This window comes from Vigna unguiculata, chromosome 5, assembly GCF_037176805.1.
Source record: "Vigna unguiculata cultivar grain cowpea cultivar isolate G323 ecotype 2 chromosome 5, ASM3717680v1, whole genome shotgun sequence".
Classification (NCBI taxonomy): domain Eukaryota; kingdom Viridiplantae; phylum Streptophyta; class Magnoliopsida; order Fabales; family Fabaceae; genus Vigna; species Vigna unguiculata.
Window position 1 is genome coordinate 48,579,252 of NC_140796.1, and position 144,179 is coordinate 48,723,430.

A 144,179-nucleotide genomic window follows, 5' to 3' on the forward strand; every position below is an offset into this window, starting at 1 on the left:
GTCAAACTTTGGCTCTAGTTATATAAAGTTGAGAGAAGAATTTTCAGCTACGTCTCTTCTTCAGAATATATATTGTTGTATCTTTCGTTTCTCTTTTGGATGAATGTTGGAAAAGTAATGGCGCATGCATTGGTAAGTTTTTGAAGTGATGAAAAGATCGTGCAAGGCTAATTTGGCTGCTTCTTCATTTGTTTTGAATTAGCTTAATTTGTTTCGTAGTAATGATTATGGTTATTATATGGAAAATAAAACAGAAGATGATGAATAGGTTAAAAGGGGTGTACTAGCCGGCCCACTCTTGTCGAATTCGTTTTCATGGAATGGCTATTTTAAAGAAGATCAAATACATGTTTACTGCAACAAATCTGAATTTGTTGTTGCCTTCATTCCCTGACTCTTACATAATGCATATAATTAATATACATAGAATATTAAATATAACTCAGTTGTGCCAAAACTAAAGACAAACCAGAACACTTCCTGTAAGACACATTATTTGGGTCACTTTTATATACCCTTTTTATTCCCACCAATTATATATATATATATATATATATATATATATATATATATATATATATATATATATATATATATATATGTTTTCCTTCTTCTTTGAAGATATCCACTTGCAATACCTAAAGTAATAAGAACACTTAACTAAATTGCCCACGTACTTATTCCTGATTTTGTTCTTTTCTATATAATTCAATCAAGTAGGTTTTAGTATGCCACACGCCCTTCTTTGGAAATATTGTTTATACCAATTATTTTAAATTTACTTTGTCTTACACTTAACTTACATTTAGACATTATTTTAAATTTACCATGTCTTACCATTAACATTAATTTAGACAACAATGAAAACTGAATTTTGTATCTTGATTAAATAACTGATAAAATAAGTATTATCTGGTTATTGACCTAATTGTCATAAGAAGAGTTAAAAATATTCTTTAATGATATTTTTTTTTTTCATGCACTTTCTGTATTAATTATTGTTATAACTATTTGTGCTAAATTTGTAGGATCATTTATGTTTTGAAACAAGTTTGGAGGAAGAGTTTTCAAAGAATTTGGATGGAGAGTAATTCTTTGGTCTCTCATGAATTTTTGGATCAACAACGGATGTTTTTGAGTCTAGGAGGGAGATGGCAACGGTGTGCTTGCATGTTTGTAAGCATATGCAGTGCAAAGATTTTGATACTTTTCGTGAAGAAAATTATTGTACTGATGAGTTAGCCAATTTAACTTTGATTCATAGAGAAATATATAAGTGGTTTAATGTTTACCTCCATGCCTTTATTTAGAATTTTTTTTCATATAGGTATAGTTTATCTATATTTCAAGAAATGTAATTTTTATCATAGGTTTGGTATAGTCCCTATTCTTTTACTATATTTTTCTTAATAAATTTTCAAGACAAAGAATTGATGAGCTTTAGGATGTCAATATAGCTGAGATTAAAATTCATATAACCTAGCACCACACATTGACTAGGATAAAAGTAAAAAAAAAAAAAAAAGTGACATTTTCATAATAAGAAATACTTTTGAGGGTGTTGAAGAATTTTTTGGAGATAGAGGGAGAAGCTCCCACCTCCCCTTTTTAGTATAGTATACTTGTTTGCGCTATTGTTTCATACCGGGGGCTTCTCCCTGCACCCCAAGTCTTTCTCCTGTACCCCAAAATTTCCTGTTTTGCCCTAGCAGTTAAAAAAGTAAAAGCAACAAAGTAAAAGACAAAAGAAACAAACAGTTCTTGTGTATTTGTGTAATTATTAGAACACACCTTTTGCACCCCCAAATTCAATATCTTTTTCATTTTGACTTAGCCCCTTTTCTCTTCCTCCTCTATTGGCGGTGCATTAGACCTTTTTTCCTTTTCAATTTGCGAAGCCCTCGACATTCCTTTCATAGTTTTTTTTTTTGTTTTCAAGTAGCATTGCGGATGTTGACATTTGCTTCAGAATTTTTCTATTGTGAATGTCGACATCCATAATACAATTTTTGGACAAAATATGTTTTAATTTTTTAAAATTAAATCAAATTCATATAATTGAAGATAAATTCAACAAATATTATATTAATGTTTATACATGTTATATGATATTTACTACATCAAACGGATAAAGAATAAAAGCAAAAATAAATTAAATATCAAAATTAAAAAAAAAAGTATGATGCGGCTGTCAACATCCGCTTTAGAAATTTTCTATTGCGGATGTCGACATCCACAATACAATTTTCCAGCAAAATATTTTTAAATTTTAAAAATTAAATTACATTCATATAATTGAAGATAAATTCACCAAATACTTTATTAATATTTATAAATTTTATAGGATATTTACTATATCAAATGGATAAAGGAAAAAAACAAAAAAAAAATATCCAAATTAAAAAAAAAATCTGTTGCGGATGTTAATATTCACTTCAGAAATTTTACGAATATCGACATCCGCAATACAATTTTCTAGTAAAATATTTTTTAATTTTTTAAAATTAAATCACATTCATATAATTGAAGATAAATTTAGCAAGTACTATATTAATGTTTATACATGTTATAAGATATTTACTACATCAAATGGATAAAGAATAAAAGCAAAAAAAGTTAAAAAAATTAAAATATAAAAAGTCTGTTGCAGATGTCGACATCCGCTTTAGAATTTTTCTATTACAGATGTCGACATCTGCAATACAATTTTTCATAACTTTTTTTATTTTTTAAATTAAATCACATTCATATAATTAAAGATAAATTCACCAAATACTATATTAATGTTTATACATGTTATAGGATATTTACTACATTAAATAGATCAAGAATAAAAGCAAAAATAAATAAATATTAGAATTTAAAAAAAAAATAAGTCTGTTGTAGATGTCGACATCCGCTTCATAAATTTTCTATTACGGATGTCAACAATCGTAATACAATTTTTTAAAGAAAATACTTTTTAATTTTTTAAAATTAAATCACATTCATGAAATTGAAGATAAATTCACTAAATACTATATTAATGTTTATACACGTTCTAGGATATTTACTACATCAAATGGATTAAGAATCAAAGCAAAAAAATATCAAATATCAAAATTAAAAAAAAAAAAAACAAAGTCTGTTGCGGATGTCGACATGCGCTTCAGAAATTTTCTATTGCAAATATCGACATCCGCAATACAATTTTTAAGCAAAATATTTTTAAATTTTTTAAAATTAAATCACATTCATATAATTGAAGATAAATTCGCCAAATACTATATTAATATTTATACATGTTACAGGATATTTACTATATCAAATGGATAAAGAATAAAACAAAACAAAAAAATATCCATATTAAAGAAAATAATAAGTTTGTTGCGGATGTCGACATCCACTTCAGAAATTTTCTATTGCGGATGTCGACATCCGCAATACAATTTTCGAGTAAATTATTTTTGAACTTTTTAAAATTAAATCACATTCATATAATTGAATATAAATTCACCAAATACTATATTAATGTTTATACATGTTATAGGATATTTACTACAACAAATGGATCAAGAATCAAAGCAAACAAAAAGTTATACATCAAAATTAAAAAATAAAGTCTGTTGCGGATGTCCACATCCACTTCAGAAATTTTCAATTGTGGATGTTCACATCCGCAATACAATTTTTTTGCAAAATATTTTTTAATTTCTTAAAATTAAATCACATTCATATAATTGTAAATTCACCAAATACTATATTAATGTTTTTACACCTTATAGGATATTTACTACATCAAATTGATCAATAATCAAAACAAAAAAAAAATATCAAAATTAAAAAAAAAAAAACAAAGTGTGTTGCGGATGTAAACATCCGCTTAAGAAATTTTCTATTGCGGATGTCGACATCCACAATATAATTTTTCAGCAAAATAAAAACTTTATATATCAAAATTAAAACAAAAAAGTCTGTTGCAGATGTTGACATCCGCTTCAGAAATTTTCTATTGCGGATGTCGACATTTACAATACAATTTTTCAGCAAAATATTTTTTAATTTTTAAAAATTAAATCACATTCATATAATTGAAGATAAATTTACCAAAGACTATATTAATGTTTATACATGTTATAGGATATTTACTACATTAAATGGATTAAGAATAAAAGCAAAAAAAATATCAAAATTTAAAAAAAAAAAATAAGTCTGTTGCGGATGTCGACATCCACTCCGTAAATTTTTTATTGCGGATGTCAACATCTGCAATACAATTTTGAAGAAAAATACTTTTTAATTTTTTAAAATTAAATCACATTCATATAATTGAAGATAAATTCACCAAATACTATATTAATGTTTATATGCGTTATAAAATATTTACTACATCAAATAGATAAAGAATCAAAGAAAAATATATATCAAAATTTAAAAAAAAAATTATCTATTGCGGATGTTGACATTCGCTTTAGAAATTTTCTATTGCAGATGTCGACATCCACAATACAATTTTTCAGCAAAATATTTTTAATTTTTTAAAATTAAATCACATTCATATAATTGAAGATAAATTAACCAAATATTATATTAATGTTTATACATGTTATAGGATATTTACTGTATCAAATGGATTAAGAATCAAAGGAAAAAATTATATATCAAAAGGAAGAAAAAATGTTGCGGATGTGCGCAACTACAACAGAAATTGTTAGCACTATTACGAATGTCAACCTCCACAAACATATAACAATAATGTCGACATTCATAACATAATTTTTTTTATGAGAGAGAAAATTTACTCTTATTTCACTTTTACTGTAGGACAAACTGGGAATTAAACAAGATTTTGAGGACATAAGAGAAATCATTGGAGGTGCAGGAAAAAGCCCCTTTCATACCCCAGGGGCTTCATTGAGTGATTGTGGGACAGCCAAATCATACAGAGGACTTTACTTTTTGCACCCAATGATTTCCCAACTGCTCTCCCTTACCTTGTGTTTGGATGGAGCATTTCAACCATGCTTAGAAATTGAAATGCTCTGTATTTGAATTGCTTGTAATTAAATTCCATTAGTTTTTTAAATAACTTGTTTGGATAAGGAAATTAAAATAACTGACATTTCAATTTCTTGTTTGGAAAAAAAAGTTGAATTTATTGTGAGATAAAATTTAATTTTAACAATATCAATTTTACGCTTAATTATGTTTTGAGTTCATGATAAATTTGGAAACATGCTCGACAACCTAGATGGATCGGACAAACCCAACTATGCAACCGAATTGGTTAGACCCGACAACTCACCCGAGTTGGACCGACTGGGAAGCCCAGACAGGCTGGGTGGCCCGATGATCTAGAGGCCTGACGGCCCATACTGCACGATTGTGCCGTCAAGTTCGTCAATATGGCCCGGTCCAACCTGTCTAGGTCATTGGCCCAATGCTCCAAACGGGTCCAACGACCCGAACGGGTTCGACGATCAAGACGGGTCCGATAATCCGAACGGGGCCGAATACCCGGACGGGTTTGACAACCCGGACGGGCCCGTACACCTAGACGGGCTTGAAGACCTGGACGGGTCCGACGACTAGGATGGGCTCGAGGACCCGGACGGGCCCGGAAACTCGGATGGGCCCAACGACTTGGACACGTCCGACGACCCGGACAAGCCAGACGACCTAGACGGGCCCGAGACTCGAACGTGCCCGACAACTCATAAGGGCCCATTCAAATCGTTAGGTCCGTCCGGGTCGTCGGGACCGTCTGGATAGTCTGGCCCGTACGAGTCGTTGGGCCCATTTGGATCGTCGAGATCGTTCGGGTCATCGGGCACGTCCGGGTCATCATTCTCGTCTGGGTCGTCGGGCCCGTCCGGGTCGTCGGGCTCGTTCGGATCGTCGAATCGTCGGGCCTGTCCGCGTTATCCCGCATTTCTGGGTCGTCGAGCACGTCCGAGTCGTCGGGCTCGTCCGGGTTGTTGGGCCCAATGATTTGGAAGGGATAGTTTGGGTTGTCAAGCTCGTTTGGGTCCTCCGGTCCCTCCAGGTCGTCGGGCTCGTCCGGGTTGTCTGGCCCGTCCAGGTCATCGGGCCCGTCTGGATCGTCGAGCTCGTTTGGGTCGTCAAACCTGTTTGGGTCATCGGGCCCGTTTGGGTTGTCCGGCCCGTCCGGTTCGTTGGGCCTGTTTGGGTCGTCGGCCATGTCCGGGTCGTCGGGCCCATCCGGGTCGTCGGGCCTGTCCGGTTCGTCGGGCCCGTCGTGGTCGTCGGGCCCGTTCGGGTCGTCAGGCACGTTCGGGTTGTCGGGTTCGTCCGGGTTGTCGGGTACGTCCGAGTCGTCGTGCCCGTCCGGATCGTCTAGAATGTGAGGTTGAGTGAGAAGAATTTCAAATTCCACCTATTTTTAGGGTATTTGAATTTCTACTAATTTAGCTAATTGAAATCCTTCAAAAAAATGCTTGCATTTGAAATACTTTTTAATTTCTCTATCCAAACAAAGCATTTCATTACAAAGAAATCTAAATTCTTCAAAAAAATGAATTGCTTCATTAAAATACTCTATCCAAACTTTTAAATTTCCGTTTTAATTTTGGCGATATATGGTGTGGTGGGTTCTGGTGGTGTTTTGAAGTAATTTAGCCCTGACAAGGTATGAAAGGGTGGTCTCCTTTTGTTAGGTTTGTTTTTAACGACAAGAAAAGGTAGGGTTAATCCTAAAAAACCCATAATGCAATTTTTACGTTGTGCATCAACAATGGATGTGCAGGTAGCAAATCAGGGGTTGCAGGAAGAAATAATGTTGACAAGATAATTATTGGGCCTACTGGATAAGAACAAAACTGGTCTTTCACCCTCTCTTCCCGTTTTCTGAATATCAATTAAATTTAAATATCTTTTAGTTTTTCACACTAAAAATGTCATTTAAAATATTTTAAATCTTAGAAACCATTTCTCTTGTTCTTTTTCATTAAATAGTTTACATTTGTTTGTTCATGTAATTGAATACATCCATATTAGCAATTACGTGTTACTAAAACAATAATACGATAATTTTATTTCATTTTTGCTAAAATATATTTGAAGTTCTAGATCAAATTTTATTTAATTCTCTCAAATTAACGTTTACTTTTTTTAATCTTTAAAATTTGTGTGGTCTCTAAATTTAAAATTATTTTTAAGTCTTTATTTTAATAATTCATTTTAACTTTTAATGTTATCTATGCTGTATATAAAGGAGGTTTTTCTTTTTCATGTACTCTAAGTTTACCTTTAAGTAATCATTATTTTTGAATTTTAAACTAAAATAATTATATTTTTAATTTTACTGTTTAAATGACTCTTAATTTAAATTTAATTGATTTTTTTTAAATTAAAATAATTATTTTATCCTCTTAAATTATTATTTTCTTAATTCTGTTTTTTTAATTAAAGTAATTATCTACAGTAAAAAATGTGCAGTGTTAATTTTGACGATATATCATCATTGGAAAATTTATTCAATGTTAATTATTTATCTTAGGTATGCATTAATTTAGATATTTGTTTCGAATATTTAAAGTTTAGTATTTAAATTATTAAGTTTCATAATTTAAATAATTCTTTTAATTTCTTCTTGATAATATTTTTGTCATTTGTTTATATATAAATTTACTTATCGTATTAATATATGCAAAGAAAGACCATTTATTATATTACAAAAATATGACAAAACAGGTTAATTTGGTCTCTTCGACCAAAAATGGAATAGGTTAGTAGTTGTAACATTCCTGTTACAAGATTGACTTATATGCTTGCCTGTAATTTTTTTTAGTTTTGTTCTAATTTTTTTATTTTTTTATTTTTAATTTTTAAAAATCATTATATATATAATATTAAAGATATTCTTAATAATATAAATATTTTTAAAGTTTTTAATCGAAAGATTAATAATTTCAGTTGGATAAATTAAAATAATAATTATATTTACATATTAAATTATTATATAATAACTAAAAATTATAAATTAATTTGTAACCCTTAATGATTTAAATTATAATATTATTATATATTTACTTATTTTAGAGAATATAATATAGAAAAGTTAATTTTTTAAATTGCTTTTATTTTAATTTTTAAATTAAAAATAAAATGGGCTACTGAGTCGGAGCGGGCTAAGCGAGAGTTGTCAAAGTGGGTAACCCAGTCCGGTTTGACCCACTACAGGTTAATCACCTAGTGAGCTAACCCAACCAAGCTCATTTATTAGCGAGCTAAAAAAGTTTGAACCCAGTCTAGCTCATCACGGGTTAGTGGGTTAAACGGGTTGGCTCACGAGCTCACTTAATTAAAAAAATACATTTTTTTTCAGTCAAACCTAAATTATAATTCTAATTAAAATCTAAATAAACTTCAATACAATCTAAATACAAACCAAAATCACAAAAATACAAATTATCCATGTATTGGCTAAAAAAAAAAACTAACCTAACACAAATGCAAAGCCAAACTTAACAAAAAAACACATTGTATGATCCTTTATTTGCGGATTGATGAGCCAACCCGACTCACCACGGATTCAACCCGGGTGAGTCGGGTTTTGGGTGGACCGGGTTAAAAATCAACCCACATTGAAATTTGTAAAAAAATTTCTACCCAATCTGGCTCGAAACCGTGGTGGGTGGGGTTAGCTCGCGAGTTTTGACTCATTTTGACAACTCTAGGCTAAGTGGATTAAGCCAAAATTGGCTAATAGATTGAAAACTTCAACATGACCCACATTTTTTCTTGGTGGGCTAGCAAGCTTGTCAGGCTTAATCCAACAAGAGTTATTATTGTTCGTATTTGTGGAGAAGTGATCATAAGTATATCAAGGATTTTCATCTTTTAAATAGTGAGATGATTATTATACTAAATAATGTGTCGTTACATCACTAATTGATGTATTGTTAGTACTTTACATCCATGGAGTGATGTGTCACTTTAGATGAGATAATTACAACATATTGTCTAGTGGAGCATGGTATGTGTTTGTAAAAACTATACAATTTAAAAGTGGCCATATGTGGTTAAGTTGGTTTTGTGATGTATGTGAGGAATGTTGTACGTATCAAAAGCAACATTTGTCACCATGATATATCAATTGCATCTTGCACAATTTACTGTTTTTTCTTACAAAAATGCCACTTCGATTACTATTTTATACACAAAAATGTGATTAAGTCATTTAATCATATATTAGAGAAGTGAAGTTTGGTCTGCAACATGTGTACTACATGCACTTGATAGACCATGAGTAGATATGAGTATGCAATCACAGTCTATGGTTTAGTGGAACATGGTGATGCTTCTGCGAAAAACTAGACAATTTCTAAATAGACAGATATGGTTAAGTTGGTTGTGTGATGTATGTGAGAAATGTTGTTAATATAAAAAATGAATATTTGTCACCATGATATATTCATTCCATCTTGCATAATGTACTATTTTTTCTTACAAAAATGCCACTTTGATTATTATTTTGTTTACAAAAATGTCATTGAGTCATTTGATCATATATTAGAGAAGTGAAGTTTGGTCCACATCATGTGTATGTTAGTCTCTTGGCAAGCGTGCCAAAAGTCAACTGTAGTGTAATGATTTTAAGTAGGAGTGTCGAACCCACGAGGAACGAATTCAGTGAAAATTAATAATTATCTCAATCAACATATGTATAAAGATTTTAATTTGATTTGTCATTGACTATTGCATAAAATTAATACAGTAAAAGCGGGAAAGTTTAGAAAAATTCAGTAAAAGAAACTAGGAATGAATTTCATCTATCTCCCTTGTCTGTAATCTAGATGAATATAATACATAACTTCTGAAAGTACCAATATTGATGCACACTCAAAAATCATCTATATTGATCCCTCGCGTATAAAATTCATAAGATTAGTTCCCTGAATATTAATTCATCACATATTCAGAAAACTATCCAGCATTACGATCAGGTGTTAAAAGCAATTGATATATTGAGATATATTCCTAGTATCACAGTATATCAAGTATCATTGTTCAAATTAGATTTTCAAAAATACTTTCCAGTCAGATCTAAAAACCAAAATCAAAACATCTATTAATTAGATAGAATCAAGCATTAAGAACAAAACAATAATACTAATATTGAGTAAAAACATAAATGCTATATATAAATATCACCAGATTACATCCAAGTTCGAGTATATTACATTCAATCACACAAAGGAAGATTAGCCACTCATGACAGCCATCAAAACTTACGAACTAAAGAAGAAGAAGAAAATATGAATTGTGTCTGCTCGTGGTTGCAGCTCTCTAGCAGGTGTGCAGTTCTTCTTCAAATTCCAAGCTACCTTCCTTCTTGAACTTATATATATATATATATATATATATATATATATATATATATATATATATATATAGCACGAACTCTCGCTTGGGCGAGATAGAGTACTTCAGCATGAAGAAAGGGTCTCGCTTAGGTGACCCAATTCTAGCTTGAGCGAGAATCACACAACTGTAGAAGCTCCTTCACGAACTCTCGCTTAGGCGAGATTGGAAGCATCAAGTCTCGTTTGGGTGAGAATGGCGGCAAAAGATGATCTTCACTACACAAGCTCTCGCTTAGGCGAGATCCTTCTTCGTTTAGGCGAGATTGGCGGCCCAAGCTCTCGCTTGGGCGAGATTGCTTTGGTTTGAGCGACCTTGTAGAGTTTCTTATCTGTTTCTTGATTTCTCCTTTCACTCTTCTTGTGTTCTTTCTTCCTTCTACTTTAATTTATCTGAAAATTACACAAAATAGGGATCAAGTGATTTCTTTAAGTCAAAACTTGGAAGCATGTAATTGAAACTCATTTATCTTAGATTTAGGGAGAATCAATATGAAATAACATGAATTACAAACAAAAGTGCCAAAGTTCTCTATGAATCTTTCACGATTTTTGGCACTTATCAGTGTACTACATGCACTTCAAATCAAATTTCCAATTATAAAATTGAAATTCCCAAAAAAATGATTAAGTGCATCTAGAAATTGATGGGGTGCAAAAATCAATTGCCATATTTTATTCACAATATGGTTTCGAGTGAATTTTGTTTTGAGTCAACGGTTTCCTCTGATACAAGATTTGGATCTTAAAAGTAAACTTACCCGGGCCCGGCCCTTTTCCCCACCCGAATATATATCGAGTTCCGCATGACGAGGGGCATTTGCGTACTTTAACTCAGTCACCAGCAATAAATATACACAAAGAAAATAAGAAATATACACAAAGAAAAGGAGAAAAAATAGAGAAGAAATACACACGAAGGTTTGGTTCGTCTTTAACCCAGACCAACATCAAAGAAGAACAACCCAAAACAAGGCAAAGAAGAGAACATATAATAGCAGAGAGAGGAAGCGCCAAGAACGAAGACACTGTTACTAATTACCCTATCTTTCTCTCGCCACAAACCATACTTTTCGATCTTCCTTCTTCTCACGCTTCAAATTCAAACTACAGCTACGCCCGTCTCTCCGATCTATCATCTTCTTTATATCTTTCTTTTCTCGGTAATTTTCTCGTCTTCTCTCCTCCTTCTTCCTTTTCTGTTTTTAATTTTTCTTTATATATTTTCACGGAGTGGCTTCACGCGGTTCGAATCTTGAAGCGTATTTTTTCCACGGGAGGTTTCTCGTTCGTTTGCGCGCGCCGGTGCGCGAATTATGCGCATTTGCTTCGGCTTTGACCCGTTTCGTGATTGTGTGTGGAATTTAGGGTTTTCAATTGGAGCCAGGATTGAATTGAGGCGAAGCATTTGCAGCATGAGCATCGACAGCCCTGGGCGAGGGGACTGCTAGGGTTTCGAGGTTCTTACGTGGAGGGTGAGATTTCCATGGGCGATGGAGGCGTCCCGTGCATGCCTTTGCAGTATATTATGGAGAGGTTGCCGAGTTCCGAGAAGACTGTTGTGTGCGGAGGCAAGAGTGGGAATGGCTTCAATTCCAAGTTGTTCAAGTTTGCTGGCAATGAGAGGAGGAAGATGAAGGCGAGAAAGAGTGAATTGGGGTTAGACAGAGTGAGCAAGAGGAGCAGCAATGATGTTGAGAATGGTGGCGAAGTGGAGAAGCAGCAAGAGAAGGTTCAGAAGGAGGAAGTGGAAGAGGGTGAATTGGGCACTTTGAAGTGGCCTAGGACTGACCTGGAAAATGGGGAGTTCGTGCCAGAGATGCCGCCACCACCCCCGCTGAGGAAGGGCGAGATTGAGAACGGGGAGATTGTGAGTGAGAAGTGGAAAGGAAGGGAGCTGGAGAAGGGGGAGATTGCTTCTGGGAAATGGAGGAAAGAGGATGTTGAAAGAGGGGAGATAGTTCCTGAGAAGGGTGGTAGGAAAGGGGAAGCCGAGAGAGGTGAATATGGGTCGTGGAGAGGTGTAAATGATGAAATCGAGAAGGGAGAATTCATTCCGGATAGATGGTACAAGGGAGATTATGATAACAGTAGAATCCGCAGGTACCATTCAGGTAGGGACAAAGGGTGGAAAATTGAACGTGAACGTGAAAGTACACCTTCTTCTGGGAGATATTCTGGGGATGATTTTTTTAGGAAGAAAGATTTGAATATTCGTGGCAGTCAGCATCCTAAAAGTTCTCCCAGGTGGGAGGGTGGACAACAGCGGAATGTAAGGATAAGTTCTAAGATTGTGGATGACGAGAAGAACGTTCACAGCAATGGTAAGGACCATGCACGAGATTACACTTCTGGAAGTCGCTTGAAGAGGCTTGGCAATGATTCTGACAGCTATGAGCGGAAGCATTCTGCAGATTATGCCGGTTTAAAAAGCCGAAGACTTTCTGATGATAGCTGTCGCCAAGTTTATTCAGAAAACTATTCTCGTCGTTCTGTGGAACGGTCTTACCGAACTAATAATGCTACCAAATTATCGGCAGATAAATATTCAAGTAGGAATCATGAATCTTCTTTGTCTATTAGACAGGTTTATGACAGGCATGGGCGCAGCCCTGGTCATTCTGAGCGATCCCCACGTGACCGAGGTAGGTATTATGATCATAGGGATCGAACTCCAGTACGCAGGTCTCCTTGTGGTCGTGACAGATCTCCGTATAACCGGGAGAAGTCCCCACATGGACGGGAGAGGTCCCCATATCCGTATAACCGGGAGAAATCCCCCCATGGTCGGGAGAGGTCGCCATATACAAGGAACTGGGACAGAAGTCGTCAGCCTGATCATAAATTGAGAAGTCCAACTCGTTCTGAGCAGTCGCCACCTGATCGCAGTCGGCGACACGATCCTAAGGATAGTACCACAAATTTGTCAGAAGCATCTCCCCTTGATCAGGCTTGGAAAGACGGTCGACGTGATTCAGGTTGTAAAACCTTACCAAGTGAAAAACATGATTCCCAAAATTGTTGTAAGGATCATGAAGATAAGCAGACTCAGAGGGATTCAAACTGTTCAAGTACCGAATCTCAGAATGAAAAAAGTGTGCAAGAGTCCATTAAGTCTGTTGAGAAAGACATCTGCAATCAACCCTTAAACGAACACCGGAGTTGCAGCCCAACCCTTACCCACAAAGAATCTCCTCAATCCGAGCCCCCTCCTGAGGAGATGCCTTCTATGGAGGAGGATATGGACATTTGTGATACCCCTCCACATGTCCCTGTGGTGACAGATTTGTCTTCAGGGAAATGGTATTACCTGGACTATGGTGGTGTGGAAAATGGGCCTGCTAAATTGTGCGACATCAAGGTCCTTGTGGAGGAAGGTGTACTAATGTCAGATCACTTTATCAAGCACATAGATAGTGACAGGTGGTTAACAGTTGAAAATGCCGCGTCACCTTTGGCACCTCCGAACTTTCCTTCAATTGTGTCGGATAGCATAACTCAACTGGTAAATCCCCCAGAAGCTCCTGGTAATATCTTGTCAGATACAGCTGATATTTTTCAATCCGCTCATGAGAATCACCAGGAAATGCTAACCTCCTCGCCGCCTCCACTAGTGTGCCCCATTGACAGTTTGCGTTCGTCTGAACTTTTGGAGGACTTCCACATTGATGAAAGAGTTAAACATCTCTTGAAGGGTTATGATGTCACTCCTGAGATGGAACCTGAGGCAATAAAAGGTATTTTATTCTGTCAATGAAAATTCTTGAGAGTTTCTTTAATAAAAATAGTGAGAAAATAAATCTCAAAATTTGTTGTTAATTTCATCCCCCACACCCTGTCCTTTTTTTAATATTTCATCATCCTTTTCACCTTTGTTATTATTATTTTTTATGCTTGCAGAAGTGTTGCTAATGAATTTTGAAAATGCAAGAGGGGAGGGATCGAGAGATTATGAAGGTACGCAATTGCTTTTTGGTTCTTGTCGGTTTTCATCTTTTTAATTTTACATATTCTATTTTCATGATTTTGTGTGTCTGATATTTCTTACTAAGATGCGATATTCTTAGAAGTTTGACTTTTTTGGAAGCATTATATACTGTGCTATATTCAAATTGTTGGTTAGTTTTTGCAAATTTTCAAATTGTTCTGGTTTTCTGGTATTTGGCAATATTGAGGTTATTGTTGTTGGAGTTCTCCATTACTGGTGTTTGATTGAGCATTGACATGTGGACCCATTTCTTGATATTGGTAATACATGACTGGGAGATGATAAATATGTGAAACTCATACGTGCTTAGCTTCGGCAGGTGAGCATTTTTGTTTGAAAATAATACTGTTCAGTATTTAAATCCCATAAGGGCGAGTAGTGGCCTGCTCCAAAAACCTTAGCCAGATAACAGTTATGTGGAAATTTTTATATATTTTTAATAGAATAATGTATATTGTACAAAAAGGGTAAAAGTTACTCCAAATTAATGACATTCATAATTAACAATAACATTGGTGTCTTAACAGAACATACAGGTAAATGCCAACCAGAGTCAAATCCAAGTTCCTATTTTGAAATCATTAGTCATCATCTTTAAAATCTGTCTTTTTTTTTTATCATTTTCACTAGGAGCATAGGTGGGTTGCAACTAACACAATCTCCCCGAACCAAACCCAATTAGATTTTTGCGGGTTGGAATTTTTAGTGCACCCAATTTAAATTGAATTGGGTGACAGATTCGGGAGTTTCAGACTTGATGATCATGCGCCTAACACACAAACTTGCCCAACTAAATCCTTTATTGTCGGTTGGGTTGGAATTATCCAATTTAAATTGGATTTGGTGATGGGTTCGGGAGTTTCTCCCCCAATGATCATGACCCAACCCAACTACATGATAAGTATATGATAAAATACTTATTGTGTTATAATTTTACTATGAAAAGAATTATGTATTATTATATGAATGTTGTTTATATATGTGATATAAGTATTGTTGTTACCTTGTATAAATTAAGAGGCACTAAACATATTTATTACCTTATAAAAATTAAGAAGCATTAAAATATATATTTTTGTGAAGAAGTGATAATTTTTTAATAACCCAATGATCCAATCTAACCCAATTAAATTTAATTGGATTGTGTTGAAAATTGGACCAAATTTGACTCAACCCGGTTATTTACAACCCTAATTTTTACTACTATTATACTGTTACACCTGTATATTTATTTTTTGAAAACCGGAATTCCAAGGTAGCTACCCAAAAAACCTTAATTTCTCTGTGGAGAGAGCTTTTCTGGAACCAAATAAGTGCTGCTGCGGGTTCCGTTCAGTCTGCCATTTGGTCTGTATGGTTGCTATACTAAACCACTCCACTGGCAAACTCTGTTGAGGGCAGGGGACTGTTCTGCAACCACTTTGCTTTTGTTTCAAGCAAATACATCTTATTCGTGTATAAAATCTGAAAAATCTGAAGTAGTTTTTTAGTGTTCTACAGAACACTTTGGTCATTATTTATAAAATGAGATAATTTGCATTTCATTTTAGGCTTGGCTCTGTCTCTCTTTTGTTACTTCTCATTGAAAAAAAGTTTTGCTTGCTGTAATCCCACTCAATCGTTTATGATGGCTAGGTATGCTATCGTATGTTAGCAATTGACTTGGTTGGTTCATAGAACAAAGTTTTTGTGGTGATTCCATTCAGTCGTTTATGATGGCTGGGTATACTTTCATTCAAAACAAAAATTGTAAACCATGTCAGATGTCTGATTGTTATTTTGCATCATATATGGAACTTAAAATTATAATTTTCCCATTTTGTTATGGCTATGCACCCTCAACTTGTTTGTGGATTATGATTATTTTTCATCTTAGAAAAATAAAGGGATATTCACTTATGAGTTAGATGTGTCATGACAAAGTATCTCCGACTTTTTTCAGGTTTTCCTTGGAATGCTTCCTGCCTCGGGGAAGATTATGATTCAAGTACTGATTTAGCATCTAGAGATTCTGAGTCTCAGTTAAGTATGTCATCTGATAAGGATAATGGACTAGGCTTTGGTATTTCTAGTGACTGGTTTTCCACCCGTTGGTCATGTAAAGGTGGTGACTGGAAGAGGAATGATGATTCCATGGATAGATATTCTAGAAAGAAACTTGTGCTAAATAATGGTTTTTCGTTATGTCAAATGCCAAAGTCTGGATGTGAAGATCCTCGTTGGCCTCAAAAAGATGAATTGTATTTTCCTTCTCAAAACAAGAGGCTTGATCTTCCTCTGTGGGCTTTCTGTGCTGATGAGCGGGATGAAAGCAGTGCTGCAGGTAGATCAGTTCAAAGTAAGCCTGTTTCTGTGAGAGGAGTGAAAGGCAATGTTCTTTCAGTGGTCAGGATAAATGCATGTGTAGTAAAGGACCAGGGGTCATTGGTCTCTGAGTCACGCCACAAGACGCGGGGCAAGGAAAGACATCATTCTAGATCAAATCGGCCTTTCTCTGCAACCAGTGATAGCAAGAGATCATCAACGGAACAGGATTCCCAGTTCAAAGCTTTTAGTGATCAAGGTTCTTACAGGATCATGGAATTCCTTAACACTCCTAAAGACCATCTCTGTACTATCCATGAGTTGCAATTACATTTGGGTGACTGGTATTATTATGATGGTTCTGGGCGTGAAAGGGGCCCCTCATCATTTTCAGAACTACAGTATTTAGTAGATCAAGGCATCATAAAAAAACATAGCAGTGTGTTCAGGAAAAGTGACAAACTCTGGGTTCCTATCACCTCTGCAACAGAAACATCTGATGGCAGTTTCCCGATCCAACAAGAAAGCAGTTCAATATCTGGTTTTTCATCAAAGCAAACTCAGGCATGTGGTGAACCTTACACAAATTCAAGTTTGTTTAACAGCTTGCATCCTCAGTTTGTTGGTTATACTCGTGGGAAGCTACATGAGCTGGTGATGAAATCATATAAGAGCCGAGAGTTTGCTGCAGCTATAAATGAGGTTTTAGATCCCTGGATCAATGCAAGACAACCAAAGAAAGAAATTGAAAAACAACTATATTGGAAATCAGGTAATGATTATTTCTTTGATTTTTAATTTGTTCGCTGACCTTCTTTGGTAGTAAATTTTTAACCTGTTTTTAGTTCAAACCTCATTTTTTCTGTTAATAACTACTAGTTGGGCAACTAATTTATTTTTAGACTAATGTATTTGCGTGGCTGGTATAAGCTGAGCCCATTTGGTAGCAAATTTACCCTTCTGATCAATGCTTGTGGCCTTGTCACGTGTTTTTTCCTGTGTGGTAGTGTGTTAGACTGGTCCATCAGAGAAAATCACAGGAAATTTTATTTGAATGGACTCATGATTAATTTTTTAATTACTTCCTTATTTTGTGTGTGTTGGTACATGTAATTTTTAGAAGGGGATGCGCATGCTGCCAAGAGAGCCCGGCTTCTTGTTGATGATAGTGAAGATGACAGTGATTTGGAAGATGGTGATTTTACTATCGAGAAGGATGAATCTAGTTTTGAGGATCTATGTGGTGATGCTACTTTTCCTGAAGATGAAATTAGTGTTACTGATTCTCAAATGGGAAGCTGGGACAATTTGGATGGCCATGTGCTAGCACGGATTTTCCATTTTTTGAAATCTGATTTGAAGTCCCTTGTTTTTGCTTCATTGACTTGCAAGCGCTGGAGAGCTTCTGTAAGGTTTTATAAAGAAGTGTCAATGCAGGTCAATTTGTCATTCTTGGGTCATTCATGCACTGATGCCATGTTGTGGAACATTTTGGTAGGTTTGATATGTATTTGCCAATTCACTTTAAATGTCTCATATTCTTCATCTTCCTCTAATCTGATTATTTGTTTGCAGAATGGATACGAGAAAGAGAAGATCAATTCTATAATTCTAAGGGGTTGTGTTAATATTACGGCTGAGATGCTTGAGAAAGTTCTTCTTTCATTTCCTGGTTTATTTACAGTAGACATTAGAGGGTGCAACCAGTTTGGAGAGCTGACTCTTAAATTTGCGAATGTGAAATGGATCAAGAGCCGAAGTTCACACTTGACTAAAATTTCTGAGGATCCTCACAAAATTAGAAGTCTTAAACATATTACAGAGCTAACCTCATCTGTTTCCAAATCCAGCAGTATAGGTATAGATGATTTTGGGCAATTGAAGGACTATTTTGATAGTGTGGATAAGAGAGATACCAAGCAATTATTCCGTCAAAACTTGTACAAGCGATCAAAACTATATGATGCTAGAAAGTCCTCCTCCATTCTATCGAGGGATGCTCGTACAAGACGTTGGGCAATCAAGAAAACTGAAAGCGGTTATAAGAGGATGGAGGAGTTCCTTGCTTCCAGACTCAGGGAAATTATGAAGACAAACTCTTGTGACTTTTTTGTGCCCAAGGTACTGTGCAAAATTTCTTTTATTTTCGCTGTCATGAAGTTCTCCTTTGTTCATGATTTCTTTTGGCTTATTTTCCTTAATAGGTTGCAGAAATTGAGGCTAAAATGAAAAGTGGTTATTACAGTAGCCGTGGGTTGAATTCTGTGAAAGACGACATAAGTAGAATGTGTCGTGATGCCATAAAGTAAGTTCTCTTTCCATTTTTCCTTTTTCATTGGTAGGTGGTAATTATTCTCACTTTGATCTTATCCCAGGGTTATATTACTTTTCTTGTTGGAAACATTGAACTGAAGATGATAAGACTTATTAGTTTATAGTGACAAGAATACAAAGGTTCCTTTAGTTTGTCATATTTGTGTCAAAATACTGATTCAGTGATGTATGTTCTTGCCATTGAGCTGTTTGATTCTCAGGTGTAAGTGTAAGCACTACTGCTTTTCAATTGTAGTTAACTTTCATCTATGCTAAAGTTGGTGGGTTTGCATATCTTAGTTGTTTTGCATTCTGACATAATTTACTCATTATACGTTACAGTTGCCTCTGTTTATGGACTTATTCATTTAGCATATGTTTCTTGGATCATTCAAAATGTGGGTGTTTCATCGAACAGCCCACATTTTATGTGTTTTTAATCCAATATTTATATTAAATTTTTAATGTGTTCGTATCGGTATTGATTACACAGAGTGAAGAATCGGGGTGATGCTAGTTACATGAATCATATTATCACACTGTTTATTCAGCTTGCAACACGGCTGGAAGAGAGTTCTAAATCTGTGCATGACAGAAATCTACTGAAATCGTGGGACAATGACTTGCCTGCAGTGTCCTGCTCTACTTTGTCAAAGTATAAGAAGAATAGGTTAGTGAATGAAAGGAAGTATAGGAGTAATGGGACACATGGTTTGGATAATGTGGAATATACCTCTGATCGAGAAATTAAGAGGCGATTATCAAAGTTGAACAAAAAATCTATGGACTCAGAGAGTGAAACATCTGATGATGATCTTGATATGTCTTATGAAGATGGAAAGAGTGACAGTGATACTACAACCTCTGACACTGAAAGTGAACGAGAAGTACATTCAGAAAGTCTGATTAGGGATTCAAGAGGGGAAGGATACTTGACATCTGAGGAAGAGTTGGATTTTATAACTGATGATCGAGAGTGGGGTGCACGCATGACAAAAGCAAGTTTGGTTCCTCCAGTTACCAGGAAATATAAAGTCATTGATCAATATTGCATTGTAGCCGATGAGGAGGATGTGCGAAGGAAGATGAGGGTTTCATTACCAGACGACTATGCTGAGAAGCTGAGTGCACAAAAGAATGGCACTGAGGAGTCAGATATGGAACTTCCTGAAGTGAAAGATTACAAACCTAGAAAGCAGCTAGGATATGAGGTTATTGAGCAAGAAGTTTATGGAATTGATCCTTTTACACACAATCTTTTGCTTGATTCTATGCCAGAGGAGTTAGATTGGGCTCTGCCAGAGAAGCATTTGTTTATAGAAGATACACTCCTTCGAACATTGAATAAGCAAGGTAGAAATTTTACTGGAACTGGAAGCACTCCAATGAGCTACCCGTTGCGGCCTGTTGTTGAAGATATTAAAAGACAAGCTGAGGAGGATTGTGATGCAAGAATGGTTAAAATGTGTCAAGGTATTCTAAAGGCCATGGACAGTCGTCCAGAAGACAAATACGTAGCTTATAGGAAGGTATATCACTTTTTTGTTTGTTAACTATAATTTAACTGTTATCTTACACTAGTTTTCTGGTGATTGACTTCTCGCTGCTATTTTTCATTACTATGATACTATCTGTTGTGATGGATCGTGCAGGGGCTTGGTGTTGTTTGCAACAAGGAAGAAGGATTTGCAGAAGATGATTTTGTTGTGGAGTTTCTGGGAGAGGTATGTTCTCAATGGAATTTTACCCTTGAAACTTCAGTCCTTGATTATTAAATTTGCAAGGTATATGTTTCTTCGTGCAAGCTTCTACTTTCGGATAAATGCAGGTTTCCAATGTAATGTTAAATATTTAAGCAATGATCCTTCTAAAGACAGAACAGAAGACTGTGCCCAGTCATGATTTGTTCTGTATCACTTAACATGATTAAATTACTCTTGATCTATTCTCTGCAAAATTTACAAATCTATACATTTCTGTACATTTCTGTATTTTACATATGAAGCTTGTCAAATATCTAAGCAACAACCATTCACCGGAGAGAATAGTCAACTTTGCACACACTATTTGTTCTGTATTTTCTAGTCATTATACCGGTTGTGATCTTTTCTCTAAAGATCTAGATATCTATATGTTTTGCACGTGCAGCTTGTGAAGTGTGCAATAATTTACTCTCTAATGTGTCACCATAACAAATATTGGCCAGTTGGATCCTTGACTTTCTAGTTAGCCTGGGGGTTTTGAACTACTGCTCGTGTTGCTATCTATGGTTTATATAAAGTGTTTTATTTACAGTAGTTGTAGATAGAGATGTTTGTTCTTTTGAGTTGGTGCGCTCTGCTTGTTCAGCTTATCAACTCCACAAGCGGTTATCCAGTTTAGAAATTTAGTCTGTAGCATATCATCATATGCTTCAAGAATTTTGTATTCGTGAGGCATTATAGTTTTTATTATATTGTTTTTCATAGGTTTATCCTGTGTGGAAGTGGTTTGAAAAACAAGATGGGATTCGATCTCTGCAGAAAGATAGTAAAGATCCAGCACCAGAATTCTACAACATCTACCTTGAGAGGCCAAAGGTGCCACCTATCCCTTCAAAATACTGAGGTTATGATGGCTAACTTGATATTATTCATCCATCTTCATTTTATACTGATGAATCTTACAATTTTCATGACAGGGTGATGCTGATGGGTATGACTTAGTTGTTGTTGATGCCATGCATATGGCTAATTATGCCAGTCGAATATGTCATTCGTGCAGACCTAACTGTGAAGCCAAGTAAGTTGTTTGTCATTCAGGTTGTATGGTTGTTGTTTGCTGACTTTTCAGATCCTGATACTAGTTCTCTTGATTGTAAAAGCAATTGTGGTTGCTATTTTAGTGCACTGTGTGCATTTAGGGTCACTTGTGCATGAAAGATTATACTGATCTATTTATCAAATGCAATCATGATATTCTTTTGTGTGCTACAATTATGATTGTGATCATTGTAGAAATTATATCATTATCTTCTTCCAACTTCCATTATTCATTAATGGAAGTGTGAATTTTACTTTGGCCTTCGTTTGAAAATGATAAAAACCGCTTGTAGCTCATCATGTTCTGCATCTTGCATGTTGTGGTTGTGCTGTCAATCAAATATTGGCTAGTTAAATTCAATCAGAATGTTTCCTTTTCCATTCTTTATTTAACGTCTATGCTATTTGCTAGGTTCATTGAAGTTTTAGTCCCTTTATTATTGTTAATGTGTGATTTTGCTCATCTATTTTTTTTTTATTTGAACTCGACTCTGTTTTTTAATTATTACAAATAAGTTCATCACCTTCCAATTGTATTTAAAACTCTAAAATTCTCATTTTCGTATTCCAAATCTTCATAAAAGTTGAATCATTTGTTTTATATATTCATTCATTTACAACTCACCAGCCAAAATATCAAATTTCATAACAAAAAATCCCAAAATTTTCCTTTCATACTTAACATCAAATTTCAACTAAATTATTGGGTTGCAAACTTTTAAATTTATTATATGTGCCATATCAATTGTAAATCCCCAATTATTTGAGTAGAAAATTAATATTTTTGATGGTTAACTAAATGGACAAAAGGATCAATTTTTTTTTTTTTAAATACAGACTTAATTTACTAAAAAAAATGAACTAGAGGGTTCAAAACTTCACAAAAGAATGCACTTGAATTTTTCTGCTAAAAAGAACTTAAATGCAAGAATTACTACCAGATTCAGAGTTAAGGTCACATGCAAAGTTGTTACTTTTTATTCTATTGTCTTTACTTCTTTTAACCCCAATGCGTTGTTTTGTCCTTCAATGTGTCGATGGGCTTCAATGCCTCTGTGATTGCTGTCTTTTTGATGAGGAAAATAGAATTTGTATAGGTTGATGCTTGAGGGACCAAGCCTACGTGCATGATAGGAATATTCTATTTAAATCTTTTATATTGTGATATAGTTTGAGATTTGACCGATTGACACATTTTATATATATTATTTAAAATTTTTCCCCGGCAATGACAAGGTTATTTATTGTTAGTTGATGATTACATTACTGGGTTGCATTCCTTATGTTACGTTCTTTTTAATTGTTAATTATTATATACTCTTGTAGTTATCCGTTGTTATTTTCACTGTTTTTGTAGGGTGACTGCCGTTGATGGTCAATATCAAATTGGTATTTATAGTGTTCGTAAAATTCAAAATGGTGAGGAGATCACTTTTGACTACAATTCTGTAACGGAGGTTTGTCCTGTTACCTTCTGACTTCTGTCTATTTTATTCCATGAGTAAATATATTCTTAGTACATCGCTGTGTAATGAGTACCTTTCATCTCACTGTAGAGCAAGGAGGAGTATGAAGCATCGGTTTGTTTGTGTGGAAGCCAAGTATGCCGTGGGAGCTATCTGAATTTGACTGGTGAAGGGGCTTTCCAAAAGGTTTGAACTTATTCAAAAGTTTCAATTTATAGGTGCTAAAAAAACCAGGAGAAGACATAAATATTCTTAATTGTTCACTGGTTTCAATTCTAAAAAAACCAGAAGAAGACATGCTTGTTATTAGTTGGTAGCGCTTTTTGCATGAAACCGAGTTTCTATTTTGGTACTATTTTATGTGTTGACTGGAGTGAGCTTTCTGTCCTCTTAGGTTCTGAAGGACTCTCATGGAATTCTTGATCGGCATTATTTGATGCTAGAAGCTTGTGAATTAAATTCTGTGTCTGAAGAGGACTATAATGACCTTGGAAGAGCTGGTTTAGGCAGTTGTTTGCTTGGAGGCCTGCCGGATTGGCTTGTTGCTTATGCGGCTCGCCTTGTATGTGCCTTCTTTTGTCTTGATACCTCTTTTATGTTTTTGTGGTTGTTGTGCATCAATTTTCCCTAACATATATTCTATGTTGAAGGTGAGATTTATCAATTTTGAACGAACAAAACTTCCTGAAGAAATTCTAAAGCATAATCTGGAAGAAAAGAGAAAATATTTTTCAGATATATGTCTTGAAGTTGAAAGGAGTGATGCCGAAGTTCAGGTCTGCTCTTTGTCTGTCTACTTTCTTTTGCGTACATTATTTTCAGATATATGTCTACTTTCGTGACATTTGCAATATTCTATTCTCATTTTTCCTCGTAATATTTCCCTTTATACCACTTTTTGTATGACTCAGGCCGAGGGTGTTTACAACCAAAGGCTTCAGAATCTTGCTGTCACTCTTGATAAGGTGATTATCCACCCTTATATCTATATTAGCCTTTTCTCATTATTCTATATTTTTAACGTTGATAAGAAGAAAACACTTTGCATGTAAACCTGATCATAAAGGAGAAATGGTGAGCACAATGTTTTTGGCCTGGGCTTTTTAACAGTCAATAACCAAGCCTATACTACTGTGATAGAGAAGCCTTGCATCATAAGGCCGTTTTTAGTTTGGTCAATATTGTTATATCTTCTTACGTAGTAAATCAATCATTTGGCCGTTTCTAGATGGTCAATAGTGTTATTATATCTTGTAAGAAATCAAGCATTTCGCTAAATTTGCAACCCTTTGTGTTTTGAACTTGATTAGTGTCACCTATTTCACTGCAGCATTATCTCATTCTGGTATTTAGTTTTCCAATTAATTTTGCCTTCTGTATTTGCTAATTTCTTGTGGGGTATTGCAGGTAAGGTATGTCATGAGATGTATTTTTGGCGATCCACGGAAAGCACCACCTCCTCTTGAGAAGCTCAGTCCTGAAGCAACTGTTTCCTTCCTCTGGAAAGGCGAGGGTTCATTTGTTGAGGAGCTTCTTAAGTGCATCGCTCCTCATATTGAAGAAGAGATCTTGAAAGATCTCAAGCTTAAAATTCATGCTCACGATCCTTCACATTCAGTAGATATTCAAAAAGAGCTTCGCAAATCTTTGTTATGGTATGTGGTTCCTACACCTAGTTTGTCTTTAGTTTATTTTAAACCTAGTGGAACTTCACAAACTTTACGCTATAATTTTCTCATGTTCAAAGGTTGAGGGATGAGGTCCGAAATCTTCCTTGTACATATAAATGTCGGCATGATGCTGCTGCTGACTTAATCCATATTTATGCTTATACCAAGTACTTCTTTAGGATACAGGTATACTTCGCTACTGCCAATACTAAGCAACATGATGGTACAGTTAATTTTCTTGTCATTTTGAACCGTTTTTTAATTTTTATCTTGCAGAATTATCAAGCGATTACATCACCACCTGTCTATATTAGTCCACTTGACTTAGGTCCCAAGTACACTAACAAGTCGGGAGCAGAATTTCAGGAGTACCGAAAGATATATGGTGAAAATTATTGTTTAGGACAGCTGATATTTTGGCATAACCAGAGTAATGCTGATCCAGATCGGAGCCTGGCTAGAGCTAGCAGGGGTTGCTTGTCTTTACCAGATACAAGTTCCTTTTATGCCAAGGCGCAGAAGCCCTCTCGACATTGTGTTTATGGTCCAAGGACCGTCAGATCTATGCTTGCTAGAATGGTTAGTTTTTTTTATTTTTATCATGATATATTGTTTAAGTTATTCTGTTATTGTGCTTTTTTTTTTCCTAGGTAGGCTCGTTGATTGGAAATAATAAATAGGAAATGTCTTTACACAGTATAAGTTTACCCAAAAATGATGACGTTCTGTTAAAATAATAAACTTTATCCCAATAGGCAAAATGATTTTAAAGTGACCAATGACAGAAGACTAGTTCCATTAGGCGAGTTACTGAGTAAATGTTAAAATGATAGGCATATATCAAACAGCCACTAGATATTTTCTCTGCAAGAAGCATTCTCTTGAGATTTTTGAGAGCAAACGGGGGGTTGAAAACCCCAACCTAAAGGATTTCATAGATGCGAGGCAAGTAACTGCATCCGCAGCCTCGATAGCCTTCTCATGCTGTCCATAGAAAACCTTTATACCTCACGTACTGTCTTTGGCAATAGTATGCCTCAAGGAGCTTCAATCAGATTCAAATCCTTTAAGTAGACTTTTGAACAGTGTTAGGAATGACATGCTTAAAGGGTAGCCCAGATATATTCTTTGTGATTTAGTGTGACATTGGCAATTAATTGGTAATCTATTGTTTTGTTTATTCAGGAGAAGCAGCCGCAGAGATCTTGGCCCAAAGACCGGATATGGTCGTTCAAAAGTTTTCCGAAATTCTTTGGTAGCCCAATGTTAGATGCTGTAGTAAATAACTCTGCACTGGACAGGGAGATGGTTCATTGGTTGAAGCACAGACCTGCCATATTCCAAGCCATGTGGGACCGTTAAAATTTTGCATGGTTTGGAGAATTTTGGTCAGAGCACGCTCGATAAAGCAGCTACTTTTAGATATGGAATGGTTCATCCTTCAGAGCTGCCTGCCTGTTTTAGCCTGGGTGGGGGGTCTGTAATTATTAATCCAAAAGCGTCGTTCCTTGTACCGCTTTTCAGTCATTCTTGTGTACAGTTTTGTTGGCCATTGATTTGTAATTCATTTGATTGTAGGGCATTGTTTTTACATTTATGTAATATGAAATGATAGTTAGGAAGAAAAAAGAAAGGTTATTTCCAGTAGTCATCTGTGTCTTCTCGTCTTTTATTCGCTAAAGCGGTGCCCTGTAATTTCCCCCTTCAAATATTCTGATCAAGTTCACCTCGGATACTTACGAGTGCGTGAGTTTAATGGGGGAATGCTTTAGGTGACGACGTTGCTTCATATTAGGTTGTCCTATGGTCTGCACTTTTTAGTACTGAGCTGGCACCTGATAAGTAACCCAGTAGTTACCTGATAACCAACATTACGGGGAGAGAAATGATAATCGCTGACACTGACTGTCCTCCCGTGTTTTTTTTTTGTGCTTTGTCGGCTACAACATGGTTTCTTTTCTTGGATACTTTAGTTTAAAATAATTTTTAAATTGATACTATTAGCTGAGCTTTTTTTCCAGTATATTTCCTTATTATTGCCCATAATTGGCTGCTAATTGTTAACAAGGTTGGAAGGGAGAACTACATTTATGTTTTAGTGTTAAAATATAGTCACCTTTTTAATTCGTTTAGAAGTGTAACTAGTCATCGAAAAGTTATTTTTCTGACAGACTTTCATTAGAGCTTGATAAGCTGTATTTGTATATAAAGTTACTTTTGAATGTATCCTTCACTTATTTTAGTGAGAAAAATATTTGTTTCAGTTTTTTCGTTAAAAAGTTCGATTGTTTGGTTGAAAATCTTCGGTTTATAACTTTAACACACTTAAATAATGATAAAAAAGAAAATAATTAAATTGAAGTGGAAATGTAATTTAGTTAATTAAAGAGAAATGGTATTTTTAATTTATTCAGACAAGGGGGAGAGATTGTTTTGTACTATGATAAATTAATATGCCACACTATTCAGACACGACTTCTAAATCGTTGTTTTTCTAATTTTTCTTTGAAAATTTCCATACACTTCTTCCTATAAACCAATCCTCTACGAAACAGACTCGAGAAGAAAGGAGGCAGGTGTACTAGAATAGAGCAGATTGAAACTCGTTTCTGAAGGTGTTTTCTTGGTGAATTCTTTGTGGAGTGAGTATAGACACCAAATGAGTCTTCAAACAAACAACAATCCACGAGGATGAAGGCACCTGAGTCTCCTTTATCGATTTGGTCTTCATCATAATTAACATCCATTTGCCAAACACCAGAACCATTAGTTGCTATGTTAGTCCAAATTAATGAACACCGTTTCTTCTTCGATAATATGACCGGGTTCAGTATCTGCCGATTACAATATGAGTGATTAGTATTTGATATTAAACTTAGCTTAGGGTATTATGAACATTATCTGACATTCACGTGTCGCAGTTTGTCTGGGAGTTGCGGCGCATGAACTGTCGAATCGCTTCACTTTATAACAACATACCAAGCAGAATCAAATGATTGGATGCCACGGATAAATAATAGTTATAATCGCATGCAAACGCAGCTTCAATTTGGTTTTATTTTGGGACAAAGAGGAACACTGAATACTATATCACCACCGAAGCAAGCGTCGATTGCAAATTCGTACTCCCTCTCGGTTTTCTACAAATTTTTTTCTCATTTATTTGTTGCAAACTAAATTTTTCAATTTTCATATTATCCAATTCAAAAGCGAAAACATAGTGATCTTAGATGAAAGCCAAGGTATCTACACAATTAAAAAAAAACGATAGTAATATAAAATGGATAAGTTGTGAGATAATGTTATGTAAAAATGTTGTTGTATGGATAATAATATGAGATCACTCTCAAAGAAATGCAATTTTTCCGATACAATGATTAAACGCTATTGTTATTAGGACAAATTCGACAATTAAGCTGCATCCATTCTTGTAAGAGTTGATTAAAGTATCAATGAAAAATACATTTTTAGATGTATTGTATTGTTTATAATTGTGAACTTTTTACTCCTATATATCTCAATTAACTTGATTGTTGAGTGTCATCATAGACATATTCACTAGTTGAAAAAGGAAAACATTTTACAAAATAGATGTTAGAAACAAAGAGAAGTATACGGTCATCTCAGTTCTTGTAAGAATAATTCTTATATAGGTTTTTAACTCTCATGGATAGATATGAATATCAACAATGTCATGAATTTTACATCAATCAGAAATATGATCAAATTATAATATATAGGTGGGTAAAAAATTCATCTTATTAAGTCAGTTTTGTAAGAGAAAATTAAATTTAAATGTCCACTACTTTAATATGATATTAAAAGTATTAAGAATCTATCATAGTAATTTTTTTTGGAATTATTATGTCATTGCAATGAGAATCCTATTATACTACCTACAAATATTTAATTTCACATTTTAAATATTTATTCCTTGGATCAAATATAGTGTTAAAAATCTTACATTATCTTGATATATGATAAAGTCATTATACACAAGTGTATGATGCCAAAGTCATTACAAATTTGTCATAGTTGAGACTAGTTGGAAGCCATTTAAGATATTATATGGTTAAAAATCTTATATTATTAAATAATAATTGAGTTGTTATTGAAAATTGAGTTCTAAAATTTTATTTTAAGGAATCAAATGGTCATGAACTAAATGAGTGCAATCAATTTAATTGAAGTGCCAAATATATTTGTATTGTTTCTATATTTCCAACTTGATGATGTCTACAACTCTTGTTAATTAGCTTTGTGTATAATTTGTTCTTGGTGAAAGTATATTAAACCTTTGTATTTTTTACTCTATGAATTTATCCCTCTCCCAGAAGATACTTCCAACATAATCTCCTTGAGAATAAACACTTTTTTCAATATTTCCTTTGTGATTGTAACGAAAAGTGACAATAAAGAATAGCCGTGTTCCCAATCTGAGGAAAAAATTGAGAAAAAAATAATTAAATAGTTGTAGTTATTGTAATCAAAGTTTTCATTAGTGAATTAGATGTAACCTAAGAATTATGAATTATCTTTAATTGTCTTCCAATGAAGTATGACCTCTATTTAATCCCTTCTTTAAAGTTTGTCTATTACCAACTTTTTTTGGTTAATAATAAGTATTAAATAGTATACATGGGTCTCTACTAAGTATTCATCTATTTTTATAAATTTAAAGGCTTAAATACCTTTTTGGTCCTTATTTTCGTAGTATTTATTGCGGATGGTCCTCATTTTGACAGAATGTTTAAAATGATCATCATTTCTACCGAATGTTTAAAAAGGTCCTCATTTTCACCATTCGTGTTTGATTTGATCATTTTCTATGACGTTGTTTAAATCATTAACGGAGCATTATACAAGTGGCACATAACACATCCTAATACAAATCGTGCCACTTATACAATGCTCCGTTAATGATTTAAACGGCGTTACAGAAAAGGACTAAATAAAACACGAATTACGAAAATGAGGATCATTTTAAACATTCGGTAAAAATGATGATCATTTTAAACATTATGTCAAGATGAGGAGCATCTGCAACAAACACTATGAAAAATGAGGACCAAAAAAGTATTTAAGCCAAATTTAAATATGGTGCTCAAATAATGATATTCACGTAAAAAACCTTAGTAAAATTACATGAAAATACAAAGTTTTTTGTTTATGTGAAACAAGTGTAAAGGATTAATTGAAGCATCATAATATACTTTTATACTGTTAATAAATTTTTTAGTCTTTATAAATAAAGATGCATGTTAAAATAAAATAAAATAAAATAAAATAATTATGGTTAATTAAGTTATAACACGCCGAATTAAGATGTAATATATCGTTATACAATAATATCCGAGTTCTTATTCAAAATCGATGTTTGCTTTGGAAAATGTCACTTTTATTTTACAGCTAAACTTTTGATGCTTTTGTAGCATTGGATAGATGGTACTGTTGCTTTGGCCGTCTTTATTGTTGCCATATTCTTTTAACATTTGTCCTTTCACTGATTTTTGGATAACAATGAAAAAAACACCTACTTTTTTATATTTTTTTATCTAAAAATATCGTATAAATCATATTGGACGAATAAGTAAAACTAAATTAAATCAAATTTGCCATATTATTTTTCGGAAGTGTAACACAGATCACCATTATCTATAAGCAAATCATAATTTTCATTTTTTTTTCTTTTTTTAAAGTAAAACCACGTTTCGTGCATATAATAATGATTGAGCAGAGTGTTTCATTATAACAAAATGGCATTGGAAGAACGTGTGAATATACCAGGGAAGATAGAAGAACACGAAACATTACCTTTTCAGAATTAAGCATCCCAGCCGTCGGATGGTGATGACATGCAACGGTTGCGATGCAAGCCATGCCTCAAACCATAACTAAATAACAAGAAAAAGAAAAGAAAAGTTGACGACAACAACAGTGTCAGGGATAATAAGAAAAAGAACAACAAGAAGCCCAAAATTGTATCAGAAGCAGACAAAACAAAAAAAAAACAAACAAACAAACAAACCAACCAACGCACACACACTCTGTCATCACTGCACGCATCCATTCTTCTCATTCCACCTGTTACTTCCATTCTCATTCTCATTCTTATAATATTAATTTAAATATTCTATTTTCCTCATAATATATCTAACCAATGTTCTTTTTATATTTTTTAAAAAGTAAAAACAGGATTTGTTTAACGTTAACGCTGTTTAATAAATCTTAACGATTAATAAAATCTGAAATTAATTCATCTAACGTTACGACTCTCTCACTAATAAACCCTACCAATTCATAATGTTTATTATTCTTCGATCTAACAAATGATATAAAAACAAATTAAATTATAATAAAAAAAATTAAGATCGACTGTCAAATTTATTGAGATAATAAATGGATTAGTTTTTTATTTCAACTGCAAAGAAGAAAGAATCCAAATCATTCACCATTCTAATTAAATCTCTAATCCTTATTAAATACTAAATAGTATTGTTTATGGCTACATTAATTATTCATAATTAACTCCTTTCTTCTTTTCTCTCTCACCATCACCAAGCTCTTATATATATATATACCATTATATAATCCCCTTTTCATTCCTCTCACTTCCCTCACTCTCAATCTCTGTGTAAGTTACGATAATGTATTCCGGCGACGGCTCCTCCTTGGACCCCATGTTTTCCGGCACCAGTCTACAGTCACTCCTCTCTCTCAACCCTTCCCTTTTCGCCGATGGCTTCCCCACCTTGGCTTCTCTAACCGACGACCCTACCCTAATCCCGCAAGCCGCAGAACCTCCAAAACTCCTTGTCCCTAAAACCGAACCCTCTCAACCTTTCAAATTCTTCCCCCAATACCATCCCACCCCCTTCCTCCGCCTCCCGCAGCTCCGGTCCCCGGAGCAACCCCAGCCGAAACGGCAGCGTTTGGAGTCCCCGATGATCCCGCAGAGCAACCTGGCTCGGCAACGCAGACAAAAGCTGAGCGAGAAAACCCGGTGCCTGCAGAAACTGATGCCGTGGGACAAGAAAATGGACCAAGGCACGCTCCTTGAGGAAGCGTACAAGTACGTGAGGTTTCTTCAGGCGCAGTTCCGCGTGCTGCAGTCCATGCCCTCCCATTCATCTTCTTCCGCTCCTTCCTTCCGCCAAAACTCAGCGGTATTCGTGGATCTCGAGAAACTTAATCGCTCTCAGCTACTGCAGGTGCTGGTTAACTCACCCGTCGCACAGACCATGCTCTATTCTCAAGGTTTTTGTGTCTTCTCTTTTGAACAGTTATCTCTCCTCAGAAAATTATCAGATAGGAGGAACCAGCACCATAATCACCTTTCCTCCAAATCTGTTTTCAACTAATCTTAGCTTCTGCTTTCATTTCTGAATGCTTTCTTCTTCCCATTAAGCTTAGTTTCAGCACACTGATACCATCAATTAAGTGTTCAATGTTTTCTGCCTCTTATTACTGCTACTTTACATCCATAGTGTTTTACACATTTTCCTCTCTCTTCAATTTCTCAACTATTTTACCTTCTCTTCTCTCACTTATACACCTCAACAATACCATATCTATGCTACTCCAATCGTCTACACAAGTTTTATATTATCACCTACTTCGCAACTTCATTGTAATAATATCAAAATTCATATTTAAAAATTATTAATATTACTGGTTTTCAAATAGTTATTTCGTTATTAAAAAATATATGTCAATTTTCTTTTTGAAATTATTATTGTAAAATTTTAGACATATTTTTTGAAAGAATTAATTTATTATTATATTATTAAAATGAATATGTCAAGTGGGCGTTTATTTAATCAAACGGTGAAAATATATCATTTCTTATCTTTAAAGTATTTATCGTTCCTTTTTCCCGTGGAACATTTTTTATTCTCTGTTTTTTTTTTCTACAAACACTTTTTTGGGGTTTTGCAAATGAGATAATAAGCATATTCCTCCTGTACTTAAAACACTCATTCTCATTTTTGCTCTCAGAATATTCAGTAGAATGTTTTATAAATTTATGCATTTGTCTTCTGAGTCCTTTTCGAGTTGTTTTGAATTTTATATTAAGAATTTAGAGACAAACTTTCAAGGTTAGTTATAAATTAAAAGGCTTTGAATAAAGTATTGAAATGGATAAGATAACCATGAAGCTCATTTCATTAAAAATTACGTCAAAATTGGACATGAATATCAAATTCCAGTGGTATGAAGAGATAAATATGAAAGTGTCTATTTAGTACTTCTTTTGGACACTGAACGGAGCGAAAGTTCTATATAGCTTGAAAAACGCGTTTAACGAATTCCAAAATATTATAAATGATATTATTTTATCAATTGTTTTTACTATTTTTAGAAAATGTATTACATTTCTCTAAAAGAATAAATAACACATTATACATTTAAATAAAATTATATTAATGATAACAAAATTGGTTTCAAACTAAGGTTAGATATATGGGATGCAGAATATTTAGGTTGTGTGTACGAAAGTATTTGTATTTGTGAATTTTAGATAGTAAAATTCGTTAAGCATAGAAACGAATGTTTCATAAGTAGGCTATGGAAGAGAACTGAAATAAATAATAATAAAAAAAAACTCTTGATATTAGAAATGTAGTTTCTAATGTGTTATGCTGTATTTAGTAGTGATGGGGGTGCAATAAGAAAAAAGCTTTTGAAATTAATAGTTACAGATAATTGGGTTGTGGGCTTAATCTGTATTAATCTGTGCCATAGTCAATTTTTCACTTATTTATACTTCAATAAATAATCTTTGCCATAGTCAATTTTTCACTTATTACAAATATTTTTATATTTTTCACTTATTACCAAAACTACCAAATCGAGATTAAATTAAATTCCAACTTATTTTTTTATTTAAATTTTCAATATCAAATCTATACATTTCATTTGATTTTTTCTAATACTAACAAGTATAAAAACGAAATAAAATAGTTTTTCAAGTTAAATAAAAATGATGAAAATATAACAATTAAAATATTTAATTAAAATTTTTATATATAGGAGTATGAATAGTGAGAAGTGAATATGTTCTTATAATATAAGCTTGAGTCTTTTGGTAAAAAGAAGATGAATATCAATATAATAAGTATGATTATGTTGTTGAATTGGTTATTCTCTCTGTAATGGTTAGACATTGTTAAAAGCTTTTAAATTTAGTGTCATTATCTTCATGTTTTTCAAACTACAAATAAATTCATATATTTGTAGTATATACACTAATCATCTTCGGTGGCACTCATTTAAGTTAATTTTTCATCCTTTCTTATACGCGTATTCATTCTTTGATTTAATATTGGAAATCAGTATCATCATTATTCCTAACCATGTTGCTGTTGTTGTAAGTTATTATGAAGTAATTTCTTTTAAACAAAAGCTTGTCAAGAAAGAAAAAGTAAGTATGAAAATTTTAAGTGTTAGAAAGCATTGGAAAATTGGGTCAATTTTCACAAAGAAAATACTTCTTGATGACTTCCTCTTATGTCCCGTTAACTTTTCCTACTTTTGGGCTCTATCCATGTATGATAACCTTCTAAGAGTTTTCTTTTCTAATAAAGTGTCATCATTACATTCATATATATAGTGACAAAGTTATTTCTATTTCTTTTTGCGTTTATTAAAAATAATGAAAATACAACTATAAGCAGACCTAAATAGGTTCAAATATAATAATTTATCCTTGAAAGTTCATACTTGTTAATCATGATGAGAGATTAAAAAAAAATACAAATTAATTATCATTAATTAAAGTAATGACCTAGTATATTGGATGGATTAAAACTTAGAATATACATCAATTAAACATTTTTATTTTTTTTTAAAAGGAGAATACTGGGTCTGAAGTTGAAATATATGTTGAAGTTCTTGGACTCCACTTGGGTTTTAAAAGTTACCAATTAAATTCTTTTAACATTTATTATCATACTTACTAACTATTTGAACATACATTGTTCCATATTCCATTGTCATTATTCTTAACTTCAACATTAAAATATTTTGGGTCTTCACTAATATAAATTGATATTTTATTCTTATTTATCCTTTTAAGTATTATTCACTTCTTTAGTTTATTTACTTTCAAATGACCTTTACTTATATAAATATACTGTTTAATGTCAACATCTTCCCACCATAACATTAAAAACCAAAAGTTATATGTCTTCCAAATTCTTTCTATAAAACACTAATAATACATCATTTAATAATAGAGGCCAAAAAGTTATCATAACAAGAGTAATCTAATTTGATGAATGATATAAGTAAATATATTCATAGAATAGAGAACTATCATTATAGAAATAATATACACCTTATTAATTATTAATTATGATTATATATAAAGTTATGAAGTTAAAAGTGTAAGCATTTTTCATTTTTTTAAATGTTCTAAAATAATCAATTTAACTCCTTATTTAGAATCATATGTCTTAACATAATAGTTAATGTCATTACTTTTGTTGAAAAGTTTTTGGCTTTATTATTGGTGGTTGTTGAAGCAGTTTGTCACCATTAATGTAGGTGGATTTTCTATATTCTTGTCCACTGTCTTTATATATTATATATTACAAATTTTAAGATTTTAATAAATGAATGGATTTAAATTGAATTTTTTTGCATACGTGCATAAAGTTTGTGCAACCATGATCATAATGTTTAGCTAGATGGAGTGTGGTGTGTATATCAGAATTGTTCATGACAGTATTTGTTAGAAGATTAGTTGACCTGTAAATCGGTTATTACATGCTAGTATTTAATTTAAGAATAATGTAACCTTGGAGTATTACAAAAGTTGTTTGGTCTTTAATCTCTGATTTAAAGCTATTAAGTTTTAAAATGATAGGTTTATGCACCTCTGGTAACGTGAATTGCTGTGTTTCTAGCCGTTAAGGAAAGGGCAGGTGCAGGTGCATTGTAGTGAGCATGGAAAGAGCATAGAAGAGCGCAACAATGGAAAAAGACGAAAAAGAAAGCAGAAGACCCACACACAGTCACTACTGAACCCAGATGAACAAATAGTGGGAGAAGAACTTGTTCTGAAAAGGAAATCAAGTTTCAGGGTAGGACACACAGACAAAGCCCCACTATCTTCAACAGTTACGAAATCGTTTTTCTCAGCTGCAGAGAAAAAAGAACAAGACAATGTGCTACGTAGGCAAAGCAACAAAGATCTTCATTTTCATAGTCACGGTGCTCGTTGTTCTGGGTCTGGTTTTGGGATTGGGGATCCTACGCCGCCACCACAAAGCTGCAAATGAATGTTCTGATGGGTCTTGCTCACATCCACTCCCCGGCCCCAATTTCAATTCACCAACCCCACCTCCCTTCTTTCAGTACCCCCCTCCCCCACCAATAATTCCGGGCACAAATCCAACCCTTCCTCCTCCTTCCGACCCCAACCCATCTCCGCCGCCGCCGCCGCCGATGCTGCAGTCACTGCCACCGCCGCCGGAGGAAACTGCTCCTCCAGCCCCTCCAAATCCTCCAAGTGTGGCGGGGCCACCTATTAATACACCTACACCAGGGTCGGCGCTGGTGGCACTAGCTCCTGTGCATGTTTTTGTGTAGCTATGTGTCTGCATTTTTCAGATGGCAATTGGGTCAAAAAGGAAAAGGAAAATTGGTATCGGATCTGAGTGATTCTTATTATTCTCACTCTCTTTTTTTCATAAATTTGTTGGGTGATGGGGTTGTTACTTTATTGATGTTTTTCTTTTGGTATTGGGATGATGTGAATGTGGGAGCACTTTTTTTGTAACCCTGTATGTTTTTCGCAATAAGGTATACAACTCTTTGATTATACACTTCGAATGACATTGATTAAATGCAGTAATGCTGCGTACCAGATTTGCATGCATTTTTCTCCCAAAGGCTCTGAATCTATCAAAGTGTGTTGTTTGTTGCATTAATTCATTTGATCAACGGAGTTGTGTGACGCCATATAATTTAGGTTTTGGATTCCGTCTAGCATTTTGAAACAGTTGGTTATAGGTTCAGTGTTATATTTTGCCCTGCAATTAGCTTCAAGGTTCTCCATCCAGCCTCCAGTGAGGACCTGCATGAGAATGCTAACACTGAATAAAACTACAAAGGAAAGATTATGGTGAGACATTTTTTTCATGCTTCTTGCTTAAGGTCATGGCATTGAAGCTGAAATTGCACAAAACTGAGGCATGCTTGAAGCTCATTCTCTAAGTTCATTCAAGATTTTTTTTTTCTTTTGAAATTTCTATTAAGATGCAATAGTTGTTTTAGTTGATAACCAATTAGATAGCTGAAATACTTGAGATTGTGGATATTTGAGAGTAAAGATCCAAGTCATAGGGTTGGGTGCAGCCTTGCTTTTGTCATTAGCTCATGTTGTACTCAATTTGGTTGGTGGCTTCAGTTGCCTTTGTTCTCAACCAGAGGCTGATAAGGGTTCTGCCAATAGACAATTCTGAGTGGCTTCTCTCATTCTAACATGGTAATGTCTCATTGCCTTCAGTATTGTTTTGGAGAAAAAGAACAAGTAGAAATGTTAAATGTACAATTCAGAGAGAAGCAAAGAAATTTGGAATGTGATAAACGATGTGATGAGAAAAATAAATACAAAATTTGTGTGGCATGATTTTTATTTGTCTCCTTTTAATTGTGTGGTTGATCAGGACTGTGTTGGTTGTTGAATTGATGTTGATGTGATGCTGAAAATAAAGTAAATGTGTATTTTTTATATTAGCAAGAAAAGAGTAGTTGTCCCTGGTATTAGTTTATTTTATGTTTTGTTCTAATATAAGACTACGGAAGGAAATTATTTGTTTGATTAATCCCTTCCCACACTATATATATATAAGGAGGGTTCTTATAGTTGTAAGAACACTTGTGTAAGTGATTTGGATTTTATCTTAAACTCTTAAAAAAGGCAAGTGATGATTCTATCTTGAAATTATCATGGAAATGAAGGCTTCTCCATCTTCAAGTAGTACTCTTTGCATTCTTATTATAGGTTTCTCCATCTTTTCTTCTTTGTTCTCTGTCTTGAACTTAATGTCTTGTTATCCTTCGCTTCATGTTTTCGCCAAAGAATGTCCTTTATCATGTTTTGCTTACCTAGTGAAATGTGAAATGTGTTTAATTCTTTCTCATCTCTTAGAAGTAAATCTTCACATTTAAATAATCTTCTTAGATTTAATTAGTTCTCAATAATAAGTATCCAACATTTCTCGATCAAAATTCAGAGTTTCCATTGTTAGTTAGTTCGTGATAGAAAATTGAATCAAAATCCCTAACAGGTTCTAATCTCAAGCTAAACAGAAGTTGAATATTCGTATTTGGTTATCAAAGCTTAGATCCAACATTTTGATGACAGATCCAACCTCTCTGTAACACTCTGTGATGTTTGTTCGGTTATTGGTAAGTGGTAAGCGTCTTTGATTGAAGGATCGCTTTCGTTGATTAAGCGAAGATAGACTGAATTCACGCAATTAACAAGCGGAATTCTGGAGGTGACGCTAAAATTTACGTTCAGTGCAAGAATCAATCAGGTTTCACTGAAGCATTTCGTCCAATATTTGGAATTGGCTCTGCGCCGAATGTAAGTGAGTCTATGCTTTATCATCTGTTTCAATAGTTTTGTTCAGACGAATTTTGTGAGAAGCAATTGATTCAAGGTCTGGTTCGTTGCTCCAGTGTTTTGGAAGCAAGCAGTTGATATTTTCTGTGATTGGATTAATTCAGCAACTGCAGTTTGAATCAAAACAAATGAGTACGTTCAATGCATTTAATTCCACAAACAGCAGCGGATGCAGTTTTGTGATTGTTGTGCTCCCGACATTGTATCAAGCGCAGTGCAGTTAAATTGAATTGGCGGTGGCTTTTTCTATCACCGATCAAGCTCCTAATCATAAGCAGTTGGCTCGTCGATTGTTAACTGAACTTGAACGGTACAGTTATTGATTGGTATTTTTTTTCAAATCAATTCCATAATTTTGGTGCCTTATAATGATTGAAATAGAGAGTTCAATTGCTAAAAGAATTCAGCAAGCAGCAGGAGGAGAAATTCGATTTGATTCTTTAAGCAATTGTGGTAATTCACTGGTTTTCCTATTACAAGTTCTTATCTTGTGAGTTAGATTACAAGTATTCATGATCTTGTACTGATTCTATAAAGTGTTGTAGGGATAGATCCTTCTTTCATGTCTATTCCATGCATTTTGATGTTTAAGAATAATAGATCGGAGATACTTGCATCTAAAAAGACTTTCGTTTTGTGTTGGGTACCAATTTAAATATAGGATTTCTATGTGGAAATACTTTTTATATTTTTCATGCATTTTAAAACTTTTGATACTTATTTTCTTTTAAGTGGTATTCTCACTGTTTACTTCCCATTTGCTTTCAATTCCACCAAATTATACTGTCATGTATGGTTTATGTATATAGACATACATTAAAACTATTAAGTGGGATTAGAAACTATGACAACAATCTTAATCACCTTCCTCTAATTCACAACCTTGATTAAAAGCAACTTCAAGAATCAAGATAAACAAATTACATAATTACAAAACAATCTTAGTTTCAAACCTAAATCTCAATTATTACTTATTTTTGAAGTAACTTTTAAAATCTAAAATGCTAGCCAAGCCTTATTTAAGGAAATATTGTAGAAAAGCGTTAAGAATAAAATACATAATTCCATAGAATTTACTCATGTTAGGTTTCTTAAATTTATATTGTGACAGATTCTTCAAATAAGACTCGTTGGACGTTAAATATTGTTTATAGAATAGTATAAATCACTTTTGCTTATTCCAATCAGTGCCTTTAATAAGCTTTAAAGTGATGAAAGTTACGTTCGCTTAATTAATAAGGAAAGGTTCATAGTGCCATCAAACATAAACCATGGTTGTCTGATTGAAACCACATATATATACTTTTTGTCACACATATAGGTATTCATGATGTATCTTTTTTCTAAGACAAGGATATTTTCTTTCTTCCAAATGCATCCATCTTAATTTCCAATTTCAATTTTATATATGTATATAATTTATTACCGTAAAATGTACACAAGTTTGGAAAATAAAAGGAATATTATGTCACTGCATATTTAATGAATCTAAAAATAAGGCACTAATTATTTTAAAATAAAAGGAATATTATGTCACCACTTATTTAATGAATTCTAAAATAAGGTACTAATTATTCTAAGATTAGATGAAAATTTGTTTTTCGTGAGAGTAGAGTGTCATTTACAACATTAGCGACACCTTACTAAATATTCTTGGCTTTATCGCTGATGCTATGGCTCATGTGCTCATATATGGCTTATAATACGAAATCATGTGCTCATTTGATACCATTCCATTGCTTACTTGACCGAAAGAAAACAAAATGAAAGCCGAAAAAAAAAAAAACCTCACAATAAGATATTATGTACTAGTATTTGGGAGAGATAAAATAATTTTATTTATTTTATATTTGAAGTATACATTATAAAGTTGAGCACCATATAAAGATGAAGACCTACAAACACACTGCTTTAATTTTGGATTAAGAGTGATATTAATTTCTTATGTGTGGGTTACACTTATGTCTCATCGGGATTTTATTTCTCCGGTGATCCTTTCTCGAGAGTCCCAACATTGGTATCAAAATCGAAGGTTTATCTTAGTGACCAGCTTAGACAAGTTCCTGTATCGAAAGTCTTTCTAATACGTCTAAAAATGAAAAAGTTAAACACTATATAAGGATGAAGTCCCATAAACTCAAATGAGAAAGTTGAGCACCATATAATAATAAAGCCCCATAAACCTATTGTCTTAAGGTTTGAATTGAGAGTGGTGTCAATACCTTATATTCTCATGTCTTATTGATTTTGTATCTTTTCGGTGATCCTTTCTCGAAAGACCCAATAATGATGTTAAAGACGAATGTTCCTATGGTGACCGACTTAGACGAGTTCTGTATCAAAAATCTTTCTGATAGAGAATCAAACAAATATATTTTTGAGGTAAAAGTACCAAAGTGAAGGAAGTTACACTTGAGGAAGAAATTGATTCTCTCTTGGAAGATCCAACAAGAACATTTAACCTCTTACTAATAATAAGATATGTAGTAATATTATAAAGATTATAGATGATTGTATTAATAATCAAATGAGTCTATTAATTTATAATAATTTAATTATGAGCATTTATTAATAAAGAAATGTTACCTATTCACAATCATTTGGCCCACTGTGTAGATACCTATAGTGACGCTATTTTATGAGCTGGTTTATGCCCTGCTTTCCTTGCACCCTATCAAACGAATCCAACATCAGAGGAAAAAAATAAAAATAAAGAGACACAAAAGCAAACCAAAGTTTAGATTGTCCAGTTTGTATAAAAAGGCTTTTCCCACTTATCCCACCTCCTACCAATCTAGTTATATTCTATATATACTTTATGTACCATTCAGTGTTTACCCCTCTTCCCAACAATCAAACCAGAAACAAACACTTTCAATTCTCCCAAAAATGAACAGAGGAGCAGCAATTTTTCTGTGTCTCTTGCTTGTGGTGATGGATATCACAGCTGGGATTCTAGGCATTGAAGCTGAAATTGCACAAAACAAGGTATGGTTGAAGAAGATGTTTCGTTTTTGAAGTTTGTGTAAAGATGAAATGGTTGTTTTAGGTTTGAACCAATTGAACAGGTTAAGCACTTGAGATTGTGGATATTTGAGTGCAAAGATCCAAGCCATAAGGCCTTCATGCTGGGGTTGGGTGCAGCACTGCTTTTGGCATTAGCTCATCTTATACTCAATTTGGTTGGTGGCTTCAGTTGCCTTTGTTCTCAATCAGAGGCTGATAAGGCTTCTCCCAATAGACAACTCTCCATGGCTTCTCTCATTTTAACATGGTAATGCCTCATTTTCATCATTACTCTTTTCGAGAAATTATAAAATATTTAGTTTGAAAAAATGAATACAGAATTGTGTTGTTGTTCAGGATTGTGTTGGCCGTTGGATTGAGCATGCTGGTGATAGGGACTTCATCAAACAACAAATCAAGTGGTTCCTGTGGGTTCACTCACCATCACTTCCTATCCATCGGTGGAATTTTGTGCTTTGTGCATGCCCTATTCAGTGTTATGTATTACGTTTCTTCCACTGCCTCTTAGTTACTCATTAAGATAACTGAACTTTGAGGCCACTTCTGCTTCCTTTGTTGCTCCATTTTCTATTGTTTTGCTTTACCAAATGTGTACTAAGTTAGATTAAACAAAAATAGAACCGGTCTTATTCATCCACTAACATGTGTAGTTTATTGATTACTGTTAATCTTAGTTTCAAAACAATGATTAAGCATTATTATTTTAGACCTTGTTTTAAATTCTCCATTATTCATCCTGGTATAATTAAATTATTTTAAGTTTAGTTTTAGCCTGAATACACGTAAAATAATAGCGATTGTGCAATCAAGAAAAGACAGTAACCTCATTCCGCTCGAGTCTGTTTGCTTGGACCATGAAAATTGCTCAAATGGTTTGGTTGGTTGAAGAAGCTGTTGAAAACTTTAAAATCTAATCTTTGTTAATCTTATTTTTTGTATATATTACTTAATTTTTTTATTTAATATATGATTTTCATTTCATACTTAATTTGTAATAAAAGTACCTCAAACCAATTCAAGAAAATTATTTGTACTATTTAGCATTATTGTATACAATATTTCACTACCTACCTTGTTTTGGCAAAAAAAAAAAAAAAAAAAACAACACATGCATCCCCTTGTCCAGATATGTCATAAAAATTCGTACCCACAAATAAAATTCGCAACAGTTAGAAAAATGAATATTGTAAATGAATATCTATGGGTAATAGATATGAGTATTTTTAATACCTGCATGTTAGCGGGACAAGTACGGGCATCATAGTATCTCTATCCGTGGATACCCGTACCCGCTATATTCTAATTTAAATTTTCAAAAAAATTAAAAGACGTGATTAAAAAATTAACATATTGATTTTGAATGAGTTATTTTTTTATCAATTAGTTTAAAAAAATCATTTCTTTGTAAACTATAATTCAAATACTATTTAAATGAGTTATTTGGACTTTGTTTACAATTTATGAATGTTATGTGTTGTATTTTATTTGAATTTACGATTAAAATATGTTATTAAATATTTATTTTTATTTTTTTGTAAATATCCGCGGGTACCCATAGATATCCGTGAATATTAAAAAATTATGCGGATACCCACATAACAAATATAGATACGGTACAAGACAAATAATTATCCAGCAGATAGGGTACATGGAAACTACTACCCGCCTTGTTGAGATCCCTACCCTTACTTGTGTGCCATCTTTTGGTATTACCAATTTTATATATAACTCTTGTACACTACTTTTTGATTGAGGTAACAATGACAAATTAATGAAGGTAATAAATCAAGATAAAGAAGATGAAGATAATTAACTATAATAGTTTTATGTACTTTTTCTATTAGTATTTTTCTTTAAGAAAGATATTGTAGAAGGTTAATGTAATTGAATGATATTAAAAAAAAGGATAGTGTCTTGTAAAAAAACAATATTAAATACATTTGATGACATATATAAACAACAATTATATTCATGATATCCGTATATATTTTTTTATTTTTCTTTTTTTAATTGTAAGCAAAATTATTTAAAAATAATATTATGAAATATAAATTCAGATAAAAAATTAATTTTAAAATATAATTCAAATAAATTTTATTGCGAGTAAATTTTGATAATTGTGGAGCACAAGATATCCCTAATCCAAGCCCAAAGCAATTTGAAGAAGCCATGAGTTATTGTTGGCTTCCTTCCTCCCTCCACACGTATAGCTCCAATGCTTACATCTCAGTGAAAGAATCATTCAGAGAGGATCAAAGAAGAATAATGGATAAATTTTAAAATTCATTTGTCAAATAATTTTAAAAATCATACGTTCTGGTAAGTACGACTTCATCAATTTAAAGTCATTTGACAAATTATTAGAAATTATGTCTTAGTTGCATTTTTTTTATTGAAATTGGACGTAAAACAAGTCATGATTTACATTTTATATTTTTAAAACTGTACATTAAAGTCTGAGATTTCGTTTTTTTTTTTTAACTTCATCGAACTGTATGAAAGTCGTGCTTTTGATGGTTTATGAGTTCAAATAAATTTCTTTTGACTATTTTACATTACTTGGTCAATAATTTGGAAACAAGATCAATCGTTAGTTTTATAGTTCGACACAATAAAGGTATTGTTGCCCAATATTTTGGAAAAAGTTAACGTGCTTAAATTTGAGTTTTTGGTAATATATATATATATATATATATATATATATATTATATATATATATATATATATATATATATATATATATATATATATATATATATATATATAAACACTGGAATTTGATAGTAGAAGTGTCCATCAAAATTGTAAAACTAAATAAAAAAGAGTAGTTATTGATATTGAAATATTTTAAAAATATTTTTGTATTTATTATTTTAATTTATAAGTATATTTTAAAGATATTATATTTATAAATATATTTTATGAGTATTTTAACTTAGATATTGAAGAGAATTATAATAAGGGTTGATATTTTAAAGTAAATTTTATAATTATTAATTTTTCTTTCAAACAGGTTTAGTAGATTTTTGAATAACTAATTATCAGATCAACTTATATCTTTAGTACTGTCAGCATAAAAAGGTTTATACTGTGAATAAACTAAAATGTATGGTTTAAATAAATTTGAGACAATTATCTAACAAAATTGAAACATTTCATTAATGATGTTAATTCATTTGTATAATTTGAATTTATAGTTAACTATACCATTATATTTTGTAATAGTTTTTAAAGATGAAAATTATACAAGTTAGAAAACTTATTATACACATTATAAACAGTATAAACAATTATGTATGTTAACAATGTATCACTTTCTCTTACAAAATAATTTAATACACGATAAAAATATTTTTAAAGAAAAGGAATATTTATGTTGTAAATTTCTATCTTATATCAAAGTTATTGTTCTAATTAAATGACACGACTATTTTAGTTTGAAAAAAAAAACATAATAAATACTGATTTCTTATCTTATAATATTTTGAAGTCATTTGTGTGTTTATTTTAAGGTATTTTGAAAACAAAAAAATTACATACTAACGTGGAGGTGCAGATAGAAAAGATATATATTTGTTAGCATATTAGCAGAAGCTCTAAATCCTTTTAAGAAGCTTTCCAGCCTAGCCCAACTTGTCGAGACCGATTTGGATTGGTATTTAGTGTTGGAAAAAATTCACACACACTAAAAAATATGTAATGTAACTTATTATGATGTATTTCATTGATGAAGAATGAGCATTGATGAAGAATGAGCTTTTACGTAGTCAATTACAAACCAAATATTAACAAATCAAACTAAATTTAATTTATCTTATCTAATATGTCATATTATCAAAATAAATCTTAGATATTCCAACTAACTAAAATAACAACTAATTTAAATTTAATTCATCAAATATAAAATACACTATCACTTTGTTAAATAAAAACAACTTAATAATCTAAAATATAATCTAAATCTTATCTAACAAAATTAAAGATTATCCAACAAAATTCTTCTATAATCTTAAATTTTTTCTTCTCTCATCCTGAACAATCTTCTATCTCTATAGTCGACTTACTTTTCTCTTTAACAGACTTTATCTTCTCTTTGACTGACTTCATCTTAACCTTGGCTGACTTACCCTTTGTTGGGTTCTTTATGGTCTTTGTGATCGACTTGCCATTAACCGGGTTCCTCTGAATAGGCCGAGCTCTCTTTAAGAGATCGGAATTTCCATGCCTTCTTCACACCAAACTTATCATCCATTCCAAGTTGTCACTTCTCATCTTGCACCTCCAGTACAACTCTCGGATCCTTCTCGGCATGCAACTGCTCTTCTTGTTCAAGATCCGAGCTATCCGCAATCCACGCTGAGTTATCCGAGCTAGCTAGACGCTCTACCGAGCTACCTAGGCTCCCTGCTAAGCTTTTCAAGGTGATCACTTGCTCCCCGGAACGATCTGGGCACTCCACTTGCTCCACCAAGCTATTCGAACTTCTCACCGAGCTAACTAAGCTGGCCTCATGCTCCACCGAGCTCTCCAAGTACATTTTTAGGCTATTTGAGATCTCCACACTCTAAATGCTACTCAGATTTACCAATATTGAGTTTGGCATCAAAGTTTTGCATCATCATTAAAATCCTTATCTCCTCATCGTTGTCTTTCTCTGTGAGAAGATTTTTCTCCTTTTTTTCGAATGATAATATTTTGCTTTATGACCAACCTTGCCACAGTTGTAGTAACTATTTGATCTACATTCTCTTGCGTAATGACTGTACTTGCCACACCTAAAACATTCCACTTCTGACTTGGACCAATCTCCTTGGCCACTTCTGTCACGTCCACCTTGTCTTGTGCCTCCAAGACCTCGGCTCTGAGTATTCTGAGTTTCATTCAAATAAAGTTGCGCATGTAATGCTTGATTGACCCGTTCTTCTTCCTTCTCCTTTGTTCACGGGCCTTCATTGACCCGGAAAGTTCTTGCACTAAGAGAACTGACAGGTCCTTTGACTCCTCGATGGCGCATATGATGCTCTCGAAATCATTTGTCAATGACCTCAAGATATTCTCCACCACTCGGCTTGCTTGCATTGACTCTTCATTCCTGTCGAGTTGGTTGGCCACCTTCTCTACCCGAGTTATGTACTCAGTTACCTGTCAAGCCTTCAAACTCTCCTATGAGACTTGAAGTCGGATTTGTCTGACCCAATCGTTCCCTTTGTATGCAACCTCTAGAGTATCCCATGCTTCCTTTGAAGATGCAACATTTGCAATCTTCTTGAAGCCTAACTCGTCCACAACATTCTACATGTATACTAGTTATCTAAATCACTTCCAACCGATGTAGGACTCAAACTGCCGATGAGATTTGATGTGCAATTTACTTATATACTAGTTATCTAAATCACTTTCACCAGATGTGGGATTTCAAACTCATATTGAATGATAACAATCTCCTCTGCATGAGATTTTATATGTCATTTTACTTATATACTAGTTACCTTAATAACTTTCATTCGACATGTGACTTCAAACTCATATTGAATGATAACAACCTCCTCCCCATGAGATTTGATGTGCAATTTTACATATATACTAATTATGTAAATCATTTTCACCCGATGTGGGACTTCAAACCCATATTGAATGATAACAATCTCCTCCCCATGAGATTTAATATGCAATTCTACCTATATACTAGATATGTTTATCACCTTCACCTGATGTGGGACTTCAAACTCATATAATAATAATAATTATAATAATTATTATTATAATAACAATAATAATAATTATAATTATATAGTCTATTGAGTACTCAATAAATAAGTAAAATTTTATTGATTATTAAGTGATGTTTCATTATATAAGTAAAATGACACATCAAATCTCATGGGTAGGAGATTGTTATCATTCAATAGGACTTTGAAGTCCCACATCGGGTGAAAGTCTCACATCGGGTTGAAGTGATTTAGATAACTAGTATATAAGTAAATTTACACATCAAATCTCATGGAGAGGAGTTTGTTATCATTCCATATGAGTTTAAAGTCCCACATCGGGAAGTGATTTAGATAACTAGTATATGTAGAATTGCACATCAAATCTCATGAGGAGGAGATTGTTATCATTCAATATGAGTTTGAGGTCCCACATAGGGTGAAAGTGATTTAAATAACTAGTATATAAGTAAAATTAGACATAAAATCTCAATGGGGGAGGTTGTTATCATTTAATATGAGTTTGAAGTCTTACATCGGGTGGAAGTGATTTAGATAACTAGTATTTAATTGAAATTACACATCAAATCTCATAAAAAGGAGTTTGTTATTATTCAATGAGGTTGATGTCCCACATAAGGTGAAAGTGATTAATAGTATATAAGTAAAAACACTCACCAAACTTATTAGGGGCAAAAATGAGTAGTTGGATTATGGTTATGGACTATAGGTTAGGTTGGGATGTAGTCAACCAAATTTTGGACCAGTCTAACTCGTTCAAATTCAAAAGGACTGACTCGATCGAATTTCAATATGGAGTGTCTCTACTTAGTATGACTGGCTAATATTACACTCATTAAACTTCATAATAGACAACATTAGCTCATTAGTTTTTTAGTATAACTTTCACATTCATTTCAAGCAAATAGCTTTGCAAATGAAATAAAAAATAAAAGACGCATAAGTGCTGCATAGGAAACACTTGTATACTGCATTCTCTGCATAACTTCTTTTATCTAAATAAACAACATAATACACAAATATGTAAAATGGTCAACCACACTAGCCATTTCTTTAACGGCATATAGAGAGGTTTTGGGATTTATGTTTAGTTTGATTTTGATGGAACTACATATTAAGAACTGAAATACAAGACTCTATCTTGAAAATCTTTATTGCTTTACAACGGACACTCTCCTTATAAATAAGTCTTTTATACACCATGCCAAACCTATCAGATTTGATTAAAAAAGTTAAATAAACAACGTGAAAACCTCCCAAGCCTTGTTCGTTCAATGACTAAGGGATTTGTGTCTTACATTTGTTTTGGGACAATGAGAAAGCATTTATTTCTACGTAGACAGCAAAAGCATTCTATATCATTCACAACCAGTTGTAAATAATAAACAAGAAACCAAAGCTAAGTCAAGTTTGACATCTCAATCTGTGTCAACTTTAATAGTTAGTTGATAACTGGTGAACATTTTAAAGTGAAATACTAAAATCCGATCTTTTGTAGCAAGCAATGAGTGTTAGGTTGTTGATGACATTACCACCACATCCTTCTTTTGAGCATTCGAAATCCATCATGATCACGTTGAATTTCATATCAGTACTTCAATCGTCCTCAAGTTACAAAATTTAAATACTAATTTCCCGTAGACAACAACATCCATCGCTGCAATGATCAAGAGTGATTGAATATACCCAACAACTCAAAAAGGTTAAGATAATACCATGACAACAGTGCACAAAACTTCTACCAAGTTACTCTAAATTCACTTTTAATAAAATCACATCAATTGATGTTAACTTGGTTCTTTTGTTGGCCTCCATTTGGAAATCTCAGCAATTTAAAGATTGGATTTACTTTTTCAAATTTGAACTTCATGCAAGTTAATTTTCCACTAGACTCTAGATCATATATCAAATTACTTCTATTTTAATATAATTAAGAAGAAAATGACAAAGACAAAAACTTACAATTTAGCAATTGAAGATATATCAATTTAGTAATATTCTATAATTTATTTAAGCCTAACCGTGGCCTATCTATCAGAACTTTCACTAATTATTCATTTGTGTTTTTTATCAGTTTATTTGTGTGCTTTAACTCGGTCATTAATAGCAAATTAATGAAACAGGAAGTATTTTAACCTTCACACCAAGATCAAACCCGAAAATAAAATTTTGATCTCTTCCATTTTGTACATTCCTGCTTCATCCCTCCTTTTAATATTCAGAATCTTACCCCTCAAAGGGAGAATGGCCTTGCATCAAATATGCTCTGATAAATAGATGCACTTACATAACTCCAAATAATTCTGATAAAGTGCTCTACATGTCAGTAAACAAAATTCAAGTGATTAGATACAGGAAGTAGAAAAATGACCGTTAGTAGTATAAAAACCACATTCTCAATTTTATATTTCTACTCATCACAACATTACCTTAGTTATAATGTTTTCTTACACTCAAAAGGTAACATAAAGCTTTAATGACAACAACAAAACCAATGAGTGTGTTCGTCTGTCATGGCCTGAGAACTCAATCTTTTAGGCAATGTTATCAAATTGAGATTTCAGTTGTAAATCGCCAAGCATATTTTTGAATCATGAATCATAATTTGAATGGAGTAATAAGATTCAAAAGCAACTGAAATATACTTTTAAATACATCATATAGATAATATACCGTATCCACTCTAAACATATTAAACTAGACATAGATTAAATTACTAAGGGAAAATCTTACAAAATAAAATTATTAGTTATATGAGTTTGTGAAGCCTTTATTTTAAAAGAATGAAAATTGTTTCGGGGTAGGGACCAAGAGCCTACTAAAAGAACTCGTTCACTTCGCGATATCTTCCTTCTCTCCAATGACTTCAACTAAATCCACTCCTTAGCTCGATCGGTTGGGATGACGATCGGGGTACCTGTCTAAAATACTCCGATGCTTAAGTCAGAACGGACCGATCGGTGCGTCAGTATATCAGTTGTAATAAATGCGCAATTAAGATCCTTACCAACCTACCTTTGGGCCCTATTTATAGCTTTCGACATGGGCTTGTAATTAGGGTTTCTTAATCACGGCCCAATGATCCCTTAATGACGATTATTGACTCGTTTAACCGATAATCACTGGCTTAAGTTATATTACTGTGCGACCGATGGTCGCTTTGCTGGGTTAATGACGATATGCTTTCAACAAGCTAATAATGTGTTTTACCGATCGACCGTCAAGTATTTTATGAGGTCCGTCGCTGCTGTTCTACTGATGAACCGATGGACTCTCGCGGCCAAAGGGTCCGCTGTTATTGTTGTACCGATGAGCCGATGGGCCCTAGAGGTCAGAGGGTCCAACGTTGCTATTTTACCGATTGGCCGATGGGCCCTAGAGGTCAGAGGGTCCAACATTGCTATTTTACCGATTGGCCGATGGGCCCTAGAGGTCAGAGGGTCCAACGTTGCTATGTTACCGATTGGCCGATGGGTATGAATACGATTAAGTCTTGACTTGTATGTTTGACCGTTTGACCAATGGTATGACATTTTATCTGTTTGACCGATGGTCTTATGTTTTAACGATGCTTCATGACTATTCGTTTGACCGTAAGACCGATGGTCCCCTGAGGGTCTTATATTTGGCCGAGTGACCGATGGACATACAGTACAAAAATGAAACAACTAAATAGCTAAATGGTGTATGTGCATTGAATAAATAAGTGATTAATAAAGTAGTGGAATAATCAAATACAATAAGTTCATTAATATTCCTTCGATACTCTTCTTTAATGGAAACATGTATATTTTACCTGGAAGCGCCTGTCACACCCTTGCTTAGCACTTCCTTCAGCTGAATCACCTTTAACTATAAAGATTTCTGCAATATAATGGCAAAGAACATTCAATTCAAAGCACATTGTCCCCTCATCAAAAAGATTTGCAGAGACATAAGCTAATTTGACATGAATCAGATCCACGTACAAAAAACTTTAGAAAATCAAAATACTATATTTACTGCAATAATAGCATTATATAAGCATATAATCTTTGATTTAGATGAGAGAATATCCTTTAATTATGTATAATAAGTCTTTTGTTTTTCAAGGTTTCTAAACCACACACGCAAGTGACTTTTCTGACAACGTTCTGATAACTACCCGCCTAGTTCAGTTTTAAATATTTTGCTACATCCATCGATGTTTTTTTTTCATTTTACATGGTTATCTTCCAAAATTGGAATCAACGCAAGTTATAGGACTTTCAAAATTGGAAGCACATATGTCACATGTGATCAATATAAAAAGTTTCACATTTCAAGGGGGAAAATTTGCATATGCTTGTGTAAATTTTACTAAGAATAAAAATTTCGAACCACACTTAATTAATTCAATTTAGGATATCCACCTCACCCAATTTCATTTGGACTTTGTACCAAATATCAAAATTTGAAGTACAAGTCCAACTTAAAATTAAATTTTGACAGAAAAATAAATTTGAGTTGCGTAAATTTAATAAAGGGCTCAAAAACCAATTGAACAAAAAAATCATATTCCCACTAGGCCAACAAACCATCAAAAGAAACATAAAGAATTCATCAATAGCAACTCAAAATTTTCTTATGTGAACAAAGAAAGTCAAAGTCCACTTTGACAATTCTTTTTATGACGGGACAACTAAAAATATATTCATATGGATTTTCACAGTGAACTAAGAAAATCAAAGTATGATTCGATAATTTTAGGTAGAACAACTCAAAATATACCCTTATGAAACTTGCAATGTGTACGAAAAAGGCAAAGTGTAATTCGACAGTTTCATTTAGAGTGTAAACCTAAATCCTTTCAAAATTGAAGCCATAATTTTAACTCAGATTCTAAGGGTGAATAAAACAATTACAAAATATGATGATCTTAAATTTAATATAAAGCCAAATTATAATCTGACAATTTCACACGAAATTAGGCTCACAAACCATCACTGTTTCTTGAGATAACTAAACAGTTTCATTTTCCAAAAAGATTCAAAGACTTAACTCACATATACTCATACCTTATCCTGACTATGAATACATATTTTCAAAATTTGCTACCTTAGTCTCAGTGTGGTTGCACACCCAAGTTACATATCCAATATTTCAATTGTAATCTTTCAATATCATTCGAACTCTAGAAATATTCATACCTAGAATAAAGCATTCATTTCGCAACTAAATTATGAACAACAAATCAAATATAAGCATATGAAATTTGCATTTAGAATAAAAGTAATTTTGTAGGGCTTTCAAAAATTGAAGGCACAATATCAAACAAAGTTGTAGGGCTTTCAAAATTGGATGCATTATACCAACTCAAGTTATTGGACTTTCAAAATTAGAGGCACAACTGTTACCCACGATCAATACCCAAAGTTTGATGAAACATTTCAAAGGGACAACTTGAATACCCATCTAACCAAATTTCATTTGGCTTTCTAACCAATACCAAATATCAAAAGTTGAGGTACAAGCTCAGATAAATTAAACTAGACACAATTTTTTTTTTTTAGTAAATTTCATAATGAGGTCAACACCAACAATCTATACCTCATTGGACAAAAAATCATATTACCAACTTATAAGGGACAAATTAGATATAGTCATCCAAAGTCTTCAAAAATATTCAAAAATTGTTAACTAAATTTAGAATGCACGCCTAACATATTTACAAAATGAAGAAATATGAAGATTATAATCTGAAATCATTTTATTTTGAGCTAACACATCAAAAGATAGCTAAAGAATTCATCAACAATATGAATAACAAGAAGCAACTCAAAATTTTCTCATCTGAACAAAGAGAAGCCAAAGTGCACTTTGAATCAATAAAATCAAAGTACGATTCGATAATTTCAGGTGGAACAATGAAAACATACCCTTATGAAACTTGCACAGTGAAAAAAAAAACAAAGTGCTATTCGATAGTTCCATTTAGGGTGAATACCTAAACCTTTCAAAATTGGAGCCACAATTTCAACTATGATTTTAAGAGTGAATGAAACAATATATCATTTAAGATGTCAAATCCTTACAAAGATCAATAACAATTTATGTTTGTAATAAATTCAATATAAAGCCAAATTTATAATATGACAATTTCACATGAAATTAGGTTCATAAACCATCGTTGTTTCTTGTGATAACTAAACATTTTCATCTTGCGAAAAGATTTAAAGTGTTCACTCAGATATACTCACACCTTATCCTGACTATGAATACATATTTCAAAATTTGCTACCCAAGTCTTAGTGTGGTTGCACACTCAGTTACCCAACGAATATTTTAACTGTAATCCCAATATCATTCGGACTCAAGAAATTGTCAAAATTAGAATAAAGCATTCATCTCGCAAGTGAATTATGAGAAACAAATCAAACATAAGCATATGAAATTTGCATTGGGACAAAGATAGCTAAGGAATACATCAGTCATCTGAATAACAAGAGGCAACTCGATTTTCTCATGTGAAAAAAAGAAAGTCAAAGTGCACTTTGACAATTCTTTTTATGACAGGACAATTAAAAATATTCCCATACGGAATTTGCACAATGAACTAAGAAAATCAAAGTGCGATTTGATAATTCCAGGTGGGATAACTCAAAATATACCCGTATGAAACTTGCACAGTGAACCAAAAAAGCAAAGTGCTATTTAATAGTTTCATTTAGGATGTATAGCTAAACCTTTCAAAATTGAAGCCACAATTTCAACTCTTATTTTAAGAGCGAATAAAACAATATATCTTTAAGGTGTCAAATCCTTACAAAGATTAATAACAATTTATGTTGGCAATAAATTCAATATAAAAAGAGATTGTAATATGAGAATTTCGCACGAAATTAGGCTCACAAACCATAAATGTTTCTTTCGATAACTAACCATTTTCATCTTGTAAAAAGATTTAAACTGTTAACTCGGGATATACTCATACCTTGTCATGACTATGAATGCATATTTCAACTTTTGCTCCCTCAGTCTCAGTGTGGTTGCACACCCAATTACACAGTGAATATTCTAATCGTAATCTCAATATCATTCGGACTCAAGAAATTGCCAATAATAGAATAAATCATTCATCTCGCAAGTGAATTATGGGCAACGATTCAAATATAAGCATATGAAATTTGCATTGGGACAAAGATAGCTAAGGAATACATCAGCAGTCCGAATAACAAGACGCAACTCGCGCGAACAAAGAAAGTCAAAGTGCACTTTGACAATTCCTTTTATGACGGGACAATTAAAAATATTCCCACACGGAATTTGCACAGTGAACTAAGAAAATCAAAGTGCGATTTGATAATTCCAGGTGGGATAACTCAAAATATACCCGTTTGAAACTTGCACAGTGAACCAAAAAAGCAAAGTGCTATTTGATAGTTCCATTTAGGTTGTATACCTAAACCTTTCAAAATTGGAGCCACAATTTCAACTCTTATTTTAAGAGCGAATGAAACAATATATCTTTAAGGTGTCAAATCCTTACAAAGATCAATAACAATTTATGTTGACAATAAATTCAATATAAAAACAGATTGTAATATGAGAATTTCGCAGGAAATTAGGCTCACAAACCATCATTGTTTCTTTTGATAACTAAACATTTTCATCGTGTAAAAAGATTCAAACTGTTAACTTGAGATATTCTCATACCTTGTCATGACTGTGAATACATATTTCAACTTTTGCTCCCTCAGTCTTAGTGTGGTTGCACACCCAGTTACATATCCAATATTCTAATTGTAATCTCAATATCATTCAGACTCAAAAAATTGCCAATAATAGAATAAAGCATTCTTCTCGCAAGTGAGTTATGAGCAACAAATCAAATATAAGAATATAAATTTTGCATTGGAATTCGCACATTAAACCAAGATAATTAAAGGGTAAATAGAGAATTTCATATGGTCTAACTCAAAACATGCCCTTACAGAACAATGTGATTCAAAATAATCAAAGTGTTATTTGGCAATTTCATTTTTGGTGGTTGCCCAACTCAGGTTGTCAAATACATACAAAGATAAAAAACAATCTTTGTTATCCATAAATTTAGTATAAAGCCCAATTGTAATCCATCAATTTCACACAAAATGATGCTCACAAACCATCATTGTTTCTTGTGAGAGTTAAAATTTTTCATCATGCAATACGATTCAAAGTGTTAACTATAGTCATCTCCTATTCTGACTATGAATAAATAATGTTACAGCATTATTCTTGTGCTCCCTCAGTCTCAATGTGGATGCACACCCAAGTTGTTAAGCCAATATTTCAGTTATAATATCTCTATCATCCAAGCTCAAGAAAGTGTCATACACAGAATAATGCATTTATTTTGCAATTGTATTATAAGCAACAACTCAAATATAAACATATGAAATTTGCATTCCAAATGAAAGGAATTCTATAGGGCTTTCAAAATTGGAGGCACAATATTAACTCAAGTTATAGGACTTTCAAAGTTGGAGGAACAATATCAACTCATATTTAAAATTGAAGGGATATTATCATGTCAGTTATCTAGTGTGCATAAAACAATATATTTGTAAGATGTCAAATCAATACAAGGATTAAAAACATATTTCTAAGCAACAACTCAAATATAAACATCTAAAATTTTAATTCTGATTTAAAATTACAAAAAAAAAAACATGTCGTTGAAAAGAATTGCAACAAAAGGAGTCAATGTTACCTAGCTTGAAGATGGTACAACAATGAGAAGAAAACTTTGCTTAAGGACTGCAAATACAAGGATGTTGGAACTGCAAAGAGACAATATCGTTAAGAATGCAGTAACAACCCAATAAAGAACTAAAATTTCAATTGACTAATGGTATATTTGTACACTAAAATAAACAGTTAAAAAATGAATTGGTTAGAATGAATAATTATGAACTTCTAACACATGTAATAAACATTTATCATATCTCAAGAATTAAATTGACATGAACAATATAATGTGAACATCAAACATTTATAAAGAAACATAAATGTGCTTTAAATTCCTTTCACCACACTTCCAACCAAATTCAACAATAATTTATAAATTGAAAAAAAAAAACTCACAAAAAGGAATAGAATTTATAGAATGGACATTCTTTGTCACCTTTACGTTCTATTTCTAGGTTTCATTATTTGAAATCATGTACATGTTTTTAATAATGAGAGAACCATATCTTTTAATATGTTAATCGCATAGTTTACCTTACTAGAACTGCCTTGACCAAACACCTCCATGCAGGAATAACCAACAGAAAGGTAAATTTTTCATTCTGCAATTTTTCATTCGTACCTAGGATGCAACGAGGCATAGATGGATAAATATATAGAAAAAGAAATAACAGACTTGTATATTTCATTCGCAACAATGAGATGTGATTCTTAAATTCATGCTCAACACAACCAATCTTTTACTCAAGTAATGTGGTTTTGCTCTAATTCATTAAATATACAATCACATAATTCTAATCATAATATCACACTTACATTCCTAACCAAAATAATAACACATCACAATTATTCTACAAGATATAAACATATTTATGAATAATATAATCCTAAGTTCAAGAATTCATAACTAATTCATCAAAAATCATTCACTAAAATTTATCACAATATTAATCTAAAAAAAAATTATAATCCCAACAAAAATTAAGGTTATCACCCTCTATAATCCTAAATATCAACAAATTCAAATCAATACAAAAGTGAAGTTGTCCCACTAATTAAAAAATCAATATTAAATTTATAGAAAAAGGTTTAGGAGTAAAGTCTCTTTTGCAACCACATTGAGACTAAGGGAGTAAAATTTGAAATATATATTCATAGTCGTGATAATGTATGAGTCAAATTCAATTGGATACAAAAAAAAATCCATTCGAAATTGTCAAGAAAAGATATATTTTGAAGTGAAGTATTTTGGAGAGAATTGGGGAGAATATGATTAGAGTATGTTATGTGTAATGTAATAAGGCTTGTATTTTTGAAACATGCATATATTTAACTGCAGCTATAGATCTGTCTCTAACTTTATTGCAGTCATATTTGTTCAGGATAACAAACACATAACATGTTGTGTGAATTTTTACAAATTTTCTATTGAAAATTGTAAAAAAAGAATAAGCACGATAATTTCTTGAAAATACCGTATAGTATTGGTATTCTATATCTATATAGATATGGATAAGATACTCGATTAGATAATATCTGTGTAACAGATCAAATTGATATTCTAGGGTTTACATATATTGAAAGTTGCTGTTATAATTAGAATGAACAAAGTTAAAAAAAAAAAGCAATATTGATTGGTTATGTATCAATTTTTATTTTCTGATCTCATTAAGAAAAAAAAAATTTCTATTCAAATATTCAAGAATAATTCATAAAAGAATAGTTAACGGTTGCGATTTGTCTCAAGATTGTTTTTCAATTTTTCAATAGAAAGAAAAGGGGGGAGTATTCTCAAAAACTTCATATCTATATTTTTATTGGCGGCATGGCCGAGTGGTAAGGCGGGGGACTGCAAATCCTTTTTCCCCAGTTCAAATCCGGGTGTCGCCTGATCGATAAGAAACTGTAAATGAAAGATTATATTACGTTTTTTTAGAAAACTTTTTTTCCAACAGAAGCAAGCGAGGGAAAAGGAGTCTTGAGAATTGCGTTTGATTCGAAATTATAAGCATCAGTAGCTTAAAAAATGTTGTAAATATTTTTGTCTCGAATTCAAGGAAAGATTCTAGTAGTGAAAAGGAATCCATAAATTTAGAAATGATAGTTCGTTCACTACACAACTATTGTAGTGTCTGTCTCCTGACTGGGTCTTTTATTAGATTGGATTAAGAATAAGTCGGATAGGAAAGTCCATTTTTAGGTAGAGAAAAGGCAGAAGAAAAACCTTCTATACAGACTAATTTAAAGTTTATGAGTGCTAACACTTTGAATCATTTTGCAAAATGAAAATGTTTAATTATCACAAGAAACAATTATAGTTTGCGAGTCTAATGTTGTGTGGAATTGTCAGATTACAATTTGGATTTATTTTAAATTTATGATCAACAAAACTTGTTATTTCTTTGTATGAATTTGACATCCTATAGAACTATTATTTTATTCGCTCTTAGAATCTGAGTTGAAGTTCTGTTTTTAATTTTAAAAACCTTATTACCTTAGTTGAGCATACACCATCAATGGAACGGTTAAATAACACTTTGTTTTTTTGGTTCATAGTGCACGACACGTTCTATAAGGGTATATTTTGAGTTATCTCACTTGAAATTACCATATCGCACATTGATTCTCTTAATTCACTGTGCAAAATCACTATGGGTATATTTTTAGTTGTCACATCATAAAAAGAATTGTCAAAGTGCACTTTGACTTTATTTGTTCACATGAGAAAATTGAGTTGTTGATATTTGATATGCTTATATTTGATTTGTTGCACATAATTCATCAGACCAGTGAAAAGCAATAAACCAAATCTAAACATCTGAAATTTGTGTTGGGACAAAGATAGCTAAATAATTCATCAAGAGTTCAAATAACAAGAGACAACTCAATTTTCTCATGTGAACAAATAAAGTCAAAATGCACTTTGACAATTCTTTTTATGAAGTAACAACTAAAAATATACCCATAATGATTTTGCACAATGAATTCAGAAAATCAAAGTGCGATCTGATAGTTTTAAGTAGAACAACTCAAAATATACTTTGATAAAACGTGCACTGTGAACCAAAAAAGCAAAGTTTTATTCAACAATTTCATTTAGAATGTATACCTAATTCAGGTAATAGAACTTTCAAAATTAAAGTCACAATTTCAACTCAAATTCTAAGAGCGAATAAAACAATAGTTATGTAAGATGTCAAATCCATACAACGATAAATAACAATTTATGTTTACCATAAATTCAATATAAATCAAAATTGTAATTTGACAATTTCACACGAAATTAGACTCGAAAACCATAATTGTTTCTTGTGATAACGAAACATTTTCATCTTACAAAATGATTCAAAGTATTAACTCGAATATACGCATACCTTGTGATGACTATGAATACATATTTCAAATTTTGCTCCCTCAGCCTCAATGTGGTTGCACACCTAGTTACACAATGAAAATTGTAATCTCAATATAATTCAGACTCAAAAGATTGTAAAAAATAGAATAAAGCACTCATCTCGCAAGTGAATTATGAGCAACAAATCAAATATAAGCATAAGAAATTTGCATTGAGAAAAAGAAAGTCAAAGTGCACTTTGACAATTGTTTTTATGATAGAACAACTAAAAATATTCTCATGAAATTTGCACAGTGAACTAAGAAAATCAAAGTACGAATCGATAATTTCAGGTGGGATAACTCAAAATATACTCGTATGAAACTTGCATAGTAAAATCTGAGAATTTCGCACAAAATTAGCATCACAAACCATCGTTATTTCTTGTGATAACTGAACATTTTCATCTTGTAAAAAGATTCGGAGTGTTAAGTCATATATACACATACCTTATCCTAACTATGAATACATATTTCAAAATTTCCTACCTCAATCTCAATGTGCTTGCACACCCAAGTTACACATCGAATATTTCAATTGTAATCTTTTAATATCTTTCGAACTCAATAAATAGTCATAAATAGAATAAAGCATTCATCTCGCAACTAAATTATGAACAAAAAATCACATATAAGCATTTGAAGATTTGAAGTACATATAAAGACTCACCATATTGATAGCTTCATGTCTTGTGATATTTCCAATCTCGTTTTCCAGCTTTAAAAATTCATGAGACCTATAAGAATTAACTAATAGACATAACATTTCAATTTATTGGTTGGCTTGGCAGTATCATTTTCATGTATTTTGTGAATACAAGAACAAGAGTGCCGAATCATCTGTTAATTTAAGAATGTCTATTGATTGGTCCCTAAACACTTCTCTAAAGGGAAAAAAACATGTAAAACAGTATATTGTATACCAGTCAACATTATATTAATACAATAATAAGTTTGCAAAAATAAAAAAGAAGAATGTTAGTGAAGAACAATGACACAACCCCAGTTTATTTTATACTTTCTCTAATTTTTTAAAAACAAAATGTCGATGAATCTTCTTCCAACTTTTATCATCCAAAAATAAGAATAATAATAATAACAATATATTTCCATTTAAATAGGAAACGAAAATCGAAAATATCATCACAGTATTAGAGCAAAATGGCTTATTTAACATCAATTTTGACAATGGTAGAAAAATCCCTCATACGATAAACCTAGTTTGGGAAGGAAATACAATCTCATCTTTACACGTATTAGTGCAAAATGGCTTATTTAACATCAATTTTGACAATGGTAGTAAAAACCCTAATACGATAAACCTAGTTTGGGAAGGAAATACAAAAAAGACATGAAGTAATTCCATCTTTACACGTACATCATCTTATCTCAGGAAATTATGTATAGCTACTATTTTATAGGAAGGAAAATGAGAAACAACGAATGTTAAAAAAAGCTGAGAGTACAAATATATAAGAAAAGGCTAGAGAGACGAATTTAAAAAGAAAATAATGCTTGATGGTTGTAGTGGATATGTCATGATGCCATAATTATTAAGTCATTCAACACGTAAAATTTGGTAATAATGCATTTTCTTAAATTGTGTCGAACGACTAGGGGATTATCAAGAGTAAATTTTTCAATATCTATAGAACTTTATCAGAGAAAATTGATTAGAAAAAAACAAAAAATATCCCTATAACTAAGGCCAATCTCTCATTACATTATATAAATCGCAATCTTGCATATTCTCATTGTTCTTCTATCAAGGAAACACTACCAGATGAAACAAAGTTGCGAAGAATTTTGAACAGACATGGTTTTATTATCTCTCACCCGCACCATTTCTTCCTTCTTGAAACTATTCTAGCTGGCTTCGATGGCAAGCCAATTTAAATTACATAACACCAAACCAACAAACTTTTGATAAATCATCAATTAAAGGGATATTCTAAAGTATAGACGTAAAAGAAACTATCAAGTCAAAACTCCTTACCATACTCAAGTTGAAAAACAAATCCATTTATATGAATAAGGTCAAAAAGACAGAAAGAAAAATTGTTTAACTGGGTTTCGCGCAACACAGAAGCCTAAACTCCTAATTCATTGATCCAGAAAAATTGCTACCTTCGAAAGCTTAGGCAGTGGTAGCCGCTCCTCTCTGCCTGGGTGCAGCTTCGGTACCTGATTCAAAACTACCACGTTAGCAAAAACCCTAAACCAAAACCCAAAAGTAAACACTCAAATACTTAACCGATTATACCCTCTCTGAAGCCGCTCTTGAATCTGCGAGGCACGTGACGCAGATACCTCATTCTTCCCGTTCCGGTGGTCTTTCTCCTAATGGCCTTGACGCTCCAGTTATCTGAAACCATCGACCAATCAAGAACACATCTTTAACACAAACCCTAAATTTAATAAGTAAAAGAGTTACATTTTCTGGAGGTGGAAACTGCGACGGCCACATCTAACACAGAGGGTGTGGGTCTTGTTCTTCCTCTTACCGAAACTCCCTGTTCCCTTCCCCTGCACTCATGCAAAATCCGAACACCATCAGAATCAGATTCATATCATGTCTACACAGTAAACGTAAAAAGACGATACCATTGATTGTAGCCGTTGGGCAGAAACCCAGTTGCCTGAGAGAATTTATATGAAAACTAATTGCCGCGAAAGGATCGAATATATGTGCCGGTTAAGTTATTTTTGTATTTGGGCCTACGGCCCAATTATATAGCGGTGCCAAACAAAATAAAAAAAAAGTTGAGTTAATACAAATAGAAAATATATAGAATTTAAGCTATATGCTATTATTAAATTCAATGAGATAAAATTCTTCAAAATTCTGTTTAATTCGTATCTTACCTAAATCTTTGGAAAGAAAAAATTTATAGGATAAATAATTTTGTAAGTTTATTTTTAGAATTAATCTCGTAAATTTATTTGACTTTATATTTTGTTATATCAAATAAAATAACAAATTCTTCTTTTTGTAACATATCTCTTACATCTGTCATATATCTTATATCTTTCATATTTTAATAATTTTTTAATTTTTTTCAACATTCATAATATTTTATACTATAATTATATTATATGACTTCTAATATTTCATATTGTAATATGACTATTAATATCTCATAAGTTCGCATTCCAATTAAGTTTACATCGAACTCTCAAAATCAAAAAGTAGACTTAAGCAAATATTTACTATATTAAATATTGTCTATTTTTAGACCTGGTAAATATGTCTATTTTAAAAGAGAATATTTATATATAAAGATAAAAAATTGGAATTACATGTTTTGGAAGTATGGGAAAATATTTCCGTAATTTCTAAAACAAGTTGTAACACGTAAAACATAATTTTTAAACATATGAAATGGGTTTTTTTAAACATAATTTTTAGAATAAAGTTTTCAAAACATATGAAAAACGTTCGAAACTATTTTATGGGAACAAAATCATTAGAATAAATTTTGTAAAACATGAAATATGTTTTGAAGAATTTTTTCCACCACATGTTCTCTTTTTTTTCTTCTTTATTTGCATCATCGATAACGTAGATGATATATGATTTAATGAAGGAGAGTAATCTTTTTGGGTTAAATATGTTTTTTTTAGTTAAAATATTTTTTAGTCCTAATTTTCGTCAAGTTTTGTCAAATAAGTCATAATTTTGATGTTGTGTTCAAATAGGTCTCAATTTTCGTCAATTTTGTTCAATTTGATCCTTTTTTGCTAACACTGTTTAAATTATTAACGGATGTGAACACTAACTGTCACGTATCACTTTGTGGTTTTTTTTTTTAGTTTTTTTTTTTTTAAATGTCCACGTGCCAATACAACGTGTCATATGTCAAAGTCAATATTCTATATTCAATTTGGTTCCTATATTTATTTTTTTTTTCAATTTAGTCCTAATAAATTTTAAATCTTTCAATTGAGTCATTGATAAATTTTTTTAGTTTATTGAGTACTTAATAAATTTTTTTTTTTTCAATTGAGCTCCCGTTTGTTAATATTTTCTGATTATTAAGGGATGTTAATTTTAAGGGATGTTAATTTTAAAGGAATAATCATGTTATTATCTTGTCGTATCACATTGATGAGTTGTCACCACATGTTATTTTATTATTTTAAAATTTATAATTTTACAATTTATGATTTTATAATTTTTAAATTTATAAATTATATGAATTTTTTATTAAATAATTATACAATTTTATGTTGTAATCATTTTATTATTTTCTATTAAAATTGAATAATTAAAATAATCATGATTTTATTATTTAAATTAAAATATAACATATCATAATTTTTATATTTCATAAATTCGTAATAAAAACTCGTGGTAAGATAAAAACATAAAATTAAAACTTCTATTTAAAATAAAATCCTAATTAAATTAATAAATTTTTCAAGAAAATTAATACATAGTTTTTTATATCTACAAAATTTATATGAATTTTCTCAAATAATACTTTTATTTAACCAAATGGAGTTTTAGTTGTTTGTGAGACAAAATAAAATATTGCATCAAATCCTTGGACAATTAAAATTTTATTATTTTAATTCAAAGTTGTATAATTATAATGATTTTATTATTTGAATAAAAATTGAAAACATATCATAGTTTAAAATTTTAAAAAATCATAATTTTATAATTATATACTTTTGAATTAAAATATTGAAATACTAAATTTATAAAACTATAAAATTATACAATTATACAATTATGAAATTCTAAAATCAAAAAATAAAATAATAACATAATATTATGATGATAATAATAAAAATAGAAAAATTAATAACAATAAAAAAATAAAAATTTAATAATAATTATAATAATAATAACTATGATAATAACAATTATATTTATAACCATCTTAACCATTTCTTCCGTCTTCTTATAATCATGACTTAAGTACTCATTTTTGTCCCGAATAATTTTAAATATTAATAACCTCTCCCATGAGATTTGATGTGTAATTCTACATATATACTAGTAATGTTAATCACTTTCATCCGATGTGGAACTTCAACCTCATTGAATAATAACAAACTTTTTTCACTAAGATTTGATGTGTAATTTTACTTTGACTTAATTAATTGGAACATACATAGTTTAGTTCCAAAATTTCAAAATGGTACCCACTTTTAAGCTTGTTTTAATTTAGTACTGAAATTCGAAACGCATTTAATAATGTGCCACATGTCAGTCTCTAGTTTTTTTTTATTCTTTTTTTTTATTTTTTTTAATTTTCTTAATTTTTTTTTGAAAATAAAAATTCCACATGTCAAATTCTTGGTGGGACACGTGATATTGTCAATGCCACGTGGAGTGGCGGAACTAGGATGTGACAGGGGGAGCCACGGCTCCCCCATTTTTTTTTTTGAATTTTTTTTATATATATTTATATATTTTTTAAAATTATATTATATATTATTTATATTAAAATTATATTATGGAAAATTATAATAAAAGATAAAATAAAAATTTTTAATAGAGACATTCATTTATAAAAGAGATTAGGGTTTTTTTTCTGACTATAAGATCTTTTCATCATGTAAATTATCATGAAAGTCTCTGAAGAGAGATAAATACAAAGGTTGAGAAATAGAGGTTGGAAACACATAGATTGAGATTCATGTATACATTCTTACATGATCTATCACAAATCAAGGTTAATATCTTATTAGGATTTATGTATGTTAGTTTATGATTCTTTTTAGGATGTTTCTTCCAAATTAAGTTTATCCCAAATTAATATAACCCCTAATTATTATTTTAGGGATTCTTTTATGAAATTGGTATGAACCCTAATTATAATTTTTCCTAAATTATTATAATCCTTAATTATGAAATTTAGGGATTTTGTGTTTTTCGCTACCTATGGTAATTTTTTTTAAGTTTTGAATTTATACAGTATTGCTTATTTAATTAAAGTAGTATGAGTTTTGTTATGTTTTGCATTGTGATAATTGTGATTTGTGAATATAAATTTTATTTTTTCTAAATAGGTAAGAGGTGATAAATTTATATTAGAAAGATTATGATAAAAAGTAAAAAAATTGATTTTTTTTTTCAAAGAGGAAGGTTTGTGATGAAGATGAAAAAGAAATGCATTTACGTTAACTAAGCTTGAGAAATTTAATAAGAACCAAGAATTTAAGACAATATAAAACAAATCTCTAAAGTTATTAGAGTTACATATAATGAATTTAACAATTCAATAGAACGTGATCTGGGAAAAACGACATCAAATTTGACAATACCACCAAATCAAATTGATGAAATACGAATGACTTATCTAAAATAGTATTCATGAATTGGTATCATGATATAATAACGAATGATAGTAATATTTTTTTGAATTCTACTATTATATGTGTTTGTTATAAGAAGAGGAAATGAAGAGAAAAAAATGAATAATTTTTTTTCTAAAAAAAATTATATATAACAAATCTAATTATATACAACTATTTTAAAAATTAATTATATATTTATTATTCATCTTAACTTAAATTTCTTGAAAATTAAAAAATGCAAACACACATGTAACTGTTCGCTAGTAATTATAATAATAATAATTATAATTATAATTATAATAATAATAATTATTATTATAATAACTATAATAATAATTATTATTATTATTATAATAATTAATGACATATATAACCGTAAATATATTAACTCTTAAGATAATAATAATAATAGTTAATCATTTGCAAGCAAGCGCGAGAGAAGCAAGCAAAGTAGAAGCTTTGCCAGAAGCAAGACGGGGAAGCAGAGCTGTCGTATAAGCGGTAGCTTCCCCCGACCTACTAAACAAAAATGCAACAGAAGCAAAGGCACGACCGAGACGGAACCGCCGATCATAAGTTCCAGGTGGGAGATCTACTGTGGTTAAAGTTGCCTAAGGAAATCTCTTTCCTGTGTCATATCTATAGTTTCGGATATCAAACCGGACGGTATCGTATATGAAGAAAAGTATTTGGAAGTGCTCAAGGCCCACTTTTCATTCAAATTCCCCATAGCTAGAACTCACTGTTGGGCGAAGGTCAGGTTTAGGCCCAACTCGCCTGCATCGACAGCAAAGGAAACTGGCAGGGAAATAGATGCCCCATTTTTTCTCCTCGAACTGTCGCATACAATAAGGATCACACTCTAGGAACAGAGAGAAGGCGTGAATCCTCTGCGGCCAACCAGGAGTAATAGCGGGTATGGGCAAAAATCCACCTCTTATGGTCGGGGGCGGGGACGGAAGTAAGAGAAAGCTGGTAATCGAATAAGTAGTGAGTAGTAAGGCTGACGGTGAGTAAAACGAACATGGGGGCTATGGAGCTTGTTGAACCAGTGAATGTTTCGGTCCGGCCTTCCAGTTACGAAGCGGATTGTGTTACACCCTTCCCCTGTAAGACTCCCCTCACCTGAGCCAATTCACTGTTGCCGACCTTGCTTCACTCCACCTCGCTCCCTATCGGCTAAAGCATAAAGGAGCGTGAAGAAAATAGAAAGCAAGAAGAGGAAAAGGCATGACCAGAAGAATTGTGTGAAATAAGTGAATTTATCCAGTTGAGGCATGATTGATTGAGAAAGAATGATTCCCTCCGGACAGAAAGAGAGTCCCTTCATGTAGGAGTAGTGAGTGATATGTGGCCCAAAACAAAGGTTCTAAGAGTCAAGTAATAAATGGCCTATTAACTTATTGAGGCTCTCTCCGATTTTCTCATCTGACTCTAAATCATTCTTAAAATAGCTTACTGTGGAGCATATATTGGGAATGAAGGAGACGCTAGTCTTACTCGGATGCCTTATTAAAATAGCTTTTCAACCATTTTTGCTCGTGCTAGTGCCCCCAGAAATTCTTGGATTTCTTGCAATATGAGATTGAATGCCATAACTCTTATTTGTATTTTACTTCTTATTGGTGCCCAAGCAACTGCTATTTGAACAACGGATTCAGCCATTGAAGATCTACAACTTATGACTCCACTGGCCGGAAAGGCAACCCAACGAAAAGAGTCTTAGTCCAGCTTCGTCCCAAAGCTTGGAGATGCCAGGGGCTGAAAAAGTGGGAGTTACAGTATGATCATCATAGATTATTAATGCGTGCATTCCATTATCGCGGAAATATTCCCCCATGGCACACCCAGAATATGGGGCCAGAAATTGCAGCTATCCAATACCCCCCGCTGGCCATCGGGGACCGAGTGGTAAGGCCATGATCCGCAGGGGAACGGATCACTCATTATCGCTGAATTCACTCTTCTAGCTTCTGCCATTGAAGCAATCCCGAGATCTTTAAAATTCCCCACAAAATGAAACCCCGCGCGCTCATCTAGTTCGGCGCGACGAGTGTTGTCATCCAGTAAAGTATGGGAAAGGTCAGGGGCGGGGGGCTCTGCAGGGCGTCAAAGAGTCTCCCACTAACTCATGCCAAACCCTTATGAAGGTATCCGACTTTTTCCAATTCAGCCTTTGTGTCCCTTCAATGCTTTTATAAGACTAAAACTCTTCTCGCCGGCTCACGGGACTCGTAAAAATGTGTTCACGTAACGTAATAGGTCGTTGCTTGCTGCTTGCTGGCTAACGCACCTTACTAGCCTACGTAAGCACTACTAATAAGTCTTCTCATCTCTAAGCCAGCTAATTTCTCACAAGCTACGCACCTTTGTGCCACGTGATAGGTCTTGTCTTGTTGATAACCTGGAGACCGGCGAAGACTGCGCTCCAGCTGGTGGTGAAGGAAAGGGGGAAGGAACTATAGAATAGAAGGAGCTGGACATGAACCGTCACGGTCTTTCCTTGAAAAAGTTCAACCTCAGGTACCCATGATATCTACAAATAGTTTTATATATTTTTATTGTGAAATTTTAAATAAAATGTATTTAAAAAATAATAATTTTAAAGTCCATTTCAAATCAAATTACTCAATAAATTATTAATGCAAATAACCCTATTGCATGCAATCAAATAATCTTTCATAAAAGAACAAAGAAATGGATAAAGTTTAGAAATAATACTGAACTCTTATTTGATTTATTTTTTTTAACCTTACAACAAAGTCTAAGATTTTTTTTATTACCCAACTGTATGAAAATCGTGATTTTTATCTACTAGATCAATAATTGGATTTGGAAATGTTGTGTCAAAATTGTAAAGCTTAATACAAAAAGTAGTTATTACTATTAAAATATTTTACAAGTTATTTATTTAAAGTAGTTATTATTATAAATAAATATGTATGTACTTACAATATAATTTAATTTTAATTGTACGATAAAAAATATTTTTAACCAAAAAATTAATATTTATATTATAAATTTTAATTTTTTATCAACTTTATTGTTTTAATTAAATGACACAGATATTTTAATTTGAAAAGGAAAATAGATGCTGACTTTTTACAATTTTTTGAAGTCAACGCGTAAACGTGAAGGGATAGGTAGACAAAAATGAAGGGATATCTTGCTGCTCCTTCATCCTTCTCATTTTTTTTTTCTATTATTCCTCCATTTCGTCGTTCATTTACATTCCCTTGCTAGTTTACTTTTATTCTGAGTATGCGTAAAACAGTAGCAAGTATGTAATGAAGAAAACCAGTAAGCACACTCAGGGTTACATCCGTCTCCTTTAACCAAGGATACGGCCCCAATGGTTTGGTTGCTTCCAGAAGAAGCTCTAATGGAATCCTTGGCTTTGATCGCTCCATAGGTCCTGTGAAATGATAGTACCTCTCAGGGTCCGGACAGTAATCCTGTAAAGTTTTTACAATAACATAGAGTCTTTTGATTATATACTTCAAATAACTAAGTACTGCCACATGTATTGAATGCAATGGTGCTGCTTACCAGATTTGCATGCATCTTTTTCACGAAGCCTTTGAATATGTCAAAGTTTCTTTGCATCATTAAATTGTCTGATAAACGGAGGTATGTCACGCCATACATTTTTAGTGTGGGATGGCCAGATCTGGCATCACCGTTCGGTCTAGCATGTGAAAGGATTTGGTCGTAAGCTTTACGGTCATATCTTGCGAGTGCATTTTCTCCTGCAACTTCAATGTTCTCCGCCCAGCCGCCACTAAGAACCTGTAGGTATCTCGATATTAAATATAGCCACGAATATTTACTCGATATATATAAATAACTTGTGAAAAGAAATGCATAAGGAATTATTTTAGTTGGCCTGCAATGCTAGGCTCAGTTTCTGGCTGAGGCTACTGATCATTGCACTCAGTGGCTTGAAAGAAATTTTATGTCAGACGTTAGGACTTACACGTTTTTTGTAAACAAAAGTTTGTGTAAAGATGAAAATTTTGCAGTTTCTTAAAAGCTGAATATGAAATTTCAGGAAGTTGGATCGATTATCGCGAAGGATGAGAATGAAAGGAGAATGTTCATCAAGGAAATTCTCTGGCTTCCTATTGGGTCTCGTTAAATTTTCTTGCAATTCCAGAGTTCAACTCCATGTACGATATAGACGTTAGACGTTAAGAATAAGAGCTATACAGGAACAAAGGAATCCTATTTCTTGTGTGTAATGAGAACCTTCAAAATAATTTACCTTCTTGAATAATAATTATTAACATCCATTATTCAAAACCTTGTTAACATCTATGTCAACCTAATATTTGATTAATTAAAACTTAGAACACACATATATATCAAGATTGATAAAAAATATGTTACTATCACTAACAAATAGTAAGCAACTAGTATATTTGATTAATTAAAACTTAGAATATATATATATATATATATATATATATATATATATATATATATATATATATATATATATATATATATATATCAATTAGACATCTCATGATTTGTGGAGAAGGAATACGATCGGGATTGAAGTTGAAATAAATTACCTGCTTGACAAGTTCCTCGGCTCCACTGCGGGCTTTAACTGGTTGCTCATCATTTTTCATCTCAAGGCATGTAAAATTTAAAATAGCATTGTGTCGGGAAAGCATCCTTGCTATGGGTCTGTATCCATCCCTATGATTTAAGTTGTAATATCCTGCAGTAAGTTCTGCAGCATGGCTTTCTGTTTTATACCACCAGTGGATTCCAGAAACCTGTTTCATATGAAAATGTCAAGTAATTCATGCAAAAAACAAACATGCTCATTTACTATATTCATTCAAAGAATTTACTTTTGCTGCCAATTTCACTTTGTAACCAAGGAATACTTTGTTGGCTTCATCCAAGATATCATCACCATGGGTCAACAACTTGTTGGAATACCATGTCAGGAAAAAAACGCCTTTCTCGGTTTGATAAGTTCCACTTGATTTGAAAAATTCTGTAGATTCCGGTATATCGTTCGATTCTCCAGCATTATCTGGCAGCTCCCACTCAGGATGGCCTACCTCTGCTGCAGCCTTTTTGAAATCAGCTTTAAGATATTTGTCATAGCACTGCAAGATTTTATTCAAATAAGTTTAAACAGGATGACTTGTTATTACTGATGTACCTAATGCATTTTAGAAGTACACACAAGTAGCTTCATCAGAAAACTCCAAACTCACCTGAAATTCTCCAATACCAGGAAATACCCACCCCAGAATTTGAGTGTAAGAGGGATATCTGAGTTCTCCTGCAGGGCCAAGTCCTACTTCAATGTCTACCATGAGTTGAGATTTAAGAAACTCTTTCATATTATCTCTGAAGCTCCTCATGTAGTCTCCATACACCTGTATGAAAATGTGAAACAATCAATTTAACATCAAGAAGCAAAAAGTATCAATTGGAAACCAAAAAAATCCACAATTCCTTTTGGCTTTGTTTTGTGTTAGACTTTTTCCAATTCATGATAAGGTACCCAAAATTGAACTTGGGGTAGACCCAAATGGCTAAATGGTCGTGCACGCGATTGATTAGCTATACTGGAATAATGGCAAGACTTGGTAAATATAGATGTTTAAGGAACGTGAAGAGTTCACAAACAACAAGAATATATGAAATAAAAGCATACGAGAAAGTTTACCTCAATGGGACTTCGTCCATGAAACACAGGTTCGTTGTCCACCCCGAGGGATAAACATTCCTTATTCCTGATACCCTTACAGTTGGTGTAAAAGATATCAGGATTTGCTTCTCCAACTTTATGGACCCATTTAGGTAGTGATATGAAAACCGAATCCCCCACATTTCCCCCACATTGGTGGAACGACATTATAACTTGTAGCTTCAATTTGCACTTTTGAACCAATCGAAACAAGGTCCTATAAGCAGACCAATCATATTGCCCAGGCCCCTTTGATTCAACTATGCCCCACCAGACATCAACCATAACGCCATCAACACCTGCTTCGTGTAGCTTCCTGAGTTGTTTCTCCAGTTTCATTCTGTCTTCTAAGACATTTTCATTTGTAACAACTCCTAACTGAAAGCGACAACCATTACATTTTTAAAATGGAACACAACATCCTGCTAAGTGGCACAGGTATGCAGAAAAAGTTATAACGCTTAGTGACTTACTGGGAGCATCACATATACCGGTACATAATTTGCAAGCATTTGATCTTCGGAAATTGAATGAATTTGTTCCTGCATTTTATGAACAGAGTTTATAAGTTACTATAAGGTTTTGATCAAATTGGAGATCTTACACGTTTTTCATCAATTGATATGTTAGCTATATATGGCTGCACTGTAAATTCAATAATATTATCAAACATATTTTTAACAAAAGTCTTAAAATGTTACTGTGTTCTAAATTTAAATTTAACAATATTTTCTGCCATTATAGACTAATTTTGTCAAATTTTAATATAATATTCACTATCATATATTTTCAAAATTTAAAAATAATTGAAAAATATATTAAAATTATTTATCTGCATTACAAAATATGTAGATTACAAAGTTACAAATACGGGTCACCATACCAATATTGATCAATATAAGACACAATTTTCATCAAGATGCACAAGAAAGTAACTTATTTTTTGGCGGGGAATATTTGGACAAAAAAAATAACAAAGTCTGATTATTTAATATCATTTTAAACTTTTGGTTATGTTCAGTAAAACATATAATACAACAGTAAATTATTGACTGCGCTAAGTGAATGAATCAACTTCTTTCTTATCCCATTTTTTTTTTTTTTTATTATTATTATAATAACGTTCTCGACATATTCTCGCCGTTGATTGAGAACTTGTAAGGTTCCTGATAGCAAGGGACTCGTGGCAAACATCTGAGAGCGGGGACCACTGAAATAATTATCACAAACTTACGATACAACATACAAAGCAAGAAGGTCATTATTGTCAATCCAATTAATTCGTATTATATGAAAATTTGTTTGGTCACAAGAAAATGCAAAAAGATAAATGAAATTATCGTAATATTGAACAATGTATAGACGCAAAAATGAAAATCAATCAAGAAAAAGAAGAAAGAAAGAACACGTGCAAGGTTGATGAACCGTTAAAATTAAAATGTTTAAACTCGCAATGGAACTTACAAAAGTATGGTTACTCGATAGTGATGAGAAATGGAAGAAGCGGTTACCTTGGATTTAGCAGGTGAAGCTTTCAACGGCAGCCCAAGACGTGATTGTTTCTTGACGTGCCCACCATCCAATTTGAATCCATAGCTGGCACTTTGCTTCCTTGCTCTCTCCACACGTATAGCTTCACCAGACATTCTTTCGTGCTGGAAATTATACCTTTCTTGAAACTGAAACGTCATTCTTGTTCCCATGTTGCGCTGTGTTGCACACACCAAGTCTTCCATTAGCACCTCTTCACACTGAGTGCATGAACCATGCAATAAGAGAATCTACCTATCTAAGGGAAAAGCAGAGAAGAAGGATGAACGAACTTTAATGTTGATTTCGATTTGAATCTTCTTATATGTCTATTTAAAGGCGCTAATTAAGGGATGCAGCTTATATGATGAGGAACGTGGTGGATGTTGCTTCTTAATTCTTGGACCGATGATGAAGGATAGAGAGCGCTTCTGGACCGTCAGTGTCAATTTTTTCATCGTCGTTCATCTGCTTCTTAATTGGGCTTCATAATATATCATCTTCTACTTCTTGTTGTAATTGGGCCTCACTCGAAGACCCATCAATTACTAATTTCTGATATTACAACTATCAATCTATATCGTCTTTCTTTACATATTAATCTAATACGTAAAATCCATTTGTGTGCTGTGTGAATAAACAAAGACATGAAAAAAAAAGTAATGGTTAGCAGCAGGTAATGTAAAACTAATTTATACCATTAAAACATAGTATATTTTCTAAAATTAAAATAATTGAAAAAAATTACTAATCTTCACTCTGCAAATCCTCGTTCATCTCCATAGTCGCATGCTCGCTGTTTTGTGTCTGGTTTTGGGAATGGAACTCCTACGCCGTCGTCACCACAATGTTCTGATGGGTCTTGCATTCATTCCTTCACGAACCACATTCCCAAACCCCAATTTCAATTCACCAACCCAACCTTCCCCCATTCAATACCCCTCTACGCCACCAACCACTCCTGTTTCAAACCAACCCCTTCTCCCCCTTTCGATAACAACCCATATTCGCCACCACCACCTCCGCCGGAGGAAACTGCCCCTCCAAATCCTCCAAGAGTGGCGGCGCCACATGTTAATACACCTACACCAGGATCCTGTGCATGCTAATGTGTAGCTATCTATCTGCATTTTGCAATAGGGCGATTGATGATGGTAATTGGTTTCATCAATGATGATGACACTTTTTTTAACCACAGATAAAACAATAATGTTTTAAGTTATTTAATGGACTTTTGGGCTAGTTGATCAGGTTGCTCAGCCAGGTGTAGGTCACGTAGGCTAGAGTTAAAAAACTAGATTGGACTCGAATAGGTCCAAGTTTGGTTGGATTCAAAATCTATTATTTATGTAAGATCAATTAATCAATTGGTCAATTTTATGTTAATTAAAACAAAAAGAATATATAAAATTAATTTGTATAAAAATTGAGTCGTTTTTCTCATAATTATTGAATTGTGTCAAAAGTTCTTAACTCCTATAGGACTTGGACATAATTCTAATTAGAAACGAAGCTTTTTACTGTTTTAAGTTATTGTTTCTGTTTGAAAACACATTTCCAGCATATTGTGTAGAGCTGTTACTTACATGTGCTGTCATGTATTTGGTAGTAAAAGTGCAATTTGTCCTTGATACGCTTTTGAACTTTGATTGATACTTTACGTTATAATTTTGTTTTGTTTATTTTTAAATTAAACGTAACTTACCTTCTTTCAATCCGTCATACTTGTTACTTGTACATTATGTGCTTTAAAAAGTGTAAATTTCCATTTAAATTACGTCAAATAATAATCCAAACATACACTTATACAGTACTAGATTAGTTGAAGAATGTTCAACTTTCCTCAAGTTAGGATAAAGTTTTGTTGAGTGTAATTTTGTGTAATTTTAGAGTTGTCTTAAGGTTTATAGTTAAAAATAATAAGAGGTTTTCATTCTAGTTTTAATTAAATTAAAATCCTAGTAATTGTAAAAATTCTCGACAAGTTGTGTCAAAATTCATCCCTTTAAAATTCTAAGGGACTTTGATTTTTGTCGAATTATGAGTTATGTTAAAGTTTAATATGATAGGAGGTCTTAGCATAACAATAGGTTGAGATAAAACCTGACAAAAAGTCTTAATATAAATAACAAATAGTATCAACATCATACATTTCCTAATTGACACAAAATTTTAACATAATTATTGAGTTTTGCTTAATGTCAACTTCAACCGATCAAACTAACTAAATTCTTAAAGCATTTATTTCATACTCACCTAGTTATTTGGAAATATATTTTAACCTATCATCTTTCATTGTGAATTGAGTATTCATTAGGATACATTATGTTCTCATGTGTTCTTTTAAGCATTATTCATATTTTCTAATGTATTTTACTTATATAAATATACCATGCAATTTCAACCACCACAATGCTCAAAATTATAAATTATGTACCTCTAATTTTTTTTCCAATGGAGACATTAATAATAAAGCATTCAGTAATATTGGTTGACCTCTCTGGGTTCTTATTTACTGTCTTTTGATTTATTTACCAATTTTTTTTACAGAATTTAAGAGTTAAAAAATGAATTAATAGTAAAGTGTTTTTTCTGATGCCTTTTAAATTTCCCTGATTGTATTGTATTACCCCTCTCTTATCTTCAACAGGTTATTTACATTATTATTCATAAATGCTGCAAAACAAAGACTTAACAAAAACCAACTTAAGTAACAAACATAAACATAAGGGTCCTCTTCAAAACCCAATTCCCAACCACACCAGTAACAAAGCAAAATCTCCTAAACAAAGAAACAAAAATCAACATCTCACACCATGTCCAAGCTAAAGACAACCAAAAAATAAATAAGTCCAACAGACATACCTGTACATCTTTCACTTGCATTTGCCGAATAAACTCTGTAAACATGTCTCGGGAAAAAAAGAAGCAAAATCAAACTCAAACAATGTACCTATAAACAAAATATTGTTACAGAGTATTTTGAAAAATGAGAAATGAGTTGGTTCATATATATACCTCAACGTTGACCCGTGTTTAAACCACCTGAACTAGTTTCCATAGAAGAATTAAAAATGAAATCAGAAACTAAAAAAAAAAACCCTCAACACAGAAAAATTTGAAATCGGTAAAAAATTTGGAGGTGTAATAATATTGTGCTATGGATGTAGTATCAGATCAACCCTATTTTGTTCCTTCTTTACTTCGGTTTAAACTATATCCCAGCCTTACAGACGGAAGACACTGATCTTACCTTAACACAAATTCAAGCACATTCCCAATTTTTTGCAATACAAATTTCATTAACAAATGTAAACACGAATTCAAAAACGAAAACAGAAACGAAGGCTTACATGTTGTAGAAGACGAAAAAACGCACCCGTGCCGCTCGATGATCATAACGACTCACACAGATTGCTCAATGGAAGTAATGAAATGGAAACCGAAACAAAAGAGAAGGAACAAAGGAGACGAAGTCGAGAGGAAGAGGAAGAGAATTTGAATGGAAAAATGAAAATATTTTTTACCCTAAAAACGACTCCCTCTTTTTTTCATCCCAGTAACTCTACATTTTTACATGTGATATGTCACCCTCTCGGCTATTACATAATATTATTTAATTTAGCAATAATCTAATCAATCTACTATTAATTAAAGTAGGAGTGTAATAGATTTTTTTTTATTAATCTCTGATTTAAGTTGTTAATCTCCAAAATGATATTTTTATGCACATAACGTCACGGCAATGAGCAGCATGTTTCAAGCCATTGGGAAAGGGCTAGTTGTATTTTATAATGCATCCAAAGAGTTTAGATGACCACAACAATGAAAAACACTTCACATTATATTAACACCAATGAGCTAATCACTATTATGATATTATCATTGCTATTAATAGGATTAATACGTAAATTTTAATATGGTGATTTCTAGAAACATCACCACACCTTTTCTATCCTAATGCTCATTAAATAGTCCACCGTCCCCAAAAATGATGGCTCTTACGATAAGATCGAGCTATTTTAAAATAATCAAAGATGGTAAATTAAGAGATTTTACTTATTAATATAAATACTACCAATCATATTATGTATTTATACGTAAGTACTTATCTTGAACAAACTTTTGTATACGTTGATCTGAGGATCGAGTAGAATAACCAGCCTTAACAATTTCTCTGTCTCGTACCAAAAGAGAACTACTATGCAGAATGTCTTTACGTTACCAACAAAAAGTTACAAAAGTGGAAGTTGTTTTATGAAAAATAGTAACGTGGTTGAATGGTCAACTCGGCTTAATTTGCATGTGAAACGGCCCAACACAAAGGCATCGACAAAGGAAGAGATGGCGTTTACTTGGTTCCTCTGCACTGTAACAACGTAAGGCAGTGTAATGCAATTGGCAATGGTGCACTGTTCTAGCATGACGCACAATCTGCTGCTTCCGTCACAGCCCTCATCACCACGATGACTTTCTCTTTACACTTACAACGGAAGATAAGGAACAAACAAGTAAAATAAACAAAAGCCAAAGGAACAAATGAATAATGTTGTGTTACATAGTATTATAATATTCTCACGCTATTCACTGCTCTCCTAGCCTCAGTTCATACACAGTACACTCTTCTTCTCTCTTCTTGTTTACTTCCAACATGGACATGAATTCCTCAAGTGGTGCCTCCGGTTGGCTTTATGATTATGGTTTTGATATCCCTGTTGCTGGTGCTGACTTCATGGTTGCAGCAGACTCTGGAGGTTTTAGTTGGGGGCCTCAAAATCACACCTTGAAGGGTCCTTCACATACGAGGTTGGTTTGGTTTGTAGCTTTCTGTTCTTCTTTTACCTTCTGTTTGCACCACTGAGTGTTGTTGAGCATGGGAATTGTAGTGAATATTGTTTGAATTAACCTTTATTTACAAGCTGGAACTGCCTTATGATGATTGTTGTATAATTGCAGCTTGGAAATGGAATACTCACTGGATTCAACTGTTCTGGAAAATAGTCCTTCAAAGCGGTAATATCTCTTCTGGCTCTGTAAGGAATATATGAAGTAAAAGTTGTACCTTCACAACTGTTTCTATGATTTAGAATCTTGGCATGGAGCAGGGATGTTCGAGTTATCATAACCAGGACAATTTCAAATTTTGTACAGTTTGAAGCCTCCCATGACATGTTCTATGCCTTAAGGGATTCTACAGCAATAGGACACCCAGTTGGCTAGAACTTTACATAAGGATTTTCTCCATGCTGTAAATATAGAAGAGGAAATTAATTCTATGTACTACAGTCAAAGTGGGTTTGAGTGAAAAGAATCTTATCGTGCTCTGAATTTAGTTGAATAATTCTTTCAATTGGGTCTAACCAATTATTATTAGTCACAGTGAAGAATATGGGCCTCAAGAATGTTTCTCGTGTGTTAATTGATGTTCATGTATTTGGAGATTAGGAATTACTACTATGTTTCTTTGTTAGTTAACAGTGACTATGTTAAACTTTAGTCAACTAATACAGGGTTAAGTATACGGATCTGCTATGCTTGATGACAAAGTTCAATTAGTGACTTGAAATTTCTGATGAATTTGCCCGTGTCCTTTTCTTTTACCTCTGTCATCTTTCTCTTTGATTCATTATTTTCCCTAAATCCTTTGGAACTGCTACTGCAGGTTAAGGACTGAGTCATGTGCATCTGGCGCCAAGGCGTGTCGCGAAAAAATGCGAAGGGATAAACTGAATGATAGGCATGCTATTACCTTGCGTCTTATGTGATTGAGTTTAGTGTTCAAAATCTCATGTCTTCAATTTGGCATGATTTTAAGGTTTCTGGAATTGAGTTCCATCTTGGAGCCTGGTAGGCCGCCCAAAACAGACAAAGTTGCAATATTAAGTGATGCTGCTCGAGTGGTAGTCCAATTGAGAAATGAAACCGAGAGGCTTAAGGAAATGAATGATGAACTACAGGGAAAAGTTAAAGAATTGAAGGTGATTTTCTGTTTCTAGAGATTATTTTACTTTGATGAATTAACTTGGTAGAGTTTAGTTCTGTCTGGAATTCGATCGGTAAGCTCTCTGTATCGAAACAAGTTCTGATTGTGCGTAGTTCTTAACTTTTGTTTCCTTGCAGGCTGAGAAGAATGAGCTTCGTGATGAGAAGAATATGCTGAAGGATGAGAAAGAAAAGTTGGAGCAACAGGTAAAACTGACAAATATACATAACAGTTTCGTCCCTCAAGCCCAAGCTGCTAAAGGACAAGTTGGTAGCCACAAGCTGATACCTTTCATTGGCTATCCTGGAATTGCTATGTGGCAGTTTATGCCTCCTGCTGCAGTTGATACATCAAAGGATCATCTGCTTCGACCTCCAGTTGCATAAAGTGGTTAGCAATAGCATCCACTTTGTTGTGTGTGCTCTTTGCTTGCGTTATTTTTGTATAAGTCATCCATCCTACCTGTTGTGTGTTTTCTAAAAGTCATTGGAGAAGTGTGCTCGGAAACTGATTAATAAGATAAATTTGTGCTATTGTTGCTTGAACTATTTTAAGAAAGTGGACCATGTCATGGCTATAATGTGTGTTGCATGATTAAAAATAAAAGTGTGTTTTAGTGATTCTTTGCTGGAATGTTTCCTTTTTTTTCTTGGTCCAGGTTCTAGAACCAAAATGATCACCTATATAATACTTCTTTCATTTTCAAGAGCAGAAAGTGCCTATTGTTTCAAGGTACTGAATGAATATCATGTCCATTTGGGAAGTTGTATCATCTCATCGTTATATAGGAAATTTATTTTCTGCGGTTTATAAATATAGGGGAAGATCCCATCTATTTGTCTGTTCTGTCTTTTTCACATCACCTGTGAGAAAGTAGTTTAGTTTCCTTTCATTTTTAAGCAAAGTTCTGAGAACTTGAAGATGTAAGAGCAAGCTTATCCTCGGTAGGATGATCCGAAAATCAGTTTCAGTAATGGGGTCTAAAATCAAATATCATTGACTAATAACACACGCTCATAAAAATTATATCTGAATTTGTAAGCAATAACCACACCAAACTGACAAAGAGAACACCATAACAATTTTCATACAATGAACTCAGAAGTAACGATTAACTAAAATTTTCACCGTCCTTAGAAGGCCATAAACATCATTAGGAAGCTTGAAACTATAAAGGAGGCTTGTAGATTTCCTTCCCTGGTAGATGAAGCTGACACGTCTTGTGAATGTTGTGCTAGAGGTGAAACAGAAGCAGGAAATTCATTAGAAGGAATGACTGGAGAAGATATAGGACTTTCTATATCAGTTTGGAACGATGGACTTGGTGCTGCGGGAATTTCTTCAGGTGATTCTGCAGGCGAAGTAGTAGAATCTTCAGGAGATGCTGCAGTGGCAAGAGTGTTTACTTCAACCTTCATTCCTTGGCTGCAATGTCCCATTGTTCCACAGATGAAGTATCTTTTCCCTGGTGAGGTGAGAGGGATGGTTGTGGCGCCATCGTTGTAAGACTGAATAGGGTTGGATGGCTGGCAAGAATCATAGTCTGCCTTTGTAACTTCAACCACATCATGGTTTGGCAGGTACTTGAAAACTGCATTCATCAATGTCAATGTCAATGTCATCAACTTAGAAACAATACATGAAGATGATGTGCTTCACTGATGCATGCTTAGAGTGACTTACCTAGACTGTCTCCCACTGAAAGTATCTGAGATGATGCCCATGATTGAAGGTTTGAGTTTGTGTCCCACCCACCATTTGGTCCTCCAACAATGTAATTTGTAGCCAAGGCCAATTTGATGAGTATGGTCAAAAAAGATACCCTGAAGATGATTGCTGGAACACCCATATTTTCTAATGGCTAAGTGAGGTATGTGGAGTGATGGAGAAGATTCACAAGAGATGAGAAGTGATAAAAGTTGTTTGGTTGTGTCTGACATTTTGACCTTGAGTTTAGAAGTGTATATATAGAGACATAATGGAATTTGGAGAAGAATCTTTGTGGTTCATGCAAATGCTGGAGTTGGTACAGTCATGCAGATGAGAGGGATTATATAAGTTGGTAAAGTCCTGACTCTTCCATATGATTCCTAACTTCTTATTTGTTAAATTTAAGGTGGTTGATGCTTGGAGGATTCACAGGTGTAGAATTTTCAGATGATAGTTGTTGGATTCACAACAACTCAACTTCAGCCTTTTTTTTCACATCTATGATTTGAAAACTAATTTATCAATTCCATCATAAAAATTATGTGACTTAGTTCACTTGCACGCACATCATTCTACCGAAAAGTTTCACAAAATTCTTTTTCTCTACTCCATCCAATCAAAATCTGGCATCACAATTTTTTTCCCCTTAATTTGTAGAATAAATGTCAGAGAAGTACAGGGGAATCATTTTGAGGCTGGGCCAATTATTCCCTTGAGGTGCACCTAATCCATGCATCCAACCAACCCATTGTGGCAGAATATTAAACTAGTGTCTAATTGTTGGCAAGTAGGGATCTAATAAGGAACATAATAAAAAAGCAGAGGAAACTGGTTTTTACTAATATTGATAGCTTTACATCTCCTCTATTTACGGTGAAATTCCTAGCTAACTGTTTCGAATAGGTATCAATATGATACATTTCTCTAGGTAGAAATCCACTCTGCATCATACAACTTTATTCAACTTTATAATCATAATATCTATAAAATAGATTTTTATCTATTTATATATTATAAATTAATTTTATCTTTAGTTAATGAAAGATTTTTAATCTAATTTTCATTTTGGTTAGGATTGATTCTAACACAACATCAAACTTCATTGTGATGGATTGTAACTCATAATTATATATCATATTAAGAGGGAAATTTTAAGTTTAATCCATCTGAATATATAAAGTAAGATTTGCATGTTTTATCTCTGATTCTAATGTACAGTGTTTTTGTTTTTTTGGATTTACAAATCCCTGCGGCATATAACATTAGAGTTTGAGAAGCATTCTAAGACAAACCACTTAGCAACTCATGGACTTTAGCAACTCATTGGATTACAGTTAAAGAAATTGAGTTTCTTTCAAAAAAAATCTGGTTGAACGGAAAAACATCTTCAAGTTACTTTAAAATTAAGCAATTTTTGTACCAAATGAAACATTAAAAAAATTGTCAAACATTTGACATCATTTTCAATTCAGAATGAAAGTGGGTTGGGCTCCCAAACGGGAAAACAAACACACCCGTCTTAGATGTTAACCTCATAATACTTGTTCCACTAATCAGTTTCAGCAAAGAAGTATTCATTAGATAGGTTGTGTTAAATGTTCAAAAAGAAAGTTTTATTATTTACATTAGTCTTGTAACATCCCAATTTTAGCAGCTTAAAACTAATAAAAATAGGGAGTTTCATCATAGTTTCAAAACAGATAATCCAGTGTACCCAATATATTAATACAGTCTTACAAAAGGTATGACTATAAAAATATATCACTTATACACTTAAACTAAACTAATAAACTATGTACTACCGACCACTGCTAAAGCTCCCACTGGAAACCTCCTCTTCAACACTAACACGATGGCTCTTCATCCTCCAAAAGTGTTTTTGACACTGCAATCACATCTGCTCCCACCGAATAGGTGATTATCGCAAAAGGAAAACATACAACACGAGATAGACACACAGAAGGGTAAGCTAATCTGATTAAAGGAATCATACAGTTCAATTATAAACATAAATCATGCAATCTTTCTCATTTTCACCAGAATCACATAGATCACCCCAAACACAATGTAGATATATTACTATAGACTCGATATCCGGATTATGTAAGCAACATTGAATCTCTGGGTGGCTTGCACCTGTGAAGGTTCCCAAACTCTGCAGAGTTTGGACACAAGGGCAACCACTCCTAAGGTAAGTCTCCTTCGCGTCTATGACTGAATCGGGTCCACAGACTAGGACCTCCTGCTACTCCTCACGACATAATCCATTACACTCTACATGAGCCTTAATGGTTATTGGAGCGTCAGGATACCAACCCATACAGAGTCCTCATGTCCTTACACACACTAACATACTCTTTTGAATTTCCCTTGAAATTCTAATTCAACCACTTCTTATCATATTCCAACTTCAAGCAATTTCACCACACATATTACCAGTCATAACAATTCATGCATATCATAACTAAGTTCACATTTAAACATAACTTCATCCATTAGAAACAGAGAAATAACACTCAGCGGCAGAGGTTTTCGCCCAAGCTAGAGGGTCTCGCCTAGGCGAAAAGGGCTCTCTCGCTTAGGCGAGTCATTCTCGTCAGAGCGAGGCTCGAAACAGAGAGCAGCCCAAACTCTGGGCGAATTCTCGCTCAGGCTAAGCTGTCTCGCTTAGACGATAGTGACTCTCGCTCAAGCGAGACTGGCTCGCCTAGGCGAGATCTCGCGCAGAGACAAGGGATGAGTTTCTGGTGTTTTCGCTCAGGCGAGAGCTGCTCGCTTAGGCGAAAATACCAGATTCCCAATCTGTTCTCACATGCAACAGTAAAGAAATCTAGCACAATTCAAGCATACACTCAATTACACATTTCAAGCACTCATACAACAATCAATCATGCAATTCAAAGTCATTAGAATGATTTCTATACGAAATTCAAGTAAAACAGTTAGCTTCCCTTACCTGTTATCCTGTTTAGACAACTTTATAAACGTCAACGCCTTAAAAACGTCAACACCTCTAACTCCACAGGATGCTCTATCTACACATAGAAACATCACAAGAACGATCAGGACATACCGTTATGATCACTGATCAGCAAAGACTCATACTGATGATTAAAACGTCGCATGCAAGCGGAAGAGGGCTTGCATGCAACAAAAAACAGAAAAAGACTAAAAAAGAGAGCGGAAACTCAACTTACGCGAACGGAGAAACTGATCGGTCCAATTTGAAGAGCTCGCCGAGAGACAAAACATCTAGAGAGAAGTCAGAGAACTCTAGAAGAGTGGTTTCTAGAGAGATGGTGTGTTTTAAAATAATGAAACTCGTTTATAACAATTCTATTTATACTAAAACCTTTTAATATTAAAATAATTGAGTCTCACTATTTTTAAACCACTATCACTTTTAAAACGTCATTTTCTAGGGTCTTACAAGTCTTATTTGATTCGAATTATTTTTTATAACCAAAATTATAATCTATATCAAATAAAATATAATAAAATTTGTAATATCTCTTCTACTTCTTATTATTATTATAATTATTATTATTATACTAATAAAAGATAATGGGAGTAATGTTGCTAATGACGCTGAAGCCAGCAACACTGTTTAACACAAAATGTCTTTCTTGCATCACTTATTTTATATCATTGTTGGCTAATACATTATCATTTTTTCTTCAAGTGTAACCTTATAAATATCTTGGTTGTATAACTTTCTTATTTTATATATAACATTTTTTAGTACTTATCACCATGTCAAGACCTTCTTCTAAAAAAATGTAATTATTGACGTAAAAAGTTAATTGAAAAAATTCATTATATTTAAGAAAATTGGCCTTTCTAAATCAGAGAGGTATGGATGGAAAAAGATTATTACTTTATATTAGCATTAATATATATAATTAAAGGAATCATGATTGAATTCCTCATGATTTGGTTTAATCAAAATTCAATTCTCACAGCTTAGTATTTGAAAATTGGAATCGTCAATAGAGCAATAAAGTTGTTTCGCAACTAAATTATTCATCGCTTGCAGACTGATTTATGCATATCTAAAAACATATTCAAGGGACATTTCAGAAAGGCGTTTTGTGGCTTAAAAAGGGAAACAAAACTCTGTTTTGCTTTTAATAAATAGGCTTAAATATATTAGTGGTCATATTTTCATAAATTTTATTTATTTTGATTCTCATTTTTTTTTTTTGAAAAGTTTAAAAGGTCTTAACTTTTGTAATTGTGGTTAATTTGTTTTTTTTTTCTATAATTAGGTTTGGTATAAAAATAATGAAATAAATATTTAATATAAATGTGAATTTTAATAAAAAAATTTGTATAAAATTTACACAAAAATTAAATTTGATCAATTTCGAGAGGGACAAAATTAGGATTCGATAAAATAAAATAACAAAAATTGAGACTAAATAAAAAAAATAAAAAAAATTATAACTAAATTGAATATAAGACACGATATGTGATAATAATACTAACTTGACATGTGGTAGTAACACTGACTTGACATATGGTAGTAACACTGACTTGACATGTAACACTGTATCACAATGATGACTTGACACATGAACAATTTTTTAAATTAAAAAAATTAAAAAAATTAAAAAATAAAAATAAAATTACAAAGTGACACGTGACAGACATCTTCTGTTAACAATTTAAACGACATCTAAAAAAGGAACCAAATTAACCACAATTTACAAATATTAAGATATTTTTAAATCTTTCAAAAAATGAGAACTAAAGTGAACAAAATTTACCAAAATTAGAGCTAATGATGTATTTAAGCCTAACAAATAGATCATAAAGGAAAAGAAAAATTATATAAAATACATGTTGAAAGAAAATTTTATTAAGTTTAAGAAATAAGTGAAACCCATGGAAAACTTAGCATATTTAAATGCTTTAATAGAGATGAATTAAAACCAAGAATTGTAACATGAATTCAAGACAACATAAAACACATGATTACGATGCAAATTAAGTTAAGATGTCCTTTACTTACCCTTAAACATTATATACACACATTTTTCATTTTATATTATCTAAAAAGGTTAAAGAGTTGAAAGAAGAAAGAAAAAATGAAACCTAATTAGAACACTTCTTTTGTAGAAAAACATATAGTCTAAACTCGTGCAATGGTACCACTTTCTACATAAAGATAAATTTTCCAATTTGTAGTGGAAGTGTACTGACAAATGCTATGGTATCACTAGAAAAGTAATATAGCACTCACAAAATGAGAGAAATGGTTATTAAGAACGTATTACATAAAATTTAAAACACTATTACTTTATTGACTTAATTAAAAAGATTGATAAAATATTTTTTGAATGAGTTGATAAATATAAAGTAATTATACGTAAGTTTTAATTTATATTATTATAAAAAAGCAAAGTTAGATTTATCATTTTAGTTTTTAAATTAATCTCACATATCAGGTCGTGCTTTTAATCATATTTTATTTATTTTTTAATTATCACATTCAATTTTTACTTTTCAAAATATATTTTATCACTATTATGAATTTGTGTCGATAAAAACTCAACTCAAGATCATTAATACGAATGTTTTGATAATTTATAATATTTTTGTTTATTGTTTGAGAAAGGGGTATAACTCATATCTGAAGTTACAGCTCCCACCCACAACTCTGCCTCCTATTTGTCCAGCACAACATCTCGGAAAGTCGTTAATTGCATCAGCAAGACACTTGTTGCAGTCATAGCTAGATAGGTCTCTGGTGCACTGAGCCATCCCATAGAGTGTGTCTGAGTTCTCAAGCTTTTGCTCTCCGCTTGCATACAACTTAGGATTATTCACCCAAGCTTTCTTTGAAATTCCGCTAAGAAATTCTATAGTCTTTGGGTTAAATGTTGTTGGATCACTCGCGCGTTTGCTGTTCCACATATAAATCTTGATTCTGTCATCAGTGGTACCAAAAAATTCAGTGTCCGAGTACTTGAACATGCAGTTGTCGTACCATATGATGCCACCTTTGTTGTATGGACAACGACTGAGGATTTCTTTGGTTGCGTCAGAGACACAAGTTTTGCATTCTGAGGCTGACAAATCGCCACGACAAAGAGCAAGCCCGTATGGTTTTGAGTTTACGTTGTTGCCCACCGAGCTCATTGCAAAACCTGTTGAATAGGTCTTGTAAATGAGCTTGATGACGAGTGTTTTCAACTGTGTTTCATAGGGACTATGATCTGTGAAGTTCTCAGAGTTTGAACACAAATGGTAAATAGGGTCTCCAAAACATGTTTGGTGGAGAAATAGGCTCAATGAAACTAAGAGAAGAATAGTATAGAGCTTTGAGGAAGACATTGTTGATCAATGAGCTATCAAGAAAATTTTACGATGATGATGACTTTTTTTGCCTATGAATTTGAGGAGGGTGTGAGACCATTTATAGAGAAAAAATAGTTTGCAAGAAAATTCACTTTTAATAAAGGAAATATCTATCACTAAAAGTATGAAAATTCATCTTCAGAACACCTTATACTGGGTTGGTGTGAAATATTTCATGTGTAAACATTGGTTCAAATTAATTTCAACATCATCTTTATCCTAAAAAAATATCATCTTTTGTTTGATGACATGAGTAGTGATGGTGATATGTAATATAAAGAGCATTAGGGTGAGAGTGAAATAAAAAAATATTATATATATATAAAATCTGTTTCCTTAACTCCTCTCGTACAATAATTTTTAAATATATATAAAAACATAGGTTTTTGTCTCATTAGCTATCAATCACAAATTAAAATTGTATAAAAAACAATAAATTAAAATAGAATATGTATTATAATTCTTATTTTAATCACTTAAGGAATCATAAAATTTTTGACTAAAGAATAATTCCAAAATTCATCACAGTAATCTAGCACTAGTTAGTGTCAACATAAATAATCACTACCTATCCTGCCATGACCATGACCTAACTATCTTCAGTGCCGCACAAGTTAGAGTACAACCAACAATGAAAAGGGAAAAAAGAAAGTGTGAAAGAGAGAAATGACCAATCCTTGTTAAGAGAAGATTCAAAGTCCTGGAAACATTATGGATATGGAAGGTGTAAATATTACCATTTTATATCATATACTTTTGTTAAATTTTAAGCAAGAGCTTGGAAATTGGAAAGAATAATGGGTAGAAACAGATAAACATAGTAATAGAGAATTTGTGAATGATGGGCAAGAGAACTTAAAGTAAGTATAATTTTTGTAAAGACTAATACTCAACAAAATTGGATGTTAGCTTTATTTATAAATTTTTTTATTATTTAAAGGGGAAAACTCAAGCATATGAGTCAAATATATATTTCCTTTCACAAGATATCTACCAGCTCATGCCTTAGAAAGTTAAGAATATTGTAGGTATGCGATTAGGACCTTGTTCTTTTTAGTGAGCATGTACTTTAAAATTATTATTTTTATTTAATTTTATACTTTATGATAATTATGAAATATACAGTCGTTTAAGTTAAATAACTCACTTCACTTAACAAGATTTTTAAACCCGTATAAGATAGGAGATATAAGATTGACTAATTGATAAAAGTTGAAACCCCCTTGCATATCAAAGGATAACTAATGGTTTGCAAGTCAAAACTATAATCACACATATAATAAAATTTCATTAATTTTTTTTTCTTGTAGTGCCAATTCATCATAATTATAACATTTTTTATTCAATTTAATTTATTAACTTAAAATTTATCATAACAATTAACACTAATAAAAAAACTCAGATTTTCTGTGACATCTCATTTAAATAGATTAATCTACTAAAACAAAACATCGCATAGTTATAATATTAAGGAGCAAAGCTGATAGAAGAAACAAGAGTTAAAGAATGTACTTTAAGAGTCATCCATAGGAGTACTTAGAGGGAAACTTGGGCATACAACACTGCCATAAACAAAAACAAATCTAAAGTTTAACAGTTGTGCAAAAGAAATGCTCTAAGAGCATGGAATTACAAGGCACTAGGGCCATAGAACTTCTTCGAAAGCCATAACAACGGGCCCACTAGGCTGCACTGCTACCACCATCAGGCCTACCTCCAGAAGTATTCTCGTCTGTTCCCACCAATGGTGATCATCGCAAAAGAGAAAACACAACAGGAACATACACAAAATGCAAAGGTAAGCTAGTGTAATTTGAAACTTATCATAGTGTAAAAGAACAAGTACATAAACATTCCCAGACATACAACACAGAGACACATAAGTCATGTTATGGCAAACAAGCAAGACACTATGACTCAACTATCCGGATACATATACTAAGATCGGATTCATCGGACGCTTGCACTTGTGGTGGCCTCTACTGCTCTGCATAGCCATTGCCAATGACTTTCACCCTACCACGCACAAGGTTAACCTTCAAGCATCTAAGGCCATTATCCTGCCAAAGAGTAAGGTCTCCTCCTACTCTCACCACTTAGGTCTGTTTGCTCTACCTGAGACTCGCTGACCCTTTAGAGTTTCGGGATGCGATCCTTACTTAATATATACACTACACACCACCATGAGGTCTCCCCATGAGACTCATGGAATTACGCCTATCACATACACATTTCCTGTCTCTCATACCACAACCACCACTTTCATTTCATACATCCAATTCTTATTTCACCCAATAATCATGTGCAATTCATTCCATCACTCATACCAAACATACCAATCTCGTTCATAAAATCCAAACACCCAAGCATATTCACGTACATCATATTTAGGAAGAATAATCTAGACAATACGTGCAACAAATCATCCAAATAGTCAGTGAAATAGTGCACACACTCACGAACTCGCTCAGGCGAGGGACTGGCCTCACTCAAACAGCGGGCCCTCACCTAGGCGAGACATGCAACAGGGGGATTTCACGAACTCTCGCTCAGGCGAGGCCTTCTTGCCTGAGCGAGACAGGGCGTCGCTCAAAACGCGAACTGGTCGCCTAGGCGAGCATTCGAGGCAGAACCTCAGGCGAGCCTCTAATATTCTCGCCTAGGTGAGACGGGCTCGCTTGGGCGGGAATATCAGATCTCCCCCACTATTCCACGCATGCAACCCCAGAAACAAACCACGTCAAACATTTTAACTCCATCTTACACAAATACATGCAGCTTCCAGTCATTTCATGCATAACAGTAGTGGAAACAAGCACATGCAGCAAAAGAGACGAAAAAAACCTAGCTCCCCTTACCTCTGTTTTGGAGTACCAAAAGCAACCAACCCTAGCTATGGGGTATCCCAGCTACAAGGACAAGAGTAGAGCTGAAACATGAAGATCCAGACCAAAACGGGGTTAGGAGATCGAACCCTAATATACCCAAAACGCTCAACAGCGAAGAAAAGGGAAAGAATTAAACTAAAGCTTTAGAGTTCGACTTACCAGGAGTACCAGATGGGTTAGGCTAGCTTGGAGATGGGAGATGATACGTGCCCTAGCAGAACTTTGCTTCGTAGAGGGAGACAAGAGGGAGCTCTGTTTCTGAAAACCCAGGCAGAGAGAAATGAGGAAACAGAAAGGGTATGGGGTCCTACTGTTGGGCTGGCCTTGGGCCTACGAAAAGGTCAGGCCCAAGAATATAACTGTAAAAAGGGGTTTACATTTTCTGTCAATTTTGTTTTGAAATTATTTTCTTAAGAAATATTTACAAATTTTATTGTGAAAATAAAATTGCAAGAAATTGTTACAAACTTTTTTACAAAATATTTTGTATAAAATACTTTTCAAAACAAATTTTATAATTTTATAGAAAATAATTATCCACGAAAAAATTACTTACGAATTAAGATTCTTAGAAAAAATGGTAGAAAAAATTATTTTTTGCAATTTGCTAAATAAATTCCATGTAATATAAAAATTTTTAATAGTGAAATATTTATTTAATCACTTAAAAGAATTAATGAATTAATTGGATAGAAAATAAAATAGATATAGTTTTCAATTTTCTTTTGTGATATGGTGATATGTGTTCTCAACATATAAGTATTAGCATTAGTCCCAAAGCATTAATATCTGGATACTATCTCCATCAAGAGAGAAACACCACACATTAAATTAAATATATTTTGAACTTTAGGCAATGTTTATCTTTTACATAAGTTAAATAAGTTAAATGGAGTTAATGTCCATAACGAAGTGACACTATTATATTGTGGGGTTCAAATTCTTTAAACAGGTTATGTTAAGTATTGAAAAGAAAGTTGTATTGTTTTATTATTTATAGTATTTTTATTTTATTCGAATTATCTTTTTATAAATAATTATAATTTATATCAAACAAAAATAAAATAATACTAGTAATTTCTATACAATAGTCATCTATATGAGATTCATCTTTATAACTATTTCTAGCGCCGTTATTTCAGTATATATACATATATCAATTTTACTTTTTTAATATAAATAATTATTTTATTTTATTTTTTCATTTTGAAATTACTTTTTTTAATTTAATAACAACCTCAAAAATTTTAAAAATGATTTATTTTGTATTTTTTTCTTAAATTTAACGGGAGTATGTTCCAATAGCGCATATATGTTTTCACTAATAAAAGATAAGGGGAGTGATGTTCCCAATAGCACTGCCGCCAGCATCATTTAGTATTTAATCACAAAATATCTTTCGTGCATTATATGTCATTATTGGCTAATGCATTATTATTTTTCGAAACCTCATAAATATCTTGGCTTTATCACTTTCTTCCTTTTAGATATAAAGTTATCACCATATCATATATGTTAGGAATACAAGTGTGAGTCTAAGTCCCACATTGATTAGAAATAAGAAAGTAGAACAATATATAAGAATAAAGACCCATAAACTTTTTGTTCGAAGGTTTTGGATTGAAGTGATATCAACTCTTTATATGATTAGGCTCATGTCTCATTGATGTCTTATAAACCTAACAATATCATAACGAAAGAAAAAATATCTTTCAATTCCTTTTTAAAGTATAACTTCTTTTATTAACACAAATAATGGGTATTAAGTGTTTGTACTTTGAAAAGATGGATATCAATACATAAATACACTAACTGAACTTAGGAAGTAAAATAAAAAATTAGTAAGGGAAAACTTAGTAAAAGACACTTCTCTATAAAATTTTAATTATTGGCACAAAGTTAGGAAACAATTCATTATGTTTAAGAAAAAATGGCTCTTTCTAAAAACGAGTTATGGATAGAAAAGGATTATTACTTTGTATTATTTTCTATAAAATAACGACGTCAAATTCATTGAAGTATTGTAAATTCTCTTACATGTATTCAGTTCTATATAAAAATATATTTTATAATTTTAGTTTATTATTAAAAGTATTAATTATTCACTCAATCAAGAAGAAATTAGTAATTTTGATTTTGTAGGAGCCTATTTTTTTGTATATTTTAAAACAATAAATTTGGGGAAAATGAAATCATGTAATTATTTTATAGCATTTAAAAACAAAAATATAAAAATAGTAATATAACGTCTAAATTAATCAAGTTCACTTTTAACAAAAAGAATACAACAAAGTAGAAAAGACACGGAAGGCAAATGAAAATTCTTGAATATTTATTTTCGGAAAATTTTATGGAATTTTAAGTTTACTAAAAAAAGGGAAAGACACTTATGTTTTACTTTTAAAGAATATGGATCAGAAATGAAAAAAAGAAAAAAAATTAAATACATGTTGACGAAAGGGAATGTTTATTACGTTTGAGAAATAAGTAAAACCAAAGAAAACTTGCCATACTCAAATGCTGTAGTAGATATAAATAAAACCCAAGAATTGTAATATGAATTCAAGACAACATATAACACATGATTATAAAAAAAAAAAAAAATATCGACAACAGTTGTTATTTTTTGTTTTGGGTTAAATTTATTTTTGATTTCTCAATTTTTAGTAAAAATTAGTTCTTCTTCGAAACTTTAATTCATTTTAATTTTTTAATTTTAGAAGTCTTTTAAGTTGAAGGGTTAAATTGAGCCAAAATTTAAAAAAATGGACTAATTTCGATATTTAATGAAAGTTTATAAACCAAAAACATATCTAACCTTTTGTTCATTTGTTAATGAAAAAAGTTGAACCCACAACTTCTCTCACCCTCTAAATCAATGTTATTTCTCCAAATTATTAGTAGGATTAAATCCATTATATTTCTCTTCTTCTCTTTTATCTCCACTATTAGGTTATTTTATCATTCTTAATGTGCAAATTAAGTTAAGATGTCATTTACTTCCTTTTAACACCAAACACACACTTAATTTTCATTTCATATTATTATTGGGAAGACTATTATAATATTATTATTTTGACACCCAATAAACTTTTACATATATCCACTATTTTATCTTTTAATAACTTCATTTTTTTTTTATAAATATAATGATCAAAGTATACCTAAAAGTGCAAGTGGTGCCAAAAAAGAATTTATAAAGTTGAAAGAAGAAAGAGAATCTGAAAACCTAATATTAGAACATTTATTTTGTAGAAAATCTTAGTCCTTAAACTCGTGCAATACCACTATCTACGTAAAGATAAGTTTTCCAAGTTATAGTGGAAGTGTATTCACAAAATACTATAGTACCACTATAAAAGCAATATATCACTTACGTGGTATTCTCTCACAATTAACCACGAAGACTATGAGCATATCTAATGAGAAATTTCCAAACAATGCCCTTTTTAAGTTTTAATTGTGATAGAATAATTTAAGTTTCAAATAATGAACTTACAAGTTAATTTCTATTTATTAATTAAAATAGAGTAATTTAATATATTAATGTAATAAATATTTTAATTTATTTAATTAAAAATATTAATTAATTAATTAAAAATTTAAAAAATATTTTACATAATTAAATATGCTTCTAATAATATTTATTTATATGTATATATAAACAATTTTTAAAAGTAAAAATTAAAAATATATAAATTAAATAAAAAAAGAAAAAAGATGAGATAAACTCTGATTTGACCCATTAATTTATCATGTGTAGAATAAATTATTATTATTAGTCCACTTTTATTTGACGGATTAATCCAAATTAACCTTTTTGACAAGTCAACAGTCAACGGACAAATAAAACAGGACAAGTTACCTATTTTGCCACTTAACATAAATACCCTCTCCCTTCGACTAATATGTATTTTTAAAATTGGGAAATAAACATTACAGATTGGCATTTTAGTTCTACACGTCTCCTTATTGTGTCCTTATTGGAAGAGGAATTTAAATGGACCTTAATATACTAAAGCACAACCCTTGATTTTTATTTTTATTTAAAAAAAAAAAAACAGCTTATAAGAGTTGAAGAGTTAATTAAAAGTCGATAATTGAGTTTATAGTTCCAAGTTGAGTATGTTTAAAAATCTTATTATAAACAATTCTAAAAGAAATATAAAATATAAACACGAAAAATATTTTTTCATAAACTTAATTAGTAAATGGATTAATTTTAGTTTAAGAACTTAAGTCATTTTTCATATATTTTTTTCTTAGAAATGTTTATTAGGAACCTATTAATATAAATAAAATATTAAGGATGAATAGTTTATTCAATTAATTATAAATATTTGATAAATTATTTTTTGAATGAGTTTATAAATATAAAATAATAAATAAATAAATAAATAAAAATTATAAAAACAATAAACTTACACAAGACACATATTTAACTATTAATGTAATACTAAACATAAAATTTAGAGTATTTATCATTTTATTTTTTAAATTAGTCTTATATAGTTGCAAATTTTATTTACATGATGATGGTTCTTTTAATCATATTCTGTTTTTTTTAATTATCAAATTCATTTTGTACTTTTAAAAATACTTTTTTATGAATTATCTAAATAGAAATTGAACTCAAAACTATTAATCATTACAAATGTTTTGATAATTTATTAAAAAAGATAAAATTATACAAATCTTTTAATTGTTTTTCATATTTATTTTTATAGTGATCGACTCTCCTCACTTTAAGCTAGGGAATCAAGTACTAATTTAAACATATAAACAAAGAAAATGTTGCATCAATTTTCTCTCAATTGAAATTTTAATTGTTGGAGTAACATGTGGACGTCTAAGTAAGAGAAACAACATCACTTAAGTAACATGAGTTTGCATAAGTAAATGATATGAGTAGTATAGCTCGATCGATGAGTCCGCAGTTTAAACAATGAGTTTTTCCTTGTTTAAGATGCCGCTCAAGCAACGACGAATCATAAGTGTGAAAAGGGGAGCCACGGCTCTCCCGATTTTTTCTTTTTATTTTTTATATATTTTTAAAAAAGAATGTTTATATATTATTATTTTATTTATATTAATTTCAACAATTTTTTATTTTATTTTTATTTTTTATATATTTAAAAATATATATTTTATATATTATTTATTTATTTATATTTATTTAGTTTGAAAAAGTTTTTTTAAAATTTAAAAATCATGTTTTCCCTTTCTATTAGAATTTCTTATACTTTTTTATTTGGTTTATCTCTCTTTCGTGTCTCCATCTCTTTCTCTCCTCTTATTTCCATCTTAATTTTCACAACCAATTCTTTATTATTTTCAAAATTAAATTATACTATGGCAAAATTGAGGAGTTAAGGAACATTTTGGCCCAAATAATTTATTCTTTTGAGTAAGTTCATTCTTTACTCTTTTTTTAAACAATATGTTTTTCTCTTGTATGTGATTTTTTCTACGTTCTTAGAGATCATAAAATCATGCTCTAACTGTTGATCAAACTCTTCTTTGAGTATTTGTCACTAAAAGATGCTGCATATTGCTTATTGTGCTATCTTTTTTGTAAAAAACCAAGCAAATGACTTGACTTAGATGTTTTCATTGTTACATGTAATTGGGTTGATTTTCATTGAAAGAGATATTACAACTAGCTTCGGTTTCGATTCAATTATTGAATATTTTAAGTCATTGAAATAGCGTGGAGGAACACTCTGACTAAAGGTAATTTTTTTTAATATATTATTATGAGTGTTTGTTTTGAATAAAAAAATGATGTGAAGAAATGAAAAATAATTAATTAGAAAAAATAATTTATACATAACAAGTATAATTTGGTCCCCTAAAATTTTTGTTCAAGTTCTGCCACTACGCTCAAGTAAGGTGCTCAAGGAAGGTGTATATAGTCTCATTCAAGTAAGCATCATATGTTTAGTTGTGATGTTATGTTAGTGATATATGCTTGGAGATATTCATGTATGTATGAATTGACATGTGTTAGATGAGATATAATATGTTTATACCTATGATAATATTATGGGCTCTCTCTGATAGTAAGTATAATAGATCTCACAAGGAAAGGGAATATGATAACTTATATGATATTCTAAATCACATTTATTAAATAAGTGTTAGTGATAAATTGAGAAATATTCTTAAAAGAATGAAGATATTTAGATAGTATATGAAAAAAAAAAAAGTTGAGGTGATTTTTTACTAATATCGGATGAACAAGGTGGAAATATCTTATGAGAATTACTTAACGCGTGATAACAAATTCTTCCTTTATTTCATTTGTGTTATTAACTTCCGATTTGTAACATAATACAATATTCGAGAACTTGAACAGTTTAATTAAAAATATAGGACCAAAATTGAATAAACTAATTTACAAATCAAAATTATCAGTAAAATGAAAGATTCGATACAAAAAAAAAATTGTAAGAAATACAATATTATAAATTTATTCATGCATTACTTAATTAACATAACAAGGTTTATAACCGATGAGGCTGCTGAATCCATAAAACACAAGTATATGTATCTACTCTTTGACGAAAGGGTATATCTCGTAACGAAAGTTGCAACTTCCACTCACAACCCTACCTCCTTCTTTGCCATCACAACATTTTGGGAGTTCATCAATCGCATCATCAAGACACTTCTTGCAATCATTGCTTGAAAGGTCTCTGGTGCACTGAGTCAACCCGTAAAGGGTCACCGAATTCTCAAGATATATCTCTCCCGTTGCATACAAGTTTCTGTTCACATAAGCTTTCTCACCAAGCTGCCTCAACAACTCTCTAGTCCTGTAGTTAAACGATGAAGGCTCACTCACATTCTTCAGGTTCCACATGTAGAACCTGTTTGTGTAGTCGATTTTGCCAAAGAAATCAGTGTCCGAGTACTTGAACATGCAGTTGTCGTACCAGATGATGCCACCTTTGTTGTACGGACAGCGATTAAGGATTTCCTTGGGTGCCTCCGAAACACAGGTTTTACATTCTGAGGCTGATACGTCGCCACGGCAAAGAGCAAGACCATAAGCCTTCTGGTTTTGGTCTATGCCCACAGAGGCCACACCAAAGCCTGTTGAAGGGGTCTTGTAGATGAGTGAGGTTATGAGAGTTTTCAGGTTTGATTCGTAGGGACTATTGGCTGTGAAATTCTGAGAATTTGAACAGAAATGGAAGAGAGGGTCAGCTCCAGAAGATGTTTGGAGAATGAGAGATAAGGTTAGTGAGAAAAGAAAAGTGGAAAAGAGCTTCGTGGAAGACATTGTGAATGAGTTGTTTTTGTTGGTTTGTTTTGCAAATTGGATTATGGAGAATGAGGCTATTTATGGAGAATCTTATGCTTTGATCCAAAAAGTTAACACTTTCGTTTTGACCATTTTATAATTAATGCTAACTTGTTAGGTTGCACTGCACTATGTCAAAGTTAGGTTGCGCCTTGAACATTTCGGAATTTGGACACTGTCGCATTTGGTTTACAAGATAAAAATTTGAGTTTCATTCCATTTTATATTCACACTACCATTTCTCCGTTATGATCCTGTCAATTGCTTCATACATTGTTTAAACGTTTGGCAAAAAAATAATATAGTTTTGCGGGCGTGTGTATATTTAATCTTGTGAAGGAGATATTTGAAATTTTCTACAAATTCTTGAGTCAAATGTTGAAAGTTAGAGATAGCGCGACATGTTCTCTCTCTAGAGATGATATATGCTGTGATAACGGTTAATCAGGTCCAATTCGGTTTGACTCGTCAACAAAAATTTAAAATTGACTTGGTTCACCACGGATTGTTAGATTAAACGGGTTGATTTACAAGCTCACTTAATTAAAAAAAATATAATTTTTTTTCATTTTTTTTCGGTCAAAATTAAATTATAGTTCTAATTAAAAATGAATAAACTTTAATACAATCCAAATACAAACTAAAATCACAAAAAATACAAGTTATGTATATGTTGACTAATAAAAACAAGGTTAAATTACCCTTTTGGTTCCTCTATTTGTCATGAAATTTCATTTTGGTCCTTATGTTTTTTGTTGTCTCAATTTGGTCCTCATTTTCTTAAAAATGACTCAATTTGGTCATCACCGTTAACTTTGACCAGACAGTGTTAAAGTCAACGTGTCAATTTCTGGTTTTTTTTTAATTTTTTTAATATTTTTTGATTTTTTTTTTGAATTTTTTTTTTGAATTTTTCTTTTTGACACGTGTCACTTCACAGTTTTGCCACATGTCCAAGTGACTCAATTTGGTCCCTATATTTGTTTTTAATTTCAATTTAGTCTCAATTTTTGTAAAAATGAAGCAATATTGTCCTTCCTCAAATTGACACTAAATTTACTTTATTATAAATTTTATGGTGATATTCTTACTAAAATTAATGTTTTTATTAAATATTTCTATAAATATTTTAAATTAACTTTAAATTCTACACAAAACATTAGACTTTGATTTTGTTTTAAACTTGAAATTTAGTTTCTAAATTTATGTGTGACAAGTTATTTGATTTTTAATCTTTACCAAGTTTGTATAATATGATACACTTGATGCCTTTATATATGATGACAAAATTGTTAATTTTTGAAATTAAGTTTGGGGTTTAACTTTGTTTAATAATAAAACTAAAAAAAATTAAAAATATTTCTATAAATATTTAATAAAAATGTCAATTTTATTAAGAATATTATTATAAGTTGTATACAAAGATTAAATTGAGTCTCAATCTAAGGAGGACAATATTGCTTCATTTTTACAAAAATTGAGACTAAATTGAAACTAAAAATAAATATAGGGACCAAATTGAGTCACTTTGACACGTGGCACAACGGTGAAATGACACGTGTCAAAAATAAATAAAAAATTCAAAAAAAATTTAAAAAATTCAAAAAAAAAAATTCAAAAAAAATTCAAAAAATTCAAAAAAACCAGAAATTGACACGTGGCATTGACTTTAACACCGTCTGGTCAAAGTTAACGGTGAGGACCAAATTGAGTCATTTTTAAGAAAATGAGGACCAAATTGAGACAACGAAAAACGTGAGGACCAAAATGAAATTTCATAACAAATAGAGGGATCAAAAGGGTAATTTAACTTAAAAACAATTTAACCTGATGCAAATGCAAAGCCCAATTTAACAAAAAATACTTGTGTGATTCTTTATTTGCGGGTTGGCTCACCAACCCGGCTCACCACGCGTTCAATCTAGGTCAGCTAGGTTCAACCTGGTTCACCACGGGTTGGTAGGTTAAACGGATTTGCTTACGAGCTCACTTAATTAAAAAAATACAATTTTTTTTTATTTTTTTCAGTCAAAATTAAATTATAGTTCTAATTAAAAATGAATAAACTTTAATACAATCCAAATACAAACTAAAATCACAAAAAATACAAGTTATCTATGTGTTGACTAATAAAAATAATTTAACCTGATCCAAATGCAAAGCCCAATTTAACAAAAAATACTTGTGTGATCCTTTATTTGCGGGTTGGCTCACCAACCCGGCTCACCACGCGTTCAACCTGGGTGAGCTAGGTTCTAAATGGGTCCGGTCAAAAATCAACCCGTACTAAAATTTGTAAAAAAAATTTAACTCAACCCGGTCCGAACCCGTGGTAAGTCGGGTTGACTTGCGGCCTCCAACCCATTTTGACAGCTCTATATTTGCATGGTTGAAGGAGCAGTGGAAGTGAGTTTAATTTTAAGGAAAATTATACTTTAATTCTCATTTTTTTTTACTCATATTCTTTACTCTTTGACGTGATTTAGTGTGGATTGTTGATTTTTTTTAAAAAAAAATAGTATTACATTAATTAATGACTCACATTAAATCACGTTAGAAAATAAAAGATGAAAATAAAAAGATAATAATCATAATACCGTAGTCCTAATTGTAAATGTAGCTGTAAAATAATTTACCAAAAGATAAATACATATTTATTAAGATGAATTCATGCCAAGCTTACCCGTTCTAATAAATCTACCTAAACAATGGTATTATTTAAGAATCACATTTCGTAATTGTTTCCCATTTTTTTGTCTCCCCAATGACTATTCCCAATGATTATTTGTTAGATGCGACAGGTAGTGTTATTTATTTATGGATACAAAGGAGATTTTTGTAACTCCTCTTTCAATAAAATCTATTACATCTTATTATTAGATACTTAATTTTTATTAGGAAGCTTCATTATACTATTTTATTTTCCCACAAATTACATTTATTGCCCTAGGATTTTCTTTTCAATAAGATTAGAACTCGTATTAACACAGAAACAAAGAAAGAAAACTGAAAAATATGAGCATTTTAAATATCATGTCTATTTTTTATGATATAAGAGAAATGAGAATATCCTAATTTCCAAGCTCATTGACTCTTCCCGCATATTTACTCATTCTTCAACCATTGCGTCTCTTTTATTTCCATCCCATGTTAAGTTCACACTACATCTTTCTTATTCCTACTTTTCTCCTCTTAATCATTGAAAATAATAAAAGTAAAAAAAAAAAATTCTAGAAGTGCAGCATCCCTGCTTTAATTCAAAATTCAGAAAGTCATGCAATTTTAATTATTAACGTATTTTTAAAATTGGTTAATACATTTATAAAAAAGTTACTAACTTTTAAAAAAATAATGGTATGGTTTATAAACAATTTAATTTTACTTTGAATTTTTTAAATATTATCCAAATAATTTCTGAGTTTTTCATTTATTTAAATATAAAAGAAACACATATTAATACTTTCTGTCTAATGTCGTTCCTTCTGGAAGCTTGTTCCTAAAAAGGATGTCAAGAGTGTAAGTCAACAATCCCATAATCAATACCTTCTACACTTCAAGACAATCTCATTAGCAAACAGTGTTTATGTTTTTTCTTGAAAACAATTTAAATATTTTGAGTTCGCGTCTAGATATGGGAACTTACAATGCAAAAATTGTATAGAGCTATTTAAAAAAGTATATTGCACTAGGAAAATGTATGATAAATGTACCTAACATCTTCGTTACGTTACGATGAAGAAAAACGTTATTCTCAAACCAATTTAATTTTCCATTTATAATTGAAACAAAATAGTTGAGTTTTTATTAATTTTTTATAATTTATTAAGTGTTTAAATTTTGTATACTTTTTAATTGAGTTGATATATATTTTTATTAATTTGAATATTTAAATGTCATCTTATTTGTTGCTTTTTATATGTTAAAAAATGAGAGGTTATATATTTAATATAGATAAAATTATATTAAGGTAAAACAAGAAGTGATTTTTTATTATATTTATTAAAAATATATTGAATAACAAGAATGATATTAGTGCTGATGGAATCTTTTATTGATCACTACTATATATGTAATTATGATGCTAGGTTCATTGTCAATTGAGTCATCAATCTAATTTGTATTGAACGATTAAGTTTTTGGGAGTGTTACGATGAAGGACGAAGAATCGTGTAATAAAAGAGAAATATTAAAGTAAGACATCAAAGTAAATTGAAATTTTGGATTCTGAAAGCTGATAGGAATTTAAGAAGTCACAGAAATAGAGGATAAAAGATCCCTAGAAGCAAGAAAATGATACGGTGCTTTAGTTGATGAAATTTTGAGTCTTATAAGGGATTAATATCACTCTTAGTCTAAAATCTTAATAATGAATTTATAGGTTTTGATCTTCATATGGTGTTCAACTTTTTCATTTTAACTCAAAAATATAACTTGTAACCCAAGATGACACTTTTGGGAAGAGGCTGCATTCTAATATGGGAGAATTGGATGTGGTTGAACAGATTCAAAGGATTATTTTGATCATGCGTACTGTAAGGTTGCATACAAATTGCTAATGTACAGTAGAAAAAGTGACACCTTAATGTTTCACGTATGGCCAAATTTTAACTTTTGATTTTTGGTTAGTTATTTTGTGGGTATAATAGCACTTTTTATTTTTATACATGTAGTAATTTAATGTTTTTTATTTATGTTTTATTCAATGTAATTCTTATATATTTTAAAAATACTCAATCTGATATTTTTAGTTTAATTAACATTATTTTTCGTGTTTTGCTTGTAGGACTAGACTACGTAAGAAAAAAAAAAGTAAATGATTATATCAACAAATGTTAGCTCATCTTTTAAACGATTTTAACGGTGGTTTGACGGATCACATTGAACTTTGTTTAAAAAATTATAGAACACTTAAGTAAAAAATAAATAAAAAACATTAAATTGTTACTATAGATAAAAAACATTAAATTATTACTATGGATGTATAATATCTATTTATGATCGAATATGGATAGCATTAGGGTTCTCAAAATCACTGGTTTAGTTTAGCCTGGTTTATAATAATTCGAATCTTTCTAGTTAGCTCACATTTTTATGACTATGAGTTCTTTAGGTTCAGTACGCTGGGTTAACGGATAATATTAGCTTTATTTAAAAAATAAAAATATTCTAAATCCAAAAAAGTGAAAACTAGAATGAATTTTCTAAACTTAATGAAATTAGTTCTAATCAATAGATATACATAGTAATTTGATATATAAAATTAGTTTTAATCATTGAATATAGTGATTTGATATATAAATTTGAAGGGCCGAATGATTTTTATAAAATAATATTATTTTTAATAATTAAAAAATTTAGTTAATTATTTTTTGACAAAGGATTGACCTGAAGTCCATGATGATCAGAAATAATTTGGGCCTAAGGATTAAACGAGTAAGCTTAAATGGCTTAAATCAATTTGGGTCATGTTTTTTAAAGCACAGCCTCATCTTATTGGGTCTTTCTTCCTTCTGCACCTCCAAAATTTCTTCTACACCTCCAAATTTTCTTTAAATTTTCAAAAAACCCTTTGACCATTTAAGGAAATCCACAGACACCACACCTTCAAAATTATGTCGACTTTCGAAAGTCAAAATATATGACTTCCGGAAGTCAAAATATATCACCGAAAGTCAATTTTCGGAAATCAAAATATATTACTGGAAGTCAAAAATTATTACCGGAAATCGACTTTCAGAAGTCCAAAAAAGTCAAAAAATATTCCCGGAAGTAAAAAACATTATCCGGAAGTTGACTTTCTTAAATCAAAAAACAAATTTTATTTTGAATATTTTTAATTCTTTTTAAAATTTACATTTTTTAACTTTTAATGATTTTTTATGTTTTCATATTTCTTAATATATATTTTTTTAAAAATATTAATATCTATATACATAATTTTATTTTTATTTAATATACTAAAAAATAAATATAAATATAAAAATAAGTAAAATTAAAATAATATTAAACTTTAAATAAAAAAACAAAAAATTAAAAAATTTATTCTGCTTCATTTAATTTTATTTAATATTTAAATTTATTTTAAAATAATAAAACTTTAAATAAAAAATAAAAATATATATATACAAATAAATATATATATATATATATATTAATTTAAAGTTTTATTATTTTAATTTAAATTGTTTTTTAATTTTAATTTTCAATTTTTTATTTAGTATTTTTGTAACTTATTTTTTTTATTTTTTAAATTAATTTTTTTTAATTTATATGTTTTATAATTTTTAATACGTGTTTTAAAATTAACTTAATGTTTTTATTTTCGGAAGTCGACTTTTGGTAATGTTTTTTGATTTTTGGAAGTCGATTTTTGGTAATGATTTTTGATTTTCGGAAGTCGATTTTCGGTGATATATTTTGACTTTCGGAAGTCGACTTTCGGTGATATATTTTGACTTCTGAAAATTGACTTTCAGTGATATATTTTGACTTCCAAAAATTATATATTTTAACTTCCGGAAGTCGACATCCAAAATTACTTTTGGGGTGTGATGTCCGTGAATTTTCTTAAAAGTTCAAAGAGTATTTTGAAAATTTAAAACAATTTTGGAAGTGCAAGAAATGCTTGGAGGTTTAGGAAGAAAGACCCATCTTATTTATAAGCTATTTGAATATGTTTAATTGGTTGAATCCTATTCGGCTACTTCCTCCAGCACTTCCTCTTTTGTTTTCTGCACCACCATAAAATTTTTATTTCCTATTTCATCCTTTGTTAGAGTATATAGAATTATATTCTGCAATTCTGTTTTGACTCAGATTCTGTATTTGTTATACGGTTATAACCACTGTGACAACTCAGCTCTAGAGAATATATTCCTTTCTGTTAGATGTTCCCTATATATAAAGGCCAACATTCTGGTCTATCAATAGGAAGAAGATCTTTCATAAATTCTCTGCTGGTTTTCTTTTCTCTGTTTTTCTTTCTATGTTACAGTAGATTTAATTGTAATATGGTATCCAGAGCGTGAAGCCTAATTTATGGGCACCGGTCCTGAGCTCACGACTCCTCTTCTCCAATGGCATCTTCGTCGACGACTCCGATCATCTTCTCGTATGTCATATCTGAGAAGCTATCCGACACTAACTTTTTAGTCTGGAAACAACAAGTCGAGCCTGTGATTAAAGCCCATCGTCTTCATCGTTATCTCGTCAATCCGTCCATTCCCTTGCAATTTCTCTCTCTTGCTGATCATGAATTAGGGATTGAAAATCCAGAATACACAACTTGGGAGACCCAAGATCAACTCTTACTTTCATGGTTGCAGTCTTCCTTATCTGCTCCGTTCTTAGCGCGTATGCTTGGTTGTAATCATGCGTTTCAAGTTTGGGATAAAATTCATACCCATTTCCACTCTCAGACAAAGGCTCGGGCACGTCAGCTGTGTACAGAACTCCGCACCATCAAGAAAGGTGATCGCTCTATTAGTGAATTTCTTCTCCGTATCAAGGCTTTCGTTCACTCTCTTAATTCGATTGGTGATCCTGTTTCTGAGTCCGAACAGTTAGATATTCTCCTTGAAGGCCTTCCCGTTGAATATGAAGCATTTCTTTCTCTTATGCATAGCAAACCTGAACTGTTCTCGTTTGCCGAGATCGAGTCATTGTTGGTCGCTCAGGAAGCACGTCTTGAGCGATTCAAACATGATAATGACAGTGTTTCTCTCAACCTCACTCAGGCACATTCACAAACAGCTTCAACCCCCACTGTTCAAGTTACTGAAATGCGCTCGCCGTCTCATCCTCGCTTTCCCCATCCGCCCTCTACACGAGGAGGTTATTATCAGCGCGGCAGATCCAGTCGTGGTCGTAGGGGTGGGCGCTCTGGTCGTAGCAACGTTCAATGCCAAGTTTGCACCAAGTATGGCCACACCGCTTCAGTTTGTTATTTTCGCTTTGACCCCAACTATGTGGCTCCATCATATACTTTTGCTTCTGCACCGCCTCAACAACACTTTTATTCCTCCCATTCACCTCACTTTCAAGGCACTCAGTTTCCAGGAGCCTCTTTCTCGCCACGTTCTCATCCACCACAGGCGTCTTCTCCTCATCCTATGTCATCTGTTCCACCTCATGCCCCACCTCCACCGCCTCCACCTCCTACATATGCCCCATCTGTCCCGGTTCCTGCCCAACAGTCTCAGAACTGGTTTGTTGACTCTGGCGCGTCACATCATATAACCCCTGATGCCACAAATATTATTGACCCTATGCCTTCTTCCCGGGATGATCATGTCTTCCTTGGTAACGGACAAGGTTTGCCCATTCATCTTTCAGGTTCTGCAACATTTTCTTCTTCTCATGATCCCCACATCTCTTTGCAGCTTAAGCATTTGTTACATGTTCCTGCCCTTAATAAAAACCTTGTGAGTGTTAGTCGGTTTGCCAAAGATAATAACGTGTATTTCGAATTTCACTCCTCTGTTTGTTTTGTCAAGTCTCAGGTTGATCACTCCATCTTGCTTCGTGGGTATCTTGGTCGTGATGGTCTGTATCAATTTCCTCTGCCTCCGTTGCGTTCTCATCGTCAGTCTTCTCTTCATGCTCCATCTGTTTCTGTTACACACAAATCACCCTCTGTTTCCACTGTACCCACACACAAGTTCACTATGTTTTCCCTTTGGCATAATAGGCTTGGCCATCCATCTGTTACAGTTTTACAAAATGTTCTTAAATGTTGTAATCTCTCTCCATTAAATAAAATTTCTTCAGATTTCTGTGTAGCATGCTGTATGGGAAAGTCCCACCAACTTCCTTCTCACTCCTCTTTAAATTCTTATACTAAGCCGTTACAACTTGTTTTTTGTGATTTGTGGGGTCCCTCGCACATTAAATCTTCCATGGGGTATAACTATTATGTTTCATTTGTTGATGCATACAGCAGATACACTTGGATCTATTTTCTAAAGCACAAATCTGAAACCATCCATGTTTTTAAACAATTTAAAGTTTCTGCTGAACTTCAATTGAATCACAAAATTACAGAAATTCAAACAGATTGGGGTGGTGAATTTAGACCTTTCACTCATTATCTCACATCCCTTGGTATTCACCATCGTCTTATATGTCCTCATACTCACCACCAAAATGGTGTAGTCGAACGCAAACATCGTCACATTGTGGACATGGGTCTTACTCTTCTATCTCAAGCTTCTCTTCCTCTGTCTTTTTGGGACCATGCTTTCCACACTGCCGTTTATATCATCAATCGTCTTCCCTCATTTGCTGCTCCTTATCATGTCCCATATTTCACTCTTTTTCACAAAGAAATTGACTATCATTTCCTCAAAATCTTTGGTTGCGCTTGTTTTCCACACACACGTCATTACCATAACAACAAATTACAGTTTAGGTCCACAGCCTGTACCTTTTTAGGCTATTCCCCTTGTCACAAAGGGTATAAATGTCTCGATACTAATGGCAAAATTTTTATATCTAAGGATGTTATTTTTGATGAACATACTTTTCCCTTTGCCACTCAAGTCCAGCCTCCTTTATTAGCCCCTTCATCCTCTCGGGTTCTTCCTCTTGGCATCATTCCTTCTGTGATTGTCACTCCCACTCAGCATGCTACTCTTGACACACCTCTTGTTTCGTCATCTCCTGTGTCTTTCTCCTCCCAATCCCATTCATTAGACCCACCTGTTGTTCCTCCTTTTCCTGTGTCAACTTCTTCTCCTGAGTCTCACTCCTTGCCTCCTGTTTTGCCTTTACCATCTCAACCCACTCATCCTATGCAAATCCGTTCAAAATCTGGCATTGTTAAACCCCGTAGGTTTCCCACCTTACTTCTAACTGTTGCAGAACCTTCCACTGTTAAGCAAGCTTTGTCCTCTCCTCCTTGGCGTGAGGCTATGCAATGTGAATATGATGCGTTAATGGCCAATCAGACCTGGTCCCTTACTGCTCTTCCTTCTGGCCGCACTGCTATTGGTTGCAAATGGGTGTTTCGCATCAAAGAAAACCCAGATGGTTCTATTCAAAAGTATAAAGCCCGTCTTGTTGCTAAAGGGTTTCATCAAAGGTTAGGTTGTGACTATTCTGAGACTTTCTCTCCAGTTGTTAAGCCGGTTACTGTTCGGTTGATTCTTACACTTGCTCTAACCAATCGCTGGTCTGTGCAACAAATTGATATCAATAATGCCTTCTTAAATGGCATTTTACAGGAAGATGTCTACATGACTCAACCTCCTGGTTTTGAGTCTTCTGATTCCTCTCTTGTTTGCAAACTTCATCGTTCCATCTATGGCTTAAAACAAGCCCCACGCGCTTGGTATGATAGACTTACCTCTACCTTGGTCAGTTTTGGATTTGTTCACAGCAAGTGTGATCCCTCTCTGTTAGTTCTCACTACTGCTTCTGATTGTGTTTATGTGCTTATCTATGTTGACGACATAATTTTCACTGGGTCTTCTGCTGTGTTGCTGCAATCTATAATATCCAAACTGCATGCTGTTTTTGCTCTTAAACAACTTGGTGATCTTGAGTATTTTTTGGGTATTGAGGTAAAACATCTTCCTGATGGCTCTCTTCTTCCCTGTCAAACCAAATACATTCGTGATCTCCTTGTCAAAGCTGGCATGACAGAAGCTAAAGGCATTTCCACTCCTCTTCAAGGTGGCCTCAAACTTTCCAAGTATGGCTCTGACTACTTTGATGATCCTGCTCTCTACAGATCCATTGTGGGTGCTTTGCAATATATCACTATAACCAGACCTGAGATTGGCTTTAGTGTCAATAAAGTTTGCCAATTCATGTCTCAACCTTTATCTGCTCACTGGAAAGCTGTCAAACGCATTCTGCGCTATTTAAAGGGTACTCTTTCTTATGGGTTACATCTTCAGCCTGCTCTTAGTTCTTCCCAGTATACTCTCACTGCTTTTTGTGACGCTGATTGGGCCTCGGATATTGATGACAGAAGGTCCACTTCAGGTGCTTGTATTTATTTTGGTAAAAATCTGGTTTCTTGGTGGTCTAAGAAACAAACTTTAGTTGCTCGGTCCAGTGCAGAGGCCGAATATCGCAGCCTTGCTATCACTACTTCTGAGCTCTTATGGTTGCAATCTCTTCTTAAAGAGTTAAAAATTGTGTGTGCCACACCGGTCATCTATTGTGATAATCAAAGTACTGTCGCTTTGAGCCATAATCCAGTTCTACATTCTCGCACAAAGCACATGGAATTAGACATCTTCTTTGTTCGAGAAAAGGTTTTGGATCGCTCTTTAATTGTCTCCCACATCCCTGCTACTGATCAAGTTGCTGACATCCTCACCAAATCCCTCTCTCAAGCTCGGTTCTGTATCTTACGTCACAAACTCAATGTTATTGATTCCTTTCAATAACCTTGTGTTTGAGGGGGAATGTTAGAGTATATAGAATTATATTCTGCAATTCTGTTTTGACTCAGATTCTGTATTTGTTATACGGTTATAACCACTGTGACAGCTCAGCTCTAGAGAATATATTCCTTTCTGTTAGATGTTCCCTATATATAAAGGCCAACATTCTGGTTTATCAATAGGAAAAAGATCTTTCATAAATTCTCTGCTGGTTTTCTTTTCTCTGTTTTTCTTTCTATGTTACAGTAGATTTAATTGTAATATCCTTGTACTAGTTACACCTCTGCACCCCATCTTCATCTCCAATCCCCTTCTTGCATCCACACTGCTGCACCTCCATTTTCATCTTCTTTTTTCACCCGTGGATCACCACCTTCATTTAATTTTCCGTCACATCATTTGCACTAATTTTCACTGCATCCGTACTCTTCACAGATTCCATCCAACGTTCACCTTCTTGAAGAAGAATGAGGGTGAGGGAGAAAGGAGAAGAAGAAGCATGGGGAGGAAGGAAAAATAGCTTCCAGAACACTATTTCAAAAGTTTTATTTTAAATGTATTTTGGAACGTGTAATTTAGAATACATTTCCAAATGAAAAAAAAAAAAAATTCCCAAATGAATAATTCAAAAGTATTTTCCGAATTCAAAATTACTTTCTAGATTATACAATCCGTAAAAGACAATTCAATAACACTTCACTTTCTTCTGCTCTATCTATAAATTAATTTTGGAAAAAAAAAATACACATAAATCAAATCCAACCAAATATCATATAGTGATACGAGTTATTCTGAAAATAATACATAGATGATAAGTTATAGAAGATTTTAAATGTTACAAATTGCTTTAGGTATGTGTGTGTGAAACGAATTCAAAGCGATTATAAACTCAACTGTTTTCATCCAAACACTACAAATTGTTGCAGTTGACCAGTATCTTGCATTAGGTAACTGTTTCACGTGCAATGCCACTGCGGTATCTTAGAATAAAATCATAAATGGCACCAAATGAGCCAAAAAATGCATTAATTGCAGGTGTTTTTTATGGTTGACCTGCATGGTTGTTGTTGAACCTATCTGATAGATGAACTCTCTTTACAACAAAAATTATGCTGTGAGGAACTACATTCGGTTCGTTTGAATTGTTACAACTTCAGTAAAAGCTGGGTAAGCAAGTAAGAAAGTTTGAGTTCTAGATTGCAAATTTCCTTACGCAGTCTCTTGCTTTCTCTGTAAGCAACATTCTTCGAGGATGCCAGCTGCTTCAGCAACGTTTTAATGTCAGTCAGTGCATGTAAATCAGTTCTTCATATCTGCATTCTCTGATTGCAACTTCCATTAAGTCACCAGCATTAGAGGGCAACACATCACAACAGTGCCTTCTTGGAGTCTGCAACTTAATGCAAAACAATAGTTAATGTAACATTATTAGTATCACCGATGTAATTAATAGACCAAATCTGAAGAAAAGGAAATGCTAATTACCTGTTTGTTGTCAATGTATAACTTATTTGTAACAACTTTGATCACACTCAATTTCTGCATTGGTCCCTTGTATGTACAATTTTCAGAATGTTTCCTGTAAGTGCTTGTGATGCCATCTTTGCCGGAAGACACCTTATCTAGATAGAAAATGGTGGATCTTTTACATGGGTCAGGGTGAAGTTCTCTTGTGTTGAAAGTATATGTTCCTAACAAAACATTTCCTTCCTTCCACTGTTTGAATGTTTTCTCCACTCTCACAACCTCTGGCAAAACCATGTTGTTTTGGAACACTTGAACAGCATAGCCCCATGACACAGAAATTGTCCATGACAACTTCTTCTCGTAACAAACTGTTTGTTGTAGGATTCTCTCGGAATCGACATGAACAGCTTCAAATAAATGTTGCAGTGACTTTTTGGTTGACATGTTAGGAAAGATAGGATCAGTGTGATCTGGGTGATGTAGGGACAATAAGGGAGTTAACGGATGAGAAGCCAAAAGGCCAAAGATATTTCCCCGCAAATCAACCTAATCCGAGGCCATAATCACATAATAAAGGGCTAATTAGAAGCATAATTAAGAAAATAACACCAACAACATTAGCATTTCAACCTGTTACCTGATGAAAACCTGGTTCAAGTGTTAATCCAACACCTAATTCAGTTATGCAAGAGTAGACCCTAGCATCACTTCCATAGAGATGAGGATACCTTTGTATGCATGAATCAAGAACCTTGGCTAGGACTTGTGCGAGGGAGGAACTGATGGCAAAACCACCTCCACCGAAAGCCATTCCAAAGCCAAAAACCTGGGTGCCCTCATAAATCTCTGAGTAGGACCCAACATAGTACCAAAGCCTGTGATCATATTTGGAAAGAGTTTTGACCAGATTGTGAGGAAAGAAAATGGTGTCATCATCCCCAAAAACATACCATCTAACACCAGAATGTTTCAATGCCACTGTTTCTTTCACAACACGTGCTACACGGATTGCTGATCTTAGACCTCCATGCTTGTAAGTATAGAGAAACTGTGAAGTGTCCTCAGAGACACAAAGAGGAGGAAGAGAAGCATCGTTGTTTACGTTTTCATTTGGGAGGGAATCTACAAAAACACATCCTCTCATTGTTTTATTGGGATTCGAATTCCACCACATTCTGCTGTATTCCTTTCTCTTAGGCCAGGAATTCCCACTTGAAGCAATTCCAAACACAAGTTGATCAACAGTGGTAGGTTCATAGACATCTTGTGGAGAAGAATGCACGTCTATTATCTTTGGTGTGGCTAGGAGTAACATGGATACACAGAGAGAAATGGCACAAAATGAAGAGAAGACCAAGATGAATTTCATCAGAGTAGGTTTGGTTTTGATAGGACTGTGAAGTGACCTTTTCATGATGAACGAGGGAGCCAGATGAAGTTGTGCAGATGCAGATTATTATACGTTAGAGAAAAGTTGCATTATATTTCCTACATAAAAGTTTGAAGTCTTTAATATTTAACTACAGAAACCATAATCCGCGGAATATTATAAGAAAAAAATGGAAATAAAGTTTTAATACTTATTTCTCTACATGTGCATTCCATGGGATTGGTTTGTGAGAAGGTGATTAGATTGAAGTCAACCATTGGGGATGGTTACCTTTTCAATCCTTGCGCCGTACTCCTCCTCACATTGGTGAATTAATGCATTTGAATGCACATAAATACCGTGATTGTTACTTCACATTCCCCACCTTTTCTTAGATTGCAAGTCCCAGATTTTCCCTTTCCTCCCGAGAGGGGAGTTGTTTTTTGAATTTTTCTCAATAAAAGCTCCATTTTGGAGTAATTCTAGTTTGTTAGAATTATTAGAAGCGTAGAAATAATATTCAGCAAATGGGAAAGATGCAAGTAATAAAAAATAAATAATATTAATATATGTAATAAAATAAAAAATATATTTTAATTGATTAAAATGTAAAATTACTATTTTGTTTTATTATTAAAATTAATATATTATTATTATTATTAATGTTATTATTGATCAAAAGTGATATTTTCTTCTTATTCTAAGAGTCACCTATAATCGATCTCACTTTTGAAAAAGATATATGGACATTTCAGTAAAATATCAATAAGTGAATAGTAATTCTTCTCCGATCTTCTTACTTATATTAGGATGGGAACAGTGATATATCACATAAGTTATTCGTCTCAAATAGAGATGGCAAATAAACTCGTGCCCGTGGGTATCACCCGAACCCGTCCCCGTTTTGACGGGGAATCCTCGCTTTGACTGGGTATGGGTATGGGTATGGGTAATACCCGAAATTTTCAACTGGGGATGGGGATGGGGATGGGGATATATATATACCCGCCCAAATACCCATCCCCGCTTAAATTACTAAACTATTTATAATTTATTAAATAATCTAAAAAATATATATAAATAAATAATATATTTACACATAAAATATAATATAATATAATATAATATAATATAGTATATATACATATAAATAAAATATACTTTTATATATATATATATATATTTACACATATACATGTAATATAATATAATATAATATAATATAATATAATATAATATACATATAATATATATACATAATAATATAATATAATATATATAATATATACGTATAAAACAAATTAATCATTTAACTAGTGAGATCTTTTATAAACAAATTTATAACATTACAAATTTATAAAAATTTAAAAGAAATATATATATATATATATATATATATATATATATATATATATATATATATAAGCATAAAATATCTACGCATATACATATAATATATATACATAATAATATAATATATATTATTATATTTATATTATTATCTAATATAATATAATATATACTTAAAATAAATATATATCTATAAAATATATATATATATATATATATATATATATATATATATATAAACATAAGATATCCACACATATAATATATATACATAGTAATAATAATATAATATATATAAATAATTATATATATATATATATAAACATAAGATATCCACACATATAATATATATATACATAGTAATATAATATTTAATATAATATAATATATATATATATATATATATATATATATATAACATATTTCTCATTCTCTTTGTTTTTTGTTATACACTTTGTTTACTCTCTCAATTGTCTGGTTTGTTTTTCAAGATTTAATTTTGAAGGTAATTTTTCTTCTTCTTATTATATAATTTTTACTCTCTGTACATGGTTATGTTCAAATAGGTGTTCCTCAATTTCATTCTATGAAATAATTTTTAGGTTACACATTTGATTATCTTTATTTATTTATTTATTTTCATGAAAATGTTTGACTCTTATTTTGTAGCTCTTCTTTTTGTTACTTTGGTTATACACTTTTTGACTCTCTTTTAATTGTTTGGCTTGTTCTTTAAGGTTTAAGCAGATCTTCAAGGTACTTTTCTTTTTATCATAATCTTAATTATACATTTTTTGTTTCCGTTATGTTATGTTCAAATGGATATTCTCAAATTTGGGTCACACATTTAATTATCTTTACTCCTTTATGATAATTTTATTTATTATTTATTTTTTGTTTCATGATAATGTTTAATTCTCAATTTTAAGTGCTCAATTGCATAAATCCTTAATTTAATTCAAGATCAAAAGATGAAAAATCTATGTTTAAATTTGAATTATTATTAATTTAATTTTGTTATTTGTGCTATTTCGTTTAAGTGGTATAATATAAATTTTTAATAGTATAAAAAATATTTGAAATATTTTTAAATTTGATTATTGGTTTTCCTTTTATATTTTGTTAAAAAAGAAATTAACCTTTTTACTTTGTTTGATTTTTTTTTGTTACGTATGTTAGTTTCTAGAGAAAATGAGCACAGGAGATCAAGATTTGCAGGTACCAAGTCCACCACAGTGTTTACAACAACCAACTCCCTTTCAAAGTTCCAATAATGACAGTCAATCTCCATTGAATCCATCTACCATCTACTCAAATTTATTAATATTTTTTGTTAGTATTTTTTGTGAATTCTCATCTAATATTCTACATTTGGTGTTTGTAGGTGTTAAAAAATTAAAAGGAAAAGATGTTCTCATGAGTGAAAATGAATCTGATGAAGAAGGTACATTATATTCTAATAATTAAAATTTTCAATTTCAATTATTATATCATATCTAATTTTTCATTTTTTTTCTATGTGTAGGTGAATCGAATGCAAATGAAACCACTGATCATTTGTAAAATTAATAAATATTTTGGTTATTATAAAATTTTAGTAATGTGTAATTTTTTAGCTTTTATATAATTATTTGAATTTTATTTAGTTGTTATTTGATACTTTAATTTGAGATTTATACTATTATAATATTTTTCTTAATATTTGACATCATGAAAATCAAAAAGAGTATGTTATTTTAATATTGAATATTTTGATAGTATCATGATTCCGTTGGTGTGATTTTTAAATTTTTTTTATAAAAAATATTTAATTGATATATGGAACAATAAAAAAATGGGTATGGGTATGGGTATAAGAAAATACCCGTTACCCGGTGGGGATGGGGATGGGTCAAAAGTTGTATACCCGTTGGGTTTGGGGATGGGGATGGAGATGAATTTTTATTATGGGGATGGGGATGGGATCATGATACCCGTACCCGCCCCGCCCCGTTACCATCCCTAGTCTCAAATAACTTCAAATACGTAGAAATGAACAACATGGTAATTCGCATGCACAGTAATTCAAATGAAGTGAACACAACATAAAAACCATAACTGATAAAATTTGTGATAAGAAAAGACAAAGCCTAAATATAGAATAAAGATAATATCAAAAAAAGTTAAATATGTTTTTTATCTCTTAATTTTTAGTGAAAATTAGAATTAGTTCATCCTCGAAACTTTAGTCTAATTTAGTCCCTAAACTTTAAAAATGAGTGGGTTTAGTCATTTTAACCAAATTTTGTTAAATTTATTTGACGTTTCAAATGTATTTTATGATAATATTTGAGTTAACATTGAAGCGAAAATGTATCAAACGGTGTAAACAATTCAAATTCTATAATGAAATGCGCTTGAAACGTCACATAAACTTTTTACCAAATTTGGTTAAAATGACTAAATTCATGTGTTTCTGAAGATGAAGGTCTAAATTGGTCAAAAGTTTCGGAGAGCGACTAATCTCAAGTTTCACTACAGCTTGAGGGACCAAAAACATATTTAACCCTAAACAAAATACAATATATATTTAAAAAGATATCTAATAAAAATACACTAAATATTAATATCATTACTTTTCTTTTCTTCTTTTATATGATCCATACTCATAATCTTTACACCTTTGTTGCCTAAGAATTCTATAGACACAATGGACTAAACTAAATGGGTTTCTTTCTGCAACTCCAAACACTTCTTCTGCATCCCCAAATTTTTTAAAATTTTCACTTTGCTTCTCAGTTAAAAGTAACTACTTTTTTTCTCTCTATCTGAAATTTCTTTTTCCATATCGACATACAATACCTTGTTTTGTTCTATAGATGTTGATATCCAGTACTTTTTTTAAGCTATTGTCCATTATGGAGGTCGACATATACAATGTTATGATTTTTTTTTTCATCTTTGGATGTCAACATTCGATGTTTAATTTTTTTTTCTATGGATGTCGACATCCAAAATTTTATTTTATTTTTACTAGATGTCGACATCTGGTATAAAAAAAATTTCAATTATAATTTTTTAATCATAATAGTGACTATTTTAGTTTTAGTAAAGTTAAATCATCGCAAAGGTCCCAATTTTTGTAGCAAAATCTCAAGTATGTCCCATCATTTTAGTTTGACTCAATTGAGTCTCTATTTTGAAAACATCGTTGTAATTAAGTCATTCTCGTTACATTAACAGTGTTAACTAAACTATGTTTCATGTGTCAGCACGTAGTTTTTTTTTATTTTCTTTTTAATTTTTAAGTTTTTTATAATTTATTTATTAAAATTATCACGTGTCAATCTAACATTATGTTACATGGCAAAGACAATGTGATGTAGTAGTGGTAGTGCCTCATGTCACTATTGGATGTGAGAAGTCTCAATACAGTCTATGTATTTGTTATTTTGTCTTAAGTTGGTTCTAATTTTTTTAAAACTGAATCAAATTTATCCCAATATCAAATTTAGTTTTTACATAAATTTTATAATAGTATTTTTATTATAATTGATATTTTTTAACAAAAATAAATTTATTTAAATGTATATTTTGCATTGAACTTTATTTAAATATTGTTTCAAATATTTATATATCAATAATTTATAGACAAATGTTAAAGTGGTTTAAAAATAACAACTTTATAAATTGAATTGTAAAATTTTAAATAAATATATTCATTTTAAATTGTTATCAAATTATTTTAAAATTTTATATTTGAATTTATAAAGTTTTTATTTTGAAAGTAACTCTAACATTTATCTATAAATTATAAATATATAAATATTTAAAACAAAATTTAAATAAAATTCAATGCAAAATATACATTTAAATAAACTTAATTTTGTTAAAAATACTAAAATATAATAAAAATATCATTGTAAAATTTATATAAAATCTAAATTTGATATCGGGATGAAATTGTTTCAGTTTTAAAAAAAATGGGACCAAATTGAGACAAAATAATAAATATAGGGACTGCATTGAAACTTTTCACATCCCATAGTCACACGTGACACTGTCACATCCACATCACACCGTCCTTGCCACGTGACACAATGTCATATTGACATGTGACAATTTTTTTATTTTTTTTAAATTATAAAAATTAAATAAAAAATTTAAAAAAACCACGTGTTGACACGTGACACATAGTTAAGTGTCCACGGAAAGGACCTAATTGCAACAAATTTTCCAAAATAGGGACTCAATTAAGTCAAATAAAAATGAGGAGACCTACTTGAGATTTCGATACAAAAATAGGAACCTCTGGAACGATTTAACCAAAAATAATTAATTTATATTGAAATAACAAGGAAGTGAATATGAGTACAAGTAGAGGTATATATTTGTTATTTGATGAAAATGAGGATGATACAAAAATTTGATACCATTAAATTTAAATACTGGGATGAAGATTTTTTTTTCTTTTTTTGCTAATGAGTACGAGATAAAGAAATTTATCCGGCCCGCACATTGCCGTTCCTTATATTAACTAAAATTTCAACGGTTGAGATTGAAGACCGTGATGAACTACCAATTTTGCATTTCATAAAGGTGATTTAAATTAATTAAAGACATTCGATATATTTACTGAATTACCTACTAATAAATATGTGAAAGACATAACTAATTAAACATAACATAGAAAAGGAAGAATTATGGAAGATGGAATCGTTCATCTGCAACCATTTATGATCTCCTTCAGTAGATTCGCAACATGTACTTAGAGTCTGCCTAGTGCCTATTCCCCTTTGATATAATATTAAGTGCATAACCTAGCCAGAATAATTTATAAGTAAAGTTTTAGTGTAGAAATATTTAATTAACTACATTATGACTAGTACGGTTAAAAACCGACGTAAAAGCTTATTTTAACACTCATAAAAGTGCATGTTATATTAGTGTTTTAACTCATATCTTTTTTTTTAATTTATTTTAGTAATGGATGCTTTGATTTTATCTAATAATTTCTATAACTTTTTTTGTTTGAACTTAGAAGTTGTAAGTGTTTAGATTCTTAGAGTCTCAGCTTTGTAATTGTTCCCCCTAGATTTCAAGTTATCTTTAAGGTATCAAGTTAAACTCTTTTTTATTAGCAAAGTAACAAGTTACATCAATAATATAAAATTAACTTCAAGTAAGTAAATTAAAGTAGTAACAAGTTAATTTACTTGAAGTTAAGAAATTTACGATTTAACACTCCAAAAATGATTATAACATGAATATGATGGTACGTCAAATTTGCACTAGAATTTGACAATAATTTAGGTCTTGCATTGAGCTATATGTTAGACTTTAGAGTGTCTGTCTAAAATGCTTAAAAGTTTAAGTATTATAGATAGACTTTGTATTGATTTATTTGAAAAGTAAGGTTTGGGTTAAGATCTTCCATTTTATATTTTGTGATTTCATTCTAGATCAAATGAATAAATTGATCTTTCATTGAGGAAAAAAATATAGAAACGATAAAATAGAAAGATCGGAAAATGAATAAAGATATTAATATTTTAATTCATTATTTTTTATCTACTTTTAACTTATTACTTGATGGGTTAAGAGTGAATGAAAAAAAAGAGTCAAAATATCAATTATAAAGTTTGATTAGCCACGAAAAAAGAAAAAAATGTAATAAATTTCAATAAACTCTCTTCACTTCAACTTGCATCAATTCCCATCTTTAATATTAGTAGTTAGACATATAGTATATTAATTAAAATTTGATGGTGAGATTCAGTGGCGATGACCGCTTTTTTCAATAAAAAAAGTTAATGTTTCGATGCTTTTTGATCGTTGAATCTTAGGGAAAGTCCCCACAATCGGAATTTGTCATATAGATATAGTAATTAAAATTTGAATGGTTGAGATTGAAGACGGTGAAATGAATTACCAATTTTGAATTATTCCTAGGATTATTCTCATCTAATATTTCAAAGAATTAAAGTGTATAAGGTGATTTTAGTTAATTAAAGACATCAATATATTTACTATATTACCTTTCTATAGTCCATGAAAAAAATTGACCCCAGTTCAAGTAATTGTGAATGACTAAAGATGTGAAATATATATGACTCATTAAATGTATATAGAAATGGAAGAATTATGAAAGATGGAGAACTGACATCCTTAACGTTCATATGTAAGCATTTATGATCTCCTTAATTTGATTTGGAACACGTGCCTCCGTCTGCCTAGTGCCTATTCCCCTTTGGACATAATATTAGGTGCATAATATAATATTTCATAAGTAAAATTATAGTGTAAAGATATTTAATTAATTACATTATGATTTGGGTTCAAAAACTGATGTAGACAGTTATTTTAATTGTCATAAAAAAGTGTATTGTAAAATGTATTTACTAGTAGTCTTTCACAATTTTAGTAACAGAGTACATTAATTTTTTTCAAATAATTTCTATATTGTTTTTATTTGATTCTGGTTTGGAGTTAAAAGTTGTAAGTGTTTAGATTCATAAAGTCCTAGCTTTGTAATTGTTCCCTATATTTCAAGTTAATTTCAGGTAACAAGTTAATTTATTTTAATTGATTTCAAGTTAATTTTATATTCTTTATATAAGTTGAGAATAGAAAATTTGAATAAGGATGATCTCTTTCATCTCTTGTGTATTTTTTTATTTTGGACTAACTTGACTTGATGCATCGATCGACTCAATTTGAGCTTTGTTTGGATTAATTCGACTCAATCTTCATCTTGAATCGACTTAGTTTAAAATTCAACTTAGGCTAACTAAACTCTTAACTTGACATTTAGACTAGGTTGAGTCGACTCGTTTTCAACTTGGACTGTCTCTACTCGACCTGCAACCTAAGTTGATTTGACTCGGTTTGGCCTTTAGTCAAGTCCAATTCAACTTGATAGACTAAACTGACTTGACTCGACCTTCAACTAGACTGGCTTAACTTGAATTTCTCAGTCTAGTTCACCTCGATTCTTTGATTTGACTAACTTAACTCAACTTTCACTTTGGGTCGTTTTGACATGATTTTCAACTAACTATTTTGGTTTTGTTATTCTTTTGACCTTATGAACTTTTTTATGTAAACATTTTAGTTGTGAGTTCTTTTCCTTTTTTTTTTACTCCATTATATGTGGACAGATCCAAATCTCATAGATTATACCAAATTGTGAGCTTTGTTTTCTACATGTTATACATATATACATGAGAAAAAAATTATTAAACATTTATTTTAATATTTAAATTTAACTAATTTTTTTGTAAATTTTAATTTTAAAATATATATTTTCAAAATGAATAATTTATCCCGAAAGAGAAATTCAATATTTCATAAAAAGAAGTTGAAATATAAGATATCTTAATTATTTTATTCAAGCAAAATATCTAGAGAATGATTTTTTTATTACATATAATTCAAATTTCATATATTTCCATTCTTTTAAATGTTGAAGGTAAAATTATCTTATGATTGTTGTGGAGTAGTAGATTTGAATCAGAAAATCAAAGTGAATGTCATATTTTGATTGAGATAATTATACACAAACATTTTATTTTCTATTCAACATCCAATACCAATAAAATAATATTTTTATGGTAAGAAGTAAAATAATTTTAAATGAATCAGCTAGGAAAGTGAAAAAGTAACTTTTTTTACTAAGTATTAGAAAGGGTATGAAAATTGGGAGGTACACATGAAATTATTTTCATTTTATTGACATGGTTATACCCATAATACAATTACAGTATTTAATATGCAGTATATTGTTTGAATTTAACATTTTATTGACAAAAATAATGATAATTTATATTTTATATGAGTTATTTTTTAATTTTTGTATTTAATAAAATTATATATTATCCAATGATTGAATTTAAATAAAATAGATAGGATAAAATTTTATCTTTTATACTAGGGTTTACTTTATATTTGATAAAATTACACTAATATTTAATGATTAACATAATACAATTATTTGGATTATTTTTATAGATATTTTATTTTTAATAACTAATTTCTATATAAAAAAATCTGGCTAAATATTTTAGTGGGTGACAACCAGGTTTTTTCATTTATAAAGTTCCGTGAGACTTTACTTAAAAATTAAGTATTTATTGGATTAATTTAATTTTATCTTTCATAAAATTAAGTGTTATCAAATAGCAATTTTGAAGTTAAAATTTTATCTAAATATATTTTCTTAAAAAACCTCTATAATATAGCTAAATATATTGTGCAGTTGACCAGCATTAAAACCATTTTTGCATCCTTGGAGTAACTAGCTAGCTGTTTCACGTGCTACGCTACTGTTGAATCTAAAAAATTTCAGAATTATCATAAATGGCATCAAATGCTGATGTTCAACCTATACATTGTAGTTAAAAAGGTTATTTTTCGTCCAAATGCACTTCCCCTTTTATTTGTTTTTCCATTTTCTTTCCAAGTTTAGATTGAAACGAAATTATTCATTCATACAACTTCAGTAAATTTCTCTGTTAGCATATATGAATTCAAACTCCAGATTTAAAATTCCCTTATATTGCATTCTGCAAACTCTTTCATTTGTTATATAGAAAAAGATTTTACACATACTTGTTCTGTCAGTTCAGAAAAATCAGTTCTTCATAATTGCACTCTCTGATTGCAATTTCCATCAAGTTACCACCATTAGAGGGCAACACATCACAACAGTGCCGTCTTGGGGTCTGCAGTTCAATACAAAAAGAACACTTTATAATTAGTAATATTATATATTACGAATCAATATAAAATCATGTTCCTGATGAAGAAATACAAATTGTCTAAATAGATTACCTGTTTGTTGTCAAGGTTTAACTTATTTGTCATCACTTTGATCACTTCCAATTTACTCATCGATGAATTGTATGAACAATCTTGAAAATTCTTCTTGTAACTGCTTATGCTACCATCTTTGGCAGAAGAAACTTCATCTAGGTAGAAAATGGTGGATCTTTTACACGGGTCAGGGTGAAGTTCTCTTGTATTGAAATTATATATTCCTTTCAAAACATTTCCCGGCAACCATTGTCTGAATGTTTTCTCCACTCTCACAACCTCTGGCAAAAGCATGTTGTTCTGGAACACTTGAACAGCATAGCCCCACGACACAGAAATTGTCCATGACAACTTCTTCTCGTAACAAACTGTTTGCTGTAGGATCCTCTCGGAATCAACATGAACAGCTTCAAATAAATGTTGCAGCGATTTTTCGGTTGACATGTTGGGAAAGATAGGATCAGTGTGATCTGGGTGATGTAGGGACAATAATGGAGTTAACGGATGAGAAGCCAAAAGGCCAAAGATATTTCCCCGCAAATCAACCTAATCCAAGTCCATAATCACATAATAGAGGCCTAATTAGAAGCATAATTAAGAAAAAAAAACACTAGCAACATTTAGCATTTCAACCTAGTTGTTACCTGATGAAAACCTGGTTCATGTGTTAATCCGACACCTAGTTCAGTTATGCAAGAGTAGACCCTAGCATCACTTCCATAGAGATGAGGATACCTTTGTATGCATGAATCAAGAACCTTGGCTAGGACTTGTGCGAGGGAGGAACTGATGGCAAAACCACCTCCACCGAAAGCCATTTCAAAACCAAAAACCTGGGTGGCATCATAAATCTCCGAGGTGGAGCCAACATAGTACCAAAGCCTGTGGTCATATTTGGAAAGAGTTTTGAGCAGATTGTGAGGGAAGAAAATGGTGTCATCATCCCCAAACACATACCATCTAACACCAGAATGGTTCAGTGCCACGATCTCTTTCACAATACGGGTCAAACGGATTGCTGAGCGTAGACCACCCACGTAAGTGTAGAGAAACTTGGAAGTGTCTTGGGAGACACAGAGAGGAGGAAGAGAAGCATCGTTGTTTACATTTTCATTTGGGAGGGTATCTACGAAAACACATCCTCTCATGGTTTTATTGGGTATGGTGTTCCACCATAGCTTGATGTATTGCTTCCTCCACGACCATGAAGCTCCGGTTGAGGCAATTCCAAATACAAGATGATCAACAGTGGTGAGATCAGACTGTGAGACTTGTTGTGGTGAATAACTCGGTTCTACTATCTTTGTTTTTGCTAGGAGTAGCACTGATACACATATAGAAATGGCAAAAAATGAAGAGCAGACTATAATGAATTTGATCAGAATTTGGGTTTTGATTTGCTTCTGAAAAGACTCCATGATTAATGAGATGTAGCTGTGCAAATGGAGATTATTATATTGTTAGAAACATTTATTTTTTCAATTAGTTAGGCCTTATTAGGCCATGATTTAATTGATTTTGATTTCTATTAACTGACCGTGAAAAGAAAAAACTACTCTTTCTTTCTTTCTTTCTTCATGTCATTGTTTACCAAAAGTTAAGAAATATGGAATTTTTTACTTAATATAAAAGTATATTATGGTTAATGTGTAAATAATATTTTTATTCAAAAAGTATTAAATAAGAAGAAAGGTCACAATATGACGGTGATAAAAGAGAAATAATATTTTGGTCGCTATAATTTTTTTTTGTCTATCGGAAAAATATATTGTATATAAATATTAGGACATTTGAAGTGTTTTAATTTATGTACAAAAGATAGTTATAAGCGATAATTTATAAGTTATTGGAGAACATGCCTCTTTAATATGTTTTCAACGATAATAACAAAAGTTACTGATTATTTTATAAGTTTAATTACTTGCTTAATCCCATTTTGGTTCTCAGACAGTTTTAATTTGATTTCCGTTCTTAATAAAAGTTTTAATTGTATTTTAACTTTCGAAAAAAATATCAATTATATCGTAATTTTTTAAAAATACCTTAATTAAATTATCTAAAAAAAATTATTGACGATATTAACAGATTACAAAAATGTTACGATTTAGCTGTTAAAGAATTATGTCGACTAAATCTTAAACGCCATATTATATATATATATATATATATATATATATATATATATATATATATATATATATATATATTAAATGTCAAATAATAATTTATATAAATATTAAAATATTATAACCAATTTATTTTCACTCAAGTCACAAATCCAAGAAATGCAAGCTAAAAATATATCACATTTTCTTTAGTTTAATTTTTTAATTAATCTTATTTTATGCACTTGAAAATTTAAATAATTCTTGAAAGAGTCTGTATTAGTAAAGTGCGTAATATTTATTTAAAATATCCATTGTATTTTTAATTTATACATGAAAAACTTAAACAGCAAACAAAAATGATCAAACACTTTATTAATACGCTTAAATGTATTTTCATCTAAGACGTAACTATAATTAATAATTAATAGGTTTTACATGCATCCGTACAAATTTTTCTGCAAACATTTATAGGAAAGAAAATAAAACAGTTTTTATACAACTAAAATTATATTACATATAAATCAATTTGTAAATAAAATTTATATAACTTTAATTTAAATACAATTTAATTTTAAATCAGATTAGTTTCATTTTTACCAACTCAAAACAAGCCTAATACTATTTAACATACTACTAAAAACACAAATTAAAAAAAAAAGTTATTTGATTAATTTGTAATTAATTTGATTACAAATAAAAGAGTACTTTTATGAAAAAAAAAAAAAACCAATTTGGTTCTTGGTAAAAAAAGCTTAATGTACCTTGCTTTGATTTCAATTAAAAGTATTATTATTTAAAAAAAAATCCTTATAATAACCATAACAAACGTTTTTGGTATTCAAGAAATTAATCCATTTTTATCAAAAGTTATTTGATAAAGAAAGGTATAATTATTTATTTAGTCGCCTATTTTCTTTTTTTCTGATTCAATTCAATTTGGTTTCCTTATTATTTGTTGGTTCAATTTACTCTTCTCAATTATTTAAAAACGTTAAATTTGGTCTTCCCGTTAAGTTGAAATTAACCCTGTGTTCCTACATGACCTATCTCAAGCCATGAAACTTTTTAATTTTTTTAATTTTTTTAATTTTTTTTTCTAAAAATATATAAACGGCCACGTGTCAGGTTATCATCATGTTACGTGATAGTTTACGGTCATGACACATGACAGAGATAGTAGTTGTTTTTAATTTAGTCATCTATTTAAATCTTTTGTTCAATTTAGTGTTTCTATTTTTTGAAATGATCAAATTTTGTTCTTTCCAATTCGAGACCAAACTAGTAAATAAACTTAATTACAACTTATATGTATATGTTAAAATAATTTTTTTGAATTTATACTAGAGATGGCAAATAAACCCGTCCCCGTGGGTATTGCCCGAACCCGTTCCCGTTTTGACGGGGAATCCCCGCATTGACTGGGTATGGGTATGGGTATGGGGAATCCCCGACTTTTTCAGTTGGGTATGGGGATGGGTATGGGGATGTACATATACCCGCCATAATACCCGTTCCCGCCATATCTCCATTCTCGTTTAAATTATTAAAATATTCACAATTAATCAAGTAACCCCTATATATATACATATATATATATATATGTATATATATATATATATATTTTTTTTTTCTATTTTTTATTTCTTTTAATTATTTCATTTGTCATGAAACCCATTCTCATCTCCAATATATTTTTTATCTTATCATAACCTTTATGTAATTATGTTTAAATGATGTATGTTAATTAAAAAAAAATTATGCCTCACATTTGAATATTTATATTATTTTTTAATATTTTTATTTATTATAAATTTTCCTTTCACATGAGAATGTTTATACTCTCAATTTAGGGTAATATAAAAAAAATTATTTACTTATTATTATTATTAATTATTGTTTAATTTGAAGAACTCTTTTGTTTCATTAAAATAATTTTCGTTATTTTTCAACCATTAAGTATATATGTTGATATTTGAAAAGTTTTCTTAATTCTCTAAGATATTTTTCGTCTTATTATACCTTAGTTATACATTTGATTTGTTTTTTTTCGATAGTCTCTCAAATTATTTCTAAAACACACATTTGTTAGTTTTTTAATATTTTTATTTATTGTTTTTATTTTCATCATGTAGAATAATATTTTGATATATTCTATCTAATTATTTTTTATTTTATAACTTATTATTAATCATAATATAATTTTTTCACTTTAAATTCTGTTTGAAGTGGTTAAAATTATATATATATATATATATGTATATATATATATATATATATATGTATATATATATATATACATATATATATACATATATATATATATATAATGATATTTAGGAATAGTATATGATAATTCACTACAAGAAAAACATGAAATGGTGACTGATTTAGTCAGTAACCCATATCAGTCACTATTTTTCGTCATTGGTGGTAGTAGTTGATTTATTGTCTGAATCAATGACTAAATTAGTGACCGATTCAATGATCGAATCGGTACTTGATTTAGTGACCAATTTAATTACTAATTTATTTGTAATTTAATGACAAATTTTTTGGTCACTAATGATATTTCTATTTAATTTTAACCACTTCAAACATAATTTAATAATTAGTTCTCGAAGGTATTTTTCATTTTATCATACCTTAATTATACATTTGATTTCCTTTGTACGATTTCTTTGGATAATCTCTCAAATTCTTTCTAAAACACACATTTGTTAGTTTTTTAATATTTTTATTTATTTTTTATTTTCATCATGTATAATAATATTTCGATATATTCTATCTAATTATTTGTTATTTTATAACTCACTATTAATCATACTGTAATTTTTTTCACTTTAATTGTATAAATAACTTTTATTTACTACAATATAAAAATTTAATGTAATTGCTATGAATATTTTTTTGTCACTATCCAACATATATTGAAGTTCAAAAGATACAAAATCTATGTCAAAATTTTATTATTATGTTTATTATTTGTTCTTTGTGTCATTTTGATCAAGTGATGTATTATAACTTTTATTAGTGTATAAAAAAGAGATTCATTATAATTTAAAAAATTGAAGTAAACAAACATTTAAAATATATTTTAATTTGAATATTTGTTTTCCTTTTATTATTATGTTTATTATTTGTTCTTTGTGTCATTTTGATCAAGTGATATATTATAACTTTTATTAGTGTATAAAAAATAGATTCATTAGAATTTAAAAAATTGAAGTAAACAAACATTTAAAATATATTTTAATTTGAATATTTGTTTTCCTTTTATATTTTTTTGAAATATTTTTTAATTTTATCAACTAAGTTCATCAATGTTGTAGTTTGCAAATTTAATAAATGTTTTGGTTCACATGAAATTTTATTTGGTATTCTAATATAAAATGTAAACAATTATAATTTATTTTAAGGTATTTGGCATCGAAGAAAATCCTCCTAATATTGAATATTTCATAATATTATGTTTTCTTTACTGTAAATTTTTTTCTTTTATAAAAATTAATATTGAAGTAGTTAGAACACGGGTACGGGTATGGGTACGAGATTATACCCGTTACCCGGTGGGGATGGGGATGGGAAAAAAGTTTGATACCCGTTGGGTTTGGGTATGGGTATGGGGATGAATTTTTTATGCAGGGATGGGTATGGGATAGCGAAACCCGTCCCCGCCCCGCCCCGTTGCCATCCCTAATTTATACATCAAATCACTTTACCTAAATACTCAAATTATTTTATGTCACTAAATGTACATGTTACAATAATTTTTTTAATTTATATATTAAATCATTTTACCTAAATACTCAAATTATTTTATGTCACGATTGTAAACTGACATGTGACACGACATGACAATTTATATATTTTTAGAAAAAAATTTAAAAAGAAATTTTAATTTTTTTTAAAATTTAATAAAGAGAATCAAATTAAGATCTTTTTAAATAATTAAAAGACTAAATTAAACCAACAAATAATAAAAGACCAGATTGACAAAAAAAAATTAGAGAACTAAATGGGTAATTATAACTTGAAAAAATACAAATCCTAAACACTAGCCTATTAAATACAAGTTAGCTTAAACAAATCAATTAAATTAACAGTGAGCTCAAGAAGGGACCACTGTGATAGGTTTAAGTTAGTTCATCTACCCACCTTTACATACATGGCCTAATTCCTAACGTTATTATATTCAAAAAGGTTTGACCATAAAATTTATTAAAATAATTTATAAAAATAATTAATCATTTTTTATAAACTCAAATAAGTTTCATATAAATTCTTCTAAACTCTAAAAACGTCATATAACTCTTTTCGTCTCAAAAACTACTTTAACTTTAAAAAAATTGAGTAGTGCTTTTAGTTTTTATAAATATTAATTTTTTATTTTAATTTATTCATAAATGTTTATCAAGAGATTGTCTGTATGTATAAATATAAACAATATATTTATTAAAAGAGTAAAAATATTTAGCCATTGTTCTTAGTAGAAATAGAATGTTTTTTGACAAGTAGTTGATTTTGTATTTTGTAAGTTGAATGGTAGATTTTAAGAAAGAAAAAGTGTCATTGATGAAGCAGATCTGAGTACTAACCGAAAATCTATGTTTGAATAACTTTCAAACACTTAAGTAAATAAAAGAATTAGAAAAATAAGATTAAGTAGAAGAACAAATATGGATTCAAATGAAACTATGCGATTGATAACTTAGTAACAAAAATTAAATTAAATAAATTTGACGAAAATTAGGTCTTACTTAAACACAAACAAAATTAGGATTTATTTGATAAAAATTAAAAAAGATAAAAAATATTTTAACCAATATATTAAGATATTATAATATTTCAAGAGAATATATATATATATATATATATATATATATATATATATATATATATATATATAAAAGATGATAGTCAAATTGTTTGGATTTATATTTTGTATAGCTAACAATTAAACCATTAATAAAAAGTGATTTTATAAGATATTCGAGTTAATTTAAAATATTTCGGGTGGATAGGTATACAAGTTAGATCGACTTAAGGGTAAAGTAAGTAAAACACTCGTTTTAGGCATATAGACAAAAAGGGTCTCAATTTTTTTTTTCTACTAATATTTTTCTATTAAATAAATTATAAATTTATGTTTAAAAAAAATTAAAAAAGCATAGGCTGACACGTGATACACCGTTAACGATGTTAATAATTTTTTCTCTGAAAAAGACATAATTGAAACACTTTTTTAAAAGTTTGGACAAAATTGAAACTTTTTTAAAAACAGGTCCCAAATTGAAATTTTCAAACGAAAGTTGGTATCAATCAACTAATTAAGCCTTTTGTTTTCTATGTATTTATTAATACATGAAAAGATATAAAATCCTCGAAAGATAATCCAAACTATCTTTCTTAAAAATATAAATATCTTATCATTTCCTATAATATCTCTGATATCAAAGGAGATTCATTTTAATTTATCTTTTATCATTAATCAACCTGAAATAATCTTTATGAGGTCTTATATTATGATAGTACATGGACCCTAGCCTTGAGTGAATTTCAGCTTAAAGGATGAATTCGGTACCTGGTCGTTCTCTAATGTTATGACGATACATAATCTCTCAACCTTTAACCAGTGAGACACAAAGACTAAATTGATCAAGAAGCCCATCCTTGTCGTGGTGGTACCAAGTCAACTTAGTCCATAATCGTCTTTTTTAGTTATCAATGGTTGGACTATTTGTCAAACAACTACTCGATTTTATAGGAGGTCACTCAAATCATAACTGTACATGAACTAAAAGAGAGAGAATAACACAAAGTAAAGGAGGCTTTGAAAGATGAGATCACATTCTCTTTAAGGCTTGGTTTTGAAACAATGATTAAGCAAGTAAAAGGGTTATGCTTGTATGTTAATCTCTTAGCTCTATCTTTTCGTTGATTTTAGTATTTTCTGATGTCAAATGTTGGCCAAGTGTATCAACTTTTGTCTTTTCAGGTTTGTTCTTTCTGAAACCAACCCTTGGCCAAACAAAGTGTCAAATCGAGTTGAATTTTGTAAAAAATTGATCTTAATTTTTTTAAGATCAACCCTTAGTCGGGTTGAGTGATCAAGTCAAAATTTATAACCAAGTGAAATTTTACAACTGAATCAAATTCTATAACCAAGTCAAAATTTAAAGTGAGTTAAATTATATAACGGAATTAAATTTAGAACTTAATAAAATTTTATAACCAAGTCAAAATTCGTTATTCAAATAAATTTTATAGAAAAATAATCTTTTTTTTTCTAAGATTAGCCCATTAGTGTTAGAGTTACTTTAGTAAACAATAATAAAAGTTCAAAGAAATTAAACAATGCTCAACCATTCACCCCATTAATAAATGTCTCAAGAGTTGTGTTAAAATCAAATCTGTGTAATACTCTTAACCACAAAGGGATCTGAATTGATTAATGAGTTTTTCACTTACTTAATGTGAATCTTGAAGGAGTCTTTAAGGTTTAAAACTCAATTAATCAATTTCGCAGTTCTGGGTTAATGGACTGTTTAAATCAATCAAGAAAGATTAAGAGAGAGAAGAAAGAATCAAGACACACAATTTATACTGGTTCGATTCAATGCGAATCTACATCCAGTCTTCTCCTAAGTAACACACTTAGGAGGATTCCACTAAACAGAAAGGATCCAAGAATTACAAGCACACCTATGTAATTCTAACCCCTAAAACCCAAGAACTTGATTCAACAATCAAGAACTCCCCCTAGGAGCAATGCATCCACACAATTGCACCTAGGTCCACACTTCAAACTGAAGCAACTGTAATCAGAAATACAGAAAACAAAACAAGAAACGAATACACCTATACTGTGCAGATTTGACTTGATGCTCCTTGAATCAAGCAAGATCCATCATGGTAGAATCAACCATCAATTCTTCTTGGATCTGTACTTGAGTTATCTTGTAGAATCTTCTGAAACTTTGTGTCTCTCAGATGACTCTATCTCAGATGAAAACTGCGTGATCTTTCTGATTTTTCCAAACCCAAAACAGATTCCAAAGCAGCTTTTATACAAAGGTTTTTGCTGTCACTAATTCGATTAGCAATTTACCTAATCGATTATCGTGAGTATATTTTCACTTACTTTTTACAATACTCACAGCTAATCCATTAGTTAAACAACTAATCATATGCAGAATTACACAGCAGACCTGAAATACATTTGATAAAGAGAAGCTAATTGCCTAATGCATATCCTAACTGGACCAAGCTATGTTTTATCCTAGATCACTAGACATCATCAAAATCATTCTCTACCAACAAGTTGATGTTTCATGCTCTTAAGCAAAAATATATAATTTGAAGATTTTGTTTCTCACTTTTTTATTTTTTCTCTTTTATCTCATATTACTGCTCTTTTGTTTGATAATTTGATATTCATAATCATTTATCTCTTTTATTATATTTTATCTTTATTATATTAAAATATAAAATTATTTAATAAATATTTGAATTTGTAATTGTTAAAATATTTAACGAAATGATAGTTTATAAAATTAATGAAGATATAAGCATCTCATTATGTACAAAAAGAATTTTCAAAAATTATTTTTAAGATCTAAATATTCTTTTCCTATATAAAAACTCCATTCTCTTCAAGAGGGGCGGATCTAAGTGAATGCCTAGGGTACATGATCCTTCCAAAAATTTTAAATTATTTCAAGAGTATATCTCCAATTTATTTTAAATATATATATATATATATATATAATATTATATTGATGGAAATTAAATTAGATAGGTTTTTATTTTTTTTATAAAATATAATATCTAATGTTAATAAATAAAAAAACATAAAATTAAATATAATAAAGTGTACAAATTTTATTGAGATATTTTTTTATGTTCTTTCTTATTGTCTTTTAAAATTCTCACATATTCTATTTATCTTCCACTCTTGCATTTTTTTTAAATTGGAAGTTAGACATAAATTCATTCTTTGTATTATCGTTTTTCATATGTTCTTTTCCATTTTTCAATATAAAAAAAGGCAACTCTTTCTTATCTCTTTGATAGCTAAATATTAGTTTAATATTTATTAATGTTTTCATCTCATAAGCTTTTTCTATATTTTTTTATGAATATAGAAAGAAAATTGATGTACTATATATTTTTTTCGTATCATTTTTTGGTTCTAATTTGATTATCATATTTTTTTTAGTAATCATGTCTTTCAATTTTTTATTATATTAATTTTAGTTTTAAATAGGTATATTGATAAAAAAAATAAAATAGTAGATTCATTTTATTTGTGAAGTGATAAAAGGAGAGATATTCGTGAAGATGAAAACAAGACAAATTTACTTTTTTACATATTTTCTAAGCATGATATATACTAATGTTCAATTGTTGAATTAGAGGAACCATTTATTAAGATTAAAATTAAAAGAATTATACTTGAGGAGTTTCATATTAATTTTTTATAATTATATCAAAAATATACTAAATCATATATATTTTTGTCTTTTGTTACATAAATGATAATAATTAAATATATAAATCTTGGCTTTTTCAATTTTTTTGATTAAGATCCCTCGTGCTCTTCAAGATTCTAATCAATTAAATTATATTTCTTAACTTTTTGTAACCTACAAAACAGCCTTAATTAAACTTTATTATAAAATAAAAATTTAATACTTTAATTGCTACTCTATATTCGTAAATCTATTTATTTCCATTGTTATGCATAAATAAATCAATTATATATACGTATTAATAACAAAGTTAAAATTAACATAAATAATAAATTTTTATCTCAATAAAATAACATACCATAATTGAAATTAAGGAATGGAAACACAAATAACAAATCACTTGAATATTTGAATTATTGGTTCCTTTTTCAACTTAAAATACATTACATAAGTTTACCCTTGAAGCAGGCATGCAATAGAACCCAGATAACTACTCATTCAAGATCATTCCAATTTTAAACAGTTATTGAAGCCAAAAATTTTGGTGACACACATACGAGGTGCACGACATTCATGCCCCTAAATTTGTCCTTTTCGAAGAATTTTTCAGCGACAGAAAAATTAGGCATGGAAAACCTAACTTCATGAATTGAGTCACACTTACATAAAAAAAGTCCTCATCAAACTAAATATCACTGCAATTACAATTCTAATTCTAATTCTAATTCTGAGAGTCACAAGCCATAATACTCAATCACCTTCAATAAATGTCATATGAACTATCTAAAAAATCTAGCTAACGATTCTAGCAAATTATATTATCATAGTAGATTTTATTTTAAACTTTTATGTCATCAATATATATGTATATACACAATATCTAATTAGTAATGGTTGTGATTTGTGTTCAAGTGAATGCTTAGAATTCATGGCAAAGCTATTTCTACGTCACCAATTCCCAATCACCTTTCATTTTTCTCATGTCCGTCAACTTCTATCTTTCTTTGTAATCTCACATTCGTGACGAATAATGAATGACCCATTTGATGCTCCTTTGGTTTCAACCATACATGTAGACTAAATTGTCAAGTTTACGACCAATATGTGGACAGAGACGTGTTATGTTCTTGTGCCTTGCAAAAAAGCATTAGTTTTTTGGTCCAACCATGAAAGACAAAAGATGTCACAAAACCACACAACTTCTCAACCAATACCAGTGAGTCAATCAGTTTCCATTCAAGTGGCCTTAGATGCAACCAAATGGATTCTGGTGGGTCACAATTTTAAAGGTGCTAATTCTAGACCATACAAGAAACATTGATAACCACACACACCAATGCAAATTATGGCTCATAACAACCCTTCAAGCATGTAAATGAAGCTTTTAAGCTTAATCATTCATCACCCTATTTTTTCCTTGTTTTTTTCTTCCTTCTTCTGTCAAAACCAGTGGAATCACAAATTCTTTCTCCCTCTTTAATCACCAAATTGATTTAGGCAAAATTGGAAAAAGACACATGCGTTGAAACATAGACACGTGTGATTACGTGTAGAAGTGACACCCTTGTCTTTGTCTGGTTGAACAAGTCCATCCAACCATCACTTGTTATAAGAAGGTACACCATTTGTTCAAGAAACCACTAAGCTTAAAAAAAAAAAAAATGTGCAAAGGTGTTGCAGAAGGAGAAAAGAAACATGGTTTCTGCAGTAGCTTCGTGCATAAAGAGAGAGAAAGAGGAAGTGATAAATGTTGTGAACTGTGTGGATTAGAGGCTTCGTTGTATTGTGAAGCTGATGATGCATATTTGTGTAGAAGATGTGATAGAAGGGTTCATGGAGCTAATTTTTTGGCCCTTAGGCATATAAGGTGCTTTCTGTGCAACACATGTCATAACCTTTCGCGAAGATATCTGATTGGAGAATCGTTAGAAGTGGTTCTTCCACCCAACATAAACTGGGCCAGACGAAATCTTCCGAACAACAGAGGAACCTTCGGAAAGTGTTCAAGAATGCATAGCAACCCTTCCCTATTGTTCTAACTTCCATCTTTTTCTTCTTCTTTTTTTTTTTTTTCCTTTTTTCCTTTGATGATATGATGAGTAATCTCCTATGTCTGGCTTACAGGGAAGTGCTTAATGTTTTTAGTATTATGATATAAAATACAAGTATTAATGTTGTTTTATTTTTCTTTAATATCATGTAAATGTAGTAGTTAATGTTGTTTTAATACATTTTTTTATAGGAAACATGTTAGCATCATTCTAAAATACTTGTCTCTGATTAAATAAGAAAATTTGGTTAAATTAAAAATATTTATTTCACCTGTCAAACAAATCTTATGAAACTTAGTATCTATTTGATATGGTCTTCTTACTTAAAAAAAATAAATATTATTATTATTATTATTATAATAAAAGAGTATTATAGTTTTTTTATCAGCAAAAGAGTAATATAATATAGTATATTTAGTTCATTAAAAGAGATGTTATGTGAGTGCAATGGAGAATAAAGTTACATAATTATAATTTGATATAATTTTTGTAACAAAAATATTATGGATACATTGGTTTAAAATAGTTTTTAAAAGTAATCAAATTAAGGATGCATATTTAAAAACAACCAAGTTAGAGTTTAAAATAAAATTTAAAAATAATAAAATTAAAACTTTATATAAAGTGATTTAAAATAATTTAAGTAAAGAAGTATCTGAAACGATTTTTAAAAATGACCAAATTAAAGAACGATCTAAAGTGGTTTGAAATATTTTTTTAGAAATAAATAAATTAAAAAAGAAACTAAAATGGTTTGAAATAATTTTTGGAAATAATCAAATTAAAAAAATATATAAAATAGTTTAAATCAATTTGTTTAAGTTCTAGTATTCCAAAATAAACACCAAAAGAATTAACTTTTAATAATAATTAGATATTTTTAACATCATAAAATAATATATTAGTACTATTATATCATGCAAAATCTCTTTGACAATTAAAACTAAACAAAATAAAATGATCCAATACTAAATATGGACACAAAAGATTATCTAAGACACTCCAATTTAAATCATTGTTAACCTTTGTTATTTTCAATCAAACAAATCACATGTTATAAAATGAACACTAAAAAAAGGTAAAGTTTAGGTCACACATTAGCAAATTTATCATCCAAGAAAAACCCACAAGATTTGACTTCTTTATACTTATCATACAAGCACGAATCAAAAGAACAAAAAATACCTGGGTTGTTGTTTTTGGATTTATACTTCTTGGCCATTTCACGAATGAAGAAAGAAAACTGATGAAACACTCTACGAACAGCTAATAGGTTATTGCATCTGGTTTCATGTATTTAAAGCTATCCAGAAGAAAACACGATAGAGTATAAGTTTTGAGTATGACAGTTAAAAGAGTGTTATTATGAAGTTAGTTTAAATAAGTAATGCATAATGTGCAAACAAATACATGAAGTGCTTTTTTTATGAAGAACCCATAAGATATGATATATGGAGGATAAAAAAAAATGTGTGAAGGTATTAATAATTTATGATATGTAACAATTTTATTTTTATTTTTTTCATTTTAATAAAAAAAATTAGTGTATATATTTTTTAATAATTTTATTTTCTTTAAAAACAGTGGAATTCTTTAATAAAAGAAAAAAGTTGTTAAATTACATTATTTAAAATTGTAACGTTAAGTTTTTTCATGACTGTTAAACCATTTAAAACACTTGTAATTAGTGGTGGATCTTGGGTCAAAATTTTGGTTGAATTAATTTTTTGATTTATTTTTTTGTCAAAAAATGTCAAATTGGTAATCTAGGATCTCGATTTTTAAAAAAATTGATGTAATTTATTTTTTTTGTTAAATTTCTTAAAACGAAACACCAATCTTTCATCAAAATTGACATTAAGATCATGTCAATTACAACAATAAAGCAAATCCTTTTTATTTACAACTTCAATTTTGATGAAAAAATATTGATTCGATTCAAAAAATTAACGAAAAGTTTATCAAACTGTATCATTATTTTCAAAAGTTGGAATCACATCGAGACTAAAAAAACTGGAGAACTAACTTAATATTTCTGAACGAAAATAAGAACCAAAATAGTAATTAACTGAGATCTTCTATGCCTCCCAGAAACACAATTACTTCTTATGTTATTAAATGCATGATGATATGGGATTAGCCACATTATAAATAAAATGACAATGATTTTGCTCGGGATTATATATTTTATTCTCAAATATTATATGTTTTTACATTTCTTATAGAATGAAAAAAAAATATTTTAATTATTTATAATTGAATTCACTTATTTTTTAAATAATTTATTTGGACAAAGTAATTGGAATATTTTTAATTTTTAATTTTTTTTAAAAAAAATTAATTTTTATTTTAAGGCAAACTTAACTATATCTTTAAACCTGAGTTAAGTTATCTTGACATTCGATCCAGAGCTACTCAATTTTGGCCTAAACTAACTCAACTCAACTTCGGTCCGGACTGACTCGATTCAACTTCAGCCTGAGCCGATATGACTCAACTTTGGCCAAGACCAACTCAGCTTGACCTTCAGTCCGGACCCAACTCGACCTTCAATTCAAGTCTAACTTGACTTGACCTTCGACTCGACCTTCAACCCTGAGCTGGTTTGGTTCGACCTTTGATTCGGGTTGGCTCAGCTCAAATCATCCTTTGGCTTGGGCAAAATCAACTCTACCTTCATCCCAAATCAAGACATCTCGACCTTCTGTTCGACATACCTCAACTTTTTTAGACATGTGGACTTTTTTTGTCCTAAGCAATAAGCAATTTCACAAATTGGAGAATTTCAATTTCTTCTTTTTTAGTGAATTTCAAATTCTACTATTTTAATTATTTGAAATACTTCTTAAAATTTCTCAATTTCAATTTGTTTTTAATTTCCTTATCCAAACATGTATTTTTTAAAAAAACATTTCAAAATCTCAAAATAAATGAATTACTCTCTTAAATTGTCTCATCCAAATAAATAAAAATACTTCTACGCTTGTGAAATTGTTCGGTTCATTTTGTTTTTTCTATTGTAAATCTCTTAATTTATGGATGTCACATATGAAAACAAAAATTTAAAATTTTTAACAATCTTTCACAATTTTAGGATGAATTCTCTGTTTATTTTTATTTTATTTTATATTTTAGAAGATAAAGTGATATATTTATTTGTTATTAAAAAACAAAATGAAGTGTTAACATATACGAAAGAAGGAATGTGCTTGTCGTAACTTTGATAACGAGTTACAAGTAAATTGTCTCATCCAAATAAATAAAAATACTTCTACGCTTGTGAAATTGTTCGGTTCATTTTTTTTTTCTATTGTAAATCTCTTAATTTATAGATGTCACATATGAAAACAAAAATTTAAAATTTTTAACAATCTTTCACAATTTTAGGATGAATTCTCTGTTTATTTTTATTTTATTTTATATTTTAGAAGATAAAGTGATATATTTATTTGTTTTTAAAAAACAAAATGAAGTGTTAACATATACGAAAGAAGGAATGTGCTTGTCGTAACTTTGATAACGAGTTACAAGTAAAACTTTAAGTGTATTTATACATTAGATTAATTTTGGTCGATTAAAGAGTTTAGATAATTAAAAATCACATTCTTCAAATTATTTGATTGGAAATAATAATAAAATATGTTTAACCTATTTTACAAGAAGAAGAAGAAAAGTATCATGTTCAAAAAAAATAATCCTAACATTAAACATTTTGCATATTTAAATTAATTATGTTTTAAGTTCTTAATAAATTTGAGAACTTTGAATTGAGTGTCTAATAAATTTATATTTTTTTTGCAATCGAATCTTGTTAACTTTTTTTGCTAATCTAGTGATGTGACTGTTAGTGACTCACGTGGTTATTATATTGTCATGTTACATTGCTCAATTGTCTTTACATGTAATTTTATGATTTTATAATTTAAAAATTTTATAATTTTATAATTTTATAACGATATGACAATATGACGATATAACAATATGACAATATAACGATAACATGATATAATGATATAACAATATGACGATATAACAATATATGATATAATGATATGACGATATAAAGATATGATAATATAACGATGTTACGATATAACAATATGACGATATAACGATAACACAATATACGATTAGATGATATAATGATATGACAACATGACGAGATAACAATATGATGATATAACGATAAAGACGATATAATAATATGATGATATAGAAATATAATGATACGATGATATAATGATATGATGACATGAGGATAAAACTAACGATATAACAATATAATCATATGATAATATAATTAAAGATATGATGATATAACGATATAACTGATGTGACAATATAACTAACGATATGATGATATAACAATATGACAATAATACAAAATAACGATAAGACAATATAACAATATGACAATGTAATGATATAACAATATGGCGATATGACAATATAACGATATAACGATATGACAATATGACAATATAACAATATGACAATATGATAATATGATGATATAACAATATAATAATATTAATATAATAATAAAATTTTAATATTATAAAATCATACATTATAATTTTAATAGAAAATAAAATAATAATAATGTCAACCACTTAAAAATAACAATATAACAATATAAACTATATAATAATCGTGACAAAAATTATTTTAAAAATAATAAAATTACATATCACAACAACTCATGTGATATGACAAAATAATACCCATATAAGTAACTATATTATTAGTACAAAAGAGGTAATAGTGAAGACGTATCAAGATTAAACCATAAAAAATTATTAGAAACTCAATTAAAAATTTTATAATTTAACATAGACTTAAAATATAATTAAACCTAATAATGTTAAATTACTGTACATTAAAATTCTAAACAAATAAAACAAAATTAGGATCTACACTTTATCCCTCTGGTTTTAAGTGACATAATTTTTAATAAAAGAATAATTATATTCCTCTAATTTTTTTAAAATAAATTAATGTTTTATATTTTTAATAAAATGGAATTTACTTGTTTTTAATAAAGTATTATTTTCCTTTTCTTATTTTATTTAAAATATTACATTTATTTAAATTTCATTAAAATTTATGAAAATAAAAAATAAAATGTTAAAATATAAAAAAATGTAGACTTCTATAAATAATATATTTTCATATTTTTGTTTAAGTTTGAGTTAATATGTTACATTTATTAAAAGAAGAAAAGTAAATATCGTTTCATTATAGAAAAAATAAGAGAGATTATGTTGTTTTATTAGAAAATAGTCTTCAAAAAGTTATATAAAATGTAAATTGTCATTTCATTAAAAAACTAATAGGAAACAATTATCTATTTTAAAATTTGAAGAATATGAATATATTATTATCATAATTACATTTACAAAAGTTATCTTATTTATTATTTTTATTTTTCAAATTCTTACTCGTAACTTATTTATACATATTAAAATAAATATTATTTTTTAATTTCAAATTTACATTACACTATTAAAATTTTAAATTTATAATAAATTATTTTTAATAAATCATTATACAATTAAAAAAATTAAAAATTATTTAATTTCTTTAAATTAAAAAATAATAAAAGCTTCTTAGTATTCGTCTTCTAGGAACCGAATCCATCAAAATTTAAAATCATCATGAAAATTCATTTGCCGAAAAGAGAATTCTCCACGTCAACACAGTAATGTGGTATAGTTTGAGAAATAATCTCTATGAAGGTCCAGGTGAGGTGAATAATCTTAACAATTGGTCCAGGAGATGGAAAAATCGACTTATGGTCTATTATTTGTAATTTCTGAAATCAATTTGCAAAGCAAGGAAACAGTCATTATATCCCCTATTTTCCATGCTCCATCTACTATTTAAACTGTTTTTTTTTTTATAATTTTTCTAAAATTCAATCAATATGAATTAGTCTTTTTTTTAATTATTCCCTTATTTATCTTACCTAATTTATAATCACGTATATGCATTCATTAAAAGTGTAACCCAGGAATGAAATTATCTTACCTAATTTATTATCACGTATATGCATTCATTAAAAGTGTAACCCAGGAATGAAAGTAGTAAAATGGAAAACTTACTGGACCAAAATAAATAAACTGCATAAAAAAATGGAAAATCCATTAACTACTTTATTAGGATGAGAAAATTTATTGCATTTCAGTACTTCTGCACCATAACCTGGAAAGACAGATAGAAAGAACAGAAAATAATGGAGTAGCTGAAACAAACTTCCATTGAAGTGAGGAAGTTTGTACTTTGTACAATTATTAAAGAAACAAGTTTCATCCTTAGAAAACAGAGTCATAGAAGCAATGAAATAGTTGAGGCAAAGTGAAACTGGCTTCCAGCGAGTCAAGAACAATGGCATCTCAATCCACAGGTGATCGTGCTCCCCAATCTGATGAAAATGGGAGAAACGAAGAGGTTCCAAATCATGGTGCTGTTATTCTTGAACAATTTTTCTTGATAGGTGTTGTTCTTGAACCATTTTTTTTATAGGTGTTGTTCTTGAACCATGTTTTTTGTTCTTGAACCATTATTTTTGATAGTTGTTCTTCTTGAACCATATTTTTTGTTCTTGAACCATTTTTTTGATAGGTGTTGTTCTTGAACAATGGCTTAGGATGACAGAATATTGTCGTGTGAAGGATCTCTTTGAGGAAGGACCAAACTGAAAGCAGACAATGTGCGGTTGGCTATAGTTGCTTGCCAAACACCAGTTTCCGTTTTATTGTAGACGGTGTTTATACATTACACATAGTCTCACCTTTCAAATTCAGGTGTGGATAACTATATACATCTCACAGCAAGGAAGAAAATGCAGGCCTGCAAATATTTGAATGATCAAATCCAAAGATCAATAAAGAAGGCAAAAAATTATTTAATTCTAACTAATGCAGTAAAAGGTCTAATCTTATCTGTCAGAAAGCCAAAGCAACGGGAAATATATTCGGAACTATATAGGCATATAGCAAGACTTTGGAACCCATAATAACTTTCTATAAGCACTTCGATATTAATCTTAAGTAGAGAAGAGAGTATTCAGTTCTATCCTTTTACAACTTAAAGAAAAAAAGATTGTTAGATGTATAAAGTGGTGTTTATCTTACGTACCCTGTGTGTTTATCTGAATTCATAGTGACCGTGATGCTGTTTTTGTAATCTGTTCAAACGTTGGGCTCTTCTTTGTTCCTATGTATAATTAAATGCAATGTCAATCCCTTCCTGTGCAATTCCCAATTACATATCTTTCTTATCTTCTAAATACTAACCTGTTAAAATCTCTAATAGATCTGTACCAATCACCCAAGCAGTCAAGTTTTGAATAAATTATCTATCTGCGTTAAAATTCTCCCACTTTCAGGTTATAAACAAAACATCCCTTGAAAACAATGCTTGAAAACAATGCAATGTACTTACAGCGTTCAATGACAGACTAACCAGTCAGAAAAAGCATATCTTTCATGCAGATAATATTCTTAGACCTCCCTTGTCACAAGAGGGTCATAATCATATGCTTCGCCTGCTTTAACAAATCTACCTTTCACACGTTTTCTTGTATCAGCCCTTGCTTTGCGAGATGCATATCTTATTTGCTTACCAAACCTGCAGATAAGAAATCAGCAAAGTCTGTTGAGAAACACTATCTAAAATGGTAACTCAAGGGTGAAATGTATGAGGTATGAACATCTGATAACATCATCTTTCAAATAGTAGACCATAATGAAGCATGGGGACATATTCCGGCAGAGTTACAACTACAACACATAATTCCCGGCAGAGTTACAACTACAATACGTAATATAGGATATGATATGTTCTCACAAATTCAAATGGTTATATATAGAATAGCACTTGAGTGACTTGAACAAGGAACAGTTGAATGAGCATATTTATCATGAAAGTAAAACAAATGAAAAATAAAAAAGTCTTCATTTCATTTTACCATAAAATATGTAGAGAATTAAGGGTGCATACGTTCGAGTTTTCTTTTTCTCATTGTATCTCATTTTAGCCTTATCCCTTGCTTGTGGGCATGTACCCTCCAAATTTGATTCCCAGGGGATTTCACCCGGCAAAAACATTGCCGATATCCCGCAGTCTTGATATTCAGTAGAACTATTTTCACCCACAATGTTGCCTAATTGAAGAGGTATGCTTGAATGAACTTGACCCTGAGGAAATCCCAGACTGATGTTGCCAGTGCTGCTAGGATTCATAAGTGCACAGTTTGTGTTACTGTTCATAACCGGCAACATACTAACTGATCCACCAGTCCTAGATGACTGAAAAGCCACACAATCTTGTTGAATTGATGATGATGCCTTAAACAATCACGCGTTTGACAATTAGTTCTGTACACTACTACCAAACCTTATACCATAAGGAAATTTAGAGAGGAGAATCAGAAAATGAGTTTTGAGGAATAACCTCTAAGGCACTCTCAATAAGTGAGCTGGATTCGGTGACTGATAGTTTTTTATCCATCAACAGACAGTCCATTCCTCCATCTTCAAGAGGGTATCTTGTGGCAGCTTGTGAACAGCCAAATATTTCATCAGCACTTTCAAAATTTATTGGACCGCTGTCCACATTGAGACCTTCAGAGAGTACATTCCCATCACCAGTTCCTCGATCAGTACACTCCTGCGGCTAATTTGAGTTAAGAAGTAACATTAAAAAAAACTTCTATCAGCTTTGGTTAAGAAGGAAAATAGAGAATTGCTAGGAACATGAAAAGAGCTTACTAATTCTCATATTGCATGTTCTAACCACTTTTGTCAATATTATAGTTCTTCTTTCCCTGTGAAATATTACATTTCAAAATATTTGTTGTTTTAGTGAAGTGTCACTTTAAGAAACTAAGAACACATAACTTTCCCCCTTATAACTTTGTCTTTATTTCTATATATCTTTCGTTGTTCACTAAATGGAATGCAAGAAATTACCCTGAGTGATAATATTTTGAATACTTTAACAGTGGATAATTTAGTCAAGTACAATTATATTTCTTATAAGAGTTTTCTTAATCCTTTGTTGTGCAATGGCAGGATTTATTTGACATATACTTTTAAATAGAGGGAGAAAAGAAACGCACTGATAATGTACTAAACAATGGTGTGTTATCTTTACACGTTAAAAACAATGCATATATATTGCTTACAATGAACCAAACACAAAATCAGAAGAAGACATACCTTTGGCTGGTTTGAGTCCTGAGCCAGGAAAAATCCGTCTTCTTTGCCGTACGGTGTGTAATTTGGATTTGAAGGAATGATGTGAGATTGCCCCATCCAAGGTTCATATCTGACACAAGATTCAATTTCATCCAACTTCTCACTCACCAAACCAAAGGAACCACCATTGTGATCAGGTTGCTCCAGGCTAGTGCAGCTCTCACTTTTTGGCAAAGTGCTAACAGATTCCCAACCACCTTGTGAAGAACTAACTTCAAAAACAAAGGACCACATCCTAGAAAACTCAGTCAAAGAAGGACAACCAGAGTAACAATTCAGTGTGAGACGCCTATGTCCCACTGCAGAACAATCATTCGGGTTCCAGTCACAAACTTGACACGAGGACAACTTATGATCCATGCATCTTATCATTGCTGGCTGGGAATTGCACTTATCACAAAGGAGAGAACGCGAATGCCTGCGAGACAGAGAATTTGCAGAGTGCACACAACCATCGCAATGCAAGCAGAGACGAGCAGAATCTGACTTGCAGTATACCACAGCTCTCACAGCCCAACAAAACTCACACATAGGTTCCATGCCCCTACAAGTATGCTAAACTCAATTTATTCTAAGATACATTTCCTAACCCTTAGCCATCTCCAATCAAACAAAAAGTTACAAAATGAATCTTTTGAAATTAAATGCAAACAAAAAATAAAAAACATGTAGAACAAGGTTCTCGAACTAAATAGCTTTTGAGATGGATTTG

At 31.2% G+C, this 144,179-nt stretch overlaps 11 protein-coding genes, 2 long non-coding RNA genes, 1 other non-coding gene and 1 pseudogene across 30 annotated transcripts in view; 7 read left to right on the forward strand and 8 right to left on the reverse strand.

The window, feature by feature from the left end:
* Positions 1 to 11,252: 11,252 nt before the first annotated feature.
* SDG2 (SET domain protein 2) lies at positions 11,253 to 26,553 on the forward strand. 2 transcript variants are annotated; one of them, XM_028072199.2, is made up of 20 exons: positions 11,253 to 11,527; positions 11,733 to 14,101; positions 14,265 to 14,321; positions 16,295 to 17,428; positions 17,777 to 18,150; positions 18,232 to 18,777; positions 18,861 to 18,961; positions 19,463 to 20,498; positions 20,622 to 20,693; positions 21,438 to 21,548; positions 21,650 to 21,750; positions 23,128 to 23,227; positions 23,327 to 23,422; positions 23,631 to 23,798; positions 23,887 to 24,012; positions 24,148 to 24,201; positions 24,644 to 24,891; positions 24,984 to 25,092; positions 25,183 to 25,485; positions 26,092 to 26,553. In XM_028072199.2, the coding sequence occupies exons 2-20, from the start codon at positions 11,851 to 11,853 to the stop codon at positions 26,266 to 26,268; spliced, it is 7,164 nt and encodes a 2,387-aa protein (XP_027928000.2). In that variant the 5' UTR covers positions 11,253 to 11,527; positions 11,733 to 11,850; the 3' UTR covers positions 26,269 to 26,553. The 2 variants fall into 2 exon arrangements, with proteins under 2 accessions (XP_027928000.2, XP_027928001.2); XM_028072200.2 differs by having other exon boundaries at positions 17,780 to 18,150.
* A 4,946-nt stretch (positions 26,554 to 31,499) lies between these two features.
* LOC114186143 (basic helix-loop-helix (bHLH) DNA-binding superfamily protein) lies at positions 31,500 to 32,384 on the forward strand. The gene has a single exon (XM_028074173.2). It carries the CDS (start codon positions 31,554 to 31,556, stop codon positions 32,265 to 32,267), a length of 714 nt encoding a protein of 237 aa, XP_027929974.1. The 5' UTR covers positions 31,500 to 31,553; the 3' UTR covers positions 32,268 to 32,384.
* A 3,153-nt stretch (positions 32,385 to 35,537) lies between these two features.
* On the forward strand, positions 35,538 to 39,222 carry LOC146886508 (uncharacterized). The gene is made up of 2 exons (XR_014995026.1): positions 35,538 to 38,506; positions 38,602 to 39,222. It is a non-coding gene; the product is annotated as an uncharacterized LOC146886508 (long non-coding RNA).
* Positions 39,223 to 41,321: 2,099 nt separating this feature from the next.
* LOC114185751 (protein VASCULATURE COMPLEXITY AND CONNECTIVITY-like) lies at positions 41,322 to 42,275 on the forward strand. The gene is made up of 3 exons (XM_028073652.2): positions 41,322 to 41,533; positions 41,614 to 41,819; positions 41,909 to 42,275. The coding sequence occupies exons 1-3, from the start codon at positions 41,435 to 41,437 to the stop codon at positions 42,078 to 42,080; spliced, it is 477 nt and encodes a 158-aa protein (XP_027929453.1). The 5' UTR covers positions 41,322 to 41,434; the 3' UTR covers positions 42,081 to 42,275.
* Positions 42,276 to 49,265: 6,990 nt separating this feature from the next.
* Positions 49,266 to 62,073, reverse strand: LOC114183732 (uncharacterized). Of its 6 annotated transcripts, none has more exons than XR_014995397.1 (10): positions 61,990 to 62,073; positions 61,820 to 61,911; positions 61,649 to 61,750; positions 61,513 to 61,569; positions 60,056 to 60,122; positions 59,367 to 59,429; positions 56,527 to 56,614; positions 56,015 to 56,084; positions 49,731 to 51,165; positions 49,266 to 49,550 (listed from the first exon to the last, which is right to left on the reverse strand). It is a non-coding gene; the product is annotated as an uncharacterized LOC114183732 (long non-coding RNA). The 6 variants fall into 6 exon arrangements; XR_014995394.1 differs by having other exon boundaries at positions 49,266 to 50,222; positions 51,098 to 51,165; positions 61,990 to 62,055; XR_003604505.2 differs by having other exon boundaries at positions 49,266 to 51,165; positions 61,990 to 62,054.
* TRNAC-GCA (transfer RNA cysteine (anticodon GCA)) lies at positions 57,812 to 57,882 on the forward strand. Its single transcript has one exon. It is a non-coding gene; the product is annotated as a tRNA-Cys (tRNA).
* A 6,768-nt stretch (positions 62,074 to 68,841) lies between the features above and the next one.
* On the reverse strand, positions 68,842 to 76,414 carry LOC114182921 (beta-amylase-like). 5 transcript variants are annotated; one of them, XM_028069721.2, is made up of 12 exons: positions 76,300 to 76,411; positions 75,965 to 75,996; positions 75,812 to 75,846; positions 73,240 to 74,070; positions 72,928 to 73,125; positions 71,890 to 71,958; positions 71,396 to 71,794; positions 70,938 to 71,102; positions 70,563 to 70,826; positions 70,275 to 70,484; positions 69,247 to 69,486; positions 68,842 to 69,152 (listed from the first exon to the last, which is right to left on the reverse strand). In XM_028069721.2, the coding sequence occupies exons 5-12, from the start codon at positions 73,117 to 73,119 to the stop codon at positions 68,937 to 68,939; spliced, it is 1,755 nt and encodes a 584-aa protein (XP_027925522.1). In that variant the 5' UTR covers positions 73,120 to 73,125; positions 73,240 to 74,070; positions 75,812 to 75,846; positions 75,965 to 75,996; positions 76,300 to 76,411; the 3' UTR covers positions 68,842 to 68,936. The 5 variants fall into 5 exon arrangements, with proteins under 5 accessions (XP_027925522.1, XP_027925523.1, XP_085529799.1 ...); XM_028069722.2 differs by having other exon boundaries at positions 73,202 to 74,070; XM_085673673.1 differs by having other exon boundaries at positions 72,928 to 74,070; positions 76,300 to 76,414.
* A 1,050-nt stretch (positions 76,415 to 77,464) lies between these two features.
* LOC114186295 (transcription factor ILR3-like) lies at positions 77,465 to 79,562 on the forward strand. Its single transcript, XM_028074350.1, has 5 exons — positions 77,465 to 77,752; positions 77,903 to 77,959; positions 78,609 to 78,683; positions 78,762 to 78,924; positions 79,067 to 79,562. Exons 1-5 carry the CDS (start codon positions 77,598 to 77,600, stop codon positions 79,313 to 79,315), a joined length of 699 nt encoding a protein of 232 aa, XP_027930151.1. The 5' UTR covers positions 77,465 to 77,597; the 3' UTR covers positions 79,316 to 79,562.
* Positions 79,563 to 79,894: 332 nt separating this feature from the next.
* LOC114186296 (uclacyanin 1-like) lies at positions 79,895 to 80,885 on the reverse strand. The gene is made up of 2 exons (XM_028074351.2): positions 80,613 to 80,885; positions 79,895 to 80,520 (listed from the first exon to the last, which is right to left on the reverse strand). Exons 1-2 carry the CDS (start codon positions 80,776 to 80,778, stop codon positions 80,063 to 80,065), a joined length of 624 nt encoding a protein of 207 aa, XP_027930152.1. The 5' UTR covers positions 80,779 to 80,885; the 3' UTR covers positions 79,895 to 80,062.
* Positions 80,886 to 86,200: 5,315 nt separating this feature from the next.
* LOC114185765 (antimicrobial ginkbilobin-2-like protein pseudogene) lies at positions 86,201 to 87,022 on the reverse strand (annotated as a pseudogene).
* A 9,315-nt stretch (positions 87,023 to 96,337) lies between these two features.
* Positions 96,338 to 97,225, reverse strand: LOC114184041 (antimicrobial ginkbilobin-2-like protein). Its single transcript, XM_028071273.2, has one exon. The coding sequence runs from the start codon at positions 97,176 to 97,178 to the stop codon at positions 96,444 to 96,446; it is 735 nt and encodes a 244-aa protein (XP_027927074.1). The 5' UTR covers positions 97,179 to 97,225; the 3' UTR covers positions 96,338 to 96,443.
* Positions 97,226 to 109,392: 12,167 nt separating this feature from the next.
* Positions 109,393 to 111,559, reverse strand: LOC114186085 (uncharacterized). The gene is made up of 3 exons (XM_028074103.2): positions 110,700 to 111,559; positions 110,081 to 110,608; positions 109,393 to 109,985 (listed from the first exon to the last, which is right to left on the reverse strand). Exons 1-3 carry the CDS (start codon positions 111,474 to 111,476, stop codon positions 109,881 to 109,883), a joined length of 1,410 nt encoding a protein of 469 aa, XP_027929904.1. The 5' UTR covers positions 111,477 to 111,559; the 3' UTR covers positions 109,393 to 109,880.
* Positions 111,560 to 121,283: 9,724 nt separating this feature from the next.
* LOC114184728 (uncharacterized) lies at positions 121,284 to 123,012 on the reverse strand. Of its 2 annotated transcripts, none has more exons than XM_028072039.2 (3): positions 122,219 to 123,012; positions 121,593 to 122,120; positions 121,284 to 121,483 (listed from the first exon to the last, which is right to left on the reverse strand). In XM_028072039.2, the coding sequence occupies exons 1-3, from the start codon at positions 122,990 to 122,992 to the stop codon at positions 121,379 to 121,381; spliced, it is 1,407 nt and encodes a 468-aa protein (XP_027927840.1). In that variant the 5' UTR covers positions 122,993 to 123,012; the 3' UTR covers positions 121,284 to 121,378. The 2 variants fall into 2 exon arrangements, with proteins under 2 accessions (XP_027927840.1, XP_085529687.1); XM_085673561.1 differs by having other exon boundaries at positions 121,284 to 121,507.
* A 10,735-nt stretch (positions 123,013 to 133,747) lies between these two features.
* On the forward strand, positions 133,748 to 134,322 carry BBX31 (B-box type zinc finger family protein). The gene has a single exon (XM_085674149.1). The coding sequence runs from the start codon at positions 133,815 to 133,817 to the stop codon at positions 134,190 to 134,192; it is 378 nt and encodes a 125-aa protein (XP_085530275.1). The 5' UTR covers positions 133,748 to 133,814; the 3' UTR covers positions 134,193 to 134,322.
* A 6,005-nt stretch (positions 134,323 to 140,327) lies between these two features.
* Positions 140,328 to 144,179, reverse strand: part of LOC114183007 (zinc finger protein CONSTANS-LIKE 12) — a 4,393-nt gene continuing 541 nt past the window's right edge. Inside the window, exons 2-8 of one of the 6 annotated variants that reach the window (XM_028069832.2) lie at positions 143,429 to 144,011; positions 142,662 to 142,883; positions 142,177 to 142,555; positions 141,651 to 141,836; positions 141,503 to 141,568; positions 141,345 to 141,422; positions 140,328 to 141,056 (exon numbers count right to left, since the gene is read on the reverse strand). In XM_028069832.2, coding sequence (XP_027925633.1) covers positions 141,820 to 141,836; positions 142,177 to 142,555; positions 142,662 to 142,883; positions 143,429 to 144,007 — 1,197 coding nt within the window. In that variant the 5' untranslated portion in view covers positions 144,008 to 144,011 and the 3' untranslated portion in view covers positions 140,328 to 141,056; positions 141,345 to 141,422; positions 141,503 to 141,568; positions 141,651 to 141,819. Of the gene's footprint in view, positions 141,057 to 141,344; positions 141,423 to 141,502; positions 141,569 to 141,650; positions 141,837 to 142,176; positions 142,574 to 142,661; positions 142,884 to 143,428; positions 144,012 to 144,179 lie in introns of those variants that run through there. The other 5 variants (XM_028069831.2, XM_028069834.2, XM_028069833.2 and 2 more) reach the window with 5 other exon arrangements.

Bases quoted from the DNA above. Each gene is read 5' to 3' on its own strand.
- SDG2 (XM_028072199.2), top strand. From the start codon at position 11,851: ATGGGCGATGGAGGCGTCCCGTGCATGCCTTTGCAGTATATTATGGAG. The intron at 21,549-21,649 runs GTGCCACCTATC...TTTTCATGACAG, and splicing joins TCTACCTTGAGAGGCCAAAG to GGTGATGCTGATGGGTATGA. The intron at 25,486-26,091 runs GTTAGTTTTTTT...TTGTTTATTCAG, and splicing joins GATCTATGCTTGCTAGAATG to GAGAAGCAGCCGCAGAGATC.
- LOC114186143 (XM_028074173.2), top strand. From the start codon at position 31,554: ATGTATTCCGGCGACGGCTCCTCCTTGGACCCCATGTTTTCCGGCACC.
- LOC114185751 (XM_028073652.2), top strand. From the start codon at position 41,435: ATGAACAGAGGAGCAGCAATTTTTCTGTGTCTCTTGCTTGTGGTGATG. The intron at 41,534-41,613 runs GTATGGTTGAAG...CCAATTGAACAG, and splicing joins CTGAAATTGCACAAAACAAG to GTTAAGCACTTGAGATTGTG. The intron at 41,820-41,908 runs GTAATGCCTCAT...GTTGTTGTTCAG, and splicing joins GCTTCTCTCATTTTAACATG to GATTGTGTTGGCCGTTGGAT.
- LOC114182921 (XM_085673673.1), bottom strand. From the start codon at position 73,152: ATGGAAGACTTGGTGTGTGCAACACAGCGCAACATGGGAACAAGAATG. The intron at 71,795-71,889 runs GTAAGTCACTAA...TGTCGCTTTCAG, and splicing joins CGGTATATGTGATGCTCCCA to TTAGGAGTTGTTACAAATGA. The intron at 70,485-70,562 runs GTAAATTCTTTG...CATATGAAACAG, and splicing joins AAGTGAAATTGGCAGCAAAA to GTTTCTGGAATCCACTGGTG.
- LOC114186295 (XM_028074350.1), top strand. From the start codon at position 77,598: ATGGACATGAATTCCTCAAGTGGTGCCTCCGGTTGGCTTTATGATTAT. The intron at 77,960-78,608 runs GTAATATCTCTT...CTGCTACTGCAG, and splicing joins GAAAATAGTCCTTCAAAGCG to GTTAAGGACTGAGTCATGTG. The intron at 78,684-78,761 runs GCATGCTATTAC...CATGATTTTAAG, and splicing joins AGGGATAAACTGAATGATAG to GTTTCTGGAATTGAGTTCCA.
- LOC114186296 (XM_028074351.2), bottom strand. From the start codon at position 80,778: ATGGGTGTTCCAGCAATCATCTTCAGGGTATCTTTTTTGACCATACTC. The intron at 80,521-80,612 runs GTAAGTCACTCT...TGATGAATGCAG, and splicing joins TTCAGTGGGAGACAGTCTAG to TTTTCAAGTACCTGCCAAAC.
- LOC114184041 (XM_028071273.2), bottom strand. From the start codon at position 97,178: ATGTCTTCCACGAAGCTCTTTTCCACTTTTCTTTTCTCACTAACCTTA.
- LOC114186085 (XM_028074103.2), bottom strand. From the start codon at position 111,476: ATGAAAAGGTCACTTCACAGTCCTATCAAAACCAAACCTACTCTGATG. The intron at 110,609-110,699 runs GTAACAGGTTGA...GCCTCGGATTAG, and splicing joins TTGAACCAGGTTTTCATCAG to GTTGATTTGCGGGGAAATAT. The intron at 109,986-110,080 runs GTAATTAGCATT...ATTAAGTTGCAG, and splicing joins TATACATTGACAACAAACAG to ACTCCAAGAAGGCACTGTTG.
- LOC114184728 (XM_085673561.1), bottom strand. From the start codon at position 122,992: ATGGAGTCTTTTCAGAAGCAAATCAAAACCCAAATTCTGATCAAATTC. The intron at 122,121-122,218 runs GTAACAACTAGG...GACTTGGATTAG, and splicing joins ATGAACCAGGTTTTCATCAG to GTTGATTTGCGGGGAAATAT. The intron at 121,508-121,592 runs GTAATCTATTTA...CTAATTATAAAG, and splicing joins TAAACCTTGACAACAAACAG to TGTTCTTTTTGTATTGAACT.
- BBX31 (XM_085674149.1), top strand. From the start codon at position 133,815: ATGTGCAAAGGTGTTGCAGAAGGAGAAAAGAAACATGGTTTCTGCAGT.